At 40.2% G+C, this 143412-nt stretch overlaps 9 protein-coding genes and 1 long non-coding RNA gene across 14 annotated transcripts in view; 3 read left to right on the top strand and 7 right to left on the bottom strand.

Moving 5' to 3' along the window:
- Positions 1 to 10293, top strand: part of LOC144535360 (phospholipid phosphatase 2-like) — a 16869-nt gene extending 6576 nt beyond the window's left edge. For both annotated transcript variants that reach the window (XM_078277783.1, XM_078277782.1), the window contains exons 2-6: positions 2986 to 3137; positions 3297 to 3559; positions 4376 to 4433; positions 8097 to 8273; positions 9036 to 10293. In XM_078277783.1, the coding sequence (XP_078133909.1) occupies positions 2986 to 3137; positions 3297 to 3559; positions 4376 to 4433; positions 8097 to 8273; positions 9036 to 9185 (800 nt within the window). In that variant the 3' untranslated portion in view covers positions 9186 to 10293. The remainder of the gene's footprint in view (positions 1 to 2985; positions 3138 to 3296; positions 3560 to 4375; positions 4434 to 8096; positions 8274 to 9035) is intronic.
- Positions 10294 to 14772: 4479 nt separating this feature from the next.
- LOC144535361 (TLE family member 5-like) lies at positions 14773 to 24840 on the bottom strand. The gene is made up of 7 exons (XM_078277785.1): positions 24414 to 24840; positions 20270 to 20367; positions 19663 to 19726; positions 19119 to 19163; positions 18956 to 19018; positions 17773 to 17847; positions 14773 to 15298 (listed from the first exon to the last, which is right to left on the bottom strand). The coding sequence occupies exons 1-7, from the start codon at positions 24438 to 24440 to the stop codon at positions 15059 to 15061; spliced, it is 612 nt and encodes a 203-aa protein (XP_078133911.1). The 5' UTR covers positions 24441 to 24840; the 3' UTR covers positions 14773 to 15058.
- Positions 24841 to 31585: 6745 nt separating this feature from the next.
- On the bottom strand, positions 31586 to 55548 carry gna11b (guanine nucleotide binding protein (G protein), alpha 11b (Gq class)). 2 transcript variants are annotated; one of them, XM_078277284.1, is made up of 7 exons: positions 54403 to 55548; positions 42136 to 42320; positions 40560 to 40714; positions 38885 to 39013; positions 35004 to 35133; positions 34676 to 34829; positions 31586 to 32178 (listed from the first exon to the last, which is right to left on the bottom strand). In XM_078277284.1, exons 1-7 carry the CDS (start codon positions 54536 to 54538, stop codon positions 31988 to 31990), a joined length of 1080 nt encoding a protein of 359 aa, XP_078133410.1. In that variant the 5' UTR covers positions 54539 to 55548; the 3' UTR covers positions 31586 to 31987. The 2 variants fall into 2 exon arrangements, with proteins under 2 accessions (XP_078133410.1, XP_078133409.1); XM_078277283.1 differs by lacking the exon at positions 38885 to 39013 and adding an exon at positions 37650 to 37778 and having other exon boundaries at positions 54403 to 55547.
- Positions 55549 to 56758: 1210 nt separating this feature from the next.
- Positions 56759 to 60225, bottom strand: LOC144535526 (uncharacterized). Its single transcript, XM_078278057.1, has 4 exons — positions 59919 to 60225; positions 58275 to 58823; positions 58018 to 58178; positions 56759 to 57511 (listed from the first exon to the last, which is right to left on the bottom strand). The coding sequence occupies exons 1-4, from the start codon at positions 60081 to 60083 to the stop codon at positions 57082 to 57084; spliced, it is 1305 nt and encodes a 434-aa protein (XP_078134183.1). The 5' UTR covers positions 60084 to 60225; the 3' UTR covers positions 56759 to 57081.
- Positions 60226 to 63315: 3090 nt separating this feature from the next.
- Positions 63316 to 66478, bottom strand: tpgs1 (tubulin polyglutamylase complex subunit 1). The gene is made up of 2 exons (XM_078277336.1): positions 65873 to 66478; positions 63316 to 64680 (listed from the first exon to the last, which is right to left on the bottom strand). Exons 1-2 carry the CDS (start codon positions 66217 to 66219, stop codon positions 64029 to 64031), a joined length of 999 nt encoding a protein of 332 aa, XP_078133462.1. The 5' UTR covers positions 66220 to 66478; the 3' UTR covers positions 63316 to 64028.
- Positions 66479 to 67314: 836 nt separating this feature from the next.
- Positions 67315 to 75772, bottom strand: LOC144535253 (inositol-3-phosphate synthase 1-A-like). 3 transcript variants are annotated; one of them, XM_078277604.1, is made up of 12 exons: positions 75508 to 75772; positions 75246 to 75314; positions 74657 to 74781; positions 74399 to 74560; positions 73523 to 73652; positions 72226 to 72419; positions 71949 to 72098; positions 70486 to 70701; positions 69569 to 69733; positions 69358 to 69471; positions 68281 to 68498; positions 67315 to 68142 (listed from the first exon to the last, which is right to left on the bottom strand). In XM_078277604.1, exons 2-12 carry the CDS (start codon positions 75280 to 75282, stop codon positions 68016 to 68018), a joined length of 1638 nt encoding a protein of 545 aa, XP_078133730.1. In that variant the 5' UTR covers positions 75283 to 75314; positions 75508 to 75772; the 3' UTR covers positions 67315 to 68015. The 3 variants fall into 3 exon arrangements, with proteins under 3 accessions (XP_078133730.1, XP_078133728.1, XP_078133731.1); XM_078277602.1 differs by having other exon boundaries at positions 75246 to 75317; XM_078277605.1 differs by lacking the exon at positions 75246 to 75314 and having other exon boundaries at positions 75508 to 75770.
- Positions 75773 to 82339: 6567 nt separating this feature from the next.
- LOC144535237 (programmed cell death protein 10) lies at positions 82340 to 92266 on the top strand. Its single transcript, XM_078277574.1, has 8 exons — positions 82340 to 82450; positions 84911 to 85125; positions 86334 to 86387; positions 87781 to 87898; positions 88086 to 88212; positions 88896 to 88974; positions 89078 to 89160; positions 91416 to 92266. The coding sequence occupies exons 2-8, from the start codon at positions 85036 to 85038 to the stop codon at positions 91495 to 91497; spliced, it is 633 nt and encodes a 210-aa protein (XP_078133700.1). The 5' UTR covers positions 82340 to 82450; positions 84911 to 85035; the 3' UTR covers positions 91498 to 92266.
- A 10471-nt stretch (positions 92267 to 102737) lies between these two features.
- On the bottom strand, positions 102738 to 118155 carry LOC144534875 (uncharacterized). The gene is made up of 5 exons (XM_078276964.1): positions 118032 to 118155; positions 109851 to 110483; positions 107261 to 107591; positions 106955 to 107130; positions 102738 to 106194 (listed from the first exon to the last, which is right to left on the bottom strand). The coding sequence occupies exons 2-5, from the start codon at positions 110453 to 110455 to the stop codon at positions 105963 to 105965; spliced, it is 1344 nt and encodes a 447-aa protein (XP_078133090.1). The 5' UTR covers positions 110456 to 110483; positions 118032 to 118155; the 3' UTR covers positions 102738 to 105962.
- A 7775-nt stretch (positions 118156 to 125930) lies between these two features.
- Positions 125931 to 130924, top strand: LOC144534876 (uncharacterized). The gene is made up of 3 exons (XR_013503623.1): positions 125931 to 126909; positions 129223 to 129321; positions 130269 to 130924. It is a non-coding gene; the product is annotated as an uncharacterized LOC144534876 (long non-coding RNA).
- Positions 130925 to 132430: 1506 nt separating this feature from the next.
- On the bottom strand, positions 132431 to 141672 carry LOC144534874 (uncharacterized). Its single transcript, XM_078276963.1, has 5 exons — positions 141523 to 141672; positions 136266 to 136883; positions 135036 to 135366; positions 134728 to 134903; positions 132431 to 134602 (listed from the first exon to the last, which is right to left on the bottom strand). Exons 2-5 carry the CDS (start codon positions 136868 to 136870, stop codon positions 134377 to 134379), a joined length of 1338 nt encoding a protein of 445 aa, XP_078133089.1. The 5' UTR covers positions 136871 to 136883; positions 141523 to 141672; the 3' UTR covers positions 132431 to 134376.
- Positions 141673 to 143412: the final 1740 nt, after the last annotated feature.

Below are 143412 nucleotides of genomic sequence, written 5' to 3' on the forward strand. Positions count from 1 at the left end.
GGATGATACATGCTGTTACAGTCAACCAAAAACGTTTTTGTTTTTTTAGTAGTACTCAAATGCTTTACTGTTTTAAAAGTACAATGCCAACAATACCACACAATAAAAAATACTCTGTTAGAAGGAAGGATGTAGGTAAGAAGATAAGTAAAGAGAGTCTGCACAGGTTGAGAATATTCTCTAAAACATAATGCATTTTGTCACAAAGTCACTATAGACTCTTATTGTTTAAAATCTCATGTTTAAACTAAAGTAAAATCTCCAACCTGCACAGCAACAAGTAACTAAACTAAATTGTGTAGTCATATGCAGTAAATAGAATGAAAACAACTACTTAATGATAACACAAAGTTCTGGGCAGAGAAACTGAAATAATTTCCTATGTGACTCCCTTTCAAAACCACAAACTGCTGTTTTTGTTTAAGTATAGATTAAACAAACAATACACATGTATAGGAGATGACAATTGAGGTGTTATCTTTCCCTTTGGACAGAGCTAGTGTAGATGTTTTCCACTGCCTGCAGTCTTTATGCTAAGCTAGGCTAACCACATCCTGATTTCTGCTCCAACAGTAACATACAGACACAAGAGTGGCATACATCTTCTCATCTGGCTTTCGCCACAAAAGCAAATAAACATATATTTATCAAAAGTATAAAAAAAAACTGTTCCTTAAGGCCAGATCACTAAGTAAAAATGTGTCATTTCCCACCAATGCATCTCAGAATGGTGAGCTCTATTATATGTTCTTATCAGAAAACGTGTTGCTAAAGCATGAACACCATTGATGAATACATTAAAACATACTAATACACAGTATGGGGGGGGGAAAAAACTAGTTACTGATATAGAATATATTCCATAAAAAAATTCTCTTTCTCACTAAATTTGGGGAATGAACCTCTACTCCCCCCCGAGCTTGCCCCAACCCCCGGGAGGGGAGGCCGCCCCACAAGTACAGGCCTATAAAAACATACCAAGCCTTCTGTAATAATAGAGCAGATAAAAAAGCAGCCAATTCCACTCAGATAATAGAAAATCTCCATGGGCTTGGCTCCCAGAGGCTGTTGGAGCATGTTTGATACAAATGGGAATTGACTAACACTGTCCACTCACATCTCCATCCTGGCAGTGTGTATCCACCAGAGACTTGTCAAACAAGCAGCAGCCTCTTATCTAAATGTTATCCTTGCACCCTACAGAATAAACAATGGTTGTGCCTCTCTTCAAAGAGAAGCTGAGAGCATGGTTGACCTGCTGAAAATGTTATGTTTATCGGTGTAACAACGCCATTTAATATGCCCGCTTTTTGAAGCAGACTGCATTAGATTGTGCAGGTGTTGCTTTACGGAGCTATATAGGGAGTTTTAGCTCATTTTTTTTTTAGCTGCCCGGCCTGTAACTTTACTGTTTTGGTTCACTGTTACCTTACTCTCATGGCATTGTTTTCAGCCATAGAAGTCAGCTGTTTTCACAGAAAATCAATAACTGTACACTACTTGCCCAGCACCAAATCAAGAGTTTAAGAGGTAATGGTGTATTTCCTTTTAATGCAAGAAAGCCCTCACTTTTTATTTTGTGAGTGTGCTACCAGTTTTGAGCTCTCTCTCTCCTTCCATATATCTGTATTCAAACTTCTTCCTTTGATTATTCATACTTGCAGTGTTAATTAAGTTAATATTCCCGTCTGTAATACGAAGTAGCGAAGAGAGAACACGGACTGTAAAATTCACACCTGACTACCACAGTGTTTATGACCCCAGACTTAATTCACAATCTTGAGACAGCCACATTTGTACACATGACATCATGTTAAAATGACCTTCCCAAAATGAGCTGTCTGGAACATGTTTTCTCTTTCTGTGTTTATGTGTCTTCATCTGGTTTCATTTAGTCCTGCCTGTCACACACCCTGGAGGAAGGAAACAATATGGTAGTGGACAGCCACTCTTATGGCATGGCCCAGTAAATATAATGTACAATACAGCTCCCACTTGCAAAAACAAACATTCCTCGCTCTCATTCCGGAGTTCAGTGCAGAGCTCTTGAAAACAGGAAAAGTATTTAAGAGTTGTAGCCTGGAAGGCTCCTGACATCATCGCTGTAGATTGGACTATTGTCACTGCTCAGATTTAAGAGACAGGTTTATGTGCTTCTGATGCTGCTGTGCAACTCCGAACTCCTGAGTCTTTTGTTTGCACTTGCAGAGAAACTGTTAAACCAAATTTAACAAGGACACACAAACTATTTGTCACTACAAACTTATAAATACATGCAGTTTAAAAAAACAACAACAACAACCTTTTTAGAGCCCCTTTTATCTGTCATGGGTGTGTTTATGAGTGTGTGTCCCAGATGAATCCTCAGCTCCCATGCCCTTCGTTGTGTAAACAGTGCTCTGATGTCAAAGGTCATGGCTGTCCTGTCCCGTGTGTTTCCATAGTGACACTGCGTAAAGAGTGACTGCGGCCCGTAGATGGGAAGTTGTTGCCACCGAGCTCGACCAATGACAAATTCATTTACTTGACAGAGTCGGGCCAAAGCTGAAAGATTAGTCCATCAATGTGTTCTTAGCTGTTTCCTGAGCTGCACCTCATTGTGTTGCTGCTGAAGGGTCGAAGCTGCTCTCAGGATGGACCTGCAGCTCTTAACTTAATACAGCCTGGCTCCCAAAAACTACAGTATCACTGTTTAAATGCCTGCGTTCACTTATAAAAGTTGCATTAGCTCAACTCAAATACAAATAAAAAGTATTTTACTTTAAATCCAGGCTGCACCTAATCACCTAAATAATATTTTAGAAGGACCATTTTCAATGTACAGCTTCTGCAACTATGTACTGTACCAGCGGTTCCCAAACCTTTTAGGCCACACAACCCCCTACATCCCAACCAGGTTGACTCTTGTATTATTTTAATTTGATACTTTCTTTATCAGTAGAGTGGATTTTGTCCTCATAATACAGTCGTCTCTTCTTTCTCCAGCGGCTCTGCCCTCAGCCATCCTGACATTGATGTTTAAACCGTACCAAAGAGGAATCTACTGTGATGACCAGAGCATCAGCTATCCTTACAGGAAAGACACCATCTCCCATGGAGTCATGGCTGCCGTCACCATCACCTGCTCCATTGTCATTGTGAGTCCCAACATCTCCTCTGTCTGAGGAGAAGTGTTGTCACATTCATACATACATAAATCTGACACAAAACTACCTTTGTTTCAGTACAAACCATTACCAAAAGTATGTTTTCCCATATTACTTGAAAACTCTTCATTATGTCTCTTCTATCCACAGATCACCACGGGAGAGGCCTACCTTGTGCACACAAATCGCCTGCACTCCAACTCCCAGTTCAACCAGTACTTGTCAGCTCTTTATAAGGTGGTGGGAACCTTCCTGTTTGGAGGAGCTGTCAGCCAATCACTGACTGACCTGGCCAAGTTCACTATAGGTCGTCCTCGTCCAAACTTCTTGGCCGTGTGCGCCCCGGTCAGCTGTAACGGATACATGCTGCAGATCAACTGCACCGGCTACCATCGCAATGTGACTGAATCCAGGTGGGATTACGCAACACTCTCATACTGTCGGTTATAAACCGTTTATTATGAAGTAAAGTTTGATACGGTGAAGGCAGAAACTAATATTTTTGGATTCAAGTTTGAGTTCAAGCTGATGGCTCATATTTGAATTGAAATGAGTTTGTCATTCAAATGAACTGCTTTCAACCCAGAAATAATATTTTTGGCAGGGTGAGAAAATATTATATAGACATGAGCTGTGCAAGATATTGAAATATTTAAGCTAGGAACCACATTTCTATAAGTACCCTGAGCGCAAGGTGATGTCTTGAAATTGTTTCTTTTGTCTGACAAACCCCCAAAATATAAAATGTGCAATTATATAAATCGCATGAAAGCAGAAAATTCTCAAATTTGAGGAGCTGGAACCAGGAAACATCATGCCTTTTTGATGGACAAATTACTTAAATAAGGAATATATATATATATATATATATGGTTTTGCATGTTCTTCCTGTTTATTGGTTCCACACTTATAATATTTAAATATGAGAGTAGATAACCCCATTTATGAATCATAAAATAGTTTGTGTTTATTTACTGGATCAATTATCTGAACTTATTCTCACTGATCCAGCTGAGCAAGATCAACAGTTAACGTCAAGCCATTTGGATATAATATCCACAAAACACAAGCAGCCTCAAATTTTCAATTACTAATTGTTCAGCATTAAACATGGTGTTTCATTTTGTCAGTATGGCTCAATTTGGATTTTTATTTATAAAAAAACTCACTGGAACAAACTGTTAAATGTTTGTGCATGAATTGTATTTTCTTGCTGTGTTGCTCCTCAGGTTGTCGTTTTACTCCGGCCACTCGTCCTTTGGGATGTACTGCATGCTCTTTCTGTCGGTGAGTGTGTCATCGTCGTCGTTTGCTTGCGACTTTCTGTAGCTGTGAAATGTCTGTTTAACAAAGACACCCACAAGTGACTCAAGACGGACGACTTTTTTCTGCGTTTTATAATGGGTGTGTAATGCGTGACTCTGACTTTTTGTGTGGAGTTTGCATGTTCTTCCAGACTTTCTTTGACTAGCACCAGCAATTACTTTTTTTAATCACTTTTTTTTAATAATTTTTTTCTTTTTGACAAACTACACTTTTTTCGACATGCTATATACTATGATTTTTTTTTGACATACTATGACTTTTTTTTTTTTTTCACTTTTTTCGAAATACTAAACTATGACATTTTTTATGTCTTACTATACTATGACTTTTGTATGACTTTATTCAACATACTATAATTTTACTTTTTTTCAACTTTTTTGAAAAAAATTCAAAATCAAACATTTTTTTATAATACAACTTTTATCACTTTTTTCAACATGCTATACTATGACTTTTTTACGAAAACATAAGCTTTGTGTCAGGTCAGATAGCTTAGGGTGATAAGACTGACTTTTTATCACTTTTTTCGACATACTATATTATGATTTTTTTTTTTTTTGACATACTATGATCTTTTTATAATTTTTACAAAAACATACAATAAGCTTTGTGTCAAGTCAGATAGCTTAGGGTGATAAGATTAGGATTGGAAGATAGAAGGTTGAGTGTTCAGATCTTACATGTTTTAGGGAAGTTTTGAGGTCCAATATACCAAGTGAAAGAGACAAATATGCCGAAAACGTGAACTTGTGTGTCCGGTCAATTAGGTTAGGGAGATAAGGGAATGATTGGGAGACTGAAGGTTGGCTGTTTAATCCTATAAGTTGCCATTAGTTTTAAGACGTACTTTACAGGAATGAAGAATACAAATAGATGAAGAGGAATGTTGTGTTCCTCGCAGTCTCTATCCCAACCTCTTGTTTTGTAGCGATAAATGCACTTTTCGACATACTATACTATGACTCTTATCCCACTTTTTTCGACTTGCTATACAATTACTTTTTTATCACTTTTTTTGACATACTATAGTATGACTTTTCATCACTTTTTTTCGACATGCGAGGCTACGACTTTTTAACGAAAAGAAACTGTTGGCCAGGTCAGTTAGCTTAGGGCGATAAGATTATGATTGGAACACCGAAGGTTGAGTGTTTAAATATTACTTGTTTCAGGAAGTTTTGAGGCCCACAGACTAAGTGAAAGAGACGAATATGCTGAAATCATAAACTCTTCTGTCAGATAGCTTAGAGTGGTAAGAAAATGATTGGAAGATGAAAGGTGCGATGTTCAAATCCTATGTTTCAGTAGGTTTTGAGGTCCAATACACTAAGTGAAAGAGACAAATATGCCGAAAACACAAATGTGCAGGTTAGGTCAGTTAGCTTAGGGAGATAAGAGAATGATTGGAACACAGAAGGTTGGGTTGTTCAAATCCTGTAAAGTGCAATTAGTTTCAAGACATAGAATATAAATAGATGAAGAGGAACGTTGTGTTCCTGTCTTGTCTCTAACCCAAGCTGTTGATTTGTAGAGATAAATGCACTGTTCGACATACTATACTATCACTCTATTCCCACTTTTTTTCAACTTGCTATAATGACTTTTTTTTTATCACTTTTTTCGACATGCTATACTATGACTTTTTCAACATGCTATACTATGACTTTTTATCACTTTTTCTGACATACTATACTATGACTTTTTTCAACATACTATTCTATGAGTTCTTTATCACTTTTTTCAACATGCTATACTATGACTTTTTATCACTTTTTCCGACATACTATACTATGACTTTTTTCAACATACTATTCTATGTGTTCTTTATCACTTTTTTCGACATGCTATACTATGACTTTTTTTTTACATGCTATCTATGACTTATTTTTATCACATTTTTCGACATACTATACGATGACTTTTTTAATCACTTTTTTTGACATACAATGCTATGATTTTTTAACGAAAAGAAACTGTTGGCCAGGTCAGTTAGCTTAGGGCGATAAGATTATGATTGGAACACCGAAGGTTGAGTGTTTAAATATTACTTGTTTCAGGAAGTTTTGAGGCCAACAGACTAAGTGAAAGAGACGAATATGCCGAAATCATGAACTCTTCTGTCAGGTCAGGTAGCTTAGAGTGGTAAGAAAATGATTGGAAGATGAAAGGTTCGATGTTCAAATCCTATGTTTCAGTAGGTTTTGAGGTCCAATACACTAAGTGAAAGAGACAAATATGCCGAAATCATGAACTCTTCTGTCAGGTCAGGTAGTTATTAAGCTATTACTTTTTCATCACTTTATTCGACATGCTATACTATGACTTTTTTATCACTTTTTTCGACATACCACAATGAGTTTTTAATGACTTTTTTCAACATGCTATACTATGACTTTTTCGACATAGTATGCTATGACCTGCTAATCACGTTTTTTCGACATATTATACTATGACTTTTTCGACTAACTATACTATAACTTTATCACTTTTTCAATATACTATATCAGTGATTTTTAACACGGGGTCCGCGACCCCTAAGGGGTCCTCAGACTCATTGCAGGGGACCTCAATATTATTGTTTAATACTTTTTTCAAAGTTTTTTCCCCCCCAAATTAAAATATGTCTGAAAATATTAACATGAATCCAACATATTATTAGCAAAGGTGGCCATCAGTTAAGCTTATGGATTCACTGATGTGTTTGATAATAAGACGTGATTATATATGAATATGTAAATAATTATTGTTTTAATAGCTTAGTATTGTAGGGCACCATCATAAGCTATGTGTATAGGCTTTAGGCCTACATGTTATTGTAGGCCCAGTGTAATATGCAACTCAATTTTATACAATATGTGGTAGGGAGTTCCTGCTCTGTCTCTCTTTCAGGTTAGGGGTCCTTGGCCTAAAAAAACATTAGACCCCTGTACTATACTATGACTTTTTTATTACTTTTTTCGACATACTATACTTTTCCAACTATTCTCATTACTTCACCTTCCTCCACACACATGCATTTTCTAGTTTATTATTCCCCTCAAAAAAGAACACATTTTCATGGTATATGCAGGGATCGTAAAGTTAAATTTAATACTTCTTAAGACCCTTTCCATTAATTTCAATACCATATATCACAAAAAAGTAATTAAAAGTTATAGTATATGTCATAAAATATAATAAAAGTAGTATAGTATGTCATGTAAAAGGTCGTAGTATAGTATGTCATCAAAAAAACTCCAAATAGTCATAGTATAATATGTCATCAAAAAAAGTTGTAGTATAGTATGTCATAAAAAAAAAAGTTGTCAACCAAATACAAGATTCATTTTTGTGAATTAAGTAGTTTTATGAGGCTCTTATTCTTAGTAAAACAGTTTGTTTGTAGTTTTTCAATTGACTAAATATAAAAAACAAACTTAGTTGGGTCCTTATTGTTTGGTACAAACACGTACTAAAACTGACCCTTCTTTATGTAGAATTAAATGATTTCCAATGGGAAGAAGCTCATTAAAAACATAAATTACATGACATAGACCGAAAAACCTGTTCACATGGGACCAGAATTTACAAATTTTAAATTTGCATATTAGCTGATTTTAAACATAAATGTTTTTGTGTGTGCAGCTCTACGTCCAGGCCCGAATGCAGGGGAAGTGGACGCGCCTGGTTCGACCGACCATCCAGTTCTTCCTGGTGGCGTTTTCTCTGTATGTAGGATACACCCGTGTGTCTGACTACAAACATCACTGGAGTGACGTACTGGTGGGGCTGCTGCAGGGAGCTCTTACCGCTGTGCTCACTGTGAGTACGACAATGATTATAGTAGCATACATACGTACATAAGGTTTAGAAAACTCAAAATCGTGTTATCTCAAGACTGTTTTTGTCTACTCGTGAAGTCCAAAACATTCTAGTTTACCAGCAGGCAGTTTCCCCACACCAGTGGGAAACTGGTATTTGTCAGTTCCATGTTACATAAGTTACCAGTATGAGTTTACCACACACGTTTATGGTAAACATATCCATTATCTTCTATCAATCGTCTTGTGATTACCATCCAGGCTACTAACAAAGACAAATGTGGAGTTTATACTTAATTTTATTATTCACATTCTGCTCCTATTCTCTGAGGTATAATTCATGTGATGTAGTTACCAGTGACTAGCTGGATGTAAATAGTCAATTTAATGTGCTCACATAATATTTCCTGACTTTATGATTTGAGAAAGATTGCCTTAAAAATGTGTTTGCATGCAATAGATAATTGGTAATGAAATGCAGACTTTGAAGGATGCAGATGCTGCAGTCTAATTTAAGAATTTAGAAATGTGTACAAAGTGACCTGAAACATAGAAACGCCTGTTTTCTTTTTTTGATTGTGCATCATTTCAGAGCAACACATCTAAAAAGCTAACCCTAACCTGCAACAGATAACATTCAAAAATAAAATAAGTAGCTTTTCTATATGAAATAGCTGTTGATCAATGCAGTAAGTAGCATAACTACCAGCACATCATTTTTACTTTAAAAACACTGACGTTTACTCTTCTTCTGTTCTTTAAGGTCCGATACGTGTCCGACTTCTTCAAGCAGCGCCCCCCTCGCTGCACACACACAGACACGGCAGAGATCGAACACCTTGAACGCAAACCAAGCCCACAGCCTCCTGACTCGCAGCACGGAAACCACTACAATTACTCTGGACCTGTATGAGCTCTTTCCAGCAGCTACTCTTACTAACCTGGGCCTATAAGCTCACTAACATCAGCTCCATTACCAAAGAACATGTGATGTGAAAAAACACAATGAATGCAGTAACCACTACCTAATAATCCAGACTAGACCTGCTACGCTCGGCGACGACTTCCCTGTTGGAACAGAAGCTCAACCGTCTGTGTGTCTTTTTAGTTAGGGTGCGTGTGCTGCGAAAATATGTGCGATTGTGTTTTTGTGTGCACGTGTAGCGTGTTGTTTTGTTCGAAAGTGTGCAATGATATCGATTTTATGATGAGTGTTTGTCTTAATTCTGTGCTGTGTTGAGATTTGTGGGGGAGAATTTAGGCTGTGAGTAACACACCGAAAAGTGAAGCAAAAACTGGCTGTGTTTTTGAAATCTACAGATGTCTTTAGCAAAGATTTTTCTGTCCATGAATGGAGTGACAAAACCTTGGAGGATGAATGTTTTTCTACTTTGTTGCTTACTTACTGCAATCAGAGAACACACATTTTACACTGGAGCTAGATTATATCTGCCTGTCCCTGCCACTTTTGTCATTTTTCTATGCAGACATCTATATTGAACTGTCTTTAGAAGATATGCATGTGTAATGATGGACTATATACATGATTTTGTATAGTGCTAACATTTTTATTTTGTTTATTACTACTGTATCTAATAACTTGTGTAGCTTTTTAAGAATGCTTTTACCACTACTTTACTGTGACGTTACAGAGCAATTTTGTGAGCTGCCAACATTGTCCTGGATGTTTTCCTTCCGTTTATATAGACAAACCTTACTTAAATGATTGAAAAAAAGACAGCATAACCATTCCATAAACATCGTTTTTTTTCAGTTTTCTTGAACCTCAAGTGCTTGTGGAATCAATTTCTCTACATGACACTAACATGTGTAACCAATTGTGAAACTGCACATAATGTAATCATTTCTTTCCTTCAGCCTGTTGGTTGTTTAGTGTAGTTTTCTCCATAAATATTAGCCAGCATGTCATCTACAAGTTCTTACTTCGACAGCAAGAAAAAAAGAAATGTAAAAGGAGTCTTTTTGTGGTGAAACAAGATACTTTTCTTTTCTTTCATTGAGCTATTCTCTGCTTTGTTCTTGTTGAAACGCAGGGTTCATGTCTGGACCTGCTGCTGATGGCTGCTTATTCCTCACAGCAAAAGGAATGAGGCTGTTAGGCCACATCAGAGGTGTTCCCACACTTGCAAGATCAGAGTGCTATGAATATTTTATTTTTCTCTCGTCATCAGTAGGATCTTCACTATAGGGGGCTTTTTATTGCAGAATCACGCTAAGATCTGCTTTAAAAAGCTTTAAATATTTTCCCACGTCCCACTGCTACCGTCTAGTCATGTAAATAGTTTTGGTTGTTTTAAACCAGGTTTTGTGATATTCGCCCCCAACCCCAAAACTTTGGAGGTGAATTTAATTTATGGCGCTCACGTCAATGAAAGAATACACATTTTTCCCGGTTACTTTGAATTATCCACACAACTTGCTAGACCCACTGATAAATCAGCCAGGTCAAGATTGATTAGAGAAACAATGTCGCTGTTTAATAATTTGTCCACCAGAGAGAACGGACAGGTTCATTTGTCAACTGTAATATGTCCTGCTTAGTGCATATCTTGGTTGCAGTTCAATCTTTTAACCCTACGGCTATCGGTGTGGCAACGATTTAGCCTCTGGGGGCTACGGCCAATATTTTCAGCTAAATTTGTCAGTCTGCTGTTTGGTGCTGAGCAGATAGCGTATAGTCACTTTTTTGTTGTTGTTGTTGCTGCTGATAGCAAGGTGGATGAGAGATAAACCAAAATGTGCTGAAAGACACTAAAATGCTGTGAAGAACTGAGGGGAAATGACAGTGACAGGTGGTAATTTTCTGTGGGTTCGTCACTATGAGCGACACCTTTCACATTATACACTCATTTGATCCATTCATATAAAAATATTGATTAGCGCAGCTTTGAAGCCAAACTTTTAATGCACTCGTTAAACCTGACAAGATGGTTAGGTGCTGACTCACAGAGTGAGAGGTTACTAATCCAGAGGGAATTTGGGGGATGCTTTGTTTTTTTTTTAATTACACTGTGACTCTGCATGTCCCTGTAATGACATTCATCCCTCAAAAAGCTAACTAGTATCTGAGTCAACCAAAGCTCATACCACAAATTATTACATCTAGCTGCAGAGGAGTTGAATATCCATCTAAACATTTTTTCTCAGGCTCCCAAAAGCTACATTTCATGACTCTAAGCATCAATGAGTCAATGAAGTGATTTTGATGTTGCCTTTGTGTCCTTCCGATTGCTTCATTTATTTTTCTCCCAGACAGTTACCAATCAAAGATAAATGACCACTCTCAATCACGTCTTTTATTTGTAAGGCACCAGAGAAGCTTCCTTACTGCTAAAAGGTTGATTCATTCTCATCAGAGTACACAGTTGCTTGTTTACATCTTTGTTTTTTTTTTTTTTTTTTTGCCCCAGGTATCTTAAAATGAGACTGTGTTCATAAACACAAACTGTTTTTTGTTGCACAAAAAAAAAAAAAGAGGAAACACTTACAAACCTAGAAAACAATGTTAAGTGTTACTGCCTACTGAGCGAATGGGAGAGGGAAAAAAAAACAGGAAAAACGACGTGGTATACAACATTGTGCCTCTCTTTTAACTGTAGGCTTGTAATGCACACATACAACACCAAAGTCTTCCATGATACACACACGTTAAAAAGCAGCTTTGAAACATACAAAAATGCTTTAAAAAATATGTATATTGATATATTCATATGTATACAAATTGGCCCTTCACAGCAAAAACAAACACACATACCATTCATATGTCTGAGTTTTGCCAAAGGAGGTTTTCTACAGAGACTGACGTCAGCATAAAGAGTGCAAATGACTAACTGATCTGTTTCGCACTCGATACATTAAGGTCAAATCTCCAGGGAGGGAAAAGCATCAGCTCCCTAACACTAGCACAGACAGGAAGAAGGAAAACGAAACAAAAAAAGAGCACTGAGCCACAACTTGAGCGTCTTTCAAAATTAGAACAGAAGAAAAGTTTAAGCTCCGATCTTGGACGTGCTCAGACGTTAAATGGGGAGTTGTCAAAGCTCTGGAAAGCACTCACATTACAGGGTAGTAACAGTTAACACCTGCAGGGTACAGGTGCTCGTCCCACAGTCAGGAAATGAAGACGAGAAGAGAACACAGTGAGAATAAGGTGACTGGCCTGGACCGCTTTAGACACTGAGTAGACATCAGCCTTGTGAATGTAGCTTCATACTAATTATCACAGAGTGCACTGCTGCCCTCTGTTGCCTTTAATATGAACATTCCCATTCCTCGCTTCAGCTGTGTCCCAATTCCATACTACATACCAACTGCAAACACTTTTTTTGTTTATAAAATCAATATACTTAGCAGCTTTATACTCAGAAGAAATTATACAACACCCGCTCCATTGGACTTCAATTGAACCACAACTTTAAAAAAGCCACTGCCAATTTAAATGAACATCAAAGTGTTTTCAAATGTTCTCAAAACTCAAGTTTTTTAGTTTCCACACAGACTGTTTTGAGCATACTTTATTTTATCACTTTTTAAGTGTGAAAACACTACATACTCAAAACCTGCTTAGTCTAAAAGCTGGGCTACGCTAGAAAAGAACTAGTTTGTATGAAGTGTAATCCAATCATGTCAGAAGGCAAATGTGTTTATAGCGGTTTCGAACGGCCACACTTTAAAGTGGGGTGACTAGCCGACCGTCATAGAGAGGGGCGGATGGTGTTTGCTCGCTGTGCTACGGTGATACTGGTTTAAATATGGGGAGCACAGTGCTACACTAAGGCTGTCTCCTGGAGGGCATTCAGAGTGTTGCACTCGTTTGTCCACAGGAAAAAATTACAAAGAGCTGTGAAAACAATGAAAAAAAAAGACAGCTAGAGAGAAGTTGCTGCCATCTTTGTCACCTCCACACACCTGGCCAATGGTGGATTGTCTTTGGGACAGTTATGTGGCTACTCCAATTACCACGTCTGACAAGTATGGGTAAGTAAGTTTCTAAAGACGCCTTTAGTGGATTTCAAAACCAAACAACATGCACATTTTTGAGTATGTTCACACTAGCCTGGTTCCAGACCTCTATATCACCAACACACACAAAGTGGCAGTCGAGTCTCATTACAGGCTATATTCAAAAATCAGTATATCCATTTAGGGCTGAGCAATATCAAGTAGATAGTACTGTATATACTAGAATTAGCATGAAGTGTGGAATTGGGAAAATGCTCTAAATATAGCTCGAGTTTCTTTGCAACAGGCCACAATAAATTTGGTCACCGGGACAAATTGTAACTGAGAATCTCGTTTAGATATGCCTTTTTTTTGAGGGAACGCTTGTTTGACATTGCTTACGGAGCTTTAGCAACTCACCCTGGACACATTCTTCATTAAAACAATGTGGGAAAAAAAGAGGAGATCTTTCCCTGACAATCACACACAAGTTAAACAAGACAAAGGAAAAGACAGGTGCTTGATACAGTCTCAGTATAAACTGAAGTGCTCTTCTAACTTACAGAAATACAGTACTCATATGTCTCTTACAACCGTCTGGTTCTGAAGTTTAGATCCTGTTCAAGTTTGTCTTGGTCAGTTAAAGAGTGGACCAGTACGAGGAAGGGGCAGGAATAGGGGTGGTGTGAGGAAAATACAAAAAGGTGCTTTAAGAAAAAAATAAAGTTAAATTAAACAAGTGTTTTCTCCTTCCGATCACATTCACTCGAGCACACGCAGACACATTTTGAATGTCTAATTAGCCTGACTTTAACTTCACGAAAACAACATGTCAAAATAAAGTCAATTTTTTTCAGAGCTTAAATTCTTGTCATTTAAAGACGAGTCATGGCCCATGCCACGTAGCGCGCGTAGCAGCTAGGCCTATGAAACCCAAGTTAACCCCCAAGAGGGGCATACTACCATTTGTACAAACTATAGGTTTTTATTGGAATAAAATCCCATTTATTCGGGATTGAGGTACACAGCTAATGCATCCAGTGGTTGGTCGTATGAAAATGCAAAAAATGGTAAAAAGTTGGTTGGTTCATGTTTGAAGGGTTTTGAATGCACCTGACAAGTGTAATGTCCCTTTAAAAACATCCTATTTAATGTCAGACTAAGATTTAATTTGGTTCCAAATACATAAATGAATGGTATCACTTTCCAAGCAGCTCCAGCCAATATTTCATTTTGGGAAAAAAAGGTAATGGAGCTGGATGTTATGAGTGGAGGGACAGGAGTTAGAGGGAACTTAGATGTTGTAAAACTGCTTACTGTGACTTGCAGACGGGACAGTAAGAAACAATCTGAGGGACTGCAGAGCACGTAAACAAAAAACACTGGATCTGATAACAAAAAAAAATTAAGAAATTTAAACCAGTGAGAGGCAGATCTGTGTAAGGGACACTGCTGCTAGCTTTCACCCTCAGCTCTCACTCCAAACCGGAAAACATTTATCTTGGTTAAGCCCAACAACAATGGCTTACACTAAAAAGCATCTATTTAAAGTCTAGAAGCCTGAACTGAGTCTATTACCACTAAATAATAAGAACATTTAACTCTCACTCTCAGCCATTCAGCAGTTTCTCTCTCTGCACATCCAAAAATCTGTCCTCTCTGCTTGTCATCATCCCTGCAGTTACTCTTCTACATCAACACTCAGCAGACAGGCAGACAGACTTACATCAATCTCCATTTACAGTTACAGTTTTACCTTTCTTTTTTTTTTTTTGACACCTCACCCCACAACCACCCCCTCCAAACCTCCTGGCTGTGTCTGATCTAGTCTGACTTGTCCCCGTCCTCTCCTCGGGGGGCTCTCTCCGCTGCTTCCCGGGCCTTGTCCTCCTTCACCGCCTGGGCCTGGCCGTGGGAGTAGTTGGCCAGGATGGAGGAGAGGGAGAGCAGGCCGGAGCTGGAGGAGACGGCAGGCAGGCTAGGAGGGGTGAGGCCCAGGGGCAACGGGGCCACAGGCAGGGCCAGGCCCTGGAGCTGGGACAGGTGTTGCACCTGGAGCTGTTGCTGAAAACACACATACATGGTACAGACACGGTGAGCTCATAAGTTACGATTAGTGCTTAATAATGCAGTACAATGTTCTCATTTAGTGCACATTTATATAAACATTAATATTCCAGATTCTTTTGCTTTGCATGCCTTGTGTTATGTGTCTCTGCGTTTTAATTAAGACCTGACAATGCAGTGTAATTATGTCCTATGTTTGTATAGTCTATATCGACAACGTTTCATTTCCTGGATTGTTCCAGTGCAGCCGGAAATTCTGCTGAACGTCCCTCATTTCGGCCGGATGTCCGTCACCTTCGCTTTCTTTGGGCTGGCATTCTAAAATCCGGTCGACTATGGTTAACTGCTCCTCAGATCTCTGCAGGGTAAATCCAGACAGCTAGCTAGACTATCTGTCCAATCTGAGTTTTCTGTTGCACGACTAAAACAACTTTTGAACGTACACGTTCCACTAAAACAAGATCCTTCCCGAAGCTATTTTGCAGCCGCACCGTAGCCAAAAACGATTGTGATCGGTTTAAAAGAAATGTCAATAAACCAGAGCATGTTTTTCCTCTCATCCCGGAATGCTGTGTGGATTAGGCCAGACCCTCCTGCGCAGCGCTGTGGGGGAAGAATTTGCAATGCGAGAATAACGTTTGTATGATGACGTTACGACAGGTCTTTTGAGTGGTTTGCTGACACGTCACATGAGGGTGTGTGTGACGCTGTTAACTCAGTCGATTGCAGGTGTGTGAGAGATTCATTCAGGATATTGTTTGAGGAGCGTGGGGCAGACAGCCTCAAGCGAGCGGACACCAGGCCAGACACGCTGAGGAAACACACAGAGAAAGACAGCTTCTGACAGAAAAAGACTCAGCCTTTCTTGTTTTCCCACAACACGACTTTTTGTAAATACATCTCTTAAAGTGCCCATATTATGAAAAAAATCACTTTCTGGGATTTGGGGTGTTCTTTTGTGTCTCTGATGCTTCCACACGCATACCAACTTTGAAAAAAATCCATCCATGCTGTTTTGAGTGAGATACGGTTTCTGAATGTGTCTTGCCTTCAGTCTCCGGATGAGCTGTTCAAAATCGGCACGGCTTGTGACGTCACAAGCCGAAACGAGCTGGCTAACCGCAACCGTTAGCTCGTAGAATTAGCATGCTAACGCTAATGCTACCTTGTTCTCAATAGCAAAGCACTGCTACAACACACACAAGTTCACCATAATATACAAAATAACTACTTCCATGTGCGCCCTCATTTAGAAGTCTCCCAGCTAATCCTGCCTTGTAACTGACCGAAGTTGTAGAAACAGCCTCTTTTACTGTCTATGGAGCTAGCTAGCTGACATGATCTACATCTGAGCTACTGCGCATGCAATCAAAGATAGTACAGAAGAAGAAGAAGAAAAGAGGTCTCACTCTGTAGCTAAAACAGAGAGCAGGTGAAAAGAGGATCTGCAGCAGTGAGAGAGAGCGGCGCAGTACAACAAAAATATGGTGTTTTTGGAAAATTAAACCATGTAAACCTACTGCACATTGCTGCAGCTCCTCTTTTCACCTTTCCCGTGTTCAGGTCTCTATTTTAGCTACAGAGTGAGACATCCTACTGCTGTACCATCTTTGTTGGGATTCACACATGCGCAGTAGCTAGGTAAAGATCACATCAGCTAGCTAGGTGTTTCTCTAACTGCAGTCAGTACAAGGCATGGTTTAGCCCCCTCGTTTCGGCTAGTGACGTAGAAAACCCTGCAGATTTTGAACAGCTCACCCGGAGACTGAAGGCAGGTTACATTCAGAAACCCGTATCTCACTCAAAACAGCATGGATGTTTTTTTTCCAAGTTTGTATGCGTGTGGAAGCACCAGAGACACAAAACAACACACCCAAATCCCAGAAAAAGTGTTTTTTTCATAATATGGGCACTTTAAAACCTGAACTACAACACACGAAGGAGCAGGCTCGCAGAGAAGTGAACAAGAGACGCTGGAGCACACAAGGAGGCCGTCCCTCCCGATGACCGACGCCAGCAGGCCTGGCTTCAGAACCCATGCAGTGTCTGGGTGAGTCAGTTTAACACAGCACAAACCCCTCTAGAAGTAGGAGAGACATGCACTCATCCAGGCAAGTTTAGTCTCATTCTCACAATGAACGCAACACGCAGGAAAACCGAGACAGGGGGAGTAATGCTACGAGCTAAGTTAGCCTTCAGTAGCTGTGTGTCTTCGGTATACGAGCCCAATGCTTTTCACAAACATTAATAATCTTTTTATTATTGCTCTGCATGCTTATACATTATTTCAATAAGTTTTGTAATTTGTATCTTATATTCTTTTTTAGGATAACTTTGCAACATCTGTCGAGGGACAACAGATGGGAAAAAAGCCTTTTGGCTTGACAATGGTTTTAGTTTAGTCATGTTTGGGATGAGACACGATTCCCCCCCATCATCTATACCCACTTACAGGGTAAAAAAAAGCTTACCCGTATAATGGAGTTCATCTCAGGGGGTGTGACTTGCTTGGCTCTCTCTATGGCGCCCATGACTTGCTGTTGATGCTAAAAACAAAGACAACATGACATCTAAGTGCATTTACATGGCTGGAAATCCTAAGCAAAAAAGGGGACAAGTGACAAGATTGGACAATTTTTGTAGAAAAGTCAGTCACTTCAGATGTGCTAGTTATTTATAAGCAGTGTTGGGTGCAACGCGTTATAAAGTAAGTACAAGTACAAAGTAACGCGTTACAGTAACTACTTTTTCGGGTAAAAAGTAGTGTAACGCGCTACTACTGAAAATTTAGTAACGAAATGTAGTTCCTTTTTCAATTCAGCGCAACGTTACTTTTCCCAGGGACATTTGACAGCGACACTGCCTTCTCAGCTGCGCGCTCACAAGCTCCACACGGGACGTGACAGAGGCTGGTAGCAGAGTAATCTTGGCAAGCGAGAAACAGCCAAAGCTAACTTTTGAGAGCGTTTTAAGCTTTGTGGCTTTTTGCTGGACGGCGCTCTGAGCCAGGCAGACACAAAGCTGACAACCTCACAGATGGATGCGGTGGAGATGGCCTCATACATACACGCAGCGGACCGCTGTGGACTTGTGTCGGTTGCACAGACACGCAAGGATTTCCAGAAAAGAGGCTGCATGTGTCTACGACAAAGCACGGACCATTACATACACTAACACCGTGTAACGCCGATGACCTGCTGATGTGCATTCAACCCGCGCTGGACTCGTTCATAATGAATCAGCCATCACTCTGTGAGTAGAGAATCCAGTCTGCAGTGGAGTTCAGACACTTCACTGATAAACCAGAGATTAGCTTTATGGTCAAAGATAGTTTTTGTATAATTAACTTCAGTCTCTGCCAGAGACCCCTGCTTTTAAAAGTAACGTAAAAGTAACGAGTAAGGTAAAAAGTTACTTTCCATAGGAGGTAACTAAGTAAAGTAACTGATTACTTTTTTTTAAGAAGTAAAGAGCAAACGCTACTTTTTAAAAGTAACTTCCCCAACACTGTTGGAGATTAAAAAAATAAATAGTAAAATATGAGGCTTGTTGAAAACCATTGATAATTACAACTAGAATGTAGATTACATAAGAAAAAAGGTTTGATTACAAGCCTGTATATAGCCCCTTAAATGGACATGGGCGAGTTCTTACCTCTTGTGACAGGTAAGGCAGCACCTGAGCACAGATGCCATTCAGTCTCTTCACTATTTCGGCCTGAAAAGATAAAAAAAGGAGGGAAGAAAAATGGTGAGACCAGCAAACTACCAGATCTGAGCTACTATAAGAAGTATTCATTACAGGAAACAGTGATTACCTGTTTGTGCATTTCAATGTTCAGCCCGTAGGACATTTCATAGTACTAAAAAAAAAATAAAAATCAAAAGGCAGAAAAAGACACATTATAATAAACTGAAGCTTTGTACTTTCTGTACATTTTTATACACAAAGTAAGAATCCTTCTATATACAGCACACAGTGCTGGAAAAAAAGCATACACATGTAATTTTTAGATTTGTGTACATGTATTATACTGTATATGTGGATTATGTACTGAGAAATTTAGATGGTTTTGTCGTGTGATCTGTAATTGATCATTGGCTATCAGAGAAGCTTTAAAAGCATAAATCTGTTACTCATATGATGAGGGAACCCGAGTAAGACACTAAGTGAAACGCAATCTGCGATTACGTATGACTAACCAACCAATAAAACAGAGTTGATCTAGACCTTCCTGCCGTGTGCTGGATTTTCTCTGCTTACACTGCAACACTAAGTGACTATGGCCTGTATATTAGAGGGAAAAAAAAGATCAAGATAAACAGCCACGTCTCACTGACAAGAGTTAGTGCAACACTTACCATGATATAGTGACGCTGCATCTCTGACTTTTCAGAAGCCAGTTTATCACACTCCAACTTTAAACTGGACAGAGAGAATATAAATATTAAACCTATGGTCAGTTGGGAAACCTATGTATCTGCTCTTTGAAGGAATAGCTTGACATTTTGGGATTTATATAATCTAAGACACAATGATCACTCGCTGGCTCTAGCATCATCTAACTCTCAGAAAAGAAGGAGTGAGCGTTTTTCCCACAATGTCTAGCTATTTGTTTAAATGTCGTTGCACTATGCTGAGCCTCCTAATGCCAGCAAACAATCTTTATTCAGATATGGTTTATTTGCTGGATTATAAAAGCATTTAAGGCTGGGTAGAACAATATGGCTTTTTTTAAAGCCAGTAACAATAACCAACATTTTCCTACCCATATCAGCCAATACAGACACACAATTGTAAAAAGAATTTGAAGTCGTACCTATGTTAAAGACACATGTTAATCTTTTAAAGTCGTTGAAAAGAGCTATTCCACCAAAGTCAATTGCATTTGCCATAATAATAAACTATGGGAAGATGTTTCAAACACTAATTATATGAAGTGTGTGTATGGTTGCGTTAACTACATACCTGTGGTACTGTGCTTGGAGGAACTGGAACTCATCCTTGATGCGATCACAGGAGTCAGAAGTGGTGAACTTGAGAGGTTGACTGGACTGAGAGGATGCCTGGAAAACAGAATATGATCCGTTTTTATAAATTACATTCACAAAGATCCCTGCATCCAGCTCGAGACTCTCAGTCTGAAACTGTCCTTTGGATGCTTAGTAGGGCTGGGACGACACGCTTTTGTCCCGATTTCTCATTTATTGCGATTCGATTGCGATTTTCTTCTTATTTCCTTCGACAACAAAAGTTGAATAATACACTTCTAGAGACATTTCTAAAAAAAAAAAAAAAGTAATTGTTTTCTAAGAAGAAGTACATAACATGCATTTATAAACGGATATGATGTAGTCGCCGTCAGCGGTAGTATAAACGGAATATATTTTAGTGAATCATTGGTAAAAATTAAAAAAAGAATTTGCCCAGAAAAAAAAATAAAAAAATAAATCACGATACGTTCTCCCACCCCTAATGCCATTAGTCAAGCAATAAACAAATTAGAAGTCCTTTGCAGATACTGGTTCCAGGTGTTTAGAGACAGTAGTCTGTGAGGATGGCTCAAACGGATGTCAGCCTAAACTGGGCTTCATGTCTGAGTGAGTGTACAGTATACATTGAGATAAACAAGAAGACGCTGTGTTTAATTTGCTGACAAACTGATATGCAACATCTGTTTTTAGAAAACCACAGGTCCACCACAGAGTGGTGATTGAGGAAATGTGTTTAAAGAAGGCAAGATTAAAGCGTGCCCGTGCTGACCATATGTGAGACGTACTTAAAGGCTGCATTAGAAGTTTGGTTATGTATAGACCACACTTAAACCATCAATCCAAAGCTTTAATCCAGAGTTTATCCAGTTCCCTAAACCTCATTACTCTCTAAATAAATGGCACAAGGGCAAGAGGTTTCCCGTGGGATTATGGGACTGAACAGAGAAGATAGAGTCACCCGGTTACATGGTCAAAACCCTGCATCCAAAATACACAGTGCACAAAAATACAGTATATTGTACTACCGAAACTATTATTCTCTAACATTTTAGATACTAAACAATTAATTGAGTAATTTAAACAAGTAAGTTAGCTTAATGGATAATAATAACCACTAGTCACAGGTGGAGCTAAAAAAAATAATTGTAAAACCTTTTATTTTTAAAAAATAACAGAAAATGAATGAACAATTTTGGCATTCAATTGTTTGAGTCGTTCAAGAAAAAAGCTAAATATTCACCCTGCTTCTCAAAATGTCAGACGCTACACATCATTTTAAATCACTAACTTTATGTTTTGAAATGTTGGTCGGGTAAAACTAGTTGTTTGAAGATGTCACCTTGGGAAATATGTCAGGTTTTTCACTATCTTTTGATGCATTTTTAGACTTAAATGTTAATCATTAATGATCGTCATTCATAGCTCTCCAAAAACACAAAGTATGTTTGGAGAGCAACAATGGCATTACAGCGGTTCAGATTCTGTCATATAAAAGCTTGACTTGACTGAAACTGCCTTATCATGTTTCTTTAGGAAGATCTTCGATACAGGCTTTCTTTAAGACAGAGGAACAGCCATCACATTTTGAAACCAACCAACAAGAATATACATGTGCTTTCCTTTAAACAAATATTCTACCTGCAACCTTATATGACCGTGATGAGTGTTTGAGTTGAGGCTTAGGCCAATGGTCTGTGTTATTGTGTGCATGCTCGTGCAGCGCTTCCTTAACCTGCGGGTCATTTCCTACTCCAGGTGTTTGTTGCTTAGTGCAGTTTGTCTGGTTAGTAATGAAATTCTTACATTAGAAATAACAAAATCAAAACAAAAGCCCTCAGAAGGATGCCAGCGCCACAGCAGAACGCAATGACATTACACACGACTGTTCGCTGTTTACCTTCATAAAAATCACCTGAAAACGACACCAGAAAGGCGCCCATTTATTTGTGATGAAACAGAGCAGCTAATAGGGCTGGTATTATATCAATATCGTGATATGAGACTAGATATTGTCTTAGATTTTGGATATCGTAATGTGACATACTGTAAGTGTTGTCTTTTCCTGGTTTTAAAGTCTGCATTACACTAAAGTGAAGTAATTTTCTGAACTTACCACACTGTTCTAGCTGTTCTATTATTTGCATTTTCCCCACTTAGACATTATGTCCACATTACTGATGATTATTTATCTAAAATCTAAGTGTGAAGATATTTTGTTAGAGCACCAATTGTCAACCCTAGAATATCGCCGCAATATCGATATCGAGGTATTTGGTCAAGAATATCGTGATATCTGATTTTCTCCCTATCACCAATTTTAAGAGATTGTTATTTTACAGTATTAAAAGGAAAAAAAACTAGTGTACCAGTGTTTTACCCCTTCAGAAGCATTCATGTTGAAATTTTAAGTGAAACAAAAACACTGTGATATATACTGTTACCATCCAAGCTTTAAATTATACCATGAAATAAATGTAAAGCCATACCGCCCAGCCATACCTGCAACAAAACAATAATTTTCATTATGGGTTATTTTCCTCAATTAGTAGTGTAGAGAGTAGTCTGACTGTTCTGTCTAACCAACAGTCAACACCCGAAAGATACCATTATGGTAGTCTCGTATTGCCAGACCTATCTCCACAGCGCTGTGTGAAGGTCTGGCTACACCACAGACGCGTTCTAGGATAGGAGGAAAAAAAAAACGCTCTGGGTGTTCACATTTCTTTAAACCAATCACAATCGCCTTGGGCGGCGCTATGTTCCCGACGCAGCGAAGGTGGATCTGCAAAATATTCTCGGGAAGGAACATTTGCACCCCGCAAAAGAAAACACCACATACAATATTAAATGTAGTTACAGTAACGTGAGCTATTTACATTTGCTGGATACATGCTTAAAACTTGCTCTTGTACTTCGTCCATAGAAATCCCCACCAAACTTAGATAGTAAATGGCGGAAAGATATTCTTTGTAAATCTTTAAAATCATTCACCGAAAGAACCAAGCAGGCCTGCCTTAGTGCACGATCCAAAACATTTTCAAAACCTGCTCTTTACAGAGTGTGGTTTGCTAACTCGAAGTTTGTTGTTCGTTCCCGAATTGAAGGGCGTTTGAGAACGGAAACACACAAAGAGCGGAAGAGGAGGGGCAAAGCCTGACATCTGGCACGTGATGTCAGGCTTTATCCTGGAAATGTACTTCCGTTGATCCAGACTACCATGATGGTAAACAAAGAAAACTAGCATTCACATTTAAGAAGCTGGAACAAGTGATTTTTTTTTTTTTTGCATTTTGAAAAGATGACTCAAATGATTAAGCAATATTTCAAAACAGTTGCACGTTTTTGTTGATCGTTTAGAACTAGCGGGGCTAATCAGGAAGTAGCAGACTCTGCCGGTGGAAGTCTCTAGTGCGCCTGCTCTATGGGCCACACTATGCGGAAAGCAGTGCCAATCATCCGTGTAATTTTAGACGCGGCAGTTGAACTTTTTTTGACGTCATGCGCCACTGATCAACTCTCATAGAAATGAATGGGGCCCGCCTCAAACACTGTATCCAGTTCCTATTATACATCCATGTTCTATAGTCTTTGTGTCCGTATGCGGAAGTACCATCTGTAGTTCGAGCAGCAGTCCTAGAGCCAGCAGAAAACCACCGTATGATGCGTTTTGCGTCATCCAGCGTTTATCTGCTGGCCTGTGAGTAGGGAGAGATGGAGGGTAGTTTAACATAGTTCATTTACACATACTACCAACCATAATATAGTATAAAGTTAATTTAATATCGTTAAAGTATCCCTTTAAATTAGCTATTTTGACTAACAGCTAACCTTAGCTAACGGCAGACTGTTTGCAGCCAAATACAGGAAATAAAGTGCTATAGCTAGTTTTATATAGATTCATTTTAAGTGTTCCTGCAATCTCTCTCCACTATAATGGTACAAACGTCGTGAGGAGATAATATGTAGAGAGGTCTGGCATTGTGAGCTGTCAGCTACCTGCAGCCATAGACTGTTAAAACTAGCCAGCAGAGCTATTATTATCAGCTGTCGGTTGCTAGCTAGCTGTTAGCTCAGCTTGCTTAGTTTGCTACTGGGACAAGTTCTACTAGGCAACTTACCGAGTGCCTTGATTGAGGAAACATCATGTCAGCAGTGTGTTTCGCCGTGTTCCCTTGGTCTAATCGAATTACCGGGCTAGCTGGCTAAGCTAACAGGTCCCCAGATATTATTAAATGATTGGAGACGCTATTCGCACTTTGTACTCTGTCATCGTTTAAAATAACGTTAGCTAACGCGAAAGCAGCAGGAGCCGGAGATCGTCTTCTGGTCTTCGCAGTTAGGAAAACAGCTGCCTCCGAAGGATGAATAGGCTACCAAAAACTAAATGGTCCTCAAAGGAACATCAGGTTTTTTTGGAATAACGTTAACGATACACCTCCCCGGGGAAACCCTGGATGTTGACACATGAGCCCCCGACTTTCCTCTGCTTTGAAGAGAAGAGCAGCATCACCCGGAAAACAAACCGAGCAGCGGAGGAGCGGGCGCCCCGTGTGACACAGAGCTGAACTGAAGCACTGCAGCCAGCAGGGCCGGAGCGACAGCTTCTGACTGGGGCCCTGAAGCACAGTCTGATACACAGGGATGGATGGATCATCCCCATCCGGGCTGAGCAAGCATCCCAGATGGGCCCCAATTGTCCCAGATTCACTGTGCATCAATTGCTTTTAGTAATTTGATCAATTACAAATGTGTTAGGGAATTTGCACCACAAGCGTTCTGTATTAAGTGCCTAAAGAAAGGCCATGTATTGAACTGGGGCCCTTTGTCAAAATGTAGTTTAAAGATCTTAATAATTTTACTTTATATTATGCTGCACAACTTAAACCTAGGAATTTATGTAGTAAAGTTATGTTTATTCTACTTATTACAAACTAATTGACGAACAGAACATCTCTGGTATTATTCTTGCATTAGAGTACTGGTGGGACTCTGGTCTCTCTGCCCTGTGTAGACTGTATACTGAATGGGAATGTGGAGTGTACAGGGTAAACACGCAATGCACAGAAGATGCGAGCTCAATAGCTGCGCCCAACATCAAATTTGCATCCCCTACCCTTACATGCACCCTTTATGCCAAGGCACAGCAACAATCAAATACAATTTAGCCTACGACATTTGACTGCAGTCAAAGACGGTAAACATGCACAAAAAAAACAAGCTATTATAACTTAGGATTTTTTGTTGTTAGCATCTTTCAGAATTTGCTGATTGCATTTGTTTTGGTTTATTGAAAAGGAGACAGTCCCAGTGACACATGGTGCAGTTTGTTGTTCTTGGTCCATTTCAAGGAGGGCATCGCCATGCATATTTGCCATTATGACACAACTACTAAGAGTTGCTTAAGTCAGGCATTTTCCTATCCTACACAAAGTGGCTTTAAGAAAAAAAAACTCCACTATTTTGTTATACCGTCTTCAAATCCCAAAATATAATAGTGCCCCAAAAACTCATTTGTTTCGTCATCCCAAACTATTTTATAGCCCCTCCCAAATCCTGCATGTTTCCATAGGTCCATCCAGCTGACAGCCAGGAGCTGGGAGAGTACCCAATATTGCACCCTCAAATGTTCTGTTCTTCCAGTTGCTATTGGGTAATATAACTAAACCTGAAGACTTTAGATTTTAAATTCCTTTGAGGGCCCGTGGTGGCTGCTTGATTTGCTTACACCGGGCCAGCTGTACTGCAGCCATACCAATATGACATATTTAAAAGGAGAAAACAGTTTGATGACCAACCAATATAGCCCTATCTATCTCATAGATAGATAGATCTATCTCAGAAGTCAGGATAATCTGGATACTGTCCTACCTATAGCCTTCAAAATGCAGCTATAGGATGACCAGACCCTGGGATATCTGATAAATTAATCAAATTAAATCACAGAAGCCAATAGAGGTGACCACACAGGAGCAAACAAAAAAACCATATGCTCCCATTGGAAATGAGTTTTTGTTAAATGTGAAACTTCAATAAAATCACAATACCGGATACTCGTTTCTGATAATAAAAAAAAAAAAATACATATTGCAAGATTACCTCAGACTTCTACAGCTACAACTTAAAACATACAAAAATCATGAAACCCACTCAACACACGCACACACCATGAGCAAGTATAGGAACAAATTTATTTCAATTTAAAACAGATACCTTGTCATTATGTTTCTCTCTTAGAAGGCGGCAATGATCGCAAGTCATGTTCATGTTTGAATGAGGATCAGGCAACAGTGGTTGAAACAAACACATGAAACACATAAAAAAAAATATGGCAAGAGTTATGTAAATCAATAAATCGATAATAACCAACTGATTGAACCCCATTCATCAAGGGCTCTGCTTCAATGCATACATCAAAGCCCTCACTTCAAAACACAAAATAAACAGCACATGCAATTATAATTACAGTTTCTTAAAAAAAAAAAAAACAGCAGATTATCTTTTGAATTTCAATCTTAAATACAGAATAAAGTCTTTGTGTGTACTTAATCATCTATCCTTTTAGTCTCTGGTGTGTTTTATTTAAAAAGGGGGGGGGGGGGACCATCTCAGGTGGTGGTCTTTTGATGATGACCACAGCGTTGGCACTTAGAGAGCCTGGCTCTAGAGAGAGTGGGGTTGGCACACTCAGTATATTACATCATTTACATTTGGTTTACATACAAAATAAAGAAAACAGCATTTTATACACCACTACACAATTGACCTTCAGGTTTCATTGGAGTGAGGAACAATAAATCAAGTGGTCCTAAATAATAGAGTTCTGGTAATGTTTTCATACAGGAAATGGAAAAAACGCACACAAAAAAAGGGAACAAGATTTACATTTTGAATATTCACTGACTCCATACTGATGTCCAAAAGATAAGTTTGATTCCACGTATTCTGAAACGCCCACAGGAAGAAAAATCACACACAACCACAGTCCCCCCCCCAAAAAAAAGTCACAGAGCATGCCCCGAAACCATAGAAGGACCGGCAACACCATCTTTCATTATTCAAGGCAATGAAAGGCAATAAATAAGAGTGTGTTATAGTGAAAAACCAATCCAGTCTTTCCACTGGTCATTGCTCAAAACAGACAAGAATGAAAAGGAGATTTAAGTTTCATACAGACTTGCCTTCCCTCTCTCAAGCTCGCATATGTTGAGATAAAATGTGTCAAAAGCACACTGTGCAACACTGGGCTGCTAACACACTACCAAACCCACACTAACAGCCGGTCAGCCCTTCACCATGTGCCAGAGTTGTAGTGTCAAGTTTAAAAATACAACATGGTTCATCACCATTAAAGTGAGCTGCACTCAACACACAGTAAATCTTAACACAACTACTTATAAATACTTGGGTATCCATATACTGGTATATTGTTCCACTTAAAATACTGGCATCCTCTTTATGACAGCAGTCTAACGGTTGGCTGTCTGCTTTCTTATGCTCAAGGTTAGTGTCATTTTCAGCAGACAAAAATGGCAATTAAGGACCACACTGGCGTTTTGAAAAAAGTATTTTAGCCCCATTAACTTAGTGTTGAAACTTTACATCACTGCTTCCCATTTTTTTAAGCACACCCTAAGTTTTTAAATTGATTCTCTATCTTTTCAGCAGCTGATCCGATATGCTGGATCGTTTATTGTTGCCCATATGCAACATTATTTAGCGATTGAGACTGGCCAGACATAACTGATACAATTTAGTGTTACAACGTAATTCTGACTCCGTTTTTTTGTTTTTAACCTTAAAAATAATATTTCCAATAACAATTTCAAATTTGGGGAAAAAAAAAAGAGCACTAGTATTGGATCAGTACTCCGTATCAGGAAAATAACATTTTGATTGGTGCATTCCTACTTAGTTGATCAGAGCTTCTTTGATTGCAACAAGTTTTAATGCACTGTAACTATCACACATTAATGCAAGCTTGACCAAAAAAAAAAAAAAAAATGTGTATCAACTGTGGTATGGATTCTGTCTCAAAATCAAGTTTAAAGTTAATTTTCAGACCTTACTTGCACGAACGGAAGCCAATAGCAACATAGTAAATCAATTTAGAAACTGGAGAAATGGTCATCAAAAAAGTATGCGTTAATGGGTTAAAACGTGCAAAGCCACAAGCATGGTCATTAAGTCAAATACTTGGGGGAAACATGCAATACTTGTCCTGGTAGTAGTGTCTTTAAGTGTTTCTATACTGCATGAGGTATTACAGCTAACACTGTGATACCGATGCAAACTAATTAGTAGTAAAAGTTGGAGAGCCAGATACTGGGTCCACTTAATTCACCAAAGGGCCAGATACATAAAGAAAACTGATTAGTGTTGGTAAACTCTCTACACCGTATGTTTGCATTAACACCCTGCCTATACTTCTTATAGCACAAACTGCAAGTAATCTCCATTCATAAACAAGGATTAGTAGTGGATGACTTGGTTCACTGTGGTCCTGTACTCCACTCCACACTGATGCACTGTGATAGCCCTTAATGAGGATGAAGGATAAGTCACCTGTAGAAAAGGTCAAAGACCAAAAAAGTATTTCTGCACTTCACTGGCACTATCAAAGCAAGCCTCAAAAAACTGGAAATTAACAATGCAAAAACCGACAAGGTGTTGTGTTAAAATTACAAATAGCAAGCATGGACCGCGTGGGTCTTCAATCACTGATAAAAAAAGTCCACCTACGTTCGTACTGTACATTTTTTTCTAGGTATGCATTACAGCTCTGCGTCTAAATTTGAGAGAAAATACAAGTTTCTTTTTTTCTTTTTAAAAAATCAAACAAATGTGAGGGCTCCTAAAAAACACTATTATCATGGATGGAGATGTGATGGAGAAGTACAACTGGAAATGTCTCAATAACAAATAGAAAGCAGAGATAAAGTCATTACTATACCAGACATTCGGGTTGTTTTTTTTTTACAGCAGTTCAGACTCAAGTAGGCTCCGCCATGAGAAAAGGAGCACTTCAACATGACAGAATCAAAAGCAGTCAAATTATCAACACCTTCAAACCTGGTCCATAAATTAGATAAATAAAAAAAAAAGAAAAAAAAAAAAATCTTTAATTACTCTTAAAATCATCTCATCACCATACTGTGAAGATTTTATACCAGCCCTAGTTAGTATACTCTGGAGCCAGAGCTGTAGCAGTAGTTCGGAGTAATGAGGCTGGTTGGGAAGACCCTCTTTCTCTGACTATTGCTCCTTGCCGATCATTTCCTCAACACCACTCAGCTCTGTGTAGTCCTATTAATCAAGTTAACAAAATCCATAATCACAGCATAACTACTACCATAAATTCATAAGAAAAAAAACTGTATGCTAATGAAAGAAGTTGATACCTTTTTTTTTTTTGCTGTTTTTTTTGGTTTGTTTTTTTTTTTTGCCAAAGATGGTGTACCACAGAGCGTTTTTTGTACAGGAGTGTTTTGTGTATATGTATTTACAAATGAATATACACAAACATTTGCAGACAGAGTGCGTCTTCTGTGAAAGGTTCATAGCCCCCCACCCCTTCCTCTCACCACTCAACAGCAAGCAATCTTTATATAAACAAAGTGACTATACAGTAAAAAAAAGAAAAAGAAAAAAAGTAAACAAAATCTTTAATTACTCTTAAAATCATCTCATCACCATACTGTGAAGATTTTATACCAGCCCTAGTTAGTATACTCTGGAGCCAGAGCTGTAGCAGTAGTTCGGAGTAATGAGGCTGGTTGGGAAGACCCTCTTTCTCTGACTATTGCTCCTTGCCGATCATTTCCTCAACACCACTCAGCTCTGTGTAGTCCTATTAATCAAGTTAACAAAATCCATAATCACAGCATAACTACTACCATAAATTCATAAGAAAAAAAACTGTATGCTAATGAAAGAAGTTGATACCTTTTTTTTTTTTGCTGTTTTTTTTGGTTTGTTTTTTTTTTTTGCCAAAGATGGTGTACCACAGAGCGTTTTTGTACAGGAGTGTTTTGTGTATATGTATTTACAAATGAATATACACAAACATTTGCAGACAGAGTGCGTCTTCTGTGAAAGGTTCATTGCCCCCCCCCACCCCTTCCTCTCACCACTCAACAGCAAGCAATCTTTATATAAACAAAGTGACTATACAGTAAAAAAAAAGAAAAAGAAAAAAAAGTAAACAAAATCACATCCTGATGTGTCACCATCAGGAAGTGTGTCTGATTGGACGGCTGAGTGACGCAGGTGTGACGCCATCAGAGATGTTACCGCATGGATTCCATTTACACCCCGGGGTGCGGGCGTGTTTAATTTACAGCTTTTATTTTGCTAAATAAGCTACTTGCAGCCCGAGTTGCAGATGTGCTCTGTGGGCTGATAAACACTGATGACATCACGCTCCCCTCCACATCTGCTTCCACCAATCAAGGAGGAGTCTGTATCGCAAGCAGGGTCCTCTCACCCGCTACTAGTGTTTTGTAATAAGGGTGTGGGGGTGTATCAGTGGAGCCAGATGCTGTGAACGTCGCATTGAAGATGGTCCCTGTGAATCCATACAGAACACATCTGGAGGAGGGAAGCGATGTGATTAACTTAAAACAAAAACAAAAAACTAATCCCACAGAAATCTTTAAAGGATACTTATGTCAAGTACATTTCTGGTTGCTTCTTTTCTTTAGATGTCTTTGTTTTGCAAAGTTTTTATAGATTTTCTTACCACTTCTTATCACCATTCCTTTTAGCAATTATTTGTTAAATAGAAGTAGACGCAGCAACAAATTTCTATCATTAAAAACATTTTAAAAATCTCAGCAATGAACAGATTTTGATTAGCTATGTCTTGCCCTCTCGTGCTGTTTGTCCTAAGTGTGTTTACATATGCATTTACTTCGTAATATATATAATTCTATTTTTTTTCTTTTTATATATATTTTTTTGCGATTGTGATGCTCACACTGGTGGGTACATTCATAGATGCGAGATGGAGACAGACTCCTCAGCCGGGCCCCTTGTGTCCAGCGTGCGACCTCACTTCCTGACCGAGTCACTCTGTCCCAAGAAGCATGATGCCACTCGCTGCTTTCTTAGGTGGTTTCAGGAGATACAGTATTTACTTCCTTCCACACTGATAGGAGCTCAGAAAGGATCTGATCTCACACTGCTGAGGGTTACTCCAGAGGGCCAAAGGGGTTTGATGCCGCGATTCACCAAAACACAGCTCCTCGCTAGTCAATGCTGCCCTAAATACACACACCCACCCACCCACCCACCCACACACACCACACACACCACACACACACAAACACCAAAGTCCTCTTCAGTCACTGTACAGTCCGTGTGAAAGGTTTGTGTGCCAGATAAAATGTGCCAGAGCCAGTAGTCGGGGCCAAATCTAAACCACGGAGCAGCGTGGGGAGGAGCGGGGACTCTGACACAACAAGCTGCCGAGCGACGGAGGAAAAGGGCGAGCTTTGGTGAAAGAGGAGGGACGGCGTTTGCAGGTAGAAGGATTTGTGAATGTACTGTACTGGGGGGAAAAAGGGTTCTGTTGGGGTGCGTGTGTGCATGTGTGCGTGTGTATGTGTGTGTAATGCATGTGAACTTGAGTGCCCCAAATAGGTGTGCATTTGTGCAATGGGGGAGATAGGAGATGTGCGTTGTACGTGGGCCCTCACACCAGATTGTACTCTTTGAGATTGAGCTGTAGGATGGTGTCTTTGACAGCTGCAAACACAAAGCGGATGTTCTCAGTGTCCGTGGCACAAGTGAAGTGAGAGTAGATGATCTTGTCGCTGTCTGGGTTTAAGTCCACAAACATCTTGAGAATGAACTCTCGCGCTGCCTGTGCATCTCTCTGGGGGCCTGAGAAATAGAAACAGACAAGCCCATGCAAACAATGATTATGTTATTACATAAATTGACCATACAAACTGTAAGTTAAAAAAGGAGTGTGTCAGCAATTTGGGAAACGTGCTTTTTTGCGATTGGGAGGCTTAGTTTATTTTAGAATAAATACTGGGGTGGGAAACAGGCTCAATCTTAAACTAATTGTGGATGGATAAAATGATGTTCATAAAGAAATAGTTACAACCACAAACTGACAGATTTAATTCTTAAACAGTGTCCTCATTTAAGATCCTAGTGGCCTCAGGGTAGAAGCTCCTCCAGAGCCTCTCAGTGCTGGCCTGGTGTATCCGGTACCTTCTACCGGACCTCAACAGGGACAAAAGGCTGTTACCCAGGCGGTTTGGATCTTTCATGATTCTCCTAGCATTTTTGATTGCAACATCTGGTGTAAATATAATTTAGGCAGGGTAGGGTTCAGATGATCAAACCACTTTCTGCAGGGCCTTGTAGTCCTGTTCAGTGCCATTTCCGTACCAGGCAGTGATGTTACCCGTCAGGACGCTCTCAATTATGCAGGAGTAGATATTCCTCGGTATTTAAGGGGATCCCCGGAATTTCCTCAGGCGTCTGAGGTGAAACAGTCTCTGGCTTGCCTTTCTCACCACTCAGTAGGGTCAGAATGCAGCGTCCAGGTCAGACCCTCACTGATGTGAACACCAAGGTACTTGAAGCTGTCCAGCCTCTCCACTGAGGACCCGTTAATATTAAGGAGGGCGAAGTTCCTTCTCTGCTTCCTTCCAAATTCCACTATCATCTCTTTAGTCTTGCTGTCATTCATAAGTAGGTTGCTGTCTTGATACCAGTAGGGTTGGGTACTGAAACCCGGTTCCACTATGGAACCGGTTCCTACGCAAACGGTAGTATTTGGACCAGATTAGAACATTTCGGTTCCGACTGAAATATTTCCCCTCTGTCGCTCCGGACAGCGGCAGACTCTTTTTTTCCTTTCTCCCTTTTACGCCGAGTGGCGCACGTGCCCGAGCTATTCCCCCGACATGGACTCTACAATCACAGCTGATAGACGGCTTTTTGTACACGCTCTGAAACGGACGTAAAAACACTTTCTCTGTAGTCTACCGTTAGCAAGCTATCGTAAATGTAGGCTACTTTTAAAATGCCATGTTTTCCCTCTGGGCTCACCAAAACGGACGTAAAGGCATATTAACCATTCACTGCACGTGATCGCTAGTAAACATATTACACTTGCTCTGCTAGTCTATCGTTCAGGACAAGACCCTGTAGCCTGGTGCCCCTTCAAACTCCTCCCTGTGTGTCCAGGCCTCTTGGACACCATCTGAGAGAGTTTTTCTCCTGTGCAGGACATGCCATAAGTCAGGAGAGGGGTTATATATTGCCAGAGAAGGCAAATATGGTCATTTTTCAGCAAAAGAACTGCTAAAGTTTGAAGCTGGTTGGCATACCAACTCAACACTTATTTAGTTGTTACTTGTTAATAGTGTAACTGTTATTTGTTAAATTATAGTAGTTTAGGTATTGTAATTTCCCCTTGCGGGATTAATAAAGTATATATATTATTATTATGACTTAGGTTTACTTATATATTTAAGTACTTTAAAACGTATATATATATATATATATATATATATTGTTAAATTTAAATAATTTTCAATAAAAAAAAAAAAACTCCATAAAAGAGCCTTTCTTTGATGTCATTTTTCAGTATTTCAAGAATCGGTTTGGGAATCGGAATCGTTTTAAAAGTACCGGTTTGGCATCGGAATTGTAAAAATCCAAACGGTACCCAACCCTAGATACCAGCAGGTCAGGGCCTCTACTTCTGTCAGGTAGGCCTTTCCATTGTTGTCTGTGATCAGGCCCACCACAGCGGTGTCGTCAGCAAACCTGATGATGGAGTCAAAAGTGGCTACTTGTCATGTGTGTGCAGGGCACTCAAAACACAGCCCTGGGGTGCTCCGGTGTTAAGGATTAGGGTGGAAGAGGTGTGTCTGGCCACCTTCACCAGGTGAGGGGTTTAATCCCAGGTCCTTGAGCTTTGTGACGAGCCTGGACGGAACTGTTGTGTTAAACACTAACTTTAGTCAATGAACATCAATCTCACATAGCTTCCTTTCTTTTCCAGGTGAGATAGGGTGGTGTGATGTGTGCTATGGCGTCTTCCGTTGACAAAAGCTCCGTACTTAAGACGCAGGCATGAAAGATAGTGATATAAATCTCCTACTCCAAAAAAGCAAATAAGTGTATTTCCCAAAATGTTGAGCTACTTCTTTAAAATGCATGCCATCACTCTGTACCCATATTACCCACCCTTTGTTATAGACGGACAAGTGCTTAAAAGTGGTAGCATCAACGTAACCAATTTCAGAGTGGTGTTTTAACATTGAATAACAAATTCACATAAGCTACATTAATTTATCTAAGGGGGCGACTTCCAACTGTACACTGCTAGACACACGTGCGCATGCGATCTCACCATCAAACTCTGGGAAGTAGTCCACCAAGTGTGAGTAGGAGATCTTCTCCTCGAGCAGGTCCTTCTTGTTGAGGAAGAGGATGACCGAGGAGTTTTGAAACCAGGGGTAGGTAATGATAGTCCTGAACAGAGCTTTACTCTCCTCCATACGGTTCTGTTGCAGAGAGAAGGTGAGCAGTGAGAAGAGTCATGTTGTTTAGTTCCAATTCTTGACACAGCTAGTTAATATTGCTTTTGTGTGTGTGAAGATGCATGGGTTTAAGCAACAGAGTGGTTTTTTTTCCTTCTTTTTTCAATGAATGGTCAAGGTGTTTTTACGTCCACCTACCTCGTTGTCGGACTCCACCAGGACCTGGTCGTATTCGCTCAGCGCCACCAGAAACATAATGGAGGTGACATTCTCAAAGCAGTGAATCCACTTCCTCCTCTCTGACCTCTGACCCCCTACATCCACCATCCTGACAGCAGGAGGAAGGTGAAGAGGAGGATAATAGGTGAAGAATCAAGAAGGGGGGGGAAAAAAAAAACTTTAGCATATATCTCTTGGTGGCCTAGATCACGTGCAGTGATCTATTTTTTTTTTTTTTTTTCCCAACAGTTCAAATTCTCAATATCTTTGAATGGCTTTAACGACAGTACATTTATGAATCAGGCTTTGAATCCATCAAGATAGTTACATTACAAAAACTGAATTATGGCCTGCTTTGTGAAAAAAAAGGTGTGTATAGAAGAATAACTCCATAAAAGAGGAACAGATTTGTTTCAGTTCCAGCAGTCCTAAAGAGATTCTCTGGTGTACGTCTTCCTTAAACATTTTCAGCACATGACCCAAATAAAGATATAGCCTCTCACCCTGGGACCCATTAAATCATTTTTTTTTTTTTTACTATCATTTATTTTGAGATTCTGCAGCCCTATTAACTTCATTTTAAGCAAACTTGTTGAGAAAAAAAAAAAAACAACACCTGATGGATTCAACACCTTAAGAAAAGGACCAATAAAATTCACAAAAGCTGGTCTCAGAACAAACGTGTGCAAATGTCTCTCTTTGGCAAGAAACTAAACGCGTGAATATGCTTTTGTTCTTGTAAAATAGGTGAGTCATGCATGCCACCACAAATCATGAAAGCATCCTGTTTGAGACAGATCTAGGATCAGTTTTCTTTAAATCAATGCCACTCAGTTTAGGTAATTGTGTTATTTTCATTGCCAAAAGTCCAGTCACAATCGCTGAGCAGAAGCAGCTCTATTGCAAGACCAGAAATTACACACTTGTTTTATTATTATTCATTAATTTGTATTAATTATTTGAATCTTCGCCACAAATAATTAATGAGAATCTGATTTGTATCCAGGCAAATGCTTGTTTCCATAGCTAAATGGGTATTTTCTGTCAATGTTTGCAAGAACATGCACTTCTCCTGCCCCCATCTTAGAATACTATATATGTATAAAACCAATTATTCTCAACCAATATATAAAAAGAATTACAGGTGGGTTTCAACTTTGGATTTCATAGCGAAGACAGAGGCTGTTGAAAAATCAAAAACTTGGCGAGCAGCACCGAAATACACAGGTAGCTGTGTAGCAGATTGTTGGGTTATGCATCAGACCTATGCAGGAAATGTATATTTTTGAAAGTAATATATTCCCGGAATTAATAAATTGAGCGGCATTCATGTGGTCATACACTACATCTGATACTAGATCAGTCTGCACTTCTGTTGCTTTGTGTGCTACGGTGAAAGTAAAGGGTCACAACACATTCATTTCTCTGCTGGACAGCTTTCTCAACCTTCCCTGGTGTGTGTGATAAAGCACCACACACAAACAATTTGTGAAGTTCTGAAACACACTTGGAGAAGACAAATGGGGGAACGGGGGGGTGGGGGGGACATAAAATGAAGGGACAATAAAATGAGATGGAGAGGGGCACAGGAACAAAAGAGTACAGACAAAGGACAGGCGGCAGAGTTGAAATGTTGATGAAAGATACAGGGGGGCACCTCTGATGGTGGGATCCTTTTCCTGGTAGAAGGACGCCTCCTATGTAACCGAACGAGAAGCTACAATCTCTAAGACTAAAGGAAATATAAGAGACAAACCAATACAACTAACAAAGAATTGGCAGGAAAACTTTAACTTCAGCCCATGGGGCTGCAGGTAGACAGGCTGGCATTTGCTAAAGCCATTCATGAACGGCAATCGTGGAAGAAATACTGACTGATAGATGTGTGAATCCTCATAAGGTTTCAGCTTCCCCGAGCTTCTCTTTGACAAGGTCACCCTCCACTCGTCAGGGAGTTGAGGTCCCAGTTTCATTAAGCCTTCATTTGTGACAGCCGATTCAGTAAAATCTTTTCGGTCAAGAACCTTTGAAGTCAGGTTATTAGGTAAAATTTAATGCCTAACTTCCTGTACTTTGTTGCCCCTCTGGACGCACAGGTGCATGCCTCAAGACCAGGTGCAACATGGTCTCTGAGAGAGCTGCACTAATCTAATCTAATTCACAATGCAAGGGTGCCCCCTGGTGGTGGCCCAGTCCACTGTGGTCCACAGAGACCCAGGGCCAATATAGGCCCTGCAGGACCTGCTGCCCAAAATAACATTCCTCCACCGGAGAGGACGACCTCGTTTCTTCTGCCAGCCGGAGAGGAAAGGAGGAGAGGAGGAGGAAGAGAGGAGGTGACCCATTTACAGAGACCGGGCACCAGAATGTAGGACTTTGTGTTCATCAGGGGGATTGTGTTATGTGTGGTACAATTGCTATTGGTGGCAGGAGGTAAAAGAAAGTGTAGGACTAGGAGGAGACCGTAAAATGGTAGAAATTTCATTTCTATGATTGGAGGGAAGGGTTAAAAGGAATAAGAATGGGGAAACATGGTTTACTTGGCGCTTTGGATAAAAACACATCAAATAGCATATGGGTTAATGATGAACAACGAGGGACTGAGCCAAAACGGGCATTTTCTACCTGAAAATGATGCTTTGCAAGTCGAATGGGTACTCTATGATTCCTGTAGTGGGGATGCGCACCCTGAGCACATCCTGTTGAGTGGGAAGATAGCTGGAATCTGCAATACGATCCAGATCGGAAAGATAACTACAGGCAGGCCAGTTGAGGAAAAGAGAGATAAAGAGAAAGAGAAAAAAAAAGAAGAAAAAAAAAAAGACAGAAAAACAGTTATATAAAGCGTGACAGGCAATTACTGCAACCCCCTGCCATTCCAGGAAGTGTGGATCAGTCCTGTTGAGGAAGCTTCAGAAAAAAAGGCTACATCTCAGAAACATAAGGGTGTTAGTCAGTGCCACTGGTCAACCAACACTCTCTATCCAAAAACTACCATAAGACTTCTGAGATTAGCTCGCAATTGCAGCTCTGAGTTTACTCTCTTTTAAATTGACAATTTGTAGTCCGGTCAAGTAGTTTGTGGATTATGTTGCAGACAGTGAGGTGGCATCAGTGACAACATTAGCAGTGACTTCAGCAGCAGCAGCAGCAACTGGATTAGAAAAAGAAGGTTCAGACAAGTATGATATCAAGGATAGCAGGAAGCATAATCCATACTTTTTTTCCACACAAAAATACGTGCAAGAAAGCCATTTCAATTTTACATTTAATTTAAAAAATTTCAATTCTTCTGTATTTCAAATTGTGCCCAATTGCTTCACTGATTGTATAACAACTTCCTGGAGAATCTTTGACATGACTAATCCTCCTCCATCCGTTATTGAGTGGCTGCTCCCCACACGCTGGAGTGCAGCATGTCTGGCCGTAGTTTTGATCCTGGAGCCAGAACATTAGCACAATTCTGAACACAAACCACTGATATCTATCAGATATGTAATGTAGACCTCAGGCTCATTTGATCTAAACACGATATTGTTCTCTGTAGGACAACTGTGTCTATTCAGACAAATGGGCTCTTTCCAAGTAACAGGCCTTGACCATTGTAATGTGAGTGCATTTGCAGGTTTGTAATTGTGTAGCAATTGCATTGACAGGCTACTGGGATGGTACCCTTGTATACAAATCACTAAGTATTTTTTCTTATTTTTGGCCCATTTGTTATACCCATTTTTAAAGAGAGTACAATTGTTAAAAATGTAGCCCCTGCTCAACTAATGTGTTGTAAAATCCTGACCGACATCAGTGGTTTTTGTCCTCCTAGCCGCGGTGATACTGCAGTCCTGGTGCCATGGGGGTACCTGAAGATGACGTTCTCCAGGTCAAACGGGTATTCTATAATACCCGTGGTGGGAACACGGACCCTCAGCACATCCTGCTGGGTGGGAACGTATCCCTCCGTAGTCACACGGTCTATATCGCTAAGGTAACTGGAGATATACATGAACAGTGTGGATAACACTGAAATAAAGACATATTAAAGATTTTCTGATCTCTCTCCCTCACTCATACACATGCAAAAACAAATACATAGCTTACATATTTACCACAGCAAGCACATCTACATGTACATGCCTGCTGACTTGAAGCAGTATTAAACTGTAGTACAGCAAGTCCACAACCAGGGGGCGCTACAAAGAGAATCAAGTGCCTTTAGCCATTTAACCTGGGGTCACATATTATTACAATGTAATTATGGCAAACACACACAACCACAGAAGGGGAGGCTGACAAATGTGGCTACAAATCTGTGGCTAGGAGTGTATATCTTATACCACTGGCATGCAGACATTAAACACAAAGCTTAACCATTAAATTAAATCATGGTGAAATGACAGGCAGGACTCCGGGCCTTTCCACCCAGTCCCCTCAGTTGTACGGAACCCCAATGACACATGCACTATTATCTAACAATCATCATATACTGTTGATAAACATCCATGTTGGACAATAATCAACAATTACAGCCCAGTAGTGGCTATCGTACCTGTGGCTTGTAGATTTTTCATATCAAATTGTTAATTGTAGGCTGCTGATTTTTCAAATTTGTCAGCCAATACAACTAATGTGCTGCCCTACCCAGTATACATTCCAAAACTCAAAACGGAATTATACACAGGTAGTTACACACAGAACGAACACACACACACACACACTGCCACCAACAACACATTCAAACACACCCTAATTATCATCATTACTCTAAAAAAATGTCAACAAATCTGTTTCACTGCCACACGTGACATTAAAAAGGGGCAAGTAAATTATTAGCTTTTTTTTTTTAAATCATCTTACATTGGGGGGTATCTAGCTATGCAGGTAGTTTCGGTAATCATAACAGATAACTAAAACAGGTATTTGAAAAAAGTCAACCGCTACATGTCAGTACATAAACAATGTAGGGGAAAAAGGTTTTATTTCTTTTCCTGTGGAATTTGGTGAACTGCCCCTTTTAATATTATCCATATGCATGCAAAAGTTGACTGTCGCATTAAGCACAGACACACGTACATTGTTCAAATCCTGGATGCATATATGGTTGCTACAAACACACACAAAGCTTTTCCACATAATCCATTATTGTACAGTTAAAACACAGATTTGGGAACTGAGACAGTATTCTTCATTATTAGGCATCAATTACTTTTATTTACTGTTGTCATTTTGGATTTGCAAAATGATCCCAATCAAATCATTGCAAATTCAGAATTTTGCTCTACAAAACGCTTATATCTACAAAGAATGATCCAATAAGAGAATAGCTCAGGACTGTTAAGAATCAAGTTACTTTAACACTGATACATCTGTTATCAGTTCCCAAACCAGCACCACAGACACAGGCTGACAAAAATTACATAACTCACTCACACATTGTGTCCCAGTCACGCAAATACCATTCTTTAATCCTAGACAAACATCATACCTGATGCCTACACATAGAGACACAAACACACACAGACAGAGAAACAGACGTACTATTTAGTGGAGTCAGAGAGCTGGTACTCTCGGCGGCGGTCATAGGCCTCCTGGATCCCTGGGTCGGACCACAGGCATTTGATAGCTGCAATGTAGGGATAGTCAAACCCATTGATCTTCTCAATGTCCACCTCCTTCACGAGCATGGCATTAGACTGAAAAAACACATGCAAGGGGAAAAAAAGATGATAAATCAAGATGTGGAATAATGATGAATCGGGAGGAGCAGTGCAAAAAAAGCAACAAGATGTATCAAGTTGTTACTTAAGATATTTGAGATATCAATCAATCAACATTTATTTATATAGCACTTTACAGTAACCAAAAGGTATCCAAAGTCTTCACATCAGAAACCAAGACTAAAACACACATCATATAACATATCACACAATAAAAAGAATGACACATAGAAACAATAAAATCAGAAAAGGTTACATATAAATAGGAGAGGGAAATTGTCACACCACTACTATGTATTAAAAGCCTTTCTAAACAGATAAGTTTTGAGTTTAGACCTAAAAAGCGCTACATCTGTAGTTGTCCGAATTTCAGGGCGTAACTTGTTGCAGAGTCTCGGGGCAGCGACTGCAAAAGTCTGATCACCCCACCGTTTGTACTTTGACCTTGGGACTTCTAAAACCAGCTGATTTGAGGACCGCAAGGACCGATTGTGTTCACGCAGGGTTAAGATCTCGGGCAGATACTCCGGGGCCAGGCCGTTTAAGGCCTTGAAAACAAACAATAAAACTCGCGTTCAAATTAATGTAATGCGGAACTAATGTAATGCAAACTACTGTTAGACACACGGGTTCTTTAGGGACACCTAATCTGTAGCCCTGCCTTAGCTCTGATTGGCGTGCCGCCTATGTAGCCGAGCTCCGCCTATGTATGCAGTTTTAGTGAGTCAGAGATAGCAGCACTACGGACGAGTATGGCGAGTGGTGGCGACCCACAAGAGTTAGAGGACCCGCCGGCCTCTTTAAGATCGCAAGTTCAGGAAAACTTTGGTTTCCCAGTCAGTTACAGTAGTACAGGCGAGAGAGTGGTGGATAAGACTGCTGTTGTAGATTAGTGTTACGTTTCCAGCGTCACGGCTCCGAACCGTAACATTAGTTGGGACAGACGCCTTGTTTCTTCAGGCTAACTTGCTTGCTTAAAATTAAGCCTATTTCTTGTGGCTGTTTAGCTCAGTTGGTAGAGCAGGCGCACACGTGCAGAGGAGGTTTATTCCTCGATGCAAAAGGGGCAGAGTTTGAATCCGACCTGTGATGGTTTTCCTACATGTCTTCCCCCCTCTCTCTCCCTTTTCACATCTCTGTTTTGCTATCCAATAAAAGGCAGAAATGCCCCCCAAAAAATAAAATAAAAATTAAGCCAATTTCTGATTGTGCATATAGCCTATGGTGTTTCCCAAAATCTATTATCATGGCATATAAAACACTGCAGTGAAGAAGATACCAAATCCAGTAATAACACCTTTGAAATAACCAAAGGGGACTCTGGAACGAGTGAGTAGTAGGTCATAACACAAAGCACATTCTATTTTTTTTTTTGTCGTCTGTTGGTCAGTCCTTACCCGATTCTGTTCAAATTTGTAGGGGATCTTAAGGGTCTCAGTGGCGCGGATCATGGACTGCATGGAGGTGAAGATGTTTTGGTAAACAAGCCGGATGAAGCCTCTCTTATCTTCGTCTGAGTACCCGGCTCCATGAATGATCCTCATCTGCTTGATGAAGGTGCTCTTGCCACTTTCTCCTGTACCTGAAAAGGACAAGGGAGGCATATAGTTAGAGTGCGCAGCAAACTTGTGTTGTGGGGTGTGGCCAAGATAGCTCAGTTGGTAGAGCAGGCGCACATATATAGATGTTTACTCCTCAACGCAGCGGCCGCGGGTTCGACTCCGACCTGCGGCCCTTTGCTGCATGTCATTCCCCCCTCTCTCTCCCATTTCATGCCTTCAACTGTCCTGTGGAAATAAAGGCCTAAAAAGCCCAAGAAATAATCTTAAAAAAAAGATGGCATGGCAAAGAGCTATAATCACATCCAGAATGCAAACTGTCAGACAAAAAGACCAAGAAAAAGGAAGCAAGGGGTGTAACATTGCATATAAGCATTTCAAACCAGTCTGTTAAGATGCAAGGTGCAGTCTTGTTTCTGACAGGTTTCAGTAATATTAGCACAATACACTCTACACTACATTTATTTATCAAGGATATCAAGATAATGAGAGTAAGACAAATGTGTGGTAAGAGACATCCAAAGAATAATGCCATTCTTCATAAACCTACAGAATCAAGTCCTTGGCCACTTTCCAATAATTTATCTATGCATCAAGTGTTAATCACAAGCTTTTTTTCTGAGGTAGGAGAACTTATAAAAAAACATCAATTCAGATCAATATTTGGTACTGAAATTAAGTAATTGGTACTGTTGACTGATGCCATTTTTCCAGGTAGTGCTGCTACCGTGTAGCCATAAAGAGCCCCTATTATACTATTTTTTTAACCATCATATTTGTAATCTTGGGTCTACTACTTACTTCAAAAACACAGTGTTTCTCATACTGCCCATTGCAGAGCGTCCACCTAGAACACACTGTCTGAGCTCTTGGCCCATCTTCCTGAAAAGCCCAGTCTGCTCCGATTGGTCAGCTGGACCACTCTGTTGTGATTGGTCAACCAAATTCAAAACACGCCAGTGGGCAGGCTGTGCTGGCATTCTCAATTAATGCCATCACTAATTGAGGAACTTCAAACAGGAATGTGGGCGAGGCGTTTTCAGACAGTTGAGAAAAAGTGCTTTCTGTGGGAGAGAGAGCTCCATTTGAAATGTGTTTTTTTTTAAATATTCTTTATAAATCTATTACATAAAAATCAAAAAAGCATCATAGGGGCTCTTTAAGTCTATAACGTTCTTGTGTAAAGGATTTAATAGCATCTGAGAGAAAAAGAAGGGCAATGAGTACAGAGAATTTCATCGGTCTTCTTTTGACTACTTTGGGTATTCCTTGTCCAGCAGTATAAAACAGACTTGTACAGTGCAGCATAAGACTTTGTACACCAGAAGCAGTATGACGGTGCTTCTAATGATAAAACAATTTCTGATTTATATCTCTAATAAACACAACAGTTAGAGCCCAACATTAGACACTGGGGTTGGGTGATATCAGTTATATACTGTGAGACAATAAAATGTGTCAACTGGTAGAGACCTTGCCATACAGTTTATATCCATCCCATAAATATCTATGGATGTATTAGACCATTTGCGGATAAAGTAGCAAATCAATGACCAGGACTGCTTTATTGTAGTGTCCGATTTCTTTTTTTTCACAAGACAGACATTGTTAATTTAATACAAAACAGACAAGCATTTACTATACTATTTTACTATAACAACAATATCCAAATGACATATATTGTGATCAGGATTTCATTCATATTGCCCACTCCAATTAGGCACAAAGCCCCGTCCTCTCCAATCAGTGGTTAACTCATTTTGAAATCAGGCTCCCCATTTGTGCAAAGATGATGACAACAAGCCAAATCTGTGACCCGATACAGATGCTCCATGAAAGGCAAAATGACCAAAAACTTTGATGCCAGTTGAAGAGATCCAAGACATGTTGCAGCCTGTTTGTGTATCTGATGTTTAATCAGTGTGCATTTGGTTCGGTTAACAGGGTTTTCCCTATCATAAGGCTTAGGCGCAGCACCAAAGCCTTTTTGGGCAACACCTAAGTCGAACGAATGTAAAATCAATGTGAGCATCAAAAATAACAAATACTTTCTTCAGATCTAATGATTGTACTTGGTCCCCAGTGGACTTCTTCAGCAAGTTTTGTCTTTAAATTTTTAGAGTGTTATTTATTTATTATGTTAATATAATCAAATAGTAAGGTAATGAGATGATAACAATGGTCAAAATGACGTGAAATTGCATTTTCTTTTTCAATGAAAAGTAACATTTTCTTGGAGGGAGCGTAAACCCCCCCATCAAATACATGCACCTAAAGCTTGTTTTATGGTTCTGCGGAGGCTCCACACAGAGCTTTCGCTGTAGCCTACGTAAGTGGCCTGATATTTATACTTGTGCGCTGGTGTGTGTGCGTCGAGCCGGCATGTGTGTGTGGGGAGTGCGTACCAGAGCGAGGGAGAAGTGAGAGAGTGACAGCGATTAGCTTCGGAGCGATTACCGACTCTAGAGTCATAGTGAGAGAAACAAAGTGTCTCTCCTGTGCTTTCTGACCAAGGTGGGAAATCTGTAGCAGGAAAAGTTAACCCTCTCCTTGAGTTTGTAGAACGCAGCACTGCAACTAAAGATACAACAAGTTCATTTTGTTTATGGAGTAGGTTAACCAGGAAATGAGTCAGGGGAAATGCAACGCTACCCAGCCACGGCCGAGCGTCGCTGCGATGTATAGTTACATTTTTCGAGAGGTGCACGTCAGGCTACGGCGTAGATGCAGAGAGGTCTGCGGGGGTACGCCGTCAATTCGACGCAGAAGCATAAAACTGTAACCTAGGGAAATGATTAGCAAGGCAAATCAGCATAAGCTGGTTAAAATGAAGCCAGTAATTGTCCAATACTTCTTTCAAAACTCGATTAATGTGGGATGCCCATCTAAATCAGTTTTACACTTTATGAAATACCTCTACTGAAATTCCAAGTTGATTAACTTGTTGGACTGCCGATTTGTCAAAGTGTCCTTGTCTGACGTCTGGATGTTGCCACACAGTTTGGAGAAAAAACAAAAGAGGAGAGATGAGTGAGTGCGAGTGTGTGTGTAGGGCTACAAGCTAATTTAATGAAGATTATTAAGACAACTTGCCCTACATTCAGGATCTAACACTAAACTGCCTCTGCCAAACGGTGACAGCAGGGGTCATTGTCAAAAGGCTGCATTCCTTCAGTGATCCTCCTCTGCCCTCCTGAGTCCATATCTGGCTTTAAGATCATCATTTCAAGTGGTGTCAGGTTTCCAGATTTACACATATGGTATGGAGCCCAAGAAAAGGCTTTGGAGTATAGACCTACACTAAAATATTTATTCTGCTTCTATTCACCAAAACCCCATTGATTTAAGTGGAAAAATCACAACCTCAGCATTGAGAAAAACGCACGTTTCTAAGCTTTTCAAGACTGACAGTGGTTGCCAAATAAACCCCCACTTGGCTTGGGGGTCTGTTGGGTCTAACCCACATTTCACACTAGCCCTCTATGTTCTACATGCCCAGGAACACCACCCTCAGGCCACACAAAAAAAAAGAAAAGAAAAGAAAAGCTGATGGCATTTTAGTCCTCAGTTAAGTCAAAAGAGCTCCAGCACATCCATATCTGATAAACTGAAAGGGAAAGACGAGGAGGAAAAAACACACACATACACTCATCTCACCACCACCTACATTCAAGGTTTTTGAAGAGCAGCCATATTTCTGTTACCATAGCAACCCCTCCTCTGTCTCCCTCTCTTTTTCGTTCCTGTGTTGTTTTTTTTCCCCCTCCTTCTCCTTTTTCTAAACCCCTCCCATCCGCCCCTTCTCTCTCCTCTCTTTCGTAGCAGACAGTAAATATAACTGCAAGCCCCTCAGGCTTGCTCTGTGCTCTTCATCTTTTGGTGTACCACAGAGGAGAAGGGCCTCGGCTCCACAGACACTTTGGGGAGAAAAAGCTCGTCTGAGGTCAGAACCAAGGGGGTTCCTAACACCAAGGACTGTAAAAATGTTGGGAAAGATATCAGTTTCACCGTTGATGCAGGATGAAATGCTTTAATCGCCGATATAAAATTTGGATTTCAACACTGTGTCCATAAGGGGAAATGACCCTCCTCCATCTTCTCATCCAACAAAATGCCAAAATTCCAGAGAACTGAGACTAGATAGACTATGATTCACTAAAAAGACCTTCATCTTTTCTCCATGGCTGAATCAATGCTTTGCGGTGAAAGCTACAGACTAGCGCCGACAAGGTAGTCCGCCTAATAAAAACTGTGACTGACAAGCTAACAAAAGGAGTCAAGAACAGAGAGCATATTCTTTGTATTGGGCTGCGACAGTAATGTCCTGGTAGGGACTGCAGACTGCTTTAGCAAAGGAGCATAGGATCACTCTCCAGCTTGATGTCTGATTTACTTCTCGTGACCCCGTCACAAGATCTCCCTCCGCTGTGTTCTCTTAACTGTTGTGTCCCTCTCTCACCAGACAACACACTACGAGCCTCTGTCTTCCCCTTTTCCTCCCCAGATTGTACAAGCACCAGCCACAGCCATTGACATGCCCTCACCAGCTTTACCCCACAAATACACTCTCTCTCTCCCCCCACCCCTTCCCCTGCCTCACAACCCCTTCTAACCTCCCCGAGGCTAGAAATATGCCTCTCCATTTTCATTCCTCTCCGTCAAGAATTTTGGATATCCATAACTAGAATCCATCCATTCTTTTTCGGTAATGACCTAGAAAAAGGAGGTCACCTTTTAATAGCTCACACACTACTTGGGTTTGATAACGCTTTCTGTCCCAGGTAGCTACGAGTGTGTGAGAGGAAAAGACAAGAGAGCTCAGAATCAGATTATGCCCCAATGCAACAGTGCAAGGTACGCTACACATCCCACACACCGACACTGGTCTTTTGTGGAGCTGATGTGTTTCTTGGAACAGAGCGAGAAGTCTCAATCAGGGGAACCCAGACAATAATGAGCATGCAATTAAAAAACTAGCCTAATTAAGAAGAACTAGTGAAATGAAAACCGTATGTAAATAGTGACAGCTATCTATCATGTTAAGACGCCAAACACTGTAGCTGTAACCTCCGTTGCCAGGCTAGATTTCATAAGCCTTTACATAACTGACACACTGCTGTCTTAGTGCAGCAGTTTTGATTGAGTCCCAGTTGTCCGTCTATCAGGTTATGTCTGTGTGTGTGTGTGTGTGTGTGTGTGTGTGTGTGTGTGTGTGTGTGTGTGTATGGCCTGCTTTGTTTACACTGTCTGTTCATATTCCGTCATTTCTTTCATTGTGCTTCACATGCAGGCCACTAAAGGCCTCCTGCTCAAAGCAGGGCCATCCCTGCCAACCCCAGCTTTCCATGAATAAGCATCATGGCTAGCCTGCATGCAAATACACACAAATATAATGGTCCATTGGTATGAACAGTGTTGGCTTATCTGGGTTTATGAACTGTCCTTTCAGGAAGCGCTTGACAATCCAATCTCAGCAGGGAGAAGACATTTGCATTGACACAGCAGAGGTTTAAGTATTATCGAAACCTCAGAACTGGCATCAGCCAGATGTTAGCCTTTACATCAGAGCCCTGAAAAGATACTGTATGAATCAGGCAGTCACAAGGCGAACCAAAACGTAGCGTGGGTCTCAATCTTTCACTAAATTCATCTTGGAAACTGGGCTCTGGCATACAAAGGAAAGGGATTGAGCTAAGGCTGCCTGGAGCTACACAACACACACACCAGCTGCCTAACCAACTGTAGACACACATGGATCCTGTGGTCAACCTCAAGGCATGGCTGTTACCTTCACTGTGATGGCCCATTTTCTTTCATTTTTCCTGCAATGACCTGAGCAATACACACAGTGCAGGACTCCACCAGCAAACACACGCAAGCATGAAGACAAAAAGAAAGAGGACTCGCTCTCTCTCAGCTCTAATGCAGCCTTCCAACATGTGTTGCTTGCTGTCAGGATATGGGGACAACACTACTGCTTTGTGTCGATGCCTCTGCTGAGTGCTCCACGTGTGTGGGTGTCAGAGAATATAAATGCTAAAGCATGCACTGCACATTATACACACACACACACACACACTTGCAAACTTACACACCTTCATTTGACCACCTTAGGATGGCTTTGTCTGTTCGCTAGTGAGTATGCGCTGAGTGTCGTTCTGGTCGAGTGGGTGTGGGTGAGCAAAAGAACAAAAAAAAAAAAAAGATACAAGCCCAATACAGGCTGTACAAAAGATTTGGAGCAAGCACCAGTATTTTTGTCTGCAATACGCACTCTGTGCACACCTGCTATAAACTACAAAACAGCCAAATCCTAGATGTTGACATTATTTCTTAAGCCATGGCACTTCATTTTGAGAAAATCATCATGGAGATCTCTATGACATAACATCACTCCATGTCCATACATGGGCATAACATGTTTATTACACATCTCTGGTGCATTGATTTAGATGTATCCACCACTTACCACACAAATTTCAAACCACACTGAAACTGAAAGATGAAGTGTGGGCTTTACTGTACGCCGCAGCTGGTGGAAGTAAACAGGAATGAACATGCCACCCTGTCAGCACAGAGAGGGCTGAAGATACTGGCAGTGAACTAAGAGGCAGGCTATGTCCCCGTCCTGTCTGGGGACCGAGGTAGCAGCAGTATGTGGGACAGTCACCATCTAGCCTCATTCACCCCCATATCTCCAGAGAACTAGCCAAGACCCCATTTAAGTGCGAGTGTGCGTGTGTGTGTGTGTACTGGTGAGCAATATGATGAGCAATATGAGCAACCATGTAATAGACACCATGTTCTAGAGAGACAAAGCGTGTGCGCGAGGCTGGCTGGGGTGAGGTTGACTGCCTGGAATGTTCTGTGTTGGAGAACATAGCGTCAGGGCTGGGCAATATGGCTTATTATTAATATCTGAATATTTTTCACAGCTCATATGACATAATATAGCACACACACACTAGATATTTAAAGTGTTTTTATTTTTTAATCAATATCAAAAATGTCCTCATATTGTCACTCTGAGGTGGCCTGCTATGATTTAAGTGAAATTGGTCTGTGGAAACAGGAAGTGTCTCAATTACATTGATATCATTTATTATTTTGTTTTATAGCTTTATGTATTTTGATCTTTTTATTATTGATAGACGTCACCATGAAACCAAAAGCAATCAGCACAAATGTACACTTTGTCAACAGAACATTAGATTAATACAATTTATATTTTACTTTCTCCAAAGTTACATAAAAGACCATCTTTGGGGTGCTCCGAAATCCCAGGGGTTTAAGGCGCTGACCATTAACTGCAACGCACCCTGTTTGACCAGGGACCTTTATTGCATGTCATTCCTTATCTCTCTCTTCCCTTATTTTTTTGTCCTCTTTCTGCTTCCAACATCCTGAACAAAGTCATGCAATGACCCTTCAAAAAAATAAAGAAAATTAAAATGAAATAACCTTCCCGTTACCAGAGGTTAATCTACCTGGCCTTGAATATACTCGAGGAGAACTTGTTTGCAGTAGTGGTGGTAATTTCCATATTGAAAGTGTTAGATCTGACCATGATAACGAGCATTTCAGTATAACTGGCAAATCTGCATAGCTCTACATTCACTGGTATGAAAAGTACTGTATCACAGAAACAGAGAGACACACACACACACAAAATCACTGAAGAGTAGAGCTAGAAGATCCCTATTGCCATATATGATCAAAATAAGACGGCTTGGCAAGAGAAGGAAGGTGAGCAATAAGCATCGGAGCCTAACCCCTGATCCTCTCCCTGGTTCAATCAGACTGTGCCTCTAAAGGATGTCTTAACCTGGTAACAAGATACACTGCTGAGACAGGGAGGATCAACAAGAACAACTCAATCAATGAGCACTTGGCAAGCAGCTGTACATTAAACCTCTGCCTGGGACGTTGTGCTACTGAGCCATCCACAACATTTCGGCTGTTCAGCCAACTTCTGCCCCAGTCAGAGCCCGATCTTAAATACAGTGCTTGACAAATTCTCTGATGACCAAAAATGCCTTTCTGGCGTCATTCTAGGGATTTTTTACTGATCAACAGACATTCTGTTCCTCATGTTTCATGTGAAACCCACATTTTCGAGAAAAGCAAATGCCAACTGGTACACTGACAGCTTGACTGGGAGCTTACACTTTGCCTCGGTCAGCACTTAGGGAAACCCTAAAGCGTTTGCCCTTCCATCTCACTTTACTGACTGTTCGCTCGCACCAGCAGTTCATTTACCCGATGCAGCAAAGGCCATAGCTCCTGGTCCACTGTGTTTTGACCAAGTAGAGGCAAACCACTGGCCTGTGGAGCAGGAAGCTGTCGGTATAGCCTGATATGGCCTCAGTCACAGGCAGCCAGACGGCGGGCACTGCTGCAGCCCTGGCAGAGTTGTTATTTTTCTGACCAAGTGGTTAAAGCATGATGTTGTTATAGCTTTTACCTACAAAGCTAACCCTAACATTAACCCACACCGTATTCTTAGTCTGGAAACTTCATGCCTGTGTCTGGCATGAAATAAAACCAAAACAAACCTCATAACAGTTTTGTGAGACATGTCCGTTTTGGCAATGCACCCTGGCCATATAGCAAACCCTGCCAGGAAGGGAGAGGGACACAGAGGGAGGGTGGACCTCAATTATTGTGAGAAAAACACTTTGTTGGGGAAATGCTAGAATCTATCAATTTAGAGCTGAAAGATTTAGCAGATTAATCGATTAGTCTGTCAATTTGCAACCATTTTGATCAGAGATTCATCATTCAAGTTATTTATCAAGCAGAAATGCTTAACACTCTCTGGTTCCAGCTGCTCAAATGTAAGAATTTGACGCTTTTCTCCGTTTTACATTCTTGTAAACAGACCCAGAGTTTTCCCTGCCACTGTAAGGTTTAGGTGCAGCACCCGAGCCGTTTTGGGCAGCACCTAAACCTAATTAATGTAACTAAAAGACTTTTCTCACATCTAATAATTGTAGTTGGACTTCTTTAGTTTTAAGTTTTGTCTTTAAGCTTTTTGAGTGTTATTAAATTTGTTATCTGTTCTAGCTTTTCCAATGTTTTGGACACAGATATGGTAATAATAATGGTCCAAAATGATGTGGAAAACAGACCGTCACAAACAGACTACAAAGAGATGCCAAAGGACCACAGAGACCCAAAATGACCAAAAAAAAAGACAACACGACAACAGAGACATGAAAACCCACAAACAAAGGGACATAAAAAGGTTTTTTTTATTGAAAAACGTAACAGACTTCTGCGCAAGCAAAACAAGCAATTTTAAGAGGTCACATTTAGGAAATTTTTTAGGCGTTTTCTATTTCTAATGTAGGCGAATGCAACTTACTAACTAACTTGTATTTTAATTATTGACTCATCTATAAAATGTCAGGAAATAGTGAAAAGTGTTGCCACAATTTCCCACGGTGACAACTTGAAACATCTTCTTATATTGTTTTTGTCCAAAATAACCCATTTAAATGAATATAAAACAGAATAGCTGCAACACATCTCACTGGAGAACCTGGAACTAGAAGTTAAAGGCTTTTTGTTTGATAAATGACTCAAATAAATTGAGTAATTAGATTACCAGAATTGTTGTTGAATCATTTCATTTTGATCAACTAATCGCTTAATCGTTTGAGCTCTTTACTAGAGCTGCAACGATTAACCGATTATTTGTCAACTGTTAAATTAATCGCCAACTATTTTGATAATTGATAAGTCGGTTTGAGTAATTTTTTAAGACCAAAGTAAAAGAAATTTGATTCCAGCTTCTGAAATGCGAATATTTTCTAGTTTCTTCTCTCCCCTGTGACAGTAAACTGAATATATTTGAGTTGTGGACAAAACAAGACATTTGAGGACGTCATCTTGGGCTTTTGGGAAACACTGATCCACATTTTTCACCATTTTCGATTAAATCGAGAAAAAAAAAAAAATCAACAGATTAATCAACTATGAAAATAATTGTTGCAGCCCTACTCTTTAATATATGAATCATTCTAAAATATATCCCACCACAAAACATTAGATGTGAGCTGAATTATTACACCTTAAAAAGCCTCAAAATATTTCAGTACTAAAGCTACAGCAGCCCTTATTTACACATTTACTTACAACCAAAACTGAGAATCATTGGCTAGAAGGAGTTGTCGGGCACTTTGCATTGAGCTTAACTGAAATGTACAATCTTATCATCTGCACATTCACTGAACGGCAGGGTAGCTCATGACCAAATAACTCCCACCACATTCACCTGAGATGGATAAATGTCCAGTACTCAATATGCAGCTCAATATCGCCTTCCCTCTCCTTTAAAATACACTTGATGGAACGTTGTGGTTACATGTTCAGAAACAGAGGTTGTGTCTTCTTCCTCCAGTGAGGTGTGGAGAGGCAGGCAGCTCACTGAGGGCTGTGGGCCTGAGAATAATGCCAGGGGATAATAGGAGTCAGTGACATCTTAAAGCCTCAGCAGCGGATGCGTTTAACCAAGCCTGTTAAGACCTAGACTAATCCTGCCTTACACATCCTTATCCAGTTGTCCACTGACAGCCTTAACTCACACAGTATGGGCCACTTAGGCCTACAGCATCCTGCTTGCAGTTCTAACTTGCTTTTTGCCTTTCACACGCTGACACTTTCATAAGTGGTTTTTAATGTCTGCTGTGTAATGTACTGGAAATACCAAAACACCAGATGCTAAAGCTATGTTTGATACAGAGTGTAAATGAGCACCTTATTTTCTAAATCCTGAACTCACTGTCAACCCAATCCTTAATGATCATCTGGCAAGAGAAATATGATTGCAGCACGCAAGCAAACCATTTCAAAACTGCGACACAAAAACAAACACGCCCCCTTTTTTACCCGCTCACCTTGGCGATTAACATGTATGACACAGAATAGAATATGTCCCATCAACAGTATGGCTCTATTGTGGCCTACTTATCCGAGCTGAGGTATTCAGCAGGGAAATGAGGAGACACACATGTCAAATAACCAGGGCTGCTTTTGGTGGACGAGAAATGGGAGCAAACGTTTTGAAACTAAGGATGCAACCTAGATAATTCTAATTGCCCTAAAAATGGACACTTGCTTTTTTTCCAAGGAGCTTTTGCACTTATCTGTTGTTTAAGTGGCTGACAGCACGCACACTTAGCTAAGTTAAAAGTTAGCAGATCATGCACACGAAATACGTTTTCCTGAAAGCGACACAAGTACATATGTGATAAAGCACTGCCTAATGTTCCTTTTGTGTCCACAGAACTATGAATCAATGCAGTACAGAGCAATTTATTCAACAGCAGCTCCCACCTGCCCACACACCAGCTATAAAAATAGCTAACCTACTCAGCTAGACTCCAGGATGAGGGGGCAAATCCCCTCAGTACCCTTGTCCTCTGGAAGGGTAGCTTTGTAACACTGGGTGCACTGTGCAGACTAATAAATAAGAGAAATTGATAAATGAATGAATGGCACCAAGCAAGGTCTAGTTGTAGCACCTGAAGCCTCAACCAGTTGTACAAATGTTATGCAATCTGGTAAACGGTGTAAAGCAATCCAAAGCTGCTGCTTCTTTTATTATCAAGTGTACATCTTCACCTTTTAACCACCACCAGCTAGCAAACCTCAGTGGCTGTTTTGATGCTGGCCGACTGATTAGCATGAGGACTAGTCAATAATTTCAAACTGGCCCACTGACAAGCATGTGTTAGGCTGTAAATGGGGACATTTTAGTAACTTCGATGCCAAATGAGCTGTTGTCTGCACACACAAATGCAAACAACGTTACATATAACTTACTCAAGTAAATAAACAGTCTGACTGGCTAGCCAGTTTCTTGCAGATATGCACCTAAACAAGCCAGCTAACTGATTTTTACTCGGCAAGCTATGAGACAAGCCACGCATTTCGGAAATCATGCCATAACGTTACTCCTACTGAAACCAGGCTTCCAGTTAGCAATCTTAACTAGCATATTTGCTAGCTTTGACAAGAAGGCCCAAGAACGTTAGCTTTCCATACAACGACACAAGACATGACAATAAACATGCAGTTGAGAATTAGCACGCCACGTACCGAGAAGTAGTAATTTCAGCTCTCTCCTGGAGTCTCGCTTGTCTCGGCGGAGTTGTTTGTCAATTTCTGCATTGATTCGTTTCGACTCCTTCGCCTCTTCGCTCAGGCAGCAAGCCATCATGGACTCCAGAGTCATCCCCTCTGGTTTTGGCAGCCCGGTTAAGACGGGTCCCGACACACGGTTTCAGCTTATCCCGAGTCCCCGGTCCTCGCTTCGATTTTAGGCGAGGAGGTGGTCTGTTGGGCTGGACGGATGGATGGACGGGACTGGGGGAGGGGAGACTAGCTGTGGGCCTCGCTGTCAAGTTGTCCCCCCAGCCGAGAACAACTGCGACTTCACCGGGGTGTTCTCGTCAAATCACGGGAGATTCGGACAGGGGAGGGAGTCAAGAGACGGTGGGGCCTCCCCGAGATGCTCTGCCTTAATACAGCTAACGTTAATGTTAAAATGACTGCAACTGCCGCGGATTAGCCACTTAACACCTGGTTTATATCATTAACACCCACTGTTAATTGGTGGTCCAATTCTATATTTTCGCCTGTCACTGTGGTCTAATTCTATTTTCCCAATCCGCCAAAAGTGGTTCAAAACTGCAGTGTCGCGACATCCAACCCCGTAACAGTTGTTGCCTGTGCAGTCTCGCCAACGTTAGCTAGCTAGTTCACGCTAGAAAAAGTAGTTGTCCTTGCTAGTAGCTAACAGAGTGATAACCGTTGTTGCACTACGCCGCAGCAATGCGCCCGTTTTCTAAGTAACTAAGTTACATTAGCTAGCTAACCTTGGCTAAATTACACGTAACGGCCACGAGAGCAGCCTCGATAGCCCGCTAGCTCACTTAAAAACGCCTCAACTAATGTTGTCAACCCGCAGTGATTGAAACAGCAAGCTGGTTGAAGGAATTTGTCCGCCTAGCTAGCAATAGCAGGGCAGCACCCCATCACATCCTGACTCATTTTGACGGTAAAATATACGGCTACTACCACAGCCCGTAAGAGAGGATGAAATGCGTGCCGGACCGGTGGCTTTTGCCAGAAATGTATTCGCTGTAAACAGCTGGCTTTCGGGCAGCTCGTCGCTGGAACAAGGTCGGCACACACACCAGTCTGATGCCAAGCACGGAGGAGGAGATACTGTGGTGTTGAGTGACAGACGGAGGGTTACATGAAACAGGTTTGTGACAAACCAATTGAATGGACGAGGCGGGTCCTCGAGGTGGGATCCGACTGTCAGCACAAGTTAGGTCGTTGAGAAGATGCACACAAAAAAAAACAATAAGGAAGGACACACACACATTATTTTAAATATATATATATCCTAGGCAATGCATATGAAATCATTGCTAAATTAAGTCCACCACCTGCTGCACAATATTCTGCACTGCTGAAAAATATATTTCAAAGTGTGGTGTAACATGGAAACTGATCAAGACAGAATGCTTCTCAATAAGTAGGCTAGATAATCCACATCACTTCATCAATAACCTGCAGAATACACGGGTTTCCTGTTTAAGCTTAATATTTCATTCAATAAAAGTATGATACAAAAGGAGCACTAACGCCACAGGTCTTATGTTGACAAAGTGGACGCAGATATAAAAAAAACTCTGAAGGCAGTCGTAATATTTACCTAGAAGCTAGGCTAACGCTGTTGCGCTAACGTTAGCAAAACATCGGCGTAGCTTTAGCTAGCAGTCTAAACTTGTCTTGAGTCCGGACCTTTAACTGTCTATGTTCTGGACTCAAGTACTCCAGCCCTGACAGGTAGATATCACTTAGCTAAACAACTGAACAAGCTGCAACTTTTCTGATTGATACAATGGGAGCCTGACTCTTGCATATGACCCCAATCTGCCCTTCTTATGGCTTCAAGCCAAAACCAGCGGAGGTTATTGGCAAAAGCATGCTTCCCCACTAGGTATGTTAAATATCAGGCACACATCACTGGCTCTGTTTGTACAATTAACCACGCAACAACTCCTTGGCATTTTGACTTACGCTATGCTGCTACTACTACTAGCTACACGAAACACGTCTTCTTTCTGCCCCCAGGTTGCGTGCGCAAGCAGTGATGACGTTGCCGAGAAACCCATGTATAATGCAAGCAGCATCAGACAATGCAAACTATTAGCGATGACTTTGGTGGACATTAGCTGTGGTAGCAGTGACATCTTGTGGCCTTAGAGTTGAGTTGCATGTAACGCCTGTTCACAGTATTCATTCAACACATACATATTGGTATTGATATTGGTACCCATGTGTAGCAAAATTAATGTACATTTTTCCACAACTGTAACAAATGTTTACATTATACACAGACGAACCCAATCAAAGATGTAACCATAATCAACAAACTCACTTTAAATAAAACTGGAATCTTTATACAATGATGCACTACGTACAAATTTACAAAACAAAATACATGAGCATAGGGTCATGATAGATAGAAAAAAGTCTATAGCCATGATAGCAGCCCCTTTCAGACTGTGATGCTTATTACACAATAGAAAACAATAGTTTAATAGCTGAAAAAATCTACTTCTGCCATTAGTGGAGCAAAACATGTGACTATTGGCCAGATGGAGGCACCAAAGTAAAAACATCTTCACTTTGTGTGGCTAAAAAAGTACAAATGTTTACAGGGATTTCAAAAACATTATTCTTTATGTGAAGGAAGCTTTTTCAATTATTCTGTTCAAAATAGTCACAGAAGAGATGTCGGACCTCTTCAGCATAGCTTTGGTCAATGCTGGTTGAGGGGAGCTGCTTGTGGCTGGGCTGAGGGCTCTCTGCCTCTGCCGACTCCACCTGCCACTCTGCTTTAAAGGCGTCCCCGTGGGACTCGCATATGTTGTGCAGAATACAGCAAGCTATAATCATGGTGGGCACTACGTCCAGTCCACAGTCGTTCCTCTTGCTTAAACACTGCCAGCGTGCCCTCAGCCTCAGCAGCGCCTCCTCAGACACACGCAGCGCTCTGGTGAGCCGCCGATTAAAGAGTCGCTGTGGCTCTGTCAGTGCTGTGTGGCTGGCCCTCCTGCCCTTTTCCTCAGGATAGGCCTTCATCAGCCAGCTCTGGAGAGGGTGGCAGGCCTCACCCAGCAGCACATACCTACAGCAGACACAACAGATGGTTTTCAGTCAGTTACAGCACACACCGGAAGACTTGACGTCCTAAAGTTCAAATCTGTTTGTTAGGATAAACCCCTTGAGATGTATCCTCTTGTTTTCGAGGGGGTCCCATCATATAACACAATCATTACATGACAACAAAAGGACTCAGCATTGCAGCATTTCAGCTGTTGACTTGATTTGAAATATTTAAATCCTAAACATGATGGCCTTAAATATGTAGTGTAAAAAAGAAATGATGTATGAGATGTATGGTGTAATACAACATTTTGGACATATAGGGATGTACAGTATCTGAATGAAGTCGAAATGTCTGTTTTTTTTTTGTATTACTGAGCACAGTGAGGTGTGTGTTGTTCTACTGGCTCCAATATCTCAAAACCTTGTGCAATGTGCATACAGTATCCTAAATGCCTGAAAAATGTGACCTACTTAGTGTTAAATTGGATCCTGACTGAACCGACATGCTGTTGACTTTATCTTTACCTAAGTGGTTTTCCCATGAAGATAGGTGGCGGGGCAGGCGACAATCCACCCTCTGCAGCTGTGGCCCACAGCGATGAGTTCTGAAATATGTCTGCTGGGTCCGTACCACCTGGGAAACTGGCACATACATCCCAGAATTGCCCCCTGCCACTAACAGCCACCTCAAACACAAAAGAGACAGAAAAAGGCAAGAAGTCAAAATCAGACAACTAGTAGCAAACATGTATTGTCAGCAGCATTTGTGGTGTACTCTCTACCTGAGACAGCACTGAGAGCCAGCCAGCGGGGTTGGCATAGTCAGACGCGTTATTTGATGGGGTGATGATAGCTGTGTGGAGTGTTGCTATGGTGGCGACGCAGTGAGGAAAGCCCCAACTGGACAGGAAGAGCTGGGCTGAATCCTCCAGCTCCTGCTCACTGGGGGGGCGCAGATAAATGGAGCTGAGGAGCGCCACGATGGCGTGACACATGTCCCTAACACACCTGCACACGGTGGACTTCCCCACACCAAACAGGGTGCTGATGGTGCGGTATTCGATGTTGGATGCCAGGCGCCAGAGAGCCACTGCTACGCGTTTCTCCACCGGCAGCGCCAGGCGGAAGCTAGTGTCCTGGCGAGCCAGACGGGGCCTCAGCTTGTCACAGAGGTAGAAGAACGTCTCCCGGCTCATACGGAACTTATCCAGCCAATCAGATGGCTGGAATTCTGTCATCACCACCCGCTCCCACCAGTCAGTGCTTTGGGTGGAGGTCCAGGGACGTGTGCGGATGCGGACGTTGGAGTGGATACCTCCTGCTATCATCATCTGGGGAGAAGAAGATCAATAAATAAAGACTTACTAATTCACAGATACTAGTAACCTCTAACAAACATGAAAAACATTGATTCTAAGGCTCTATTAAGACTATCACTTGACAACTGTCAGTGCTGCAGACGTTTTTGGAAGGATCTCTCTGCTTTTGTAATTAGCTTTTTCTCTTAAATGGGAAACTGTTTTGATTTTCTTAGACTACAGCAATGAAACGAAGGACACATTCTACCTGATAAATGTTATTATACTTGAAGCCAAATTCTATATCCATAAATATAAATACACTAACAATAAGCATTTTTCCATGCTCTGGTTGGGGAAAAACAGTGGCCAGGTTGACTCAGTGGGTAGAGCAGGCGCACATGTACTGAGAGGTGTATGCCTCGACGCAGAGGTCCAGGGTTCGAATCTGACCTGTGACGATTTCCTGCATGTCTTTCCCCCCCCCCCCCTCTCTCTCTCCTTTCTCACCTAGCTGTCCTGTCAAAAATTAAAGGCGGAAAGGTAAAAGTAAAAATAATTTTCAAAAAAACAATTACAGTGTGTACAAAAAAGATGTCAAAACATATACCGGTATGCATATGTCTTTCATTTATTCTGTGCCTTTTTGGTAAGACCTACAGTATGCTGCTTTACTTTATCTTTGTTGTTTGTAAAACTGCAACTTTTCTGGTATTTTAGGCATAGGGTTGAAACAGAAAATGATCTATGATGATGATGAATCTATTTATCATGTCAGTGGGGAAAAATGCCAAACAATCTGTGATTCTCAATTGTTTGTGTTTTACATGATAGCAAATTCAATATATTTGGGGTTTGGGTTGTCATTTGAAGACATCACATTGGGCTATGGGAAATTGTGACGAGCATTTTTTTTTTAAACTACTTTTTATGACATTCTTCATAGACCAATCAATCGCTTAAAATTGAGATTTTTACAATCCACAAATATGGTGTTTAGATATTTTACCCCAGGCAGTGTTAGCATAGCTGATATGGCATGTTAATGTAATATAGCCTACAGCAATATGTATACATGACCATGAGGGATTTGGGGGTAAAAATTGGGACAGAAAGGGAGGGACTGACCATGAGCATCCTCCTCTGTCTCTGGAAGAAGTACTGCCGATGCCTGATGCGTCTTTGGATCTCATTGCGCCTCTGGGTGTTGGCGTTGTTTAAGTCTCTCCTGCGCTTCAGCAACATGTAAGTCATCAGGAACACGAAAGACCGCATCGGCTCCTCTTCTTCCATTTTGACAGTTTCAACTGGGAGGCAGCACGCAATGCATTAAGTAAGAGTGATGACAGTAATGTATATCCAGCGGCTCAGGTGTTGTTACAGGTAACGCTACTAACGCGTCATTTCACTATACATTTCGCTGTAAAAAAAAAAAAAAAAAAAACTGGGGACAACTTGGGTAAATCCTAGATCGGATCTGCTAGAATGATCGACACGTTTAGCTTAAGGCATGAGGAGTGGGGATTGGTTAGCGTCAGGGTAAATAACAGGGTAAGCCAATCAGAGACAGAATAAGGCGGGCTACGAGGCACGTCCTTTGACGTCGACACGTCTAGCGGATCTGATCTAGCATCTACCGTAAACTGGTGTAGGCCACTTCCGCTTTCCTCTTCTTCTTCTTCTTATTTATTTATTTATTTAATGTTTGGGCATCTCTGCCTTTATTAGATAGGAAAGCTGAGATATGAAAGAGGGGGGAAGACATGCAGGAAAACCATCACTTCTGCATCGAGGAATAAACCTCTACATATGTGCGCCTGCTCTACCCATTGAGCTAACCCATGAGCTAACCGTCCACTTTCCTCTTCTTCTTTGAGGTTTAACTGCAGTTGACATCCACAATGTTGCATTAGCCTACTGCCTCCTTCAGGTTTTACTCCTACACATTTTCCATTCATCTTAAAGCCGGCCGGCTTTCCAGTCTAGTCAGAATAACTAAACTAAATATGCTGTAACACTTTTCCTCCTTGACTCTTATGTACTTTTAAAATTGTGCTCTCCTCTCCCTTCTTGCCTTTTCTGTGTAGCCTACATTTTCTGTATGACACAATATGCCCAGCTGTTCAGCCTCCTGGCACAAATCACAAAGATTTGGATGCTATAATGAAAAGTGTTCTGTTGAGGTTGCTGTGCCGAATTCTTAGCCTGCTTATTGTTACTTGCTCTTTCCATTTTGTTCCCGTATTTTTAACCTACCTACTTTTTTTTTTACACGTAGATTGAGTGTAAATTTCTCCCTTTGTTTCCTTATCTCAATGTTGTTGCCACATGCTAAGACACCTCATGACATGTATCACTTTTTTACATCTATAACTTACATAGGCTATCTAATATGCTCTCTCCACGTCAATCTCAGATCGAAATACACTCCCAAAAGCTCTCAACTCTGTCCAAGTTATTTCCATACAGTCTCCAATTCCCTGATGTTCTTTCTTGTGCAGAACATAGCTTTTTTTTTTTTCCACTAACACATTTCTTAACCATGTATTGAACATTTCTCCCTCTTTTCCACAAAAGCCCATCATCAGCAAACAGTGATCTTCCCACATCCATTGAAATATTTGCGCAAATATCATTTCAAAAAATTTTAAAATAAGGTTGGACCCATTTTTAACAACTTATTGGCTTGATAGCTCTAATCCTATTTTCACCTGAATAGTTCTTCCATCTAGAAAGTCCATAACTTTTAATTATAGAAGCCCTTTATTCCAGAACATGCATAGGCTTTCTCTACATTGAAAAATACCACAACCAGTCTTTATTTACTTGAGCTTTCCTTATTTCATCCTCTAAACACAACAGCCATAGTATACCTTTTCTGAATCCACTTTGATTCGCCTCTTTTCAGCTCCCTGGCATTCTCCCCTCCTCCCACACCTTGTTATACAGCAGCATCATTTCTCCAGATGTCAAACACTAAAAGATGCACTTTATTTTATCATGCATATTTCATCTTCACCAGGTGAAGTCTTGTATGTTTTAATCTAAGGCCTTTCTTAGTTCTCCCATGCTGAAACAGGCATTTTGTCCATCATCAATTATATATTTTTTACATAAAGCCTCCATGTTTTCAGATGTTGTTCTTTCTCTCTCTGCCTATTTACTTCTTCAGACAGATTATTGGAGCTATGAACAAACAAAAAGTGTTCTCATCATCTCTCCCTTTCCTTATTTGTCACAGCAGACTCATTCCCAACAGTCAGAACCGGGTAACTCCACTCCATTCTGTCCCTCCATTTATTTTGTATTTTTTTTTATCATCCCCCACACCTCTCCCCTCCCTGACGGACATCTACACCTCCCGTTGCCTCAGTAGAGCAGAAAACACCACCAAAGACAGGTCCCACCCTGGCTTTGACCTGTTGCCCTCAGGGAGGCGCTACAGGTGCATCAGAACAAGGACTAACAGATTCAAGAACAGTTTCTTCCCAAAAGCCATAACCACTTTGAACTCACACATGCACTGACTTCACAGTCTTACCCCCAACCCCCAGACTTTCTTCTACCCACATACTGTGCAATATTTAATATTTAATACTTAATACTTATACATAATATTCATAATTCTGTGCAATTTCATTACTATGCAATATCATTACTTCACACTGCATATCACACTGTATATAAAACCATATCTATCTTTATATGTTTTATATATGTATATAGCGTCTCAGAACTGTGCACCCCCCCCTTCTTTTGCACTACTTATTTTATTCCATGTTATTACATTTCTCCTACGTACATGTTGACACTGGAAAAGGAGTTGCTTTTAATCTCGTTGTACATGTGTATAATGACAATAAAAGGCATTCTATTCTATTTACCTACACCCACGATGAACCAGAGTGCTGCTGCCATCTAGTGGCTGAAACTGAGTAGTGGTTTTATTAAAATGTGAGAAATGTGTCAAATATGTCACCACTAATAAGTAACTCATATGACCATTACTCTGAAATACACATGCAAACGGGTTGCACCTTATTGTTGGCTTCTGGGACTCCAGTCCTCAAGGTTTTCCTAAAAGTCCCAAATCTTTTAGGGTTTTAAAATAACTCCAACTTTGTGCCATTCCCCCTCAGTCTCTCTGACTGGACCAGCAAAAGTTCTATTACTGTGGAAATATCGCCATTGATTTTGTGAAAATATGTTTCAAGATTAGTAATGCTTTTCCTTGGCAACTATTTGGTTTTTCCCAAATGATGTACAGATTTTTAGGCATTCTATTATGAAATGGCATGAAAAATAGTGCATAGCTGCCATAAATGGAGCTTGCCCCCGAACCCCGCCTAGGTTTTGGCTGAACCCCAAAGGTTTACACCGTCTGGCTCTGCCCCTGGAGGGCTCCGTGAGTGCAGGGTAAGGAGAAGAGAATGAAAAGCTTTTTATTTTAAATTTCTCACACCACTCTCATCTTTGTTTAACCCACCTTCAATTCGTTCTGTAAACTTCTTTCTTTGCTCCGATTTGTCAGTGTTTGGTAATGTGTGATATGAGCACTTTATTTGCATTCTCTTTAATGGCACACTAGAGATAAGAAGTTCAGATAAATAAGTGAACATTCCATGTTTATTCCCCAAAATATCTTCTGCTGCAATGTCTTCATCGGGATGGCATATGTGATTGGCTCCTGTCAAACTGGGTAACTGTTTCTAATAAATGGTTAACAAAACAATAGAAACACTTCAATGTAATGCAATGCAACGGCATGACAAACTACAGCCTCCAAGAGGACACAGCGCTCCTAATCAACATCTCTTTCAACAAAAAAGGAGGATGTATAACAGGGTTGTTGTATTGGATTGCATAAGGCGTAGAACAGTACAGATTTTGACTTTCTAATCGGAGCATTTCATGGCAAAGGCTGAACAATAATGGAAACTATCAGGATCAATACTGGTCTCAAGGAAAACATTCAGTCTATGAAAGGAAATCATTGTCCTTCACACAGCACAGTAGCTGCTTGCTGATTTTCTAATAACAGACAACAAACAATATGTTTTACAATTAGTGTTATCTTCCAAACAATGGAATTATAGGATTTAGTGTCTACTTGAGAGGAGGTTATATCTGTGAGTGTAGGTCTGAGGTTAGAGGAGGTACACAGAAGGTAATTATTTACTCTAGGATATACTTTAGATTGTTGTACATTCATAAATTATGAGAAAACAGACAAGAAACCTAGGACACAACTTTCACTCGAGTGATGAAGAGCTCTGCCGCTGCGTTCTCAAACTCCTTTGCGTCCATATTACCACCTGGGCCCCGTGTCTGTGCTGCAGCCATGGCCTGACCTAACTTGTAGGGAGAGATCTTGGCGCTGGCCTCCAGGTAGCGTATAGCCTTTACGTTAGCCTCCAGACAGGAAGTAGCTTTAGTATTAGCATTGACACAGGAGACTGTCTCACAGCCTTGGGAAGTCTCCAGGGCTTCCTTTAAGGTCCCCAGCACGGCCAGGCACAGTGCCCGCAAGGCAGGCCCTTCGTCCGGGCAGCACACTTCAGCGTAAAGCCTCTGAGCCTGCCGGATGTAGTCTGAGAAAACTGCACATGTGAGCACACCGTGACGGAAGACATCATAAGGGACTGCCTCATGGTCTTGGCAATGCAGGCGTCGAAGGAGCGGGGCGGAGGTGGAGGCGGGGACTCCACCCTCACTGCACAGGCACTGCAGAGTCTGTGTGTAGAGGCCTCCTCTTACTCCTCCTCCTCCTTCCGTCGGGCTGTCGGTGCCGGGGACATCAGGGCCTTCAGAAACCTCAGCAGGACGCCTACGGGGTCCAGTGAGGTTCAAAAGGTCGTAGGCCACACGGACGTTGTTGCTGAAGGCAGATCTGGGTTTAAAATGAGTTAGTAAAAGAAAGTTAATCATTGGTTCCTCTGTAGCAGTTAGAAAAGCTTGTCATTGATCAATGGGCCAATTAAATGTCATTGATCTCAGATACAAATATCTCAAAACCTGGGCAAATAAGACCAGTGCTACCTGTATGGTTAGATATATCCAGAGGTAATTGAGAAAATATGTTTCTTTTGTAATTTGGGTGAGCTGAACCTTTAATTAACCCATTATCCATACAGGATTTGAAATACCAGATTCGGTGCACCATTCTAATGTGATGTCCTTTATAAAGTGTTTAAAAGGTGGAACTAAGGCTTTATTAATAGGTAATGAATTGTTTACACATGCTTTATAGATCCGTTCATTAACAAGAAAAAAAACAAGCTCGCTGGCTGAGTCACTAATTAAATTAGAATTAATAGTCATTAATAAGGGTATAAAAGAGTGTATCACTTTCTGTTAAGGGTTCTTAAAATAACCTAAGTCTGCAGTTGTACATTTAAATAATTTGTTAATAAATTAATTATGGTCCAGCTGCTCTGCAGTTCTTTTAAAGAAAAAAAAAATCAAAACAATCCATTGGCCTATGTCTTCCTGATGAATAAAAGAGATACAAACACCATGCAAACACAACCTGGCAACCCTACGGTTGTTCATATTAATGGCTTAAAATTGTTATTTGAAGCATTAGCAAATCATTTATCATCTACAAGCCATTAGCTACTATGTATAAACACTATATGTTGCAGTTTGTTATCAGAGTCATTGTCTATGAAAGATTATACAGCATATTAGAATCGCCATAGATAGAATTGCCTGTATTGTTGCACCATAATCATTGTGGTCAACATATGCCTTCATACTGTGATATGGTATTGTGAGTTACTCTAACACCCATGCCTAGTCATTATCACATATTGATCAAACCTGTAGTTACACTATAGTTTTCACAGTAACACTCTAGGCTACCACAGAGCAAGAGAGAAAACGAGCTTAAAACTGACTGCTTGCATTAAAAAATCAGTCTACCAGACATCCAGGGGTGCCAAGCAAAATTACGAATAGGTGATTCCTTTAGATGTCTAGGTTAGCACAGTGGTAGACACATAGGTTCCATTAGAACATTAGAACATTAGGAAAGAGTCAGGTTTGGTTTAGGACCGTAAATCTCTGATATTTGCCCACACCTCTGGGAGTGGTGCGCCAGCCTCAGGTGCCACAGCGCCCGGTTGAGATGCTGCTGCTCCTGCTGCTCCTGCGCACCAGCGCTCAGATGCCCGTTGCTCAACTGATCCCCATCGCCGCATCCAGCTGAGCCGGTCTCTGTCACGGAGGAGAGGTTGCAGAAGTGGTCGGCTAGGAACCCGATGGGATCGTCCGATCTGGCCTCCACCATCTTGAGGATGGCCCCGCGGAGCAGTTCTCCCACCCCTGCCTGCGACAGAAACTCCCTGTCGCTGTCCGATTTGGTGGCTTTGCTCTCGGGCATCCCTGGAGGAGTAGCCCCGGACCGGCGCTTCTCCTTGTCTGCCATAGCTGATGACGTACCGTGTCGCAGCAGCGGTAGGCGGCAGCGGAAGTGATTTAATGCCGGTCGAAAGACAGGAAACGGACCAGTTATATCAGTTGATGTTGATTGTCCATACCGTAAGAAATAATTGCACTATACGATGATTTAAAACAGCCGAGAGCCCCAAAACAAAAGACGTGTCTACTGTCTACAAAATCACTCAGCTCTGTTGGTCTGGTTGCTAGGGACGCTGTCTCACGGGATTGTGTGCGTCAGGCGTCAAGTAGTCCGTGCAGGGGCGTGCGTAGAGATTCTGAACCCGGATAGGGCTGGGCCCCTGTAAATTCCCTTTCCTCCCACTCCTCCTCTATTCTACAGTTTTTATTTGATAAATTGAAGAATATGGAATAAACATGAAGCTGAAGTGTACTAAAAGTTGTGTTTTAGTGGTGCATAGCCTTATCTCAAACATGAAATAACCAACCAGATGTCATACAGTCCTGTAGGCTACAGGAGAAAACAGCCAGTTACTGGCTGTTTTCTCCTGTTGGTAATCTAGCCTTGTCCCACTTGACATTAAGCCGACTGGATAATTTGTAGGTCTTCTCTACCTTTTATACTACCAACAATGGCTCCATGTGTGCATTAGAGCTTGACATCATACAATACCTGAGATTCAATAACAAAACATACCAAACCAGAACTTGTTTCCGATATCTTACTTTGAGGATGAGGTATATGTAAGTTACCGTTCCTAAATTTGTCTAAACACAAGAAGAACTGTGCCCAAATACAATACCAATAAAATGTAGCATTTCAAATAAATCAGAATCTGATTAAAGAATAGATGTAAACAAATTACAATTTACCAGATATTCAGTACCAGCACACCAGTTTTTTTATACTCGAGACACATTTTAGTCAAAACTAAATCATTGACTATCTGCTCTTTATTTGTCATTTCTCATTACCATGTTTTTATATATAGTAGTGTCATATGCTTGTCTTTACTATAATAGCTATTATCGATTCACGGAAATAAAGCACATTTGAACTTGAGATGGCTCAATAGGAGGAAAGGTGAAAAAGACCAACACAAAAATGAATGCCTCAGATATGTTAAGTTCAAATAATATGTAAAGGTTTATTGTATATAGCCCATGTTACTCAATGACAAAATAGTCAAAACTGCATCCATGTTTTAAAAAATGTATCTTCAAACAAAAACGTATGGATAGCTACAGTAAAGCAGTGATAAGACAATAACACAAAATACAGTAAGTTAAAAAGATGACCCTCATTCATCAAACAACAGATATTGCTTCATCGTTAGTTTTTTCACAGCTGCAAGATTAGTATCACATTTGCTTGTTAAACATATGGACCTATGCCTAAGAACTATACTGTACAATTGTATTCCACATATGCATTGCACCTGGATAACTTCTTGACTATATTGATACAAACAAAGATGCATTTACTTTATATATATTTGAACAAAATAGCCTGCTTTGAACAATGTTCCACTGTGTGGGGATTAATGTAGTCTAGGGGCTTCATATTAGGCCTCTGTTGTTGCTCAGTAGCTATAGCAGAACTGCATGTATGACATGTAAATGTTGCAGCACCACGCCATTGTTTAATAGGCCAAGACTTGATTAATACCTAGGATTTTAAATGCATCTTACATTAATGTCAAGTTTACTCTGCAAAGTTGTCAAAGTTGTTATTTTCGCAACGATAGATCAATAAGGGCCTTTGTTCTTGTTATACATGGTGTCTATTGTACTGCCAATTGTATTGTACGATTGTATTAAGTTTTAGTTCCATTTTGTTTCCAAAGCAGCCACATTGCCATTGATGCCAGAGGTATGTGGATGCAGGAAGTTTCTCTGCAGCTTGTGCTCCAGCAGCATGTGGTTCTGAGGAGGAAGGCCAAGGCACGCTCTGAAAAAGACAAGGAGGGAGATTGTACTCAACTTCTTCAACAAAACACAAGACTTTTACACCTATATGCAACCCTTAAACGTGGGGAAAATGTGTGGTAATGCAATCTAGGTAATGAAACCAAAGCCTTGTTCAAACCTCATGATATTTAGTATGCAGGCCCTCTGGCGGAAAAAGGCGTTGATGACCGGTGTCCCTGATGGGACCAGGGGGGCCTTGCAGAGGAAGGAGAGCACTGCTAAGACACTGTGGAAAGACAGGAAGTCCTCCTCCCCCTGGGGTCGGACAGTCACACGCTGACAAAGCTCTGTCAGGATCACCAGGTCCAGGATGATTGGGCTGGCTAGAAGAGAGTCCTGTTGCAAAGAAAGAAAGATGAGGTGACAATGGTGCAATAGAGGGAGAAGGGGGTGGCTAAACACACATGTCTCAATAGATAGAACTCATACAACATAATGTAGTCCCTTGCACATGCAAGAATTGCATTTACCCTATAGCAGTGTCTTTCTAAACATTACCACTAGGAGTCCCCAAATCAATTTTTTTTTTTTTTTTTTTTATTCTACACATTAAGGATTTTAATGCCAACTACACTGATGCAGATCCAATGACACCCCACTGTTTCAAGTGTTGTTGCTGTTGTTGAATCAATGAGTCAACCACTTAGGGTGAACTTACTAGGTGTTTTAGTTTTTTGTAAATTCAGCATTTATTTGCTAGGAAAGAACATCTGAAATGTACATATTTGTTTGCTTTTTCCTTCTTACAGCCACTAATGTAAAGCATCTTTGTGTGACTGCAGAATCTTTCAAAATTATTTTTGGTAGCTTAAGTTGTTTGTAGGAAAATGGGAAAATCCCAGGGAGAAACTGGTGCAGTAGATCAGTTTTTCAGCCAGATAACCGGAATAGATGTTAGGACTGATGGTGGACTAAAGCAGCTAGGAGAGTGAAACATGAAACAACTGTGTCAATGACATGAAGATGTCTCTTTAAATTAGCTCCACGACTTGTTAAGAACAATTAACAGTAAGCTCTGGCACTCCCGAGCCACTTCCTCCACAACTACTGTCAGATAAAAGAGAAAGGTTTTGAACGTTGAGTTTAGCAAGCAAGTAGCAGTCTGGACTCTCACATTGAAAATTGTTCTAATAGGCTAGATGTTCCTGTTTCAGTTACATGTTTTACAGCAACAGAACTACTACGGATCACTGACCTCACAGGTGTTGTGCAGTGCGATGGTATTGGTCCCTCCCATCATTATTTCAGATGTGTATTCATCCATGGCACGCTTGCTGTCTCCCACATAGGGGACATACTTAATCACCACCTGAAATAACACCCAGAGACAGTTAATGAGTCTGACCAGTTGTTTTCAGCAAACGTCCATAAGGAGCTCATTAACTTTCTGTGTTTGAGTCACTTACACAGTGGTCAGGTTTTTCTCCAGGCTGGTACAATATGGGGTTTGACTGGACCATGTCATCCACCACGTTGCTCTTGGAGATCTCTTTGGAGCGGAACTGCTGTGGAGCCGACAGGTTCTTCCCATCATTGTTGCCGAGGTGATTGTAGCTGACAATGGCGGTCGGCTGTCAAGGGGAAGAGGAACTTATTCAAATGTCTTTGTTCAGAAAATACATGGTACTGTAAGCTTTAAGTTGGCATCTTTATTCTCTGGTAGGACAATCACAGTAGGGTGGCTGTGGCCCAGAGGTAGAGCGGGTCGTCCTTCAACCACAAGATTGATGACTTGGTTAGATCCCCGGCTCCCCCGGCCGCATGTCAAGACACTGCATCCTAATCTTAGGTGGGGTTAAACGCAAAAAATGGAATTTCACTACATTATACTATAAGATTGATTGTGCCAAATAAATGTGTGAATAGAAATGTTTATTTCTTCTCACACTGTTGCTGTTGCTGAGGCTTCTTTCACTTTTTCCTTAAACAAACCAACAGTCTAAGGATAGAGGGTGATGTATGCTGTACAGATTGTAAAGCCATTTGAGGCAAATTTGTGATTTTGGGCTATATAAATAAGTGATTGACCTAACTTAAGTTGTTAAATAGTATATTCCCATTTGATGCTTTCAAGTGTAAAATACAATTATGGGACCAGTATCAGTTCCTCATTTTAATGGACTAATTCACACTTTAATTCTGGTCTTAAATAGGAAAGATTGTTCTCAACCCCCCTATTTTAGTATTCTTAGCTTGTGTTTCTTTCTTAGAAACACAAGCCATGTGTTCTTAGCCATATTAGTAGCGACTCAGTCTTATTAGTATCAGATCATTACTTCATTGATCCCCCCCCTTCCTTCTATCCGTGCATTCTTTTTCTTACCTTGATACCTGAGCTGACCAGAAAGTCCACCAGCACTGACTTGATCTTGGTCTGACCGGATTTGAAGTCATCTCCTCCAATAAACACCCCTTTCTGCACGGCCAGCTCTATGACGCCTGGTACAAAAGTGTTCTGCGGGGAGCCGTTGATGTAGGCACAACCCTCCAGTATACTGGCCACTGCAAACAGAGTGGAGGGAGAAATCGCTGCTCCAGCCTAATGGATGTAGTAAAAACATAACTAGGTCAAAACCTATTATATGGCTGGGGCGTGAATGGTCAATATGCCTTATTGTGGCCAAGTTGTTATAGGGATAGTTAGTGGTGGTGTCTATGTGAATTTAAATATTACATTGTTATCTCTGCAATTGTGCTGTTACAGCAAACGTTTCGGAGCGTCGTTTAGTTTTTTCACGTGCAAGCAAATCTTGCAAGAAAATACACTGATAATCTATTATATACAATATCGACGACATTACATATGATATAATGGATCTGATTCTGATAAATGATCAAATTTGAATCCCATGCTCGCCAATGCTTTTACATTTTCTGCTCCTCTCCCTGCTGTTCTTCTGGAGTTTTAATTACCCCGATTTTTACATGATGAAAAAAATCAAGACCTGCCCATCCAGTATATTTATTTAGAAATAGCTAAGTGTCACTGCAGGTTGTGATTCATTTGTCTGAAGCGAGATCGACAGAGAGGAGCAGGCACACACACACACACACACACACACACACGCAATGTGTCCAATAAAGTTTGAAAAGGCAATGGCCAATGGGGAAACACCAACACTGACATCATCATAGTCATTCGACAATGACTGGAACATCCTCACTCAGTGACAGAGAGACAGAGGGACAGAGTTTTGGGGTCGTAGGACTGGTCCTACGATCCTATGGTCCAGCCAAAAAGAGATAATGACCGTTACTGAGTGTATAAATATATTACAGCTTGACTCACAAGGTCCACATTTACCCTGATACTCTCTCCACATCATCTCTATAGCACATTCCTATTGCCCACTTCATGCCTATCTAAAATCGAGCTATTTGCTAAAGATCATAAGTCTGTGAAATAGACTATTATTGTTGCTGACAGTAGTACAAGCATGCTGAAGACAGGAGATAAAATATAAACTCACCCATGAGGGACAAATCATAATTTTCTAGCTGACTCATTATGACATTTCATTTACAAATCCACAGTGAAGTGCTAGCAGAGCTAATCTTTTCATCCTCTTAGCTTTATTCATCACTAAATGGGATGGAGGATTACTGTTTGGTCCTCAGCATTAGAAAGAAATTAAAGTTGAATTCATGACTATCGACCAAAATCACAATTTAGGTTGGTTTCTAGGACAATTAAAGTTAATATAATGTCTACTGAAACCAACTTAAGGTTTTGCGTCTTTAAAAAGATACACTTCGAACCAAATTCTTCACGGCTCCTGCTCTCACCTGGATTGCAGCTAGCAGGTTCTCTGCAGTGTCATGGACCCCCGGTACGATATCACAGAAGCGCTCAGTGTTGGCGGTCCAAAGAACAATGATTTTGTCCACATTACTCGACTTCTGGAAGTCCCTTATGTCAGCTCTGATCTGCTCTACCTGGAAGACAATTTACGCTTTAGATCAGATTAAAAATAACATATAAAACACAACCTTAAATGAAATACATAGATGGAGAAGAGACTCCAGTTATCATAAATCTGCTAGTCAGTAGAACAAGTATTACCTGCTCCGCCATGCTCCCAGTAAGGATGTTGTCCGCCCGACTCTCTTGGTTCGCAGCAATGAATTCTGGGATACTGATTGACGGTCTGGGTTTCATGCGGCTCATGTGTGGCTGCAGTTGCTCTTGTAATGACCAGTCAAACACCTGAGCTCTCTCCATCGCGCTGCCAAGATCCATTGAAGAGATATCCCAGCCTAAAAACACAAACAAAACAAAAAGGTGCTGAATTCCTTTTGTATCTCTCATTTTCCAGAACTTACAGTGCAGGGGTGAGTCATCGCTTACATCTTATAATAGACTAAAGCAACTCTTTAAATACCTTGCCTGTTTAAGCTCTGCCCTTATGAAGTAACAGACTAGACTGCATCAGAGGACACCATACTGTAGAAGCACATCTCTAACCATCTTCACCTCATGAAGAGAATCCCCATGAAGCTGCCCTGGGCTCAGATTTTCCTGCTGTTAACACTGCTCTTACTTCACTTGCCCTCTTTAAGGAGAAATCTGGCGCAAAATGAACCTAGGGGTTAATAACACATTTGTACCGAGTTGAGCGTTCTACCAGTTTTAGCGCAAACCGCTAATTAGCTTATAACGCTAGTCGTCAGGGCACTGGTAAAGTCAAAAGAAATCGCCATTTCTATACCACTAACAGTCAAACGACGAACGCCGTGCTTGATTTATGTTACTGGTTACATGGTGTTCGACTGATCGTGAATGTTTTCCCAAGATGGCGCCTGCCTGTATACGCGAACGGTACTGTCTTTATAAACTATGTTTTTAATAAACTGTCTGTACACTTACAAAAGTTGTCAATGCTTCGGTTTACATATAGGGACCCTCATTATGCTACCGTGGAAGTGTGGTACTATTTTGAGCCTTGTTAGTGGTATAGAAATAGGGATTTCTTTTTACTTTACCAGTGCCCTGACGACTAGCGTTATATGCTAATTAGCGGTTTGCGCTAAAACTGGTCACATTCGATTAGCATGAAAACATATCCCAGAGAACGGTCGACTCGGTATAAATGTGTTATTAACCCCAAGGTTCATTTTGCGCCAGATTTCTCCTTTAAAGTGTCTTTTAGATGAAACGGTCAGGCATACTGGACTGCAGGCTGCAAAGTGCGTTTACCACTGCGACCACCAGCAGCCCTCATCCTGTCATGTTGCTTATACGTCAGCGGAAGAATTTGCCTGAACACAGAACTAGTGTCAAAACAATGCTTTATATTACACACACACTTCTCAGTTTCTGCACCAGAGGTTAGACCTTGATCATCTGCAACTGCCCATACCATCAAAGACTATATCATTAGGGTGCACCATGGGTAGGAAGTCACAGAGGGGCACGTTGACCTCGCCCTCAAGGTCTGATCCCAGACAAATAGTAGACGCCTGCAAGAGGGAGCCGAAGTAGTTTGCTTTCTGAAGAATTTGGGAGAAAAAGAAGAAAAAACACTGTGATTTCATTCCCTGTAAGTCATGTATAATCTTTGGTGGGTTTAAGGTTTATTACAAGTATATTAAATCCTTTAAATCTGAGAAAAATGGCTGAAATGGAAATCACAGGAACCAGCTCATAAAAGTAACAATGTATGCCCATATAAGGGGAAATCCTCAAGACCAGAGTCAGTTAAGCCCTTAACACTCTAATGAACATGTCAGCATAACCATCTTATAATGAGTTTCTACCACTGTATTTAAGGACAGTGGGCTATATTTATAAAATATGACAAAGAAGGTTCTCTATTAGCTCCCTAGTGGTAGGCTAAGGTTTTCACATCAAAGTATAGTTTGTATTTTTTTAAAGAGGAATCGTTGTGGTGTTTGCATGTTTTAGCTGCATGCTTTATACAAGGATGGTCATTCCAAGCAGTTTCAGTGGTATGCAGTCATTTCAGTGCAATATGGAAAATCAACTTGCAGAAGGTTGCTTGAGAGGTTTACATATTCAAAGTTAGATACGTTACTGTCAAAGGGAAAGTGATTTGATATTTCACACTATACTGAAATTAATGTAAACCGGCAGCTGATAACATTTTGAATTTATTGAAAGGATTGCCCCCTGAGATGTAGCATCTCATTTTCAAGGGGGTCCTATATTCACTATTTGTTCACTCTTATTCACTATTTGTATGAGTGTACAGACGTGTTTGTGTCACTCCACCCACCTTCTCTCCAGTCTTGGTTCTCCAGGTGAGACCGAGCTTATTGGCCAGTACAGCTGCTGTGACTGTGGTCCCGTTGTTGCCTCCCCAGCCAACCAGCATCACACCCAGCCGGGGCACACGTCTCTCTGTACGAAATGTCAACTCGGTAGTGCGGGGGGTCACCTGTTGTTTATGGAGCAAAAATTAGAGGGAGACTGTACAGATGACACACACAGACGCATATGTAAAAAGAGCTGTATGTCAGAAAGGTCCACTTACTGTGACCGCGTTTCCCTCTCTGTGAACTGATGTGGTCTGGTAGGGATACTGAGACACAATGTGTGTATCTGTGTACCTCACATTTGGGCTGTTGATATGAACGTTGACAGACATGGCTGCAGAGACTGGGAAGAGAGAAAACTGAATTTGTCCTTCCTCTGTAGGTGGAAATGGCACTATGGGTAATGCATTTCCTCAACAGGTCACAACATGTTACCACATTGTCTTTTGAAAAAGGAAGAGCTACATTGTCCCTGGTCTTGCCTTGTCATGGTCAGGTGTGGTCATGCCTAACTTAACTGACAGAACTGTATTTTCTTAGCAATTCCTGCCAAACCATATTGGGCTACTTCTGTCAAATAAAAACGGAGAAACAGATAAGTTAACAAATGAATCGTTTATATGAACCTAAACTAAACCCGGAAAACCCCCTTACCTTCAAGGTTTGAGTTTTAATCTTGAGTTTTGTAGGGGTATAAATTTACAACGTTCGGGTCGGAGATGAAATAAAAATAAAAAAAAATAAGGCCGAAGTACGCACTCTCATCAACAGGTATAGTTGGTGCAATATTCTAGTGCGTAGGCCTACCTGGTGGCTTGGTGGTGAAGTGCAGCCATACTGTCATTCACGAGAGAATATGCTGCGTACTGCGTAGTTCTTCTGGAAAACACGTTTCTTTTAGCCATTACCATTTACCACTTACCTCGTAAATAGCCTACTAATTGCATATGCATAACTATGTAATATATAAAATGCATGAGCTGATTAGAACAATGGTTGTTGGCAATGCATTAGCGACCCCCACAGTTGCATGATTTTACTGCTTTCATTAATGCTAAAGCATGCTTACCTTCTTCCACTTCAAGTAAAAATGTATGTCAGTAACTTCGCTTAAATGAAGCCGGTCCCGGGGTGTCTCGCTGATAAGTAACTTCGCTTAAATGAAGCCGGTCCCGGGGTGTCTCGCTGATAATTCTTCGCCTGTTAAACTGGAAAGTTCCAGTCCCTTCCTTCGGAAGATGCCTGTAGTGCTTGTACGAGTGCGCAGTGCTCTCAAATGATGAGTATAATCATTTACGTACGGTCGACGTATTCAGTGCAAGTGCCAATCAGACTGCTCAGTCCCTCCTCTTACATAACACGCGAGGATGGAGAGGCTTGAGAACCGTTTGCAAACAAACCAATAATTCGCAGAAAAAGGGCTGGGTGTGTGCCCAGTCAGGTTCCCTCTGGGAGGGGCAGCATTCCTGCATAAATATATCATTACTCATGGTCGAAATCACAAAATTCAATAGAGAAGGACGAACAACAAATTGGAGAAGTGTGGCTAAAATATTTGCCCTATTGCAAATGTCAAAAAGTTACAGTTGGTGCTTTAAGTGCTGAACGAAACCCCTTTATACAATCAATCAACCAATCAATCAATCAATCAATCAATCACTTAGCTAATCAATCAGTCAATTGTATTTGTCACAAGGTATTTACATTTGATACAATTACAGTGAAATGTAATTCCAACAGCTCCTTCAACTTGTGCATGATTCATTATAAAATGTAGGGTGGAGGGGGTGTGTGTGTGTGTGTGTGTGTGTGTGTGTGTGTGTGTGTGTGTGTGTGTGTGTGCAGTCAGGCGAGGCAGTGTCCTCATTCCACAACTGTCATGTCTGTCCATTCAGTATGGAGCTGGAGAAAGGAGGCTTAGCTTATTTTAGAATAAATACTGGGAGAGAAACAACTAGTCTGGCTCAATCTTAAACTCTAAAACTCACTAATTAACACATTGTATCATTGTGGATGGATAAAATGATGTTCATAAACAACCACAAAAACAACCACAAACTGACAGATTTAATTCTTAAACAGTGTCCTCATTTAAGATCCTAGTGGCCTGAGGGTAGAAGCTCCTCCAGAGCCTCTCAGTGCTGGCCTGGTGTATCCGGTACCTTCTACCGGACCTCAACAGGGACAAAAGGCTGTTACCCAGGCGGTTTGGATCTTTCATGATTCTCCTAGCATTTTTGATTGCAACATCTGGTGTAAATATCATTTAGGCAGGGTAGGGTTCAGATGATCAAACCACTTTCTGCAGGGCCTTGTAGTCCTGTTCAGTGCCATTTCCGTACCAGTTACCCGTCAGGACGCTCTCAATTATGCAGGAGTAGATATTCCTCGGTATTTAAGGGGATCCCCGGAATTTCCTCAGGCGTCTGAGGTGAAACAGTCTCTGGCTTGCCTTTCTCACCACTCAGTAGGGTCAGAATGCAGCATCCAGGTCAGACCCTCACTGATGTGAACACCAAGGTACTTGAAGCTGTCCAGCCTCTCCACTGAGGACCCGTTAATATTAAGGAGGGCGTAGTTCCTTCTCTGCTTCCTTCCAAATTCCACTATCATCTCTTTAGTCTTGCTGTCATTGATTAGTAGCTTGTTGCCCCACCCAATAGCCAGGCCTGCACTGCAGCCACAAATAAGGAAGATAACAAACATAACCTGTTTGTATTGACATTATGTAAATATAACATGGTAAGGTTGGTGTGTAGCTGGATTGTTGTTGGTCACTGGTAACTGATTTTCGATATTGTTTTCTATGTGCAATATACAGTATGCCTATACTGTTGTTTGTTCACTTATATGACCTACATTTTTTTTTACTTTCTATTACTTTGACAATGCTATTAGTGGTTACAGTAGCCTAGTGCACATTATAGGTGGAATCTTTGTTAATACTAAAATATTCATAAAGTTGGTTTCAGGTGGCTACAATCTGGTGGACATAGAGCTGGGTACCGAATTCAATACTTTTTAGGCACCGACCGAATTGCCTCTAAAGTATCGAGTATCGAAAAATGCTTCGCCATTCAATACCCAATTTCAATACCTAAGGAGTAAACCATCAGCGTCAGTGAGCCAATAAGCACTCAGCATGCTTCTACCAAGATCTAATAATGCTTTTGATTAGCTGACTAACGTTACACGTTATGGAGGCAGGCAGGAAAAACTCTACGTTACGCACAGAGACGAGGCTCACGTAGTAGGAGCTAAAAAATGAATCAAAAGATTTGTGCCGTAATGTTGTAATTCATTTTTTTTTTTTTTTTATAAAATTGGTATCGAAGAAAGTATTGTTTAGGAACTGGTATGAAAGTCACGGTATTGGTATCGGTATCGAAGATTTTTGAATGATACCCAGCCCTAGGTGGACATAAATCCCTGGTTATTAACCGTAGGTACACTCCTAACTGAACACAGGCCTATACATTTCCTATTTATCTTATGAAGACTTGTGTGATGTATACACAGTGTTTAGATAGCAATGTGTGGGACCTGAACATGTAACTGACAACTAGTGTATGCTCTACCTCTAATAGCAAACAATCTGGAGAACCAATATCTACCGTATAAACAGAAGGAAGCTGATAAGCAGGCAAGTGGTGAGATCATAGGAAAGGAGGGAAAAGTCAATGGGGACGACTAGTGGACAGGTGATGTATGACATGGTCTCTGCAACGATAACTTAAAGGGATATTTCACAGTTGGAAAGAAGAATATATCTTTAAATTGGGTCACTTATGTAGTAGAAATGTGAACTTTTCTTTTAAATTGGTGGCTTCTAGGCCGAGAAAAGGCAGAAAATGTGTTTTTGGCTCATTTGGATGAAAGACACCAAGTCCCAAAATGCACTTGCTTCATTGCTTTAGAGTCCACTCCCAAGTCACGCCTACCGTTTACAGACAGACAGACAGTGAGACAGTCAACTCAACTCAAGTGTGTTTTATTGTCATTTCAACCATATACACGAAACATCGTTTCACCGTGGCTCAAGTGGTGTTACACATTTAAAATATATAAAAACGACATTATATAAAAACAACAGGCTACATTTAGTGCACACATATTATTATCTCCGTAAAGTCGGCATTTAACAGTCACAAACTCCACCAGCGGTTAGCAGTTAGTTGGATACAAGCACCCCATTTCTGCACCAGTCCGTGTTAACACAGCTCACCTCCACTAGTCTTACCCGGCAACAGAGCAGCAGGCCTGGTAGCTGGATAGTCCGGTACACTGTTGTTCAGCCATGTTTCCACAACAACAAAAACACAGCAGTCTCTGAACTCGGTGTTGGGAGTTTCGTTGAAGTTGGATGTAGTCCAGTTTGTTGTCTAATGAGCGGACACTTGCAAGCAGGATTGATGGAACAGGTGGCCGGCTAGCGTTAGCTTTCCACCTAGCTAGCCAGCGTTGGTCGATGCCAGCTAGCGGCATCGACCAACACCGTTGGCTGAGGTGCTGGTCTCCGTAGCAGGCTAAGCTCGCGTAGTGTGTAGAGTATTCCGTCTGTAATAAAGTTTCCTGCATATTCTCCGATCTGTACCAATGTATCCCGGTGGTACACATGTGCGGTAGTTTGAATGCACATAATTGTTGTAAAAGTTTGCTGCTGAAAAGACTAGCCTGTTTAGCGAAGCTTCAAGATGGCTGACACTCGTTTTGCTTCGGCAAGCTTCGGGTAAAGACAACAGTCCAACCCCCTATGGGCGGGTTGAAAACATGTGGAAGTAGCTCCTACTACTGGCTGTAGTCCATTGCCTCTGGGCAAAAAAATCTTCCGATGACGCAAAAATCGTCGTTTTCTGTCATCAGAAGATTTTTTCCAGACCCACAATACAAAGAACTTAGAATTCCTGCACTATTTGTTGGCTTTTTTTTTTTTATTACTACAATTGAATCAAATTATAGCTATTAGCTATTTGTTTTGCTCTAATAAGAGGAAGAAAGGGAGAAAAGTGTGTTGGGAACAAACAATTAAATTGTCATATTATCTTTGAAGGACACAGATTATCTACTCCTCTTTATAAACAATATAATTTGTTTTACAACAGTATTTTGCTTTTTAGTGCCAGTTTATCACAGTTTAGTTGGAGCAGGGAAATAATCTTGGACACCCATGTTGATACCATATACTGGTTTATGCATTAAGTTAGTTAGTTAGTTATGTTTCTACTCTTTGACAGTGCTTTTCTAGGATGAGACCATAGGTTCCCTGACTTTTACTAAACAGGGAACATTTTATCTCCACTATGCTTTTAGATTTTGCCTGCAGGTTTTTTATCTATCAAAGTGACACTAAACAGAGAACTGAACTGTCAGCGTAGAAGAAGACCTCTACATTCCTCTGCGATAAGATACTGAGTGGATCAGTTGGATATTGTCAGACAACTTGTAATCATGGTAACTCATGACGTAACCTGACCTCTTGCCCATGTATTTCAAACTCCAGCTCCACGTTTGTAACGCAGGCTTTCTGTTTATAAGTATCAGGGTACTTTCTCAGACTCGGACATCCATGGGTGAGATCAAGCCAGCACGTCAAGCAGCACCACCAGGACTCCAGCTCAGCGGAAATAATCAGTTTTTAAGTTCAATAATTTCTTTTCATTCATTCCTTAATAGTTAATTTTATGAATTTTGAAAGTTTATAAATAATATGTTGTCAGTTAATCATTCAATCTGTTGCTAAGTTAAACAAGTCATTTCATTCACAGTGTAAATAATATAAACAATGTATTTAGCAATTACGTTACTTAGATGTATTCATTATTTCAACTTCATTCACTCAATTTAATCTTTTTTGTAAGATAATTTTGTGGGCATTTTAGGCCTTTATTTATATAGGACAGCTGAAGACATAAAAGGGGAGAGAGAGGGGGAATGACATGCAGCAAAGGGCCGCAGGGCGGTGGCCACTGCGTCGAAGAGTAAACCTCATGGGCACTTGCTCTACCAGGTGAGCTACCCAGGCGCCCAATTTAATATTTTTAAATATACATTTTTGAAAAATAAATATTCTTAATATAAACATTCATTTTAAATATAATTTGTTTATCCAATAGAGAGAGGAGCCTGTCCATCCTCTCCTCTGCCTTCCCCTGCAACCTCATGTCTTCATTCCTTTTAAGATTGGCCTCTCTCTCTCTCTTTCTTATGTGGCCCTGGCCGGCTTTCCTCCTCTTCCTCCTCCTTCTCACCCTCTGCTGTACTTGGCCCTGATGGTGTGTCCTCAGGGATAAAGGCAATAAGGACAGGGGGTCTGGTGGAATGCCACCGTCCCAACACTTCATCCTCATCATGAGGAGAAACCACAGCCAAGTTGCAGCAGTCGGTGTCTCCTGACCCTAGAACTGACAATGGTAGTTAACAACAACAACAACAACAACAACAACATAACAAATTTCAGCAAAAGTCTTTAACATTTGCATGAATAAAACAAATTTAAAATCCCATGTACATACTTTGTATGTATTACAATTTATGAATTGTAGTCAGAGGGAGTCAGTTTGTCCTGCGGGCCCATTTTCTCCAGAAACTAATCACAGAGAGAAGAGAAAAGAAAGGGGAAACACCAAGGGGGTAAGCTTTGCTTCAGAGCTCAAATCTCCTATTTTGATGCTACAAAGCGATCACCCGACGTTAGCATTCCATTGACTGCCATTCATTTTGGCGCCACTTTGACAGCGAATAACTTTACAGCTGAAGCGTTTAAAGACTGTATTTGTCCATTGTTTATTTCTAAAGAAACACGACAATGTATAAAAGGCTCCATTACCTTGTACCTCACATTATGGCTCCGTAGTATACATTTTTGTAAAAATAGGCTAACGATTGTGTCATAACCACGCAACTTACTGTCGTATAGTAGAGGAATTACCATATAGTACAGGAGAAGCTCGCAGGCAGTTTGGACTTACATTAGCTGTTTAAGTTTAATTACCAATGTTAACTAGCATTTTAGTTAGCAATAATTAGCCTGTGTCCATGTTATCTCCTTACATATACCTACGCTCTCCGTCTCTGCAAGATTCGGAATGATTGAGATTTCTCTTGGCACAGCTACCAGAAGACTTACAACTTTCAGACACGTTGCTCACGTCACATTTACGTCGTTTCTCTCAGTTGGAGGCTGCGCAGTAACGCTCAGCGCTCACCGGAAAGTGCTTCTAAAGGCCTTCACTGGTCTCCGTCCAGAGCAACGGGATCCGTTGGTTCATTCTTATATACAGTCTATGGGAAACACTTATCACTGATGTTAACACAAATGCAAACAGGAAGACACGTATTCAAAACCGCCAGATGCATATTGTATAGCCTACTACTGACTAACGAAGTACTGCGTTCGTCAGTAGTATGCAGCATTTAAAAGTTAAATTGATTTAACTCCTGCCACTATTGCAATATTATCGATATTTTTGTATGATCAATGTTTGTTAATTTTATGAGATGTTATGGATGATGATGATGATGATGATGATAGCTCCCCTTATTGCAACTCATGGTGAAATAAGAATAACAAGATCAACGAGGGGAGACGGTTATATACTGCTATATAAAACATTGCTCAACAAAATTGCTTTTTCAGTTACTTAAAAGACTGAAAGCTTGAATACACAGTATTCACATTATTACATATATTATTCTATATTTCTAGTTTTTTTTAAATAACTTTTTACTGTTTACATATGTATTATTATATCTTACATTGTTGCATGATGCCTATCGTTTCTCATAAGCTGCTGTAACACTGCAAATTTCTCCGTTGTGAGACTAGAAATATTTTATTTGACGTCAGAGTCGGCATTCGCCCTCTGATTGGAGGACGTGTGTTTACGTAGAACGGTCCGGAAGATGTCGCTCAGCCCAGTCCTAAAAAACTTCCGCCTTAACTTGTAAAGAAAACATAGCAGCTAAAAGGCAATCGACGGCGTAACCAACCCATTTAAGAAGTCAGACCAAAGGTAGATACAATAACACATTTGACACGCAAATACCGACTTACAAATATGTCGTTAAGCAGTTTGTTGACGCGTTTTAGCTCATCAGCAAATACAAATCTCTAATTTACTGTAGCTTATACGTAGCTAAGCTACGCTGTTAACTGCTAGCAGTTCGCTACCATCGATTTGGTCGGCCATAGGCCTCAATTGGGAGTCTTTACGGCTAGATCGCGATCAATTGGTCACTATACCAGGTTAGTTATCGTTTTGACAAGTGATCTGTTGCCTTAAATAAAACACCAAACCTCAGTTCACGGCACATCAGCAACTTTGTTAGCTAGCTATGTCTAGTTAGCCGACTAGCTGTTAACCTGGGGCTGACTGTTTGCTAGTCAGTTTAGCCTGCCAGGTAGCCAGCCATCGCGTCAGACACTGTGGCTCATAAACAGTATTATTACTGTATATGTTATTGGACTGGTCATAAATGACAGTAGTAGCTAGTAGTCCAGAAAGCCAGCCGAATACCCAGATGCTTACCATTTAACTAGTTAACGTTAGCTAAGAACTAAAAACTGAGCTGTATTGCCATGCCTTTGTCAGTAATGTTTTCTTGTTCTTTAAACTAGACTCTTATAAATATATTAAAACAATTAAATAGAAAGACGTCTTGCTTTTAATGACTGCTCCTTGTTTAATATTTACATTACTACACATTTTAAGTTACTGTTTGGTCACATTGGCCTTGCTGTCACCGGCCAGGTAACCATAACTGTGCCACTCCCCTCCTCTATGTTTAAACAAGTCTTCTCTGGTATACGTGCAGTTTAGTGCCCCAAATTATTTTCCAAAAACTGAGTGTCCCAAATGATGAGGGTCTTATTTGAGACAGGTTAGGGTAGCAGGTTCATAATTAATTAAATACATTGTATGGGGAATTTGGGACACTAAACTGCACGTATACCGTCTTCTCTTTCTGCTCGTGGGTAAGCTACTGGAGTAGCTAGCTAGTAGAGCTTATTATATTATTTTAAAAATACAGTATTGATTGGTATAAATATTGGTATTAGGGGTGTAACGATGCATCGATCTGGATCGATATATCGATTCAATCATCAAGAATCCAATATCGATACATCATCTTTAAGATGCTCCTTTATTTTGAGTTTGTATTCTCTTTATTAAAAAGAGTAGCTTTTTAATGTATATGTCTGGAAGAGCTTAGTAATGAAATTGTCAAATCATTTTAGTTGCTTCTTGTAAATATCTATTTATGTAACTGATTGTGTAAGCTTATGTCTCCCATCAGTCGCAGGCCCCTTAATTTAACTAAATTGAAATCGTATCGTGGCAGACTTTGTGATATCAGTAAATATTGTAATGTTGTCAAAAGAATCAATATAATATCGTGATAAAATGCGTGATTCATTTACACCCCTAATGAGTTGAGTTTTGGCAAGTTTACATTTGAACTGTAACATGTCCTGCTCAGTACAAAACCAGTTCTGATGCCTAAACTCATCTAAAAGTGGTGCTTTCCCAAATATAATCTGTAATCTGTATACCTCACTGCGTGGAACTCATTGGAATCATTGTTTAGTAAGGCAACATGAGGATGTGACTGAATGAATAGCTGAAGCACTGAATTGTATAATGACACTGACTGCAGAATAAACTGTATTTGATGTGGATCGGTCATATCATAGCCAGTACCCGATCCACTTCATCAAGTTAGGATCAGTGCCTGATCAATACAGGTGGGACAGTGTTTCTTTTAGTATTTTTTTTTTTTTAAGCAATGGGGGCAGGTCTGTCCAAACAGGCTTTCCAACAGGCAGGATCATTTAAAAGGCAACCTACAGTACATTGTGCGTCTGCCCTATTTCTGATACCGTGGCGGCAGGAATTTTGGCGTGGCGGGCCGCCATTTCCAAATCAACACAGAGGGAACACTGTGGGAATTATAATACGATATCATCACAATACTTATGTCACCATACAATATTATTGCGATTTTAAATATTATTGCAATTGCAATTTATTACCTTACCAACTTCAAATTTGTCCCAATTTCAAATGATGTCCCCAAAAGGAAACTTTGTCAACTTCTGTTTTATCTAAAAAGATGAATTTATCTGTTTGTTTATCTCACTTCAATTGTATTGCTGCAAAATGGGATTGTCAAGCAGACAAATTGTCCAACACATATATAGTAAAAGATTGATACTTAGCGTCTGTGTATCGATACAGTATTGCCCCGGAAAATAATCGCGATGCTATGCTGTATCGATTCCCCCCCCTACTGATCAAGTGGATCAGATCAATACACTCACACTAACAACCAAATAAGAAGGAACCTTATTAAAATATACTCTCCTACTTAAAAACGTGGAGTCTTGACATATAGATTAAAAATCTATTAAGGACATGGTCAAACCAAACTTAATCAGCACCCTGCTGTATCTTTCAATTTCTTTTCTCCAGGCTCTTGTCACCCTGGAGCTTGTGCAGTTTTCAGAGTGTGTGTGAGTGGGTGAGTGTATGTGTGAGTGTGTGTGAGCTGCAGTTTCCTCTTCACCTTTTCACCAAGAGCTGCTCCTCCCTGGAGGATGACAATGGAGGAGATGAAGAATGAAGCGGAGACAAACTCCATGGTATCCATGACGCTGTACGCCGTAATGTACCCAGTTTTCAACGAGGTAAAACATCTAATGCTGACAGCAGCCATCTTTTTAAATTATACTATTTAAAAAATGATGTACAAATATACAGAGTTATTATTATAGTTGAGTAGATTGCTAAAAATATATATTTTTGTGACAACTAGACTATAATGCTGAAACACACACTGTATGATGTAAAGTGGTATTTGCTACATTATTTCCTCAAAGGATAGGGATACGATTGCAGAACTGCAAAATAAAACAAGAAACACTAGTGCCTGTTTAGACAGAGCAGTTAGGTTCAACATGGCACACACAGCTGCGTTTGAAACCCCTGCGAGTTCTAGTTAGTTGCTAGGTGACACAGTAACATCCCCAACATAGCCAGAGTTGGCTGCGATAATGTGTGTTTTCTCTTTTTGTTTCTTTCATTAGCTGGAGAGGATCAACCTAGCAGCAGCTCAGACTCAGTCTTTAAACTAGAATCTTATAAATATATTAAAACAGTTAAATAGAAAGACGTCTTGCTTTTAATGACTGCTCCTTGTTTAATATTTACATTACTACACATTTTAAGTTGCTGTTTGGTCACATTGGCCTTGCTGTCACCGGCCAGGTAACCATAACTGTGCCACTCCCCTCCTCTATGTTTAAACAAGTCTTCTCTGGTATACGTGCAGTTTAGTGCCCCAAATTATTTTCCAAAAACTGAGTGTCCCAAATGATGAGGGTCTTATTTGAGACAGGTTAGGGTAGCACAGGTGGTTTAGCAGGTTCATAATTAATTAAGGAGAATTTGGGACACTAAACTGCACGTATACTGTCTTTAGTAGAGCTTATTATATTATCTTAAAAATTGGTATTAGGGGTGTAACGATACATCGATCTGGATCGATGTATCGATTCAATCATCAAGGATCCAATATCGACACAAATGAAAATATCCATACATATGTCATCTTTAAGATGTGCCTTTATTTTGAGATTCCCACTTTATATGTATTCTCTTTATTAAAAAGAGTAGCTTTTTTAATTTCTATGTCTGGAAGAGCTTAGTAATGAAATGGTGTGACAACTAGACTATAATGCTGAAACAGACACTGTATGATGTAAAGTGGTATTTCTACATTATTTCCTCAAAGGATATGATTGCAGAACTGCAAAATAAAAAAATAAAAAGTGCCTGTTTAGATCCAGAGTTGGCTGCGATAATATGTGTTTATTCTTTTTGTTTCTTTCATTAGCTGGAGAGGATCAACCTTTCAGCAGCTCAGACGCTCAGAGCAGCTTTCATAAAGGTAGGACTATGCATGGATCAGATGACCTGAAACATAAAAGCACAGTTCCATTACTCTTCAAAACTGTAATACTACCTTTAGTTAAATCTAGGCTGCGTCCCAGTTCCCCTTTTGTGTTCCTTCAAAAAACACAGTCTACATTGTATCTCATGCTCTTCCCAATATTCTGCCAAAGATTTAGTTCCTTCTTCGAGGACACTGACAAGAACATTGTGTTCCAAACTGCAACATCCCATTTTCAGAATGACCTAACAACAAGGCCACTCCAGATGTTGCCCAATGCCAATTTCAGTTCATGGAAATGAATCAAAACATTCTCACATAGTACTGCGACACATGAAGTAAAACGACCCCAGCAAACAATAGCTGCATTCTTCCTGTGTAATGTTGAAGTAATCAGTGTTTGCAGTTTAGTTGTGCTGCTACAGTAAAAGAAAACTGCAGTTTGTTCTTTTGCAACCTTTAATCAACCTCTAGTGAGAAATTCTGTTGCCATCACATCACTTCCTTGTTTGTCTATGCCACTTGAATACAGTGATGAAGTAGTAATTACAGAGAGGGCATGTATGGACCCAACAAGTGTGGACATTGTCCTTTCTCTTGAAGAGTTAAATGGGGCGTATGTACATTTCACTGCAACTCAAGCATTCAATGGCATTTTAAATGAATAATGAAGCACTTTAAAATGTTACCTTAACCTTACCTTTTGTTGTTGGTAATGAAGTGGATATTAGGTTCAGTTTATGTGGTGTTCGTTATGATCAAGCACCTCCATTTACATGGATATTCACATGAGTTATGTTGATGATGCATCTCATCAATATGACATCAAAGGTGCTGATATTCACACAGGTGTTGTGATAGCCGATCATAGTCATCAGATGAGACTTTCTTAATATCTTGATCCTCTTTCTTTTTTTATTCATACACTGCTGTGATTGCACTGGAATAATGGAAGCCCAGTGGCCATAGGCTACCTCTGTGCTCCTGCTGCTGAGCAGCAGTGTCCACCGCGAGCACAGATGAAATATTGATGAAGCAGAAGCAGCTTAGTCGTTATCCAAACCAAAGGGAGACGTGATCGCCTTACGGCTGTTTTACTATGACATTTGTGGGTCTTTTGTTCACTTGTCTCACTGATTGGTCTCTCCGCTGCTTCCTGGCTGGTGTAACTCGAGGTTGAATTATTCAGGAGGAGAGCCTTTGTGCTTTCGCCTGAACTGCTCACAGCTGACATCGGCCATTCAATAAAGTTCTAGCTTTGTTCTCCGCAGCTCCAAGCCTCTTCTTGCTTTGGTTGGAGAACACAAACTTTGCTATACCTTATTTTCCTCTCATGTATGAATTGCTTGCTTCACTTACTCACCCTGCTTGCCTAATTGTCTTTTGTCAGGCGGAGAGGGAGAACCCTGGCCTGACTCAGGACATCATAATGAAGATCCTGGAGAAGAAGAACGTCCAAATCAACTTCACCGAATCCCTACTGCGCATGGCAGCGGATGATGTGGAAGGTGAGCATATGAGGAAAAAAAGGCATTGTGGTGCAAATCCAGGTTTGTAGATGATGCAGCTCTATGCCCCTCCCCTCTCCAGTCGTTCTGTTCTATTCTGACTTCAGCAGCTTGTTGGCTTTGTGTATCTGCCCGTTCATATAAATTGAGTCTCTGGGAATGTGCTGAACACCCCTTTTTCCTGCAGAGTTCATGATTGACCGGCCTGAGCAGGAGTTCCAGGACCTAAATGAGAAGGCCAGAGCTCTGAAACACATCCTCAGCAAAATCCCTGATGAGATCAATGACAGAGTACGCTTCCTACAGACGATCAAGTGAGAGAGCACGCACGCACGCACGCACGCACGCACGCACACACACACACACACACACACACACACACACACACACACACACACACACACACACACAGGTTTGTGGCACTATCTTTGTGGGGACCGGTCATTTACATAATGCATTCCCTAGCCCCTTACCTTAACCATCACAACTAAATGCCTAACCTTAACCCTTACCCTCACCCTAACCATAACCTAATTCTAACCCTAATCCTAAAACCAAGTCTTAACCCTCAAACAACCCTTTAAACTTGTGGGGTCCAGCATTTTGGCCCCACAAAGCTGTCGGGACCCCACAAATATACCGGTTTTTGGACCCCACGAATATAGTTAAACAAGCCCACCCCCCCACAGGCTGTTTGACAGGCTTAGTATTTTACAAATTAGTTTTTTTATTTGATGAACTTGGGCGCTGATGAACGAAATGGATTTTTTTTTCTCTTTTTCTTGTCTTTTTTTTTTTTTTTTTTTTTTTAAAGCATAAAGATAGTGGGGTGTGGGCAAGTAATGTAATCGGTGTATGCCTGAACACCAAGTAACACCGGTAACGCAGAGTATAGTTATACAAATAACCGCAATGTCCTTATTTCAGAGTATTACACCTCTCGGTTGAATTTGTGTTGTGAAATCACTCACTTGTGTTGCTGTTGGTTTCTCTACAGAGACATAGCCAGCGCCATAAAAGAGCTCCTGGACACAGTCAACAATGTCATTAAGAAATATCAGTACCAGAATCGCAGAGTGAGTAACGCAGACACAAACGCAGACCTGTGCACGTTTCTCACTTTTTCCACGTGAGAAATGACATATGATGTCTCTGTGTATTATTTTCCTGTCTGTTAAGGCTCTGGAGCACCAGAAAAAAGAGTTTGTGAAATACTCCAAAAGTTTCAGCGACACCCTCAAAACATACTTCAAAGACGGAAAGTAAGTGTAACCATAACACCCTAACATTTATTTGAAGGAGTATGTTTATGTTGCTTTTGGATCAGTTACTTGAATGTGATGACTATTCTTATTAAAAACCCTTAAGTTATTTTTAAAGGAACAGTTTGACATTTTGGGAGTCTGGTCATCTCAGCTGGTTGCCTGGCAATGTCACAGTGACAACAACACGTGTATCGGTGTTTTAAGCCCCCAAGGCACTAGGATTAGGCAATAGTTATGGTTAGGGTTAGGTGCCTTGAAGTCAACGGTCGCAGCGCTGCCTGGAAGGAGACGTTGGCGGCTTAAAACACCATCGAGCCAAAAAGACTCAGGAAGTCACTTTTTTCTTTGCTTTTTTCACAAACATTTTTTTGTTGTTGTTCCATGTATTAAACAAATGTGATAGAATGCATAATAAGCAATAATAGAGGGGCTGGTAGGCGGATTTTGTTACCTCTCGACACAGACAAGCTAGCTAGTTTCCCCTGTTTCCAGTCTTTGTGCTGAGCTAAGCTAACCTGCTAGGGGTGGTAGCTTCATATTTAGTAAACAAACATTATGAGAGTGGTATCAATCCCTAGCAAAGCAAATGTGCCAATTTCCCAAAAAGTCGAACTATTCCCAAACATTTGAGGATTATGCTCTTCATGTTAGGGGTGGTACGGTTCACAAAATCCACGGTTCGGTTCGTATCACGGTTTTAGGGTCACGGTTTTCAGTTCTATGCGGTTCTTATTTTTTCTTTTAATCTTTAACACTCCAGAAACTATATATATATATATATATATATATATATATATATCATATACGTCAGCATATGATATGTAGCTACAATTAGCATATTGAATGCATGTTGCACAATACATGCACACAGTGGCAGTTCTATCTATTGTTTTATTTCCGCCGTCATCACAGGTAACATGAAATCCAAAATGTTCCCACACACCAGACTATATACGACGCTGGCGCATCCTCCAACTCCGGGCAGCCTTCCTCATCTCTCCCACTTGACATTTCTTCATGTGACGTGACCTGCAGCACTCCACACAAATCTTTTTAAACTGACCTTTTTGTCGATCAAAAAAGCAGACAGATTCAGCAACTGTATGGCCTATTTCTCGCTTAAAATGTTTTCAGAAACGCTTTTCGGTGAACTATTTTCATAAAATACGAGATCGTATTCAGAACGAGACGCCATTAGAGTCTGTTTGGATTTCGGTGAATTCGGGAGCAGCAAGAACCACGTGACGCGTTCGTCCAGTCAGCTGCCATGTGTTGCGTTCGTCACGCTCATCCCCTCGTCGCTTTCCAGTAAGTGTTTTAACATAGGTGTCGAAAGTGGGCACTACGGCAGTAAGTGGTTAGTGCACATTAACAGCGTACTGACGAACCGTGCGACGCACACACGCTCCGAACCGAGACAAGCGAACCGAGTGGTTTGGATGTTTTTCATGAACCGTACCACCCCTATATATATATAGTTGTTGCTAAGTAGCCAACAAACTGACAACTGTTGTTAGTGTACAGTATAAAGGTCATCTGGACATTGTTTGTTTTCAAATCATTTAACCCCTCGTGATTATCTACATTGTAACCTTCCCCATTGTAGTCTATATGGTTTCATTTCCGGGATTGTTCAGGTGCCGCCTGATGTCCCTCATTTCGGCCAGATGTCCATCACCTTCCACTTTCTTTGCGTTGGCATTTTAAACTCCGGTGGATTTAGACTATGGTTAACTGCTCCTCAGATCTCTGCAGGGTAAATTCAGTCAGCTAGCTAGACTATCTGTCCAATCTGAAGTTTCTGTTGCATGACTGAAGCAACCTTTGAACGTACACGTTTCACCAAAACAAGTTCCTTCCCGAGGCTATTTTGCAGAGGCACCGTGGCTCCGTACAGCGCTTAGCGCCGCCCAAGACGATTGTGATTGGTTTAAAGAAATGCCAATAAACCAGAGCACGTTTTTCTCCCATCCCGGAATGCCGTGTGGACTAGCCAGACCCTCCTCCGCAGCGCTGTGGAGGAAGGTCTGGCAGTGCGAGACTACCCCCATTGTATCAAGAACCATAAAAGTTTAAGGAGAAAAAAAAGACCCTGGCGCAGGAATGTTTGCGTTTACTCAGTTGGTCATTTGTTAACTAAACCGACTGTGTAACTTTGAATGTCCTCCCAGAACCAGCTCCCCCCTGTTTCCTCACTATTTGTTTTAACAGAGTCTACGTGTTTCTCAAGTTGTAACTTTCTGTGTTCCCAGGGCGATAAATGTCTTCATCAGTGCAAACCGGCTCATCCACCAAACCAACCTCATACTGCAGACCTTTAAAACCGTGGCCTAGCCCTCAGAGACCACAGAGGTCCCCCTGTCCTGTGGGGAGCAACTGCTAGGATGGTGGAGGCTTGAAGAGCGCGTGACCCATATATGTAAATTAGAAAGAGTTGATTTTAGGGTTGGGGGTCGATTCCATTGGAGTCGATATTCGAGATTCCAGTTCAAAAGACTGAAAAGTGCCATTTTTTTTTTTTTTTCAATGAGGATTTTCCAGTCTTGAAATGGAACTGAATGGGCCCAAAGTCTTGGTTGATTGATTTTATTTGGACAGTTTTAATTTATAACCCTGGTCTTGTTGGGAGTAGGTGAGGCGAGGTGTTTATTAAAGACTAATTGCCATTTTTCTAATATATTCATGTTGATCATTTTACGTTTAGCTTTTCAAATCATGGCTACACATCTCAGCCCACATACAGTAGAGGTGTGTCTCCGTCGTCTATACTGGTTTATTCTTCTCGGCTCCTATTTGTGTCATTTTGCCATGGTCTGTACGCGCAGGATCTAGCTGCGGAGAGAGGAGAGGAAGCAGTTTTGGACATTTAAGAGGCAGACTCAGAATTAGTTTCTCTTTTATTATCAGAAGACAGAAAGCCAAATGACTTCCAGCACCGTGTGTGCTTACCAAGTCCTGTAACATTCCCTCCTCTCAGTGTAATGAAGTGGAGCCAGTCCCTGCTGTTGGGGGATGTAGAGAGAGAAATGAAAGTTCTGTATTTAACTGATATCTGGTTGCAAATGTTCAATAAATAGTTTCCAAATGATGATGCTTTTTTAAATGTGTCCGAGTCCAATATGTGTGGGGTGACTTGAGAAATGGGTTAAAAATGTGACACATGACGGCGGGGCGGGGGGGGTCTTTTATCCAAATGGTTGGAGGAGTCTGAGGATTTTGGAAAGATCTTCAGAACAGTGTTAAATGTTGTTAAATAACCTGGGATTTTCAAAGGTTGCCGGGTATTTTTCAGAAAATCCCATGCTGAGCTCTGTGGCTAGATGTAATGGAAACACTAGAGAGACCCAAACTGATTACTTTATGTGCACAGTTTTACTGAGACTGGTATATATTACATGAGCAAGAAAGCAAAGGAGAACGTTTGCTCTACCTGGAAGACTTCTCTGCTTCTTTTTTTGCTTTATGGGACATGCACAAGACAACAAAATCCTCATCCTCTATTAGGACCAACAAATGAGAAGTTGACAAAATCATATAGAATAACCTAAAAAAAACAAAACAACATAACCTTGTAAAATACGTCAGCATTTTAGCAAAGCTTGAGCAGTCTTTTTCGAGTTTTATTTTGTAAATAATGCCTGTTATCTTTAATGTCACTGCCTTCGATTTGATGAGCATGCACATCCTCACCAGCAGATGCTATTACTGTACCAGTTCATTTCCTTGATACTGCTCTTGTCAGCTGAAAGGCTGTTGCCTCGTTTATCAGGGCACTGGGACAAAAACATTTCCAGGATTTCCTGGAAATAACATAGCCGCAAACCGTGAAACTCCAAAGGGACAGAAAGGCTCCAGAGTAGCTCTTGTCTGTTTCATGCTCAAGGCAGAAGAATGGCTTTTGCTATGATGGTATGGTATTTGATCATTAATGCTAAGTAATTAATGGTCTTAAATGTAACTATGTGTGTGTGTGTGTGTATATATATATATATATATATACTGTTGCAATATATAACAGTATATAATATATAACAATGCACATATGTTACAAACTCTTGTTCTATTTGTAAAGTCTAGCTATATAGCTGTGCAATAAATGGAGTAAAAGTACAGCCAGTCCACAGCCATGGACTGGCTTTTAAAACTCAAACAGACTTTTTTCGACCAAGGGGAAACACCAGGTAAAATCTTAGCCTGGCGCTTAAAGCAACTTCAAACTGAAAGGGCTATTACTGTGCTTAAAAGACTTAAGGCTGGTGATATCATTGACCCCATCAAAATTAATGCGGCATTCAGAGACTATTACGAAAAATTGTACAGCTCCGAAAGGAACCCAGACATATCAAACCAAAATTCATTTCTATGTAATCTAAATATGCCTAAAATCTCAGAGGAGGAGAGGTTGGTTTTAGGGGGGAAGATAACTCTGGAAGAAATATCTACGGCAATAAAAAACATGAAAACTGGGAAGGCAGCTGGACCGGACGGCCTTCCCATTGAGTTTTATAAAAGGTTTGAATTCAAGCTATTGGCACCTCTCCTCGATATGTTTACCGATTCTTTGCAAAAAGGGATTCTGCCCCCCTCCTTAAGGGGTGCTTTGATCATACTTCTTCCTAAACAACATGGTCTCACAGAATTCCGTGAAATGAACACGGCCCGTTAACTCAAAATCATAATATTCGTAATATTGATGTTTTTGTCTAACGTTGTATTTGAGGATGTAAACAATGAAAATTTTAATAATAATAAAATACAGTTTCATGTATTTGTGTCATGTACTGTTTGCTCGGCCAGCCGGCCGGCGGCAGCAAACTGAAATGGAATGAAGCCCACTCACGGCAGACAGCAGAAACACAGAAGTCGAAAAATGGTTCTGGGGCCCCTCTATAGTGGGAGTTGTAGTTTTTAAATATATTGGTATATTTCTCATAATTAGAAGTTGGTAGTGTAGAATTTTGGATACACCCTGGTTTTTTTTGGGATGAAACACTGGTGTCATCAGATTTTTTTTAAATATAATCATTGAATAGGTGAAAATAGCTTATTACCATATTTGACAGTGCTTACAGTGGGAAAACTTTGGTGACCATCTACATGACAGCTGAGGTCCAGAGCTTTCTATAACAGCTGGTCCTATGTGTGTAGCACCTTCTGTTGCTAAATGACAAGCCTTCAAAGATGGACTGGGTTCAAGGTTCAGAGGTCAATATTTCAAAGCAGGAGTAATGTATCCTCTTCAGACTGACATATGTTACTGTCCAGGTTGAGAAGTTTCCAACGATGTCTTTGCTATAGTCCTACGACAACGTTTTCATTTTTACTATATCATGGAGACCACTTTGCAGGTGATACTTTATTGTCCCCAGAGGGATATCTGCCTTGAGTTCAAATGCTTCACACACAACACTTGACATATTGTTTTATCATACAACTGACATATAATTACAATAAAAAACATAAACAAAGTGATATGCAGCCAGACTGAAGCACATTATCAGCCACAATCTATTGCTCATCTTTCACAAACAGTGACAAGACCTAAACACAACCATATGCATTATATCATGAAGCTATTCCACAACCAGCCTTAAGCAACATTATTTAAAGTTTTAATTGAGGTAGGTCCAAATAAGGCCTATAGTTTAGAAATATTTAGTTAACATTGGGGTGCCAGCAGAGGATAAGAGCTACTTGGCATGGAGAATAAAGATCAGACCATATTCTCTGTGCTTGCCTGGAGAGACTGGTTTCTATCCACAACCTTCATGACAGTCAACTGACAACCAAACTTTAAATGAGATGTTTTTAGATATTGTCATGCTTTCTGACATATGAATATGCTCTGTAATGCAGCCCTGTATAACATAAACCCTCTGATTCACCGTGAGTGTGAACACGGGCCTTCCAGCCAGGTGTTGTCCACATGAACACCAAGGTGCCTATAGGATTAGAGCCGATTATTGGTTCATCATTTATGACCTCTGATACCCTCTGACCCATGTCACAACATCACAACCGACTGCTCAGTTTGTGAAAAAAATGCCAAAACACATGTTGTATATGTACACAAACAAAGCTACATCTCTGTAAACAAAAACCTCAGCAACAATCTGCTTATCCTTTTAATTTCCTGAAATGCTTCCTAAAACTCGTCCCTTCTTAATTTTGAAGGCTATATGGCTACAAGCTGTAACCACGGTGATTGATATGAGGATCATCTTCTGAATATAATAATTAATATGTTAGGCCTGCCATAAATTGATATTTCAAAAAGTCAGTTATTTGCTCATTTTGTGTTTCTCTGTTCTGTGCACCATCCAATATTACAAGGTTCATATTGTGGAATCTGTTCTGTATGTCTGAATGATAAATGGTGCTAATAAAAAATTGAACTAAAAATTGAACTGTTTTTTTTCCCTTTAGTCTTTGTTATTAACATTCATCAACCACAAAATTAGAAAATTGTGTTTTTAAATAACGATGCATGGAAAATAAAATAAAAAATGCTTCTCTTTGTAAGTAGTTTATTTTTACAAGTCAAAACAAATGCTAATAAGTCAAACATAAGCATAAAACACTATTTTTGTATATATAATATACATATATTTATTGTACAAATTCTCACGTAGGCTACAACGTGCAGCAAGCTTTTACAGACGCCGTGCGGTAATTACTACGTCACTTCCGGAGTCTTCAACTGATTTGATTTGTTGTCACAATACATGAGACAAATACACGTCATTTCCGGAGTATTGTGCGGATTTTTTTTAAACGTTATTACGGTGCATAACTTACTGGAACAAAGCTGAGCAACGTGTTGTTGCTTGTGACTAAACCATTGATTGTATATATGTACATTGAAGCGATACTGGCGTTAAAAACCCGCTGATCGCTGTCTGAGTCTGTGAATGAATGCCCGCATTGCATTGTGGGATATCGGCTTTGAATGCGTGTCAGTAGCTCGGATCATATCGTAATGTTCTGTATTAGCCTACAGCATACTGTAATATTTCACCGGTAATAAGACCGAAATAATATTATTAAAATAAAGAAATGTATACTATGATAACATCTAAATATATGTTGCTAGATGTAGCATTATAGTTTTAAAAATATAAATAAACAACAAAACAATCCAGCTTCCCTGGCCGAAATAGACCGAAATAATAACATTAAAAGAAATACAAATAAACCATGATAAGATCTGGTGAATAAATGTTGATTAAAACAGCGGTTATTGGGCTAAAAATACCAATAATAGCAAAGCTATACAGCTTCTCTGCCACAGCCCAACTGGCAGAAAGAAACGTGCTGTGATCAGGGAATCCGTGCGTAGACCACGGATGATGCCTGTCATTGACTTGTCATTGACACGTGGGCCCGTCACGGAATTTTCAGCGATCCGTGAAACTGTCACAGATTTTGAGTTAAGGGGCCGTGTTCATTTCACGGAATTCTGTGAGATCAGGTTGTCCTAAACCTGGGATGTGAGAATCTAAGACCTGTAAGTCTTTTAAATTCGGATTTAAAAATATTCTGCAAAATCTTAGCAAGAAGACTAGAAGGTTTACTACCTGGAATTATAGATGGAGATCAAAATTGATTTATTTTAGGACGTCAGGGCTTTCACAATGTTAGAAGAGTCCTAAATATTCTACATAACCAAAGAGAGGTACCAGACAGCTTTTGTATCTCTAGACGCAGAGAAAGCATTTGACAGGGTGGAATGGGCATGTCTGTTTGAAGTACTAGAAAAATTTGGGCTTGGGAAGAGTTTTTGTAAGTGGGTGAAACTGCTATATAGAGAGCCATGTGCAGAAATAATTACTAATAATAATCTATCTAAACCAATTCAGATCAACAGGGGGTGCAGGCAGGGCTGCCCCTTGTCGCCTCTATTATTTACGATAGCAATCGAACCTTTAGCAATTGCGATAAGACAGCATTTACTGATCTCGGGTATATCTATAGGCCAGGTCGAGCATCGCATTGCTCTTTATGCTGATGATGTAATTATTTTCCTTACAAATTTGGGCGATTCCATTCCAGCACTTATGGATCTCATCAGAAGTTTTGGCAATATTTCAGGCTACAAAGTTAACGATTCCAAATCCTCTATTTTACTGTTTAACTTGGATGAAAGAATAGACCCTCCGTCCTGCGTGAGTCAACTCAATTTGGTTACTAATTTTACTTATTTAGGTATTCAAATAACTCACACACTTCTCCGGGAACCATCACCTTATCGTGGTGGAGAGGTTTGTGTGTCCCTATGAACCTGAGGGCTGTGTTGTCTGGAGCTTTGTGCTCCTGGTAGGGTCTCCCAAGGCAAAGTGGTCTCAGGTGAGGGGCCAGACAAAGAATGGTTCAAAAATCCTATGAAACATCAAGGAAGGGATGAAGTGACCCTGCCCGGAGGAAGCCCGGGGCCCCCGTCTGGAGCCAGGCCCAGATGGAGGGCTCGTCAGCGAGCGTCTGGTGGCCGGGTTTGCCACGGAGCCCCGTGAGCCCGAAAAAGCTACGTGGCGGACATCTCTCCATCCCATGGGCCCACCACCTGTGGGAGGAACCACTGGGGTCGGGTGCGCTGCCACATGGGTGGCAGTGAAGGTCAGGGGCCTCGACGGACCAGACCCGGGCAGCAGAGGCTGGCTCTGGGGACGTGGAATGTCACCTCTCTGTGGGGGAAGGAGCCGGAACTTGTGCGGGAGGTGGAGCGCTACCGGTTAGATCTGGTGGGGCTTACCTCTACGCACAGTCTTAGTTCTGGAACCATACTCCTGGATAGGGGTTGGACTCTTTTCTTCTGCGGAGTTGCCCAGGGTGTGAGGCGCCGGGCGGGTGTGGGGATACTCACAAGCCCCCGGCTGAGCGCCGCTACGCTGGAGTTTAACCCGGTGGACGAGAGGGTCGCCTCCCTACGCCTGCGGGTTGTGGGGGGGAAAAACTCTGACTGTTGTTTGTGCATATGCACCGAACAAGAGTTCGGAGTATTCGGCCTTCTTGGAGACCTTGAGTGGAGTCCTGCATGGGGGCTCCAGTCGGGGACTCCATAGTTCTGCTGGGGGGACTTCAACGCGCACGTGGGCAATGATGGAGACACATGGAGAGGCGTGATTGGGAGGAACGGCCTCCCTGATCTAAACCAGAGTGGTTGTTTGTTGTTGGACTTCTGTGCTAGTCATGGATTGTCTATAACGAACACCATGTTCGAACATAGGGATGCTCATAAGTGTACTTGGTACCAGAGCACCCTAGGCCAAAGGTCAATGATCGATTTTATAATCGTTTCATCTGATCTGAGGCCGTATGTTTTGGACACTCGGGTGAAGAGAGGGGCGGAGCTGTCAACCGATCACCATCTGGTGGTGAGTTGGGTCAGGGGTGGGGAAGACTCTGGACAGACCTGGTAAGCCCAAACGGGTAGTGCGGGTAAATTGGGAACGTCTGGAGGAGGCCCCTGTCCGACAGACTTTCAACTCACACCTCCGGTGGAGCTTTTCGTGCATCCCTGTGGAGGCTGGGGGCATTGAACCCGAGTGGACAATGTCCAAAGTTTCCATTGCTGAAGCTGCGGTGAGGAGCTGTGGTCTTAGGGTCTTAGGTGCCTCAAGGGGCGGTAACCCACGAACACCGTGGTGGACACCGGTGGTCAGGGAAGCCGTCCGACTGAAGAAGGAGTCTTTCCGGGATATGTTATCCCAGACGACTCCGGAGGCAGTTGCAAGGTACCGAAGGGCCCGAAGGGCTGCAGCCTCTGCCGTGAAAGAGGCAAAGCAGCGTGTGTGGGAGAAGTTTGGAGAAGACATGGAGAAGGACTTTCGGTCGGCACCAAGGTACTTCTGGAAAACCGTTCGCCACCTCAGGAGGGGGAAGCGGGGAACCATCCAAGCTGTGTACAGTAAGGATGGGACGCTGTTGACCTCAACTGAGGAGGTAATAGGGCGGTGGAAGGAGCACTTTGAGGAACTCCTAAATCCGACTAATACGCCCTCTATGGTAGAGGCAGAGCTGGAGGATGAGGGGGGATTGGCATCAATTTCCCTGGTGGAGGTTGCTGAGGTAGTTAAACAACTCCACAGTGGCAAAGCCCCAGGAATTGATGAGATCCGTCCAGAAATGCTTAAAGCTCTGGGTGTGGAGGGGTTGTCTTGGTTGACACGCCTCTTCAACATTGCATGGAAGTCTGGGACGGTGCCTAAGGAGTGGCAGACCGGAGAGGGTGTGTGCCAATTACAGGGGTATCACACTTCTCAGCCTCCCCGGTAAAGTCTACTCCAAGGTGCTGGAAAGGAGGGTTCGGTCGATAGTCGAATCTCAGGTTGAAGAGGAACAATGCGGATTCCGTCCTGGTCGTGGAACAACGGGTAGTCGGGGTGGAGAGGGGTTGCAGTTCGGTGGGCTGGGGATCTCGTCGCTGCTTTTTGCAGATGATGTGGTCCTGATGGCATCATCGGCCTGTGACCTTCAGCACTCACTGGATCGGTTCGTAGCCGAGTGTGAAGCGGCTGGGATGAGGATCAGCACCTCTAAATCGGAGGCCATGGTTCTCCTTACCCCAAGTGAAGGAGTTCAAGTACCTTGGGGTCTTGTTCGCGAGTGAGGGGACAATGGAGCGGGAGATTGGTCGGAGAATCGGCACAGCAGGTGCGGTATTACATTCAATTTATCGCACCGTTGTGACGAAAAGAGAGCTGAGCCAGAAGGCAAAGCTCTCAATCTACCGGTCAGTTTTTGTTCCTACCCTCACCTATGGTCATGAAGGCTGGGTCATGACCGAAAGAACAAGATCCAGGGTACAAGCGGCCGAAATGGGTTTCCTCAGGAGGGTAGCTGGCGTCTCCCTTAGAGATAGGGTGAGAAGCTCAGTTATCCGTGAGGAGCTCGGAGTAGAGCCGCTGCTCCTTTGCGTCGAAAGGAGCCAGTTGAGGTGGTTCGGGCATCTGGTAAGGATGCCCCCTGGGCGCCTCCCTAAGGAGGTGTTCCAGGCACGTCCAGCTGGGAGGAGGCCTCGGGGGAGACCCAGGACTAGGTGGAGGGATTATATCTGTAACCTGGCCTGGGAACGCCTCGGGATCCCCCAGTCGGAGCTAGTTAATGTGGCCCGGGAAAGGGAAGTTTGGGGTCCCCTGCTGGAGCTGCTACCCCCGCGACCCCACCCCGGATAAGCGGATGAAGATGGATGGATGGATGGAAATAACTCACAGCTTAGAAGAAATAGTTCAAACCAATTACATTTCTGCTATCAAATCTACTTATGAATCATTTGAAAGATGGTCATCACTCCCAATTTCTCAATTAGGCAGAATTAATATATTAAAGATGAGTATTCTCCCCAAGCTACTATATCTCTTCCAAAACATCCCCCTGCCACCTCCTCCACACGTCTAAAGAAACTTTTGTGCAATTTTATATGGAGAAATAGATGCCCCAGACTGCGCTTGTCTCACAACAACTTGTTGTGGTACTATTGGGCTGCTCAAATTAGAACTATGAGGTATTATTTTTCGGGAGGAAAATCACCAGCATGGACAGATATTGAATCTGGTTCTGAAAAGATTTCTTTACCTGCATATATAGATTTGGATACTTTTAAAAACCTTAAAAAGAAGACCTCTAATCCTATACTAAAAAACATGATCGTGGTATGGCATGAGGTACATAAATATTTAAATGAAACTCCTGTTCTTTCCAGATTTGGTCCGATTTGGGGTAACAACCGTTTTGTGCCGGGTAGAGCTGGTTTTAAAGTATGGGCTGATAGAGGAATGAAACAAATAAAGGACATGTATAATCCAGTAGATGATCATATTAAAACATTTGAGGTCCTAGTAGCCATGTATGATATCCCCCATAAACATTTCTTTAAATATTTAGAACTCGTAAGTTTTATTAGATCTTGTCCAAATCAATCTATTACTATCCCAACCCTTTCCTCACTGGAGAAAAATTTGGTCAAAGATCCCTTCGGGAAAAGAATCATTTCGGGTATATATGACCTTCTGAGTGACAGTTCACTTGACTCCTCAGACTCTAAACTAAAAGCATGGGAGGGAGACCAAAAGAGGAAATTACAAACAAAGAGTGGATTACTGCATGTAAGAATGCTCATTCTCAAACTGCTAATACAAGGCTAAAATTGCTGCAATACAATTGGTTAATGAGAAAATACATTACGCCAGTAAAACAAAATTTATTTAATCCTAGTATTCCAGACCTTTGCACAAGATGTGGGGAAGATAAGGGAAAATGTTTTCATTGTATATGGGAATGCCCCAAATTAAGAGAATTCTGGGAAGATGTTAGAAGGTTAATACAAGAAATTGTATCAATATGTATGATAATAGAACCTAAGTTGTTTTTGTTAGGCATATACCCCAAAAATTATTATATTAGTTGTGGGAAAAAGATTTTTGTAAACTTTTGCCTACTACAGGCCAAAAGATTAATTGGAAACATGGAAAAGCAGCGGAAGACCAAGTACCAGACAGTGGTTAAAGGAAATGTCTTTATGTCTTCCTCTGGAAAAGATCACCTTTACACTTAAGGACAAACAAGAGGAGTTTCAACGGATATGGGGCCCCTTTATAGACTACATTAGGGGCAAAGATCTATCTCTTATGCTCGGTGAACTGGGGGAGGGATAATGATAACCTCTGCAGTAAAGGACATTCAGTATACCTGCTTAGATTGAAATTTAGATAAGGCACTATAGTGTACCCACATTCCCATTTTTTATTTTTTTTTTAAACTTAGTTACTCTAGTTTTATCCTTTATTTCTTTATTTCTTTATTTTTTTACACGGGCTTCTGTGCGTGTGTGTGCGTGTATATGTGCATGTATGCATAAATACTATGTTATTTAATTTGATTATCTCTTCTTCGCAAATGTCATCATTTTATGAATGGAAACGGGTGGTTGCTGCACAAATATATGGATGAGTGCGTGTGTAAGGGTACTTATATAGGTATATAGCTAATAGATATAACAGTTAATATATTCTTCAATGTAGATGGTTAAAAGACTACATGTATGTGTGTACATGTATACCTCACTCTTACTGGGATGTTGTAAAAAACATCTTTTCTTTTATTTATGTATGGGTGTGTATGGTAGTACATCGCCTGTTCATGGGTGTATATACATATATATGTATAAATACAGATTTTATATATATTTTATATATATATATATGTTTTTTTTAAATTGTTTTTTATTATTATTATTATTATTTAGTTATTTGTTTAAAATGAAAACTCAATAAAGACATTGTTCAAAAAAAAGTACATCCAGTACATTTCCTTCTGAATTGTAGAGAAACAGAGGTATAAAGTGGCATTTTATGGTAATACTCAAGCAAAGTCCAAGTACTTAATTGCTGTACTTGAGTGAATGCACTTTGTTACATTCCACTACCATTTCAAACTTCTGCGACAGAAATTAAACATTAAGCCGTCTGATAATAGAAGCCTGGTCCTGCAAAACCAGTCGACCAAAGGATACATTTGTATAAAGCTCTCCCTAAGTAGGGCAGGTATTGATTCGGAACAATAAAAATAATTTACTTAAGCCGGAAACATGAGCGGTTTATTGTTTAACAATGTGCCAGCAATAAATAAACCATTTAAAAAACAACATTTTTAAATATACTAAAATGTTAAAAAAGGAAACAAATACATGAAAAAATTTAAATATGCCCTGAGGTCATTATACGTAACTTGGCTGCAAACAGAGTTGTCTACATGAACATTTCTTTCTGTAAACCTACCTAGCCTATAGTTACTTTCATAATTCTTCTTGGCCTGACAAAACCACAGTAACCACAGTAACACAGGTTTTTTTTTAGGTACATCATATGTAGTAGTTGGTAATAGGTCAGTGGTTAAATTGGGCTGGGAGAGCCCCCCCACATAACAAATTATAATAACCAATTTAACCACTACTAGTGGTAGTTAATAATATAAACAGTGCACAGAATTTGTCCATACCAGGGTGTGACCACCCTTCATGATTTACTGTAATTATAGTGACTGTGATAAGGGATGACAAAGCACTGAAAGAGACCTGAGCTAAACCGGTGTTATTTAAGAGGAAAGCAGCTTCATATGACGGGCGGGGTTATCCTTTGACTCTCGTATTACATTTCAAATATTTGTATTATGTACACAGGAAGAAAAGCCTGCTGCAGACTTGGTTGAATAGAAGTTCAGTAAATAAGGGCAGATTTCTACAGCTAAGATAATAGGGCTCATTTTTAAAAGTTCAAAGGGGAGTGCAAATTCACATGTATTGTTTGGTCATCTGTTCAACTAAACCTGTGCTTGTTTCGACAGACAATCAAGTTCACCTTGGCACGCAGCTGCCTTTTTGATTGGGCGCTTATTTAGCCAAAACACCCTGGAAAGGACCATTGACAGCAGAGGTTAGTGAATGACCAAAGTAAAATTAAGGAATCGCTCAACAAAAACGGTAAATCTTCTGAGACGAACGGAGCCCAAAGCAACACGTAAACTGCACTAAAACAAAAAACTTGCTATCAGAATAACTTATAAGACACCATGATTACAAATAAATTGTACACATACAGTAGTTCAGATCAGTTCAGACTTTGATTGTCTGTCGAGAGGTAATTTGATATGCAGTACAGGGCAAAACCACCAACACAACATATTAAAGGACATGGGACATTAATCACAACAGTCACAGAAAACAACAAATCTGTTCATTAAAAGTATCAAACCATTGGAATAGAAACTATTTTGGTCCAGACTTCACACACACACACACACACACACACACACACACACTCCCAAAGTGAATTTAGGTGACAGGAGAAGAAGCTCTGGCTGTCTGGGAGATGTCAGCCAAATCGTCGATAATAACATTTTATTTATTACATTTTATTCATTATATTTTTTAAAAGAGCTTACTTGCAAAACAACATCTAAAAGAAAACATACAGCAGTGTGTAAATTCTGCAATGTAACGCTAACCGACACAGCTGTGACCACAAATTTTCATCCGCACTAAGTTAAGAAGCATAAAGAAAGGTAAGTGTAAGTGACGCTAGCAAAGCTAGCTAGCTAAAGTTATCAATCTGCCTCTGTACCAAAACTCTCCAGAAATCTCTTCACCCCTCACCCAAAGGGATTTAGCGAATATTAGCTATACATATTAGCTAGTTGTCTAGCTGGCTAGCGGTCTTGTCTCGGTCTCGATACACTCCAGTCTTGGTAATGACTCTGTCTCGGTTTAGGTGGTCTTGACTACAACACTGTTTGTGACTTGCCATTACTTCATTGCCATAAAATTTGGTCTCACCCAAAGGATGAATTGTAATAACTTTGATAATCCAAAATTTAAATGTGTCCAATACAGCTGTGCCTAAGCACAGCCTAACTGTAGGGCTGTAATCTCCCAGTCGACTAGTCGATTTATTGGTCGATACATTCTGGCTCGACCAAAATTCTGATTGGTTGATTTTTTGCCGTGTTAATTTCTTCTTCTTTTTTTAATTTTTTTAATTTTAATTTTAATTATTATTTTTTGCCGTGTTAATTTCATCAGGTGGAAAGCACTAATTGCTAACGGGGGTGTTTTCAGAGCACCCCTGTTTCACAGGTAACAGTCTGTCTTCAGAACACCCCCCCCCCTTGTTTTCACTTTTTGGATCAGCCCAACCCACTGGATACAGAATGAAGAAAGTACTAGAAGGCCTTGGTCTGGTGGTTTGCTGAATATTTATTTAATCGTGAGCGTTTAATTTATAGTCAGTCCTCCTCTACCATGTCAAAGACATCGGCAGTGTGGCAGCATTTTACAAAAATGGATAATGGAAAAAAACGTTGAATGCAAAGTTTGCAAGCAACAATTTGCATATCACAGCTTAACTACAAACATGGCATATCAACTAAAAACGGTAAGCTAACTTGTCTGCGTTAGGTTGCCCCGTCTGTTTTGATTGTGCTATATGAGCATATCAGAATTGGCATATTCTAATGTTTTAGTCTAAAAATCGTTTTATAACTGCAGGCGCACCCGCCCGCAACTACGGTAGCATCCCCCAGGGTTAGCCGCAAAGCTGAGCTCCTACGTTCAGCCTCGCTCTGTGCAAGGACATGCACAGAGCTGCTGAAATTATAGTGTCTGTCAGTTATTATAACATATGACAAAAACAATTGTCTTATTGTATATTATTGTATAGTATTATGTTGCATATTCTTCAACAGTTCTTGTGCTGATATCACTAGTTGACATAATACTATTTTCGGAAATCATAGGCTATGATATTGCGCAGGTGCACGTGATGCAACGCTGTCAGAGCTGACAGACAGACTCGAGTGTGTCTTTTCAGTGCAAAACAATTGGGTTAGAAAACGATTTAATATACTGCAAATAGCCTACTAGTTTTTTTATGTTTATTTATAATTCATTTAGACGGACAAGGCTACCAAGTACTGCGCAGCTAATTAAACGCATTTTTTTTTCTTCGCCCCCCCCCCCCTCTCAGCACAGAGTACATCTGCAGTTCTTTAGGTTGAGCATTCTTAAAATATTACCAACTGAGCAGCATTTGATTTGGTGTAGTTCTTAGTGTCAGCACCTGCATTATGGCAATTGTTGCTGAGGGCGGGGAGTGTGGTGTCCCTTTAGTGCAAAATAAGGCAACATTTCAGAAAACAATGGCAGTAACACTCAGATTTAACCAGGATATTATGAAATATCCCAGCTGGAGAGGCTCACATTCAACCTGTTCAGCATGTGTGTCCATCTGAGTGTCTGTCCATCCCATCCATCAGCTGTGCCCCTCTGAGCTCAGCAGCGCCACTCTCCTCAGTACTTTGTCCACATTGGGAATGAGTTTTTCTTGGAAGTCCCACAGTCGTTTGTCCTCGTGGAGCTGCTCCACCGTTAACGACCCCTGCAAAGCCACACGGACATGTATGATCCGACAGACATCCGGTGGAACCTTGAACCGTTCTCCAGAATACTTGACCACTTCATGCACTGACGTCCACCCCACCGACCTGTGATGCGCAGAGACATGAAGGAGTTAAGTGCAATTATTTGTCCCTACCTTTATTTGCCATGACAGTCATGACAAATTGGGCTCGTCCAAACAAGTATGTTGTGATTAGTCATTCAAATGCTTTTGAATTGGCCCAGTTGTCACATTATTGGAATGTGCCCTAGTGTTGTCATTTATTTGTAGGGTTTACTTTTAGTGATGTTGAGGCGATTCTTTGTTTAAGATTATTTTTTGGGCTTTTCCACCTTTATTTGAGGACAGCTAGGTGAGAAAGGAGAGAGAGAGAGACATGCAGGAAATCGTCACAGGTCGGATTCGATCCCTGGACCTCTGCGTCGAGGCATAAACCTCTTAGTATATGTGCGCCTGCTCTACCACTGAGCCAACCCAGCCACAAGGCGATTCTTTTTAATGTAATCAGTGCACTGTGATTTGTATTCTACTTTGAGGAAACTGTCCTTTAAACCTCGTTGTACAGTTCAAAAGGATAACTACCTTCTATTGTTTCTTGTTTAATGTGTTGGTTTTATTGCTTCATCTGTTCTTAATTTGCTGTTTTACCGTAAAGTGTCTTTGAGTACCATGTATAGCGCTATATAAATAAAATGCATTATTATTATTATTATTATTATTATTATTATTATTGGAACTCTAGTATATATAGTGTCTTACAAAAAGCCAAATGTATTATTTATTCAACCAAAGCACTGAGTGTGGGTCCTGAATAATTAACGTTCAGTGTGACAAATTCAGCCTACCTTGGCTGAACTATCATCTTGTGGGGGTGATATATGTTTCTGTTGGGCTCCTCCCTGTAGATGTGTTCCAGAATATTAATGCCTGGCACCCCGTTCCACTGAGACAGGTGAAACCTTCCACTTGGCTCAAAATGTTTCTTGGGGAAGATATGGTTCTCAATGAGGTACACTCCTGTCTACAGAATGTGATACAGCATGGGAGATGGAGAGAAAATATACATATTAATACATATCAAATATGATCTTGAAGTTTGGATATTGATGTAATATTTGCTTTTTTCAAACGCACGCCAGAAATACCCTTACATTTGGATGCTGCTGTTGGATCATGCCCATCAGAGACATCAGGTTGTTGTGTTGGTATGGCATTATAATCTCATCGATGTCGTTCAACAAGACGTAGCGTGATCGGTCCATGGATCTGTAAATGCACTCATTAAGCGTGGTCAGCTGGCCAAAGTAGTGCACGTCACCTCCGCTCTGTGAGAAGAGCCAGCCTCGAGATGGATTCAGATGGTGGTCGATGGGCCAAGGAACCATCTCCACGAAGCCCTCCTGGCTGTAGCTCTGCAGCAGGCGGTCGAGGTCTGGGCCACAGCTGGTGTTATAGATCACCACTCTGTCCACACCCAGCAACCTGGAGCAAGGTGACACAAAAGGTTAAAATACATTCATTTTGCAGAGGCTCCTGTCCAATGCCGCTTACAATAAGTGCATTTGGGAGTGTATCCCTTTCAAACAAATAACTAAACGCATGTTCAGTGCCACAGTACAAGTTCTATGAGTGCTTAGAGATGTTTTTTGTTAACAAAATAAACCACATAAATAGTGTTGTTGAGATGTTGTCTGTATTCACTCAAAATTCAATCCTGTTTAATGGAATGCTGTCTTCTTCCACAGATGTATGCTTTATCAAGCCCGAGTTCAAGCACACACACAACAAAAAGCAAGTATTTGTTGACACTGCACACTCTACCACCCCTCTATACACAGGACGTTTTATGTCATTTTTATACTTGATGAGTGAGATGCTTAACATGCTAATTAGTGTGCTTGGTTCACCCAAATTACAAAAACAATAAATTTGGTCTAACCAACAGACGGGCATCCCCAGAGCTACTACACCATGGCTAAAAAATAATAGCAACATCTATTTTTCACAAATAGTGTCTGTTGAAGATTTTTAAATGTACTTTTTTAGTATATTTGGGTTTATTGACTTTGGATTTGAGATAGCAATTTGTATTAAGTTTTTGTTTCTTCAAATTGGGTAGAGACGGAAATTGGATGGATAGTTTAAAAAACAGTCAATAAGACTAAACTACCTGGAGGGCTAGAGACCCCTATTAGGAAAAAAGTGTGAAGTCATAAACAAAACAAAACATCCTATCATTACTCAGCAGTAGTCACTTTTTATTCGAAATGCAAACTTTCGTTTAAACGTGGTAAAAATGTCTGACCACCGAAGGTTGCTTATGTGACAGTCACAGCTCACTGTATCTCAGACTTGCACATTACGGAATATGGGTATGCTATGTGAGTTCAAAATGAATTAGAACAAATTATTATTCGAATTACAGTTTTGTATCGCTTTGGTACTACTCTCGCAAGTAGGTGGTAAAACCTCACAACTCTTAGTATAAAAGTCAAAGCAGATCATCAAAATGTTTTTCAAATATGTAATCGCATGTTCAGTTGACTAAGTACAACACAGAATTACACAGTAACTTTTTCACCACACCTAATCAGTGTGTCATCGAAGGCAATACCGTTCATATGAAGTAATTGTCTTTCCCAATGCAATGCTCACAATACTTTTGATATGCTTATTTTTTGATTTGCATAAATACATTTCACCAACATTTAATCCAACTGCTCCTAATAATTAATCACTGAACCTATCGATTTTAATTTGGTTTGTCAGCTTTATAAAATGTGTGTATGTATGAACATCTAAATTACATGTAACCACACATAATGAATACTCGTTATTGCTAATTAATTTTACCTAGTGGTAATGTAATGGCAAAATTATATTTAAGCATGATTCTTTATATTCTTGTCTTATTTCTGTTTTACTTTGTCTCACAATGCTGAAAGTGAGTTTTTCTTATTCTCACATGTTGAAAGTAAGAGCCACAAAGTCTGGGAACGTAATGTGTACGCTGAACAGATAGGGGCTACAAGGTCACCCTAAACTATCTGTTATTTCTCCCTGAATAGTTGAGACTTCTCACATAGTTGAGATAAACGAGATGTCTAAACCTTGAAGTGGAAAGTGGTACAGAGGGGAAGAAACGTAGTGGCTCCTGAATGTCTGACTATGCATATATACTGTGTGCTTTTTCTTATTTGTTGAACACATTTTTCCACACTGGGCTACTGTGCCTTTTGTGAAATTGTGTTCCTCCTATATTCTTGCAAGTTTATAATAAAATACAAAAACCTAACTTGGTTTAGTTGTCAACTGTCTGTATTTGTTTCACCTTCCTATTTTTCAAAACCTACACCTGCTGCAAACATGAAAAGTTCCCACCACAGTAACTATAATTGGTCACCATATAAAGTAGGGAGGGGGGGGTGGAAGATTGGCTGTGTTACAAGTGTGAAGTTTGGAGTTTTGTACTAAGAGTTGTGAAATTGTACCACATAGTTACGATAATAGTACCAAATCGACACAAAAAAACTGTAGTTCTAACTTAACTTTTTTTAAATAAGACCACCCTACTCAGCAGCAATAGTAACAGAAACACCTGTATAATGTTATACAATCCAGTGGCACTGCAACCGTACGTTTGCAAAGGTAACAGTATGCAGGTATGTTATACAGTGTCAGACAAAAGGTGACTGAGCTCATTTTGGACATTGTGGTTTGTGGTGTTGTTGCTGTGCTGACCTGTACATCTCCAGGGTCTGTGCAAACTGAAGCACATTGTTGTAGTCTCCAAACAGGTTAGAGATGCAGACAGTGAAGTTAAACTGCAACTTGTTCTCCTCCTCCTCATTGGTCTTCCTGTTTCTAATAGGAAGCCAAGTCTGGTTGAATACCTTCACACTGTCTGGCTGAGTGAGGAGACCGACATGTGTTGCAATGCAGTTTTGAGGAATCTGACACATGATATCTGTAGTGACGTAGGGAAAACCAAAGTTGTCTGAATGCTGTAAAATTGTTGTTGGAGTTGTTTTACTTAATAAGTAGCCTGCGCAGCAGAAAAGACAGTAAAGGGGTTGGATGGAGTCTCTCTTAAATATGCCAATGATGCGTATATCCAAGCCTTTCTCTCTCTGGTCCATGTAGGCTGACACCAGTAAGTGCTTAGTATTGTTGAGGGGGGTGATGGTCCGCTCAGAGATCTGCAAGGGGCAAGTTTTCGGAGGCCCATGTGGCTTCGGGATGGCCCTGTACGTCGTGGGTGTCCTCAAAGTGAAACACAGGATGAAGATGAGGGCAGCAATGAAGAGAAGGCGGAACTTCCATTTCAATTCTTTTGCCTTGTCCATCCAGCCACAGACAACATAGATTCCCAACCTGTGGCAGAATAAGGAAGCACTGATTATATCTGTTATACATTGGGTAACCAGTTTCACCACTTTTAGAGTCACTTGTAATGCAATACAATGTAATGCAATCTAATTAACAGCCCTTTAATAAATCCTTTTCCCTGTAAATCTCATAATGTTCAGCTTTTTTAATCTGCATTTATGTGCTCTGTAATATTTCTGTTTTTATTTTCTTCTAAAAGGGATGTAGTATTCTCCACAGCAATGCTTTGAGCTAAATGCTAACATCAACATGCTGAAGTGCTGATGCTGAGCTGGTATAATGTTTGTTATGTGCACCATCTTAGTTTAGCATTTTAGCATGCTAACATTTGCCAATAAGACTAGAACACAAAGTACAGCTGAAGAATTGGAGGAATTGAAGATTTGACCTGTTGATGGTGCTAGATAAAGAGTCGGGGGATCACCAAAATAACTGCATTTTAACCTGAGGGGAACATGTATGTCTGCACCAAATTTCATGGCAATCCGTCAATTGGTTGTTGAGACATTTCACTAAGGATTAAAAATGGTTTTGCTATATTTCAGTCTAGCCCTAGAGCCCCGCCGCTGCTGTGGATAAATACAACTGTGGTGAGGTATGGCACTAAGCTGCTGTACTGGATTACTAATAAGTACACTTTATCTTGCTGTGGTCACATATTTAGTCCTGGGGGAGTAGAATAATCAAAAAAAGCCATTTTTGTTTAGCAATATATCTTAGGTGAGTTCCTGGTTGGAATGTGGAATTTGTCCAAATGAGGCCCTAAGGCCAATTTATTAATTCACGCGCCCGCCTATGAGAAAGAGAGCGACATCATGGCTTGAAAACAAGCAAAGTGGCAGTTGGTCAAACCCCCACCCTCCTCCTCAATAGCATTTAAAGCTACAGACACAGAAATGGCACATCCTAAGGAAAGCTCATTGTGGGACTGGCTCTAGTGGCTGTAATTCTGCACCAAGGCTGAATTTCGGGAAAGAGTATTAGGGGACCACTAAGGTCTATATAAATGCATCCAAAAAGCAGCATGACATAGGACCTTTAAGCAAAGTTTACTGAGTTCAGCATAAGATCAAAGGTCACATGGAGTACTTTTAATCACTTCCTCAATGACTAACACTCTTTTGCAACGAGCAAAAGAACGTTCTGTGGCGTTCATGTTCCACAAAGAGTTTAACCTGAGCCAGACCGACAAAGATAGAAATCATATCGCATCCATACAGGGATAGTAGAATACAGTTGTTAAAACATAATAAAATATATGACACACTGGTATTGGATCGGTACTCGGTATCGGCCGATACGCAAGTTCAGGTATCGGTATCGGGAAGCAAAAAAAGGTATCGGACCATCTCTAATTATAAACCAGTCTTCCTTCCTAAAGATTTATCCGCGTGAACCTACCTTAAACCAGTCCTCCTGCCCCTTTCTTATGTTGTCCTTACTTATCTACTCTCACGTCATCCAAGTGGAATGGAGTGATTGTTAGAAAAATGTTTAAATTCTTGTGTGTCTCATTAAACTTTCACAACATTGTAAATTGAACCCTGCTTCGTGTCACTTTTTTTCAGATATTGCAACTGCTTTTAGAATCAACTCACAGAGGCTAAGCCAGTAGATGATAGAAACCACAAAACAATCGTGATTGGATTGTTTCATAACAATACATACAACAGGATCAACAGCTTTTAACAATTTCCTCAATGTAGAAATAAAATAAAAATATATTAGTTTCTGCTATGGCCTCTTTTGTGATAGATCATGTTTTGTCAATTTGGCATGGCAGACAGTCCTCATTATACAGATATGACATTTTGCTGTAAGTCACGTAATATTGTCTGTGTGGAAAAATGAAAGGACTTCTACTTCTGGAACCAGGGGCGCCAAGAATATCTCCTCCTACTTTGCAACTCTATAGTAGTCTCGCACTACCAGACCTTCCTCCACAGCGCTGCGGAGGAGGATCTGGCTAGTCCACACAGCAATCCGGAATGGGAGAGAAACGTGCTCTGGTTTATTGGCATTTCTTTAACACAATCACAATCATCTAAGCGCAGAGTGGAGCCACGGCGCCTCTGCAAAATAGCCTCAGGAAGGAACTTGTTTTGATGGAACGTGTACGTTCAAAAGTTGTTTTAGTCGTGCAACAGAAAACTCAGATTGGACAGATAGTCTAGCTAGCTGTCTGGATTTACCCTGCAGAGATCTGAGGAGCAGTTAACCATAGTCCTCCTGAATCCACCGGAGTTTGAAATTAAAACAAAGAAAGCGGAAGGTAACGGGACATCCGAAGACAGATATCCGAAAAGAGTCACATCCGGCCGAATTTCCCGCAGAAAGAGAGCAATCCCAGAAGTGTAACGTCGTGGATATAGACTTAATCTATTATCATGTATCATATTATAGCTCTCTATATAACAGCCTTTTTTTCAACTGTAACTGTGCTGGTGGTATGTGGTAATGTGATATTTTTTTGAACACCTCCCATATCTTTGACAATACCGGTTAAGCCTGAGCAACAACCACTGACTAACAGAACTTTTTTTATTTCTTTTTTATTTAACCAGGTATGCCGTTGAAAATAGGTTCTCATTTGCAACGGCGACCTGGCCAAGAAAAGCATAAGACCGGCTACACACTGGCAGTTGCGTGGCGTGTCCGTTTATATTTCGGCTCCCATGTTAACAGGTTAGAGCTTACACACTGCCTGTATATATATGGAATATATGGTAATAACACAATATACATGTATAGATATCACTGCTTAGATGTAGTAAAGAGTCAAAATACAGTTAGTGCAGGTTGTGGTCTAGTTAGTGATGTAGATCTTCTCATCTTGTTCTGCACATGCTGCTACCCTTGACTGCTTTTCACCAGAGGTTTTACATGCATCTTTTCAAAGGTTAATCATTGCCCATGTCAAAATCAGCTTGATGAGGAAGTTCATGATAAAATTAGCCCAGAGACCTGTAGCCACAAGCAAACAGTCAAATAAACCGCAAGTAACTGCCATGTTTCCATGCAGAAGGAGCAACCACTCCTTAGGGCATATAAACCCTAAGCACACTGATTGATCTTTGACTGATTGATGAAAAATCAATGTGCGCTTGAGTGTAAGAATACTCTTTATATGCAGGGGCAGCCTAGATAACACAAAGAGAACAAATGGGGGAGCTTCCCAAAGTAACTAATAATATTATAATATAAAAACATCTATTAGTACTGTTAAGAGTATGTTTATACTGTAAATATCTGAATAGCCTACTCTTCCACCACTGACAGTGAGGCTACTGTAATCTGATATCGTTCATTTCCTACAACAGAGTGTATAGATGCATATGCAAGAAATGATATTCCAAAGGGCTAACATCAAGTAACCAATGATATTGGGTTATTAATAACCAAATAAACTTCAGCGTTGATAAAGACAAGAGGAAGATGTTTCCAATAAGCTATACCTACACGTGCCCAGTAAAGAAATAACTCTAAGTATTCGACTCATTAGCTAATTCGCATTCGTTTTAATGTTAATATGAAGACACATACTGCACATACAGTAACTCACTCAAAGCTGAAGTGTGGTCCTCCTGTTGTAGGACGGCTAGCGGCGGATGACAATAGGATAAGACCGGGGAAAGGTGATGTTTGAGCCGGTGTTTAAGCAGGTCCAACTGGTGTCACTTTATCCTCTTTCCTCTATCTGCGGTATCTCTATTTTATCATGTCCATTCAAATGGGCGTGACCAACTCCGTGAACACTTTCGGGCAATCGCAGTTTAATATTTAACCACTGAAGCGCACAGAAAATAACAAGTCTATCTTTTTTTCTTTTTTTATGTGTAGAGCAGGGCTCTTTAACAGGGAGTCCGCGACCCCTAGAGGGTCCTCAGAGTCAATGCATGGGGGCCAAATTATTGTTAAAGGTCCAATATGTAATATATTTACTGTAATAAATCCAAAAATGACCCCAATGCGTCATCAGATATTAAGGAAACATGCTAAGTTGAAATACTATCTTTTCTGACAACAATGCTAATGCTAGTATTTTCTCCTTTTGAAATTTCCGTTCCGTGATGGAATTTCCGTTTGTGTTTTGGCCTGTGTGTTGTTATCAACTGCCCAGTTTGACAGCCAGGCTGGGTTGACAGATATACCTGTAAAAACATAAACCCAGCGCGCTACAGCTGTGAGGTTAGTAGCCTACAGCCATAAAAGCAGCAAACAAACGAAAAGGATCAACGGAGATTGATTTTACCTGACAAAAAAAACGGCATGTTTCTAATAGTTGCGTGACCAGAGACGTAACAAACCCGTCTGGGTAAATATTGGAGATGTATTTTAAAGATGGCTAATTGGCTAATTTCCTCCTGAACAGGTAAGCATTAGCTTCAGGCTAATTTATCACAGCTACTAGGGAAGGGCATTTTATGTCATTTCAACATTTGTGTAGCTACTCACATTGAATTATATAGCTAGAGTACCCAAGTTGGTTACTCGCAAAAACAATTGAGACACACAGCCAGTGAAGTGATCCCAACTGGTCCTGGCTAACGCCACCATGCTAACCCTGCTAACTGCTAACGTGACCAGGCCAGCGGCTGTAGCCGACAACGGTGAGTTATTTGAAGCCAAGAGAGGGGGGCTGTAGATCGGAAAGAGAGGACCTCGTCCTTGAGTTTGCAGTGTGTTTAGCGATTGTTGCCGTAATTCTAAGCCAATAAAGTGTGTTCAGTCGGGTGGAAAAGGATGGAAAGGTAGTGGTATTTTTAGCGGTTCCTATCGTAATGCTAAGCCAAGGAAGTGTGTCTGTCTGGCGTGTGGAGAGGATGGCGAGGTTGTGGGATTTTTAGCAGTTCCTACGGTAATTCTAAGCCGAAAAAGTGTGTCTGTCAGTTGGGTACAGAGCCTCACGTGAGCACAGGCTTTTATGACTGTCAATATAGCCAGCATCTAACGTTAGCTACTGTGCTGTGGAGTAATGTCTGGCTATGTGAGACAGACGTCTAGCAACATTGTTGTGGAGGCTCCGGTATCAGCCTGGCAACCAACGTGAACTTCGAGTCTGGGGAGGATGGTCCGGGGGAGACAACTCTCTCCAGTATTTAGAATTTGTACTGCAGTAACTATTTTAAACACTAGCTGTCAGTATTACATATTGCACCTTTAATGTTGGAAAGCTTTTTAAAAAATGTAGGTCTTAACATGAATCCAACACATTAGTAGCAAATATAAATCCCCACTGCTCACTGGCCTAGGTGGTCACTAAGGCCATCCACAGATACAGTTAATCCTAAGGATTCACTGTGCCACATGTATGTGTATCATTAAAACATGATTTATAAAACCATGCCAACAATTATTAGGCTATTTTAATATCTTAGAATTATATGCCAAAGAGGTATGTATAAAGGCTTTAGGCCACCCTACATGTTATCATAGGCCCAGTTTATTATGCAACTTCATTTTATATTATGTATGTAGTAGGGGGTCCCTGCTCCATCTCTCTTTAAATTGAGGGGTCCTTGGCTTAAAAAACGTTGAAGACCCCTGGTGTAGAGGATATTTCTTTAAACCTTAAAGATATTTTCTGTTTCTATGATAATGCAGATAATGACGCTCTTGAATATTTGATTAATTGCATTATTCTATACGTCACAATTTATATAAAAAATATTTATGTTACCGTTTATTACAAAATTTAATTCTTTACTCAAGTCAGTTATTTTTTTTCTTTTGGAAACTATAGCGCTCCCCCCCCCCAGTTCTCTGATTGAATATGATTTTCTTTGTGTATAATATGCATTTCTGTTTTATTTTCCTTTGTATTTGCAATTTCAAAAATATTTTTGATTTACGTGGGCTAATGTTATTTACCTGAATCTTAGTATATTTCGTTTTGTCAATAAAAAATAAAAATGGTTTAGAAGATATTAACACTAAAGCTGACATACACACACACACACACACACACACACCCTTATTAATCAAGTACTAATACTACATGTCACACGAAGCAATGCTCTATTAAAGGCATTATAAGCTCATTACAATTGGTCACATCCTGTAGGAATGACATGTAATACCATTACTTCACTTGAATCAGTTAAAATATACTTAGAGAGGTTTTCTTGTGCATTAGCTTTGAATGCACAGTAATAACTGGAAGCCACTCAAATAAGCATTTTAACATTTTGGTTAACCTCAGAATCAGTGTCTGATTCCATGACTGTTCCTCGGACTGGAATGATACGTTTCTTTAGAAATCAGCACGTGTAGGACCTCCTCTCAAAACCAAGGTGTTAATTTCCACTCAAAATCCTATTGTTATTCCTCTCACTTTAACAGATTTATACACTAAAAGTTCCCTCAACTGTGTCTTCTTCTCCAACTGCCCACATCTGGACGACAAACAATGAACCATGAATGTCTGTACAAAAATTTGATGCCAATCCATCTTGTTGAGATATTTCACAAAATAAAAAGTCAGGGGCCTACCAACTTCATTGGAATTCATGGCAGTAAAGTGCAGAACAACAAAAAACATTTTAGACTATAAAAATGTCTTGTAATGGCATGTTACATTTTTTTTCTTCCAATGGAAGTCTGTTGTCTGTTGTCAAACAACGCAACTCTTGACACATCATCACTTCTCAAAACAGACTCAGTGCAGCCAAACACTATGAACAATCCTCACCGAGACAACACACATCGTCACTCAGAACACGCTGAGAGTAAAAACACTAGCATCAAATAAATTAGAAACTTTTCATCTTAACAGTTTCAATAATTTGATTGACTTCACACTAATCTGTTAGGGAAAGCTGGAGAAAATGTGGACCCAAAATACAGAGGCGGAAACTGAGGAACGTTAGATGATTTAATAAAAATAAAAGTATACAAAACCAAAGGAGTCCTGGAAAACTAGCAGGCAAAAACGGAATCCAAAAATTCGTAAGTAAAACAGAAATTAAAAGACAAACAGGGAAGGCAAACAAACTGGAGCCAAAACACACGGAATGCAAAACTGGCTACAAGACACACACAATGATCTGACACAGGACAAGGGGAACACAAAAATTAATACACAGGGTAACGAGGTAACACAAGACAGGTGACACAAGGGCTGGGAAACAGGTGAAACACATTAGGGCTGGGCAGACCAATCAAAAAACAGAAAACACATAAATACATACAGTAAAATACATACTGTTACCAAAATAAGATAAAACATCTAGAAGATTCTAGAAGAATCTCACATTAAGCTTTTAAGACTTAGAAATAAAAATGAATAGATCTTACAGTAAACAGTCACTAGTATAATACACACACTGTAGCCTAACGCAGAGGAAGGTTCTATGGATATGGTACGAAAATTGAAAATGTAAAAAAATGAGGAAAAAAAAGAAAGCACAGAAAGGCAGTAAAACTATGACATGCTTAAATGTTTACTATTAACAGTCTTAAGTTGAATCCTTTAGGCTGTATACCAACACATACAGACCAATAAGTAACAGATCATTCCTTGTATTGTCTCACCACAGCTTGACGACTTTATCCGAATAATTTAAGTGTTGGATCCTTGTGAATTGATCAGTTTGATAAACCTCATCCCTGCTTGAGCTCAAGTTACTCAGCAATACAGTATCACACTGACCTATAAGCAAACACTACCAGTGTTGCACTTGGAGCAAAAATACAAAAGACTCCAACCCACTTGGCACCACCTTTAACACACAAGATAACCTGGGGCGTTGTTGAAACAGAGATTATAGACATGTTGGTTTTGAATGGCCTTTGATACGAAATGTTGAAAAGTTCCTCGTTCAGTAAAACAGCTGCTCATGATTTTACATATAGGTCACTTGTTATGGTATGTGTGTTATATGATCGTGTACTGTTGTCTTTGTTCCACCTATAGGTAGTGACCACTGAAACCACAAGCCTGTGGCCACTGACCACCAGGCTTTAAATGGAGAGCGTGAGAAGGCTGCCCAGCATCTTGTCTCAAGACAGCGTCTATCAGTCCTGGAACCTGCTTTGTCATTTAAAAAAAAAATTGAAAGCGTTACTACGACAATGCTAGGTAGCGACTGCACTGAACATGGATAAACAACCTCTTGTTACTAAAATCTAAAATGGAAAGTTTGGCTGCACTTTGGAACTGAGTGCATCAAGTTCTACCCCAGTCAGATACCACAGCACACCCCCAGCACACTCTCACAATGACTGTTCTTTGGTTGCTTGTGCAAGGAGCACACCATCCTGTATTTAGAAACGGCTAACTTATGCAAGCCACATCATGAGCTGTGCACCTTTTGCAGTGCATTAGCACAGCAGAGCACAAACTGGATGCTTGATGTGTTGTGGTCAAGATGTGCAGAGTATAAACAAAATTACAAATCCAGTGCAATATAGACCCACTTTGTTGATGGTGATGCTTGTTTGTATTGGTAGTTGTAGTGGTAGTAATAGGCATATTCTGATAATAGTTGTAAATATGAGTAGTAATCTGTTTTTTACAGTTTTTTTCCAACTGTTTACACAAAAAATCTTTAAAAAATTCATGTCACATGAAGGGAAGTTTGGGGTCCCCTGCTAGAGCTGCTACCCCCGCGACCCGACCCCGGATAAGCGGATGAAGATGGATGGATGGATGGATGATTTTTGAAACCTCTCACTCAAAGTGCAAAACTACACACCATATCTCCAAAACCATAAGCTATTTCTCAGCCTTTCACTCAGTTTTCAATTGCATATAATACTTTTTCAAAACACTACACACAATTCTCTAAATCTAACAGGAAGTGACTTGTTTAATATCCTTAGAATTTCCTTTTCCAAACACAACCAATCAAAATGCTATTTACCAGGGCACACACACTCCTCACATGTGCAACCACATTAGGCTTAACTGAACACTAACCAACAATAGATGGCAACAACAGACAGAGCGTAAGGGGAGGAGAAGGGAGAGACAGGAGACAACAACGAGGAAGAGGAGGAGGAGGAGGGAAGAAGAGAAAGATCAGGGCCACACTTATTCATCATGTGATCAACCACGGATTGACCATGAGAGAAGCCCATCTTTAGTAGCTTTACAGTGGTGTCCATACTTCAAACCTTCAGAAATGAAAACAGACATGCAACTATCTAATGACTATTTCAGCATTATAAATCAATCAGACTTTGTTTTGCACAAAAGTGCATACAATACCACCCCCCCCCTCCCCCAACACACAAGCAAGCACACACAACACACACACACACACACACACACACACACACACACACACACACACATATTCTTTATTCTAAAAATGATACCCTTGGTTTACATATGTTTGTGGTTCTGTAAAACATAATGAACGTAATGTTTTGCCCAATAAATATTTTCTGTTTTACTGTAACATTGCATTGTTGTTTACAGTGCACTTTTCAACCAGATTCAAACCAGCAGATGACTTTCACTCTAGAACATTGTAAATGTAGATATATGCCTATGAAAGACAAAATAGCTTTAGATTTAGAACAACAGTGTGTACATGGTACATGGTGTGTACAAGACAGGTGACACAAGGGCTGGGAAACAGGTGAAACACATTAGGGCTGGGCAGACCAATCAAAAAACAGAAAACACATAAATACATACAGTAAAATACATACATAGATAAAGTGAAACCAGACTAGACAAGACAGAAAACCAAACTATCAAAATAAAATAGGAAACTGAGCAAAAAAACAGAAACAGACTACCAAAATAAGATAAAACATCTAGAAGATTCTAGAAGAATCTCACATTAAGCTTTTAAGACTTAGAAATAAAAATGAATAGATCTTACAGTAAACAGTCACTAGTATAATACACACACTGTAGCCTAACGCAGAGGAAGGTTCTATGGATATGGTACGAAAATTGAAAATGTAAAAAAATGAGGAAAAAAAAGAAAGCACAGAAAGGCAGTAAAACTATGACATGCTTAAACGTTTACTATTAACAGTCTTAAGTTGAATCCTTTAGGCTGTATACCAACACATACAGACCAATAAGTAACAGATCATTCCTTGTATTGTCTCACCACAGCTTGACGACTTTATCCGAATAATTTAAGTGTTGGATCCTTGTGAATTGATCAGTTTGATAAACCTCATCCCTGCTTGAGCTCAAGTTACTCAGCAATACAGTATCACACTGACCTATAAGCAAACACTACCAGTGTTGCACTTGGAGCAAAAATACAAAAGACTCCAACCCACTTGGCACCACCTTTAACACACAAGATAACCTGGGGCGTTGTTGAAACAGAGATTATAGACATGTTGGTTTTGAATGGCCTTTGATACGAAATGTTGAAAAGTTCCTCGTTCAGTAAAACGCTGCTCATGATTTTACATATAGGTCACTTGTTATGGTATGTGTGTTATATGATCATGTACTGTTGTCTTTGTTCCATATAGGTAGTGACCACACAAACCACAAGCCTGTGGCCACTGACCACCAGGCTTTAAATGGAGAGCGTGAGAAGGCTGCCCAGCATCTTGTCTCAAGACAGCGTCTATCAGTCCTGGAACCTGCTTTGTCATTTAAAAAAAAAATTGAAAGCGTTACTACGACAATGCTAGGTAGCGACTGCACTGAACATGGATAAACAACCTCTTGTTACTAAAATCTAAAATGGAAAGTTTGGCTGCACTTTGGAACTGAGTGCATCAAGTTCTACCCCAGTCAGATACCACAGCACACCCCCAGCACACTCTCACAATGACTGTTCTTTGGTTGCTTGTGCAAGGAGCACACCATCCTGTATTTAGAAACGGCTAACTTATGCAAGCCACATCATGAGCTGTGCACCTTTTGCAGTGCATTAGCACAGCAGAGCACAAACTGGATGCTTGATGTGTTGTGGTCAAGATGTGCAGAGTATAAACAAAATTACAAATCCAGTGCAATATAGACCCACTTTGTTGATGGTGATGCTTGTTTGTATTGGTAGTTGTAGTGGTAGTAATAGGCATATTCTGATAATAGTTGTAAATATGAGTAGTAATCTGTTTTTTACAGTTTTTTTCCAACTGTTTACACAAAAAATCTTTAAAAAATTCATGTCACATGAAGGGAAGTTTGGGGTCCCCTGCTAGAGCTGCTACCCCCGCGACCCGACCCCGGATAAGCGGATGAAGATGGATGGATGGATGGATGATTTTTGAAACCTCTCACTCAAAGTGCAAAACTACACACCAAATCTCCAAAACCATAAGCTATTTCTCAGCCTTTCACTCAGTTTTCAATTGCATATAATACTTTTTCAAAACACTACACACAATTCTCTAAATCTAAAACAGGAAGTGACTTGTTTAATATCCTTAGAATTTCCTTTTCCAAACACAACCAATCAAAATGCTATTTACCAGGGCACACACACTCCTCACATGTGCAACCACATTAGGCTTAACTGAACACTAACCAACAATAGATGGCAACAACAGACAGAGCGTAAGGGGAGGAGAAGGGAGAGACAGGAGACAACAACGAGGAAGAGGAGGAGGAGGAGGGAAGAAGAGAAAGATCAGGGCCACACTTATTCATCATGTGATCAACCACGGATTGACCATGAGAGAAGCCCATCTTTAGTAGCTTTACAGTGGTGTCCATACTTCAAACCTTCAGAAATGAAAACAGACATGCAACTATCTAATGACTATTTCAGCATTATAAATCAATCAGACTTTGTTTTGCACAAAAGTGCATACAATACCACCCCCCCCTCCCCAACACAAACACACACAAGCACACACACACACACACACACACACACACACACACACACACACACACACACACACACACACACACACACATATTCTTTATTCTAAAAATGATACCCTTGGTTTACATATGTTTGTGGTTCTGTAAAACATAATGAACGTAATGTTTTGCCCAATAAATATTTTCTGTTTTACTGTAACATTGCATTGTTGTTTACAGTGCACTTTTCAACCAGATTCAAACCAGCAGATGACTTTCACTCTAGAACATTGTAAATGTAGATATATGCCTATGAAAGACAAAATAGCTTTAGATTTAGAACAACAGTGTGTACATGGTATATCAAAAAAATTTACTATTATGAAAAAAGTGTTTGCCATTTGATGCCAATGGCTCATTTTGAGATGTGTTTGTGGCATTTTGAATGCAGTGTTTCATTTGGAAGGAGATGTGAGGCATTTTGGATTTTGTGTGTGCAGTTTGGTTTTGCCAGCAGATGTCACCACAGAGCATTACCCATCATTCTCTCTTGCTGCATTGTATTTGTTGTACTCTGATCATGCCAGATGGCACTTTGTCACAGCCATATTTGATCAACACAAAATAGGGCATCTCAGTGAATATGGCATATTTTGCCTTTGTCTTTATAGCATCTGTGAGCCTGTTGAAAGCTCTTATTCACAAAAAACGGTAAAACAAATTTCAAATGGGTCAGTATAAAACAGAAAACAGGAGGGAAGCCCTTAAATGCAAAATAAAGTGAGATCATTCAAGGAACAGTGTGTAGAATTTAGGGGGATCTATTGTTCATAATATATTTTTCTTTTTTACCTGAAAGTAAGAATCGTTGTGTAATGAGCCCTTCATATATACATAAGAAGGGTCCTCTTCCACAGAGCCCGCCATATTTCTACAGTAGCCCAGAACAGACAAACCAAACACTGGCTCTCTGCAGGGCCTTTTACGGACGGGTGGATTTCGATTTCTAGTTTAGTTTTTGTTTATTTCTTCAGACCATACTAGTTTTTTGGTGCTTTTGTTTTGGTATTTGTTAATATTCATAACGACAGATTCATTGTCCCGTTGTGTTTTATTTGTAGTTCAATTGGTAGTTCGTCTGTGTTACCCCTTTTGTTTAAAAATGGTCCCATTCATGCTCAGATTGTTAGGTCAGTTTAGTCTGTCCGGTTCATAATAATAATAATAATAATAATAATAATACATTTTATTTATAGAGCGCTTTACATGGTACTCAAATACACTTTACAGTAAAACCAGCACATATAGCACATTAAGAACAGATAAGCAATAAAACCAACACACACTGTAAACCCCAATCCATCCATGGCACAAAATTTTAATGTTACGTCCACACAAATGTTCAGGATTGTCAAAACAACATAAAAACTTTATGTTCATTTGACACAAAAAAATCATCCCATGTGAGGTTGACATCATTTTTTTATGTTAAGTCAACAATTTTTTACTTTTGAGTTCATTCTACTAAAATATATAACGTCAACACACTTAATTAGTTCAAGGCCAATTAACAACACATATACTGTGCACTTAGCATATATTTTGATAGTTAAATAAACCTAAAAAATGGTTGTCAAAATATGTACTCAGTGTTTTTATGTTCATATGACAAGCAGTCACTTTCATGTTCAACAAAATGAAAATAATGTGTTCACTTTACACAACAAAAACACATAATTACAACATGAGTTCCAGAGTTATGCTGAGCACAAACATTTTGTGCTGTTTTAACATGAAACTGCCACAATGTTTTGTTTTTACCAACGTATTATGTTTTAGTACACATAATTAAGTTTTAACTAGTCAAAGCAACGTTAAATTTAAAGGTTGAGAACAACTTTGTCTAACTTAAAATGTTTGAATAGAAGGGACACATAACATTTGTGTTATAATGTTTGATTTGATACAACATTAATATTTAGTGTTAAAATGGCATATATTCTTAAGCTCAATGGACAGCATAGAATTTGTGCATTAGGTTTACATTTAAGTAGTTGTTGAATTCACCAATTGTGAAAAGTATCTACTCAGTTGTTTAATGTGTATTTGACAAGCAGTTACTTTCTTGTTCAACAAAATAAAAACATTGTGGTCACTTAACACAACAAAAACACAATAATTACTAAATGAGTTGCAGTTATGCTATGAATTTTGGATTATATTTTTAATTGTAATCCATCCTTTCAGGACTTGTTCGGGAATCATAGTGTCGGGTTACAGCAAGTCCATGAACAGTATGACATGTAAAGAGTTATGAATTCAAACTTATTTTTCCCTTGTATTGTTAAAAAAACAAAGCAGTAAATATACTGAAAACTGATGCCGGGAATCACTGGCCGCTTACTACAATATCAAAATATTTTGCCCACGGTAAAAGAATCAGTGCACAAATGACAGAGCTTAATGGTTTCTATTATGTGTTACTATGTGTTTAACCATAAAAGAAAAGATACCCCTATAAAAAGTAAAATGTTTCTCAAAATGCAGCTATTTAGTTTTTATTTATTTAATTAAAAATAGGTTTCAAAGTTTTACAGATAACTGAGCTATACTGAGTGTCCAAAAAACAGTCTGCATTTTTACCATACACACACACACACACACACACACACACACACACACACACACACACACACACACACACACACACACACACACACACACACACATACAGTATATATGAACACATCATTCAGGCATAAACTGACATAAGGTGCAACTGCCAGAAAGGGAAAAAAAGGAATACAGTAACTCTGGCTCAGAAATACAACACTATCACAATACTGGTGCCATCGTGTCAATAAAATAATTCAACATCAAATCATGTTATAAAACCGTTTGAATCAATTGTCTTACCTCATAGGTTTTGTTTTTTTCATATAACTTTTTTCATAATAAAAGCTCAGTCCCCCCCGGTTCACCAGTGTAAAGTTTTCAATGTGTAGCTGCAACAGCAGGAGAGGTTTGGTATGCTTTAGCAGTAAAAGCAGAGCTCCAAAATGATTGAAAGTGATAAGTAAATGGTAAAATAAGACTCATCTGAAAGTACAAACAGGAAAACAGGAAGGAAACCAAACTCCAAACCACATAAAGATCCTTGAAATAGAGCTTTCACTCTGGTCATGGATGACCACTGCAGTCAGTGTTTATGATTTAATTTATAAGTTCATGTGCAGTGGAAGCCAGCAAATTTGTGATCAGATGATAATGAGGATGAGGAGAAAGGAAGCCAACATTTTTAATTATAATTTTTTGTGGAGCAATGGCTGCTGCGTCTGAGGTGTGTGTCTGGAGAGTTGGAGCCAGGAGTGGTGGGACTGTACCATGAATGGCTTCACTGAAACAGATTGCATCCGGAATTTCAAGATTTCAAGGGCCAGTTTAACTACATCTGTTAGCGTCTCTCGACAAGACTCTCGCAGGAAGGAGTTGGGTTGTGGCTGTAGATGGACAGGTGGGTAAGAGAGGCCACATTGCACAAAATCAGATATGTATTTAGGACAATATGATAGTGGCCCAAATATTAGTTGAAAAAGATTGGATTCTAGTTCGGATCAACGTAAGTACATTTTCAGGATAAAGCCGGACATGATGTCAGACTTTGCCCCTCACCTTCCGCTCTGTGTGTGTTTCAGTTGTCAAAATTCCTTCACTACAAGAAACAACAACAAACTTGGAGCTAGCAGCCACGCACTGAAAATGTATAGTTTTGAAGAAAATTTGGATCGTGCACAAGATGGGCCTGCTTGGTTCTTGCAGGGAATAATTGTAAAGATTTACAAAGAATATGTTTACCGTATTTACTCTCTAACTGACGTTTTGGGACCGATTGGTGTGATTGCACATGGCGATAGCCCAACTCACAGAAACATTAATGACAGACAACCTCACACTGTGCCTCAGATGCAGCTAATTAGCTGGGTCTCATACTGGTATAATGATGCATGAAATTTACACATTGTTAACATGGACAAGTTTAAGATTCAACAGGCAGGTTATGAATAGGTCAAAAATAATTGTATAACTGGAATAAATAAGTATGTGAATGTAGCCAAAATCCAATGAACAGTGGGCTGCATGAGGTTGAGATGATAAGAATGATGGCCAGAAAAGGTGCGTGTGCATATGAGGAGGTATTTTCTGTGAATTTTTTTTTTTTTTTTAATCAATTATCAATTTTATTGAAAAATAATGTGATTAGCATTAAGAACAACCTGCATAAAAAACATAATCTAAATTAATCTACAAACCTCTGTGCAAGTAATATATCAACTACCAAAATGTAATACAATGTACATGTTCATGTCATTTATTAGGCATACTTTGCAACATAATGTTAAGAAATATGGATTTATTTTGTAAGGAAATATGCAGATTCTTCTAAAGTTCAAGTTTCAGGCGCCCAAAATATGTAACCGAGGAGGTTGACGAGTTTGATTTGAGTTTGATCCAGCGCCTCCTTTGAACCAGAGCCAGCTTTGATCCTGCCGCTGCCAGCCAATCAAAGCCAATCAGCAGGACACCTGCGTTAACGTCCGTTGGTCATTCCGGCGCCCTGCCAGACTCGAACGCTGTGGATTCTGCTGGAGAGGTTTGCGTGTCGTTGAAACGGTAAGGTAACAGTAATTATGTTTTAAATTGATTAGTTTTATCGCTACAGTTACTTTCTTAGCCACAAACAATAGTGTGCCCCGTGTTGTAAGTTGCTAGCAAGCTAAACTTTGTCTTGACTAGAAATGTTAAGGTAGGCCTATGTGACATTTCGGTATGGGGGTATTGTGAGGCCGCGCTCTGTTAACCTGTGCCTGCTACAGTGCGTGGTCACCTAAACGTTAGGCCTACCTGTTGTTTGGTTTGCCTCGGCTAAAAAGAGAACAGGGAGTCTGACTATAATAAACATTCAGCTTCAACATTATGTGACTGTTTTGTTGAGCCATAGGCAGTGTATAAATACAGTAAATTTGGCATTGTTAATAAAATATCCTATCATTTTTGACCTTTTAAAAAAAAAAAGACGTTTTTTCTTCCTTTCTCAGTTACATTTAACCGAATTTAAACAACGTTTAGCCTAACTTACAAAGGGTATGCAGGCAAAAGAGCACGTTCTTCAAAAGATGGCGCCCCATAAAATTAAGCAGGGCATAAGGTCAACCTCACATTCTCTATAATAGACAATTTTATGCAACGGCAAATAGACTAGCACTGAGTATCACCAATAAAATTATACTTGTTGCTCTGAAATGTCCTTACAGTAGTGATATTATGGGCTCATAGCTAAACAGAGAATTGTAGGTTAGAATGTGTTTTAATGAAAGCATGGTGGTGTGTGAGTTAACTTCAGGTGGGTCTGTATTTAATAGGCCTGTCGGACGGACCGCTAGCTGTTCAGCTCATTCTCTGTAAGCGATGCAGCATAAAAGCACGGCGGAACCAGCAAGCCAGCCGGTGTTAGTTAGCTAACATTGGCTTGCTAACTCCGCCTTAACGTTACCCCGTCGCCACATCGTTCACAGAAAACGTGCCGAATACAGATGTCACTCGTGGCGATAGCAGTGTGCTTTGTGTGGATGAAGCATGAAGTTAATTTGACTCATTTAGCGGCTGGCTCTCTGCCTCGTAATGTTACTATTCCGCTGCTCATTTTTCAGTCAGTTATTGTAAAACCTCAGCTCCGTGACTTGCCTGATTAAATATCAGGTAATAATCAACTGTAAAGTAGCTACACCTTTTAAAGGATCCCTTGGTAAATCAGCTTCCGTCAGGTAGAAAGTAAAATTGTAGAAAGAAAAAAACAAAAAACGTTAACACCAACATTTAGTGGCAAAATCCATTATGTCTACAAAATTATTTTAGATATAATATAAGTTCAAGTCACTACTTGCACCGTGCAACGTATTACTTTGTATTATGGAGTCTGGAGATCCTTCTTTCTTGTTGAAGGGGAAATCTATTGTTGGGACACGTTTGTTTCTACTGAATTTTATTAATGTTAATAGTGTTCTTCATTAGGAAAACACACAAAAAAATTATAAAACGATAAATCTTTACCCGGACAAGTGACTTTTGTGCATGGACAAGTGAAACGTAAATGTTCTTGTCCAAAGGACAAGGGCCTCAAAAAGTTAATGTCGAGCCCTGAGGACCTTTTTAGTTTTGGAATCTAGACACTTAAATTGATAGGCTACAGCTACATAATTTCAGTGTCAGATATATAACATTAGGGATGCTTTGAAATTGAAATTCTTAGCCAAAGCCCAATATAATGAAAAAAAAGTCATTTTATATATTATGCCAATGTTTTCACCTATTTCTAAATTAGTCATGTGCTGTTACTATTTTGTCTTCTCAAAGTAAAAATCAATTACAAAACTTTAAAATTTAAAAAGATTGCACATTCCAGCAGACATACCAAGCACAATATAACTTAAAATAAATTGGTGAAATAAAAATATTTTTACTTATGTACTATGTACGCCTACACAAGGGCATTGAAAAGAATGCAAAAAACTGAATGGCTCCACAACAAATTAATAATGGTCCTAGAAGAAAAAGTGGCAGGTTCTACTTTATGAAAAGTAGCTTCCTTGCTTTGTCGCGTGCACCTCTCACTCTACACTGGTTGCTATTTGATTACTTCATCAAAAACTGTAAAATTTATTCAGTCTTTTCACTTATTCATGAACACAGCAAGTGCTTTTTTTATTGGTATTTTTCGGCCAATTAATCTCAGTTGCCAAAATTTCGGTGCATCCCTACTTTACATTTAGATATTAGTATTGTATCGGACTTTTATTTATTTTTGTATTGTATCGGACTATATTTGGGACACAGGAAAATCAGAACAGTAATGCCTGCAGCTATGTGTTAATATACAGTATATAGTTGGTATTTTCACGTGTTTCACATTTTTCTTTTTCACTACAGCAAACGCAAGATATCAATGTTGACCGGATAGCAGTTCTCCGGTGTCTACCACCACTGCTGCTGCAAGAAGGTGACACAGAGCTGTTCTACACATGCAAGGTGGGTTGATATACTTTACATTGGCAAGCAATAGTAGGCTGGGCATTTAATTGAAAATGTCAAATTTCCCCCCAAAAAAACAAAAAAGAAAAGGTCAAATTTCCTATTATGTGTTACTGGGGGACATTACAGAAATGTTTTTCCTCACTTGTTGGGTAGTTAACAGGTGTGTATTTGTAAGGGGAACTGGACAAAGAAAGAGAGCTCCACAGCCATATGTTTTTGCTGCATATGCAAGATGAGACAATGTTATAGGCATTGTACAATGTTACACAGCTGTGTCAAATCTATTTTAATTTGCAAATACATTTATTTTAAAGCCATATATTTTTAAGCCATGTAAGTGGCTTGCAAATGTTACGTTTCAATCTACAGTGTAAATGACATACTTGTCAAAATCTTCATAAGACTTAAAGATACAAGGAGTTTTAAAATTTAGAAAGAAACTGCACGTGCCCCATACATTTCCTGAGTGCAATTAATTCAGCCATTACAACCCTCCGTCCATCGCTATAACATTATTGCATCAAACGTCTCCTGTTTCAACAGCCAATAGAGAATTCAACTAGTAAAGTCAGCTATAAACTATAGAAATACAATTATCCATAATCCATTTTATTTTTATGTTACAAAGAGAGGGTCGAAATGGCAGTTTTAGACAGTGGCTCAACAACTGCACGAAAGCATGCTAACGTTATATGGTCGCGCAACGGAGACACTGAAGAGAGAGCGCCCAGCGGCGATAGAACAACGCAGTGAATCAGAGAAATACGTGTTTTCGCCGAATTATCACTGGAGATGAAACTGTAGCAAGCATCTCAATACCACTCACGTTATCCACATCATATTTACACAAAACAAATGATATATCTTGAAATGAAAACGGCTGTGTCAATAACAGAGTAGAGACAAAGTTGTAATAGTATATTTTTGGGCATATTTTCCAGGAGGGAGACCAAGACTCTACCATTAAGAGACCTGCTGCCATTGTGTCCATCATTGCTGACAGTGAGGATGTAACCATGGTGCCATTCCATCCTCGTGAAGTCAAGGTCTTCCTCCAGGATCAGGTTGTCTTGCAGTGAACTGAGTGCTGGCCTGATGCACTCCTGTATTTGTATGGCTTGCTGTATGTCCTCCAGGCTGAGTACCCAAAAGGCATGACATACTTTTTGAGTTCATTCAGAAAGTCATACTGAACGTGGACGGGGAAAAATTAAAACCAAAGACACTGTCCTTAAAAAAAATAAACTCTAAACTAGCTGGGGGAAAAAAAAATTGTTTGCAGACATGTTAAAGTCATGAACATGTTGAGCTGTTCTAACCCTGAGTGTGGCCTTTACATCCTTTCCCGGGTGTCATGTTTACATAAATAATTTTTTGACTTGTAGGATAGTTAACAAGCACTGTATTTGAAAGGAGAATTGGACAGTTGAAGAAAAGATTCCATGTTTTGTATGGAGAGGTGCCCCACAGCCAGATGGGTTTTTGCTGTGCAAGATGGGACAATGTTGTAGGCATTGTACAACAATGTGATGGGATAGCAATGATTGGACAATTTCACGCAGCTGAGCGAAAGATCTATTTTAATTTGCATATACTTTTAAAAAAAAATTTTTTTTATTGATTGTGGCACTAACATCCTTTTGTTGTGGCGTCGTGTTTACAGAAATACGGTTTCTCAATTATAGTTAAAAAAAGAGTGCATTTGAAAGAAACAGTGGAAGGAAAAATGACTTGTTAAAGGACAATTCCGGCGCAAAGCGAACCTAGGGGTTATCAACAGATGTGTACCCACTCTGTCGTTCTCTGGGACATGTTTTCATGCTAATTGAATGTGTTTGTAGCTTGAAACAAGCTAGCGCGGACCGCTGATTAGCTTACAACGCTAGTATTCGGGGCACAGGGAAAGTAAAAACAAGTCGCTATTTATACCACTAAAAAGGCTCACAATATCACCACACTTCAACGGTAGCATAATGAGGGTCCCTAAATGTTAACTGAAGCATTGACAACTTTGTAAGTGTACAGACAGTTTATTAAAAAGATAGTTTATAAAGACACTCGTGTTCATATTCACATGCCGCCGCCATCTTGAAAACCACAAAAAACACAATCATGAAAAAAACGTGCATGATTTGACATTATAGGCATTGTAAAACAATGTGCTGAATAGCAATGATAGGATAGGATAATTTAACACCGCTGAGTCAAGTAATTATTTTAATTCGCATATACATTTAATTTCTATTCCAAACATTTTTTTTTAAGCAATGTAAGTGGCGTGTCAATGTTAAGTACAAATCTACTGTGTAAATGGCATACTTGTCAAATGTCTTTATAAGACTTATGCTTTTTTAATAAATTTTATCATCATACAACAATGTGATTCAATAGTGATGATAGATCATTTGACTGAGCTGTGTTAAACTGTCCTATTTTAATTTGCTAGACATTTATTTTGATTGGTTGTGATGCTGGTCCTCACATTCTTTTGTCGCAGTGTCATGTTTACAGAAATAAGTTTTGACTTGTAGGGTTGTTAAGGCGAGCATAATTAAAAGGAGAAAGTGAAAGAAAAGCACTGTTTATGGAGCGATGCCCCACAGCTAGATAGTTTTGCTGCATGTACCTGTGCAAAATGCAACAATATTATTGTCCCTCACATCTTTTGTTGCAGCGTTATGCTGTATTTTGCAGTATGCAAAATAAAATAAAAATAGTTTACACCACTATGTTCAGATTTTTGCTTACATAAACTTGTATTTTGTATTAGCAGTGAGAATGTAGAGCTGACATGAAAGATTTGTAAGTATAACAATTGTGTGAATTTTGCTTAAATTTTTAGGGTACATTTAGCATGGAAAATAGACATTTTGACACAATATTTCTGTGTATAGAACACCGGTGTAATTGTGGAAAAATAGGTTCAAACAACTTAAAATATATAGTTCAAATGTACAATTACAAATGTGTAACCATATTTTAAAATATGTGCATTGTTTGGACATAAAATACTGGTTGGAAAATTAAAAATGTAATGTTAAGTCGACTGTAAGGCTTTAATACGCATTAGTTATTTGTACACAAAATAATTTATTTGTTTAAAAAAGGTAAATTTTATACATAGAGACAACTCAATAACTTATGTTATGTATACTAGATAATCCCACTTATTATGACATGGAATTTTATGTTAAACAATTTTATCGTTTTATTAAAAATGTTGTGTTCAACTGACAGATATCTAGTCAGGCAAGGTTCATGTGACACATTTATTTTGTGTCAGATTTACTCCTAACTTTAATGTTACTGTACTGAAAGTTTTGTGTGCAAGCAGTTTCAAGTTTAATTGTTTGTACATAAAATTAACAAGTTATGACATCACTTTTTTTTTTTTCATTTAATAAACAAAAATACACATTAAGTAACCTGATCATTCTATGTTAATATAACAGAATTATATGTTAAGAAAACACTAATTAAAAAAAAATTCCTTTCAGATAACACTCATGACACATTTTATGTCTAGTGTACTCAAAACGTTAATTTAGTACAGTATGGTAACATTAAGTTTTGTGTGCAAGCCGTTTCCAAAAAATTTGAGTAGAGTGAGCAAATTGGGATATAGCTGAATAATGAAACTAATTATGTTTGACTTTAAAATTACAATACTTAATTGTTTGTACATAAAATTAACAAGTTATGACACATCACTTTTTGTGTTTAATAAACAAAAATACACATTAAGTAACCTGATCATTCTGTTAATATAACGTAGAATTATATGTTAAGAAAACACTATTTTTGTTGCATGACTAAAAGTTATGTTAAACTGACATAAATTTCCTTTCAGATAACACTCATGTGACACATTTATTTTGTTTAGTGTACTCAAAACCTTAATGTTACCATACTGTACTAAATTAAAAGTTTTGTGTGCAAGCCATTTCCAAAAAATGTTTAGGTTGAGTTAGCGAATTCAGATTTACAGTGCATAAAACAAGCATATTAAAAACAATAAAACCAGTAACTATCAGGTGAGAAATGTAAGAGTATTGTATGTGGAAAGCTAATCTGAAGAGGTGTGTTTTGATTATTGTTTTGAATGTGTCCAGGTCAGTACAGTCACGGATGTGTATGGGTAGAGAGTTCCAGAGGGAGGGGGCTGCAATGGTGAAAGCTCTGTTCATGTGAAGTTATCCTAGCCTGAGTTCAATTCTGTTTAATTGAGCACTTTTTAATGGGCCCAGCACTTGTGTTGCATGTTTTGTAAACGGTTTCTTTCCTTGTTGGGTAAGTAAAAGCCTCTGTATAAATCCACCTGTGACTGCTCATGCCTGCCAGCTCGGCCCCTCACATGGAGTATTATCAGCCTGTGGACAAACTAAAGACATCTGAGGAGAAACTTGCATCTTCAAAATAGGTACATTTCTCTCTACATAGTCATATTGGAATTTGATTTATTAAATGGCTTATTTTAACCAAGTCCATTTCCAGGTGCATATGAAATTAACAGCAAACCTAAACGTGAGAGTTTGACATACAGTATCTCACAAAAGTGAGTACACCCCTCACATTTTAGTAAATATTTCATTATCTTTTAATGGGACAACACTGAAGAAATTACCCTTTGTAAAGTATTAAGTGTACAGCTTGTATAACAGTGTAAATGTGCTGTCCCCTCAAAATAACTCGACACACCATTAATGTCTAAACCGCTGGCAGCAAAGTAAGTACACCCCTATGTTGAATTCCCATAGAGGCAGGCAGATTTTTGTTTTTAAAGGTCAGTTATTTCATTGCTCCAGGATACTGGATATGTGATTGATGTGATGCATCCTGATAAAGTTCCCTTGGCCTTTGGAATTAAAATAGCCCCACATCATCACATCCTTCACCATACCTAGAGATTGGCATGGGGTACTTTCCATAAAATCATCTCTCAATGCAAATCAAACCAGCAATTAGGCTAACCGACATAAAACCATGCCAATCTTTAAGGATTAATCGTTGAGCACTACATGACGTCCTCGTACGTTACCTACCAACCTCCTATTCCTGCCCCTGTGACCCCAGCAGCTCCGCCCTCCTCAGCACCGTGGTCACCCTGGGGAGCAGTTTGTCTGTAAAGTCCCACAGTCGGGTATCCAGGTGGAGCTGCTCCGGTGGCCGTGGCATACTTATTGGGGCGTGAATGATCCGGCAGACGTCTGGTGGGACCTTAAAATATTCTCCAAACTTCTTGAGCACTTCATGTATTGAGGTCTGCTGCACCATCCTGTGGCGTACATAAACATTAACACATGGTCAACCACACTTTAACTGAGAATGGCATGAATTCTGCTACTTATTATATTTAATACTTTTAAACAGGCTTCACTAATGGGAGAGACGTCAGCCTACCTTGGCTGAACTATCATCTTGTGGGGGTGATATATGTTTCTGTTGGGCTCCTCCCTGTAGATGTGCTCCAGAATATTAAAACCTGGCACTCCTTTCCATTGATGTAGGGGATCCATTTCATTTCCCCCAAAGGGTTTCTTGGGATATATATGGTTCTCAATGAGAAAAACCCCCGTCTGCAGAATGTGATGTTCGATGGGTGCAGCATGGAAGTTGGAAAGACAGCAGAATATAAATTAATACTAAAATATGATACGTTTGAGTAAAATGTTATTTTATTCTTAAATGCACACCAGAAATACCCTTACATTTGGATGCTGCTGTTGGAGCATGCCCATCAGAGACATCAGGTTGTTGTGTTGGTATGGCATTATAATCTCATCGATGTCGTTCAACAAGACGTAGCGTGATCGGTCCATGGATCTGTAAATGCACTCATTAAGCGTGGTCAGCTGGCCAAAGTAGTGCACGTCACCTCCGCTCTGTGAGAAGAGCCAGCCTCGAGATGGATTCAGATGGTGGTCGATGGGCCAAGGAACCATCTCCACGAAGCCCTCCTGGCTGTAGCTCTGCAGCAGGCGGTCGAGGTCTGGGCCACAGCTGGTGTTATAGATCACCACTCTGTCCACACCCAGCAACCTGGAGCAAGGTGACACAAAAGGTTAAAATACATTCATTTTGCAGAGGCTCCTATCCAATGCCACTTACAATAAGTGCATTTGGGAGTGTATCCCTTTCAAACAAATAACTAAAAGCATGTTCAGTGCCACAGTACAAGTTCTATGAGTGCTTAGAGATGTTTTTTGTTAACAAAATAAACCACATAAATAGTGTTGTTGAGATGTCTGTATTCACTCAAAATTCAATCCTGTTTAATGGAATGCTGTCTTCCACAGATGTATGCTTTGTCAAGCCCGAGTTCAAGCACACACACAACAAAAAGCAAGTATTTGTTGACACTGCACACTCTACCACCCCTCTATACACAGGACGTTTTGTCATTTTTATACTTGATAAGTGAGATATAACATGCTAATAAAGTGTGCTGTATAGGTGAATTTAGCCGGATGTTACACTTGGACAGAGCCAGACCAGCGGTTTTCCTTTAACTTATCAGCTCTGTCTATTTTTCAGGCTGGTTTTATTTATATTTTATTTTTGGTTATTGTGTCCTGTATAATACATTTGCCTTGCAAAGTGCTGGCCTGTACATATCCAGGGTCTACAGTATGTATGTAAGCTACAGCACATACTAGTCAAATCTTTCCTCTTCCTTTCTGTTGGCCTTCTTCTACAACACATCTGTCATTATAGTGCAAGCAGATAAAAAGCAAAGATGTACATGCACCATGGTGACAGTGCCTGCCCTAACTTCCCTCCACACATATATGCACTAATAGAAATGACGTAGTAACAGAGACCCATGTATCATGTGATGCAATCCAGAGGTGCTGCAATAAATAGTTATACAGTGTCAGACAAAAGGTGACTGAGCTCATTTTGGACATTGTGGTTTGTGGTGTTGTTGCTGTGCTGACCTGTACATCTCCAGGGTCTGTGCAAACTGAAGCACATTGTTGTAGTCGCCAAACAGGTTAGAGATGCAGACAGTGACGTTAAACTGCAACTTGTTCTCCTCCTCCTCATTGGTCTTCCTGTTTCTAATAGGAAGCCAAGTCTGGTTGAATACCTTCACACTGTCTGGCTGAGTGAGGAGACCGACATGTGTTGCAATGCAGTTTTGAGGAATCTGACACATGATATCTGTAGTGACGTAGGGAAAACCAAAGTTGTCTGAGTGCTGTAAAATTGTTGTTGGAGTTGTTTTACTTGATAAGTAGCCTGCGCAGCAGAAAAGACAGTAAAGGGGTTGGATGGAGTCTCTCTTAAATATGCCAATGATGCGTATATCCAAGCCTTTCTCTCTCTGGTCCATGTAGGCTGACACCAGTAAGTGCTTAGTATTGTTGAGGGGGGTGATGGTCCGCTCAGAGATCCGCAAGGGGCAAGTTTTCGGAGGCCCATGTGACTTCGGGATGGCCCTGTACGTCGTGGGTGTCCTCAAAGTGAAACACAGGATGAAGATGAGGGCAGCAATGAAGAGAAGGAAGAACTTCCATTTCAATTCTTTTGCCTTGTCCATCCGGATTCCCAACCTGAAGCAGAATAACGACGCACAGTATACAAATTTGAGAAACAAAGCAAACACGCTCTATCATTACTGCAATGACCCCTCATGTCATGTCATTGCAGTATTGACAGTATGTTTGCTTTGTTGTCTGTGACCAAAGTTTCCCCCTCTCCTTCTGTCTCTCCTTCCCTCCCTCCCTCCTCTGTCTTTCTCCCCCTCTCCTTCTGTCTCTCCTTCCCTCCCTCCCTCTCTCTCTCTTTCGCTTTCTCCCCCTCTCCTTCTGTCTCTCCTTCCCTCCCTCCCTCTCTCTCTCTTTCGCTTTCTCCCCCTCTCCTTCTGTCTCTCCTTCCCTCCCTCCCTCTCTCTCTTTCGCTTTCTCCCCCTCTCCTTCCCTCCCTCCCTCTCTCTCTCCTTCTGTCTCTCCTTCCCTCCCTCCCTCTCTCTCTCCTTCCCTCCCTCTCTCTCTCTTTCGCTTTCTCCCCCTCCCTCTCTCTTTCGCTTTCTCCCCCTCTCCCTCTCTCTTTCGCTTTCTCCCCCTCTCCTTCCCTCCCTCCCTCTCTCTCTTTTGCTTTCTCCCCCTCTCCCTCAATAACAAACAATTATTTGGCAACTTTTTTCACTTTCCTGTTCTCTTTACCTACATCTTGTACATTCACCTGTGAATAAAATCAATTAACAATGCCAGTAATCTCATTCAGTAATGCTTTAAACTGGTAATTTATGGATATTAACAACTGTAAAATGCTACACACACTGTAGACAAAACGTGTGTATGTGCTCTTGCAAAAGAGCTGTGTTAGTCATTGAGAAAGTGGTTAAAAATCATTGAGGAAGTGGTTAAAAATAATCTTGAGGCCTGTACTACAAAACGAGATCAACATGTCCTGGATTTCTTTATGTTCTCTATGTATTCATGCTCATGGGTAGCCTAAATGGGTTACATTTAGACCATAACATGAAGTCTTTTACTGTTATATGTCAACAAGATTCAACAAAACATTTTCACGTGGCTATACCCAATGTTTAGATCTGTTGTATTTCTGCAAATTAGCACATACGTAATAAGATTATGCAGTTTGCCCATGTTAACAAACAACTTCAAAAAACTTGTAATACATTTTGTCAACACAACACAGTTTGTCTTGATGTAAGTAATCAACTCAGTAATTTTCATGGTGATATCTAAAGGTTAAAATGTTTACCCTATTCACGTGAGAAAAAGAATGAATAGGCGTATGAATGGACTATATTTGGGTCTTTTTTGAAACTTTCCCCTAATGGGATTCTTCAGGGCTTTTTTTCCTTACTCAGGACATACTGAGGATACAAAATCAGTTGTTTGCTTTTGTTGCAATTTGGCCTACCCTTTTTCATAAAATGACCGGACTATAACCACACTGAAACAAATGTTGAGTGTTATTTACTTGGGAAAACCTAGGAAAGTTTTTGCACTTAGAAATTGTAAGTAAATTCTACAAGGGTGATCATCAAGTAAACTTTACTTGCACATATGTTTCTTTTACTAGCAAACCTCAGGTAATTTACTGATGTTTATTAATATGATTTTCATTTTACTCTCTCATTCTTTGTAAATTTTACTTAAACTCTGACTGCTTCAAACTGAAAAATCTCACCTAAAACCAATGGCTTTTCAAGGTAATTTTTAAATACTTTTTCTAACTTTTATTTCTGGACTATATTTAAGTATTATTTACACAACATTTTACATAATTTTTCTGCAGTTTAAATTACCTAAATTTGTTCTTAATGTTTTTGTTTATTGAAACAATGACTTAAAAAAAAAAGAAATGAGGCAACTGTTTAATTTAACAACCCATTTATTTTTCTTAAGTGAAAAAATAATTTTTTCAATGAAACATTTTCCAGCAAGTTTGCATGGCAAAACAACAACAAGGTATAGTTCACCCTAAGATGAATTTTTGTTATTATGTACTCACCCCTTTTCAATAAGATTGGCAGAGTGTTGTTCTGCGAGTTTGAGAGACGTTTTTTCCACTCAACTGCAGTGAGCGGTATCTTAGCTTCAAACGTCCAAAAATACATCAATAATCAATAAAATGTCTCCATACTGCTTGTCTGAGGTAATCAAAGTGCCCTATAGCTCACACATGCCAAGACGTTTGTAAAAAACATTATAAACTTGTGTTTTCAGCTTTGTTTGCTCTGCTGCTTTTCCCATGCATGCTCCTTCCAACGCCGCACACTAACTTCCACACTACTATCTTCCAGCCAGCCCATCCGTGTTCACGCAGCACCACAGAGGAAGCAGAGCAGAGCAAACAAAGCCAAAACAATTCAAAATATATTCTGCTTCAATTTAATTTGGAATAGTATGTATATTCTGTGACGATGGTAAACCTCTTACAACTTATGAAGTGCAAAGCACTACACAATTAGTTTTTTTACCTTAATAGCCAGATGGCTTTGCTTATGACACAGCTTGCTCTAGTAGCTGCTTGAGAGGCCACTGTGTCACATGTAGAAAGTTGTTGCTTTGGGCTTAAGGACAAAAACAAAGACAAAATAATACATTAAAACTACAGAATACTACAAGAAATACTACATTACAAACTACAGAATCATGTAACCAAAATTAACTGTACCACTGTCAAACCAATGTATTTCTGATAATATGCTGTCAAAATATTTGAAAATATCGCTCTGATCTAAAAAATGACATCTTTCATACAGAATCGGAACCATTTCCACATATGTTAAATCTTAAATTAATAAAATCCTGCTTTTTTTCCGCTGTTATTCTGTTCCTCTCCTCAAAAAAGCAGTAGAGCATTGCTGGTCTAGATTCACGTTGTTGAGAGAGAGCTGGGTCATATGTATCAAGAATAATGCAGAATCTAAATTGAAACCGTGTAAACAGAATCACAATAGAGAACAATGAGGCTTCATATCAAATTATGAGCAAAATATAGACGAGGGAATTAGAAATAATATTTTTTTAATTGAAATATGACAGATATAAAGTATTTTCATATATGGAATAAAAATATACAGCCACAGTAAGAAACCAATCTGAAATGCCAATAAATTAAATCATATTTAACATGATATACTGAATGAAATGTTGTGGGAAGGAACATCTCTCCTGTCCTCTGTTTTAAATTAAGATAATTAATAAAAACGATGGTGGAGCTCATAACTTGTGCACTTACCAAGGGGCCAGCAAGGTCTGACTGCTGTACCCCCGGGGTGCACGACCCAAGTCCACAGGTACGTACGTTTAGCGACCATAGTAAAATTAAGCTACAGTGATACGTTACGTGTGATAATGGCAAGTGGGATCATGTTAGATTTTAACTCTGTTACATATGCAGGAAAAACCCTGAATGACTTACCTTCAAGATGATTTAGATGCTCCTGCCTCCATTAAACCTGACCGCCGTCGTCGTCGTCTTCTTGTGTTTTGGCGGACAACGAAGCACATGCGTCCTGTATGCGCTTCACAAGCCGCATGCTCGGATTCAAAACACCCAACACTATTTAAACTTACTTGGTATTTTTAAGTTCATGTGCAATGACTATGAAACCTTTGAATATTATGTGAAAATACATAATAAAACTTACTCTTCCCACCCAGTTTATTTATTACATGAATGACATATATAGTTTTACTTGAATAATTTCAGTTCTCACTGATACTTACAATTAGAAAATAAAAATTGTGACAGTTAACCTAATAAATATTACTACACCAAAAATCTTTTTTTTTTTTTCAGTGCACTAGCTGTCTGCCCATGACATAGGCTACAGTGAAAGTTTGTTATCAGCTGCAACAGTGACGCTGGTATGGTTTTCACTTTGTGAGTACGTGTGTATGTGTCATCATGGCAACATGTTGTCATGGAGACACCTGAGGGAACTACCACAGAGGGGGGGGTTGAGTACTTAGAGTATTAGTACTTAGATTTTGAGTAGCAGAAACTTTACACTTGTGTAGGCGGAGTTCGAAAAAAAGAGTGTGGTTCAAGCAACAGCCTTGACCCCCCTCACTTTACACCCCTGTCTAGACAACCGTGCAAGATACATACACAAAACGTTACACGTGTGTAGTTGAGATAAAAATGAAGGCCGAATTCGAAGATGATAGTTTCTAGTTCTTATAATGCTTTTATTGTAGCTACTAGGACAAGTTGTATCATTAGTGATAGCAAATCTACGATTAGTATAATAGGTAGAGCTGTTATATTTTTTCACTTACTTTTTATGGTTTCAAGTCTTTTATATAGTTTTGTTTTAAATGTTTTAGATTCCGTCTCTGGCATTGCAACCTCCACTCAATTCCAACAATAACAAAAAGTTTATCTCAGAGATGGCTGTCCTAAACCTCGGCAAATACCGTCAAGGTACATAGGGTGGCCTACATATGGCGCTGCAGGTAGTTCCTTTTCTTATTCCTTTAAAAGTAACACTAGATGCCTCTGCCATGGTTTTAGTAACTACTGGTTTACTTTTGTACCACAGTGTAACAGCAGAAGGCTCCAATAAACTGATACATAGTAAAATAAAATATCTTACAGTATACAGAGAAAACGGAAGAGTGACAGCAAACGTGAGTTTGAGCCCCGGTAAGCTCGTGCATTAAAACGGCGGTGGTGTTATCATGAATATAAAATCGTGTAACTTACTCAGAAGCTGAGGTGTAGGCTGTTCTTTTCCTGATAGAGCCACTGACCGAGGAACACAAAAGATACAGGTCACACGCTCTCTCTCTCTGTCTCTCTCTCTCTCTCTCTCTCTCTCTCTCTCTCTCTCTCTCTCTCTCTCTCTCTCTCTCTCTCTCTCTCTCACTCTGTGTCTCTCTCTCTCTCTCTCAGTCTCTCTCTCTCTCGCTCTCTCTCTCACTCTTTCTCTCTCTCTCTCTCGCTCTCTCTCTCTCTCTCTCTCTCTCTCTCTCTCTCTCTCTCTCTCTCTCTCTCTCTCTCTGTCTCTCTCTCACACTCTGTCTCTCTCTCTCTCTCTCTCTCTCTCTCTCTCTCTCTCTCTCTCTCTGCCTCTCTTTCTCTCTCTCTCTCTCTCTCTCTCTCTCGCTCTCACTCTGCCTCTCTTTCTCTCTCTCTCTCTTTCTCTCTCTCTCTCTCTCGCTCTGCCTCTCTCTCTCTCTCTCTCTCTCTCTCTCTCTCTCTCTCTCTCTCTCTCTACTGACGCACCTCGGAGCGCTAGACATTTTAACAGGAGGGAAACACTATTGGATGGGGGAACAGACTTCGACACACCAATCCCAATAGACGTTTGTTCTTATTTTGGTCTGTAAATTCAGTACAACGTTAGCTTCTAATTTATTTATTTATTTCAGGTTTATTTAACAGGGACAATGCACACTAATAATACATATAAAAATGTAAAATGTGCCAGAATTAGCCAAAAGGCTATTTTATATCTGCTGTCCCTGGACAAGACCGTACAATGTTAAGATAAAAGGATTATAATAGTACTTGCAGCCCGGTGAACTGCCGTGAGACTGCGGGTTGCATAGGCATAGCACAAGTGGCACAAACAGGTAGGATGCACTTACGCAACGCGACAATGCGTTTACACAATCTGTAAGCGTTTGGTACTCTATTTACAAACTGGCTCAATACATGAGGAGCCAGTTCATGTAGAATTTTGTACATAAGACAGAGATCTGTATATCTAATCACATTTTCAAAACTTAAAGGTTGTATTTTTTTTTTAAAACATGACAATGATGATAGTATAGGGTTTCCTATTAAGTACTTTAAGAGTTTTTAATATATATAGGGAGAGTAGTGGTTTGAGAGAAGTGTTGCTTGCTTGTGACCAGGTTGTCAAACAGTAGGTGATATGGGATAAAATCATTGAATGCATAAACATCATTGCAGCCCTTGTTGATGGAGCAGGGAAATACAGTTGCTGGTCATATAATTAGAATATCATGAAAAAGTTGATTTATTTCAGTAATTCCATTCAAAAAGTGAAACTTGTATAATGTATACATTCATTCCACACAGACTTAATTTTGATGATTAGAACTGACAACTAATGAAAATCCCAAATTCAGTATCTCAGAAAATTAGATTACTTAAGACCAATACAAATTTTTTTTTAGAAATGTTGGCCAACTGAAAAGTATGAACATGAAAAGTATGAGCATGTACAGCACTCAATACTTAGTTGGGGCTCCTTTTGCCTGAATTACTGCAGCAATGCGGCGTGGCATGGAGTCGATCAGTCTGTGGCACTGCTCAGGTGTTATGAGAGCTCAGGTTGCTCGGATAGTGGCCTTCAGCGCTTCTGCATTGTTGGGTCTGGCGCATCGCATCATCCTCTTCACAATACCTCATAGATTTTCTATAGGGTTAAGGTCAGGCGAGTTTGCTGGCCAATTAAGAGCAGGGATACCATGGTCCTTAAACCAGGTACTGGTAGCTTTGGCACTGTGTGCAGGTGCCAAGTCCTGTTGGAAAATGAAATCGGCATCTCCATAAAGTTGGTCAGCAGCAGGAAGCATGAAGTGCTCTAAAACTTCCTGGTAGACAGCTGCGTTGACCCTGGAC

Source organism: Sander vitreus, chromosome 20 (genome assembly GCF_031162955.1).
Source record: "Sander vitreus isolate 19-12246 chromosome 20, sanVit1, whole genome shotgun sequence".
Classification (NCBI taxonomy): Eukaryota; Metazoa; Chordata; class Actinopteri; order Perciformes; family Percidae; genus Sander; species Sander vitreus.

Excerpts from the sequence above, each read along its gene's own strand:
- LOC144535237 (XM_078277574.1), top strand. The coding sequence starts at position 85,036 with ATGACAATGGAGGAGATGAAGAATGAAGCGGAGACAAACTCCATGGTA. Across the intron at positions 86,388-87,780 it reads TCAGAGCAGCTTTCATAAAG|GCGGAGAGGGAGAACCCTGG; the intron begins GTAGGACTATGC and ends GTCTTTTGTCAG. Across the intron at positions 88,975-89,077 it reads ATCAGTACCAGAATCGCAGA|GCTCTGGAGCACCAGAAAAA; the intron begins GTGAGTAACGCA and ends CTGTCTGTTAAG.
- tpgs1 (XM_078277336.1), bottom strand. The coding sequence starts at position 66,219 with ATGGCAGACAAGGAGAAGCGCCGGTCCGGGGCTACTCCTCCAGGGATG. Across the intron at positions 64,681-65,872 it reads CTGGCGCACCACTCCCAGAG|ATCTGCCTTCAGCAACAACG; the intron begins GTGTGGGCAAAT and ends TTTTAAACCCAG.
- LOC144535526 (XM_078278057.1), bottom strand. The coding sequence starts at position 60,083 with ATGGAAGAAGAGGAGCCGATGCGGTCTTTCGTGTTCCTGATGACTTAC. Across the intron at positions 58,824-59,918 it reads GACAGAGGAGGATGCTCATG|ATGATGATAGCAGGAGGTAT; the intron begins GTCAGTCCCTCC and ends TCTTCTCCCCAG. Across the intron at positions 58,179-58,274 it reads GGCTCTCAGTGCTGTCTCAG|GTGGCTGTTAGTGGCAGGGG; the intron begins GTAGAGAGTACA and ends TTTGTGTTTGAG.
- LOC144534875 (XM_078276964.1), bottom strand. The coding sequence starts at position 110,455 with ATGGACAAGGCAAAAGAATTGAAATGGAAGTTCCGCCTTCTCTTCATT. Across the intron at positions 107,592-109,850 it reads CAGACCCTGGAGATGTACAG|GTTGCTGGGTGTGGACAGAG; the intron begins GTCAGCACAGCA and ends ACCTTGCTCCAG. Across the intron at positions 107,131-107,260 it reads TCCAACAGCAGCATCCAAAT|ACAGGAGTGTACCTCATTGA; the intron begins GTAAGGGTATTT and ends CACATTCTGTAG.
- LOC144535361 (XM_078277785.1), bottom strand. The coding sequence starts at position 24,440 with ATGATGTTTCCTCAATCAAGGCACTCG. Across the intron at positions 19,727-20,269 it reads CTCCAAGCACAGTACCACAG|TTTAAAGTTGGAGTGTGATA; the intron begins GTATGTAGTTAA and ends CTCTCTGTCCAG. Across the intron at positions 19,164-19,662 it reads TGCAGCGTCACTATATCATG|TACTATGAAATGTCCTACGG; the intron begins GTAAGTGTTGCA and ends TTTTTTTTTTAG.
- gna11b (XM_078277284.1), bottom strand. The coding sequence starts at position 54,538 with ATGACTCTGGAGTCCATGATGGCTTGCTGCCTGAGCGAAGAGGCGAAG. Across the intron at positions 39,014-40,559 it reads CTCTCTGACTCCACTAAATA|TTACCTTAGCGATATAGACC; the intron begins GTACGTCTGTTT and ends GTATATCTCCAG. Across the intron at positions 35,134-38,884 it reads CTGGAGAACGTCATCTTCAG|GATGGTGGATGTAGGGGGTC; the intron begins GTACCCCCATGG and ends TCCTGCTGTCAG.
- LOC144535253 (XM_078277604.1), bottom strand. The coding sequence starts at position 75,282 with ATGACAGTATGGCTGCACTTCACCACCAAGCCACCAG. Across the intron at positions 70,702-71,948 it reads ACCTGCTAGCTGCAATCCAG|GCTGGAGCAGCGATTTCTCC; the intron begins GTGAGAGCAGGA and ends TACATCCATTAG. Across the intron at positions 68,143-68,280 it reads TGCATACTAAATATCATGAG|AGCGTGCCTTGGCCTTCCTC; the intron begins GTTTGAACAAGG and ends TGTCTTTTTCAG.
- LOC144534874 (XM_078276963.1), bottom strand. The coding sequence starts at position 136,870 with ATGGACAAGGCAAAAGAATTGAAATGGAAGTTCTTCCTTCTCTTCATT. Across the intron at positions 135,367-136,265 it reads CAGACCCTGGAGATGTACAG|GTTGCTGGGTGTGGACAGAG; the intron begins GTCAGCACAGCA and ends ACCTTGCTCCAG. Across the intron at positions 134,904-135,035 it reads TCCAACAGCAGCATCCAAAT|ACGGGGGTTTTTCTCATTGA; the intron begins GTAAGGGTATTT and ends CACATTCTGCAG.